We start from the raw sequence: 119,891 nt of genomic DNA on the forward strand, positions 1-119,891 counted from the left end.
AAACGCCTTACTGAAGTCCATATACACCACATCAACCGTTTTACCTTCATCCACCTGTTTGGTCACCTTCTCAAAGAACTCAATAAGGTTTATGAGGCACAATCTACCCGTCACAAAACCATTTTGATGATTCCTAACCAAATTATTCCTTTCCAGATGATTATAAATCCTACCTCTTAACCTTTTCCAACACCTTACCTACAATCAAAGTAAGGCTCACTGGTCTGTAATTACCAGGGTTGTCTCTACTCCCCTTCTTAAACAAGGGAACAACATTTACTATCCTCCAATCTTCTGGCACTATTCCTGTCGACAATGACAACATAAAGGTTAAAGCCAAAGGCTCTGCAATCTCCTCCCTGGCTTCCTATCAACGATAAATCCCATCTGGCCCTATCTATTCTTATCTATTTTCAGATCTTCCAAAATTGCTAAAACCTCCTTTTTCTCAAACTCAATTCCACCTTCCCCAGAAAAAGCTCCAATTATCCAAGAATCCAAAACCCTCTCTCCTGCACCATCCCTGCAGCCTCGTGTTCAGCTCCTCTCTCTCCCTGTTCCTCCCTTCACTAGCATGTGGCACAAGCAACAAACCAGAGATAACAACTCTGTTTGTTCTAGCTCTAAGCTTCCACACTAGCTCCCTGAATTTCTGCCTTAGATCCCCACCTTTCTTCCTACCTATGTCATTGGTGCCCATGTGGACCATTTTATCTTTCTACATTTATTCTTATTCATAAACTATTCAAAATGGCACTGGATCATGGCAACAGTGGAAAGGTTGTTCACTGTATTTTACTGGGTTTTCCCTGTGTAAAATACACATGATAATAAAATCATCCACTCATTCATTCAGTGCATCTTGTAAATAGTACACAATGCTGTTCATGAGCGGAGGTGGTGGAGGGAGTAGATTCCTGTGGATGTAGTGCCATTTGTCCTGGATGGTGTCGAGCTTCTTGAGTGTTGTTGGAGCTGCACCCATCCAGACAAGTGGCGGGGATTCCATCACACTGCTGACTTGTGCCTTGTCAATGATGGATAGGCTCTGGGGAGTCAAGAGGTGATTGCTGCAGGATTCCCAGCCTCTGACCCCTCAGCACTCCTTTCTCAGGGAAAGTGACTAATCTTGATGAACAAGAAGAGATGGAACTTGGCAATATCAAAGGACATTCTGTAGCTTGTGTGCGAGCTACATGAGAAAGAGCCCACTTCCCATGGCTGAAGAAGCGAAGGTTACAGCCTACAAAGGTAAGAGATGAGATGGTGTTGTCAAACTCCTGTCAGGGTGTAGGACAATATAATGCACATCTTATTTTATTTATTCATGGATGTGGGCATCATTCAGCTGCCCATCTTTGGTAAGAGACATGGTAAAAGGCCCATTGTGTCCGTGCTGATCTATTCCAAGCCCATTCTCAGCACCTGTCCTATAGCTGTATATACTCCCGAGTTTCAAGTGTTAATCTAACTATGATGTTGAGGAGCCGGTGTTGGACTAGGGTGGACAAAGTCAAAAATCCCACCTCACTGGGTTAGAGTCAACAGGTTTATTTGGAAGCATGAAGTCTGGAGAGGAATGCAGTGGTGTTTGTCGAGGTTCATCCCGAGCAGCGCCATGACGCGGGACTCCGTATCCTACGGCCTGTTCCCAGGGACGCACACCGAGACGAACATCAACTGCGCCTGGAGGGTCATCACAACTCGGTGAAGGACGCTCTCTGGGCGGCCCGAAACCTGTTGATCTTCCAGCTGAAGGAGTTGACCCCGACTGAGTGTTGCAGACTGGCACATTCCAAGGTCCAGGACTACGGGCTGAGGGACGTGCTGAAGCTTGGGGCAGCTGCCGCCAAGGCGCGGTGGGGAAAGACCACCGTGTAACATCTGCCTGTCTAAAGAAGATCGGGGGGCCCATGCAGTCATTTGGGCTCTGCTGACACCTCAGCTCAATATATGGGCATATGAGTGAGAAATGCACAGACCTGTATATAACAATGATAAATTCTGATCTCTGTATGTAAATGTTTACATATGTATGGCATGACCAACTGTAGACACCTTCAAATTATTTTATGAATAAAGTATATTTTTGAAATAAAAAAAAGGCTTTTGGAACCCCCACTCCTTCCTCAAGCAGCTAGTGAGAGAGAATAGATCAGACACAGAATTTGTAAATAAAAGATCAAAGAGTTATACAACTAATGGACATATATTGAACAAATCGAGATGTTTATTATGTCTTTAATCAATTAGAATGGAGGTGCAGGTTTCGAATGAGTAATGTGTAAATCTCAGAATTTCTTCCAAGCTGCTGCTCCAGGGTAACTTCAGGTTTTATTCGAGTAAAGGTGACACCTCAGGTCCGGTTTAGGTGTGAGGCCGTGTTTCAAGTCTGTTTGTACTTCAACCTGAAGCCAGACAGGTTTTATTTCCACAGAAGGACTTCATCTAACTCGCTCATTAACCCCTTGTGGGTTCTTGCCCCTACCATCCTTACAGCAGTCAGTTACAGATACACCCAGCAGTCAGTTACAGATACACCCAGCAGCTCGACAGAAAAAAAATTGCCTCAAATTGACTCCAGCTCCTTACGTAGAACTGTGCCACCTGGTTATTAAACCCTCGAATGGGGAAAGTTTCTCCCAATTTCCCCCGTCTATACCCTTTGCAATGTTGTATACCTCAGCCAGAACCCCCTCAGCTTTCTGTGCCCAGTCCAGGCAGCATCCTGGTGAATCTCCTCCCCCTCCCCACCCCACCCACCCCCCCCCCCCACTCCACCACCCCCACCACCCCCACCCCACTCCAGTACAGTGGCATCTGTCTGTGCAGCTCTGGTCCTCACAGAGGTCTCCAGCAGTAGCCTAACTAACGTCTTATTGACCTCCATCATAACCTCCCCTGCTCTTGTACTCAAGGCCTCAGCTAATAAAGGCAAATATCCCTCGCTGTCCCCCATGTTCTGTGAACATGTTGAGAGGAATGTGTCAATTTGGGGAACAGGGAGTGTATCATTGAGTCATACAGATGTACAGCACAGAAACAGACCCTTCGGTCCAACTCGTCCATGCTGACCAGATACCTCAACCTAATCTTGTCCTATTTGCCAACCCTTGGCCCATATCCCTCTAAAACCTTCCTGTTCATATAACCATCCAGATGCATTTTAAATGTTATAATTTTACCAACCTTCACCACTTCCTCTGGCAGCTCAGTCCATACACGCACTACCCTCTGAGTGAAAAGTTGTCCCTTAAGTCTGTTTTATATCTTTCCCCTCTCAACCTAAACCTATGACCTCTAGATTAGATTAGATTAGATTACTTACAGTGTGGAAACAGGCCCTTCGGCCCAACAAGTCCACACCGACCCGCCGAAGCGCAACCCACCCATACCCCTATTACCTAACACTACGGACAATTTAGCATGGCCAATTCACCTGACCTGCACATCTTTGGACTGTGGGAGGAAACCGGAGCACCCGAAGGAAACCCACGCAGACACGGGGAGAATGTGCAAACTCCACACAGTCAGTCGTCTGAGTTCTAGTTCTGCACTAGAACTAGTCGCTCTAGTTCTAGACTCGCCCACCCCAGGGAAAAGACCATGTCTATTTATCCTATCCATGCCTCTCATGATTTTATAAACCGCTATAAGGTCACCCCTCAGCCTCCGACACTCACTATCCAGCTGTCTGACACAGCGGTGAATCTGTACGGTTACTGCCTTTGCTGTTTGCGTTTAATTTTCTCTGGACAACGGAGCGCACCTAGAAAGAGTTAACAACAGCGAACTTCACAGCTCACCTTGGAAGAACATTAGTGAGAGAGCTCACAGCACAGAAACATAACTGCATAGTTTTTAAATGTAACCTTGAGATAAATTTATAATAGTGAGTAGGGTGGGTTCTTTCTTGATGTGATTTGTCTCTTGATTAAACCTAGGGGTCGGTCTAGAGGTGGTAGAGGCAGGCACAGTACATTCAGTTACGATGTGTCTGACAGATGCATGAATAGGTGGGGAGCAGAGGGGTACAGATGCTGATGAATTGGTCAACAGGTTAGACAGTAGATTTGGATCGGCTCAGGCTTGGAGGGCCGAAGGGCCTGTTCCTGGGCTGTAAATATTCTTTGGTCTGGGGAAGAGATAGTGAGAGTGAGGGGGAGGAAAGGAGAGGGGGAGGGAGCATGACAGACTGGGGGAGGAGAGAAAGTGAAGGAGTGTATCAGACTCGGGGAGGAGAGAGAGAGGGAATGTGTCAGATTGGGGAAGGAGAGAGAGAGTAGTATATTAGTCTGTGGGAGGAGAGAGAGGGGGGAGAGTGTCAGTCTGGGGGAGGGGAGAGAGAGAGGGGGAGTGTGTCAGTCAGGGGAAGGAGAGAGAGGGGGGAGTGTGTCAGTCTGGGGGAGGAAAGAGAGAGAGAGGGAGTGTGTCAGTCTGGGGGAGGAGAGAGAGAGAGGGGGGAGTGTGTCAGTCTGGGGGAGGAGAGAGAGAGAGGGGGGAGTGTGTCAGTCAGGGGGAGGAGAGAGAGAGAGGGAGTGTGTCAGTCTGGGGGAGGAGAGAGAGAGAGGGGGGAGTGTGTCAGTCAGGGGAAGGAGAGAGAGGGGGGAGTGTGTCAGTCTGGGGGAGGAAAGAGAGAGAGAGGGAGTGTGTCAGTCTGGGGGAGGAGAGAGAGAGAGGGGGGAGTGTGTCAGTCAGGGGGAGGAGAGAGAGAGAGGGAGTGTGTCAGTCTGGGGGAGGAGAGAGAGAGAGGGGGGAGTGTGTCAGTCAGGGGAAGGAGAGAGAGGGGGGAGTGTGTCAGTCTGGGGGAGGAAACAGAGAGAGAGGGAGTGTGTCAGTCTGGGGGAGGAGAGAGAGAGAGAGGGGGAGTGTGTCAGTCTGGGGGATGAGAGAGAGGGAGTGTGTCAGTCTGGGAGGGGAGGCGAGAGAGGGAGTGTGTCAGTCTGGGGGAGGGGAGGAGAGAGAGGGAGTGTGTCACTCTGGCGGAGGAGAGAGAAAGATGGAGAGAGTGTGTCAGTCTGTGGCAGGACAGAGAGAGAGGGAGTGTGTCAGTCTAGGGGAGGAGAGAGAGGGAGTGTGTCAGTCTGGGGGAGGAGAGAGAGAGGGGGAGGGAGTGTGTCAGTCTGGGGGAGGAGTGAGAGAGAGAGGGAGTGTGTCAGTCTGGGGGAGGAGTGAGAGAGAGAGGGAGTGTGTCAGTCTGGGGGAGGAGTGAGAGAGAGAGGGAGTGTGTCAGTCTGGGGGAGGAGTGAGAGAGAGAGGGAGTGTGTCAGTCTGGGGGAGGGAGTGGCCGGGCCGGGAGCGGAGCCGGAGCCGAGGCGGAGGGAGCGGGAAGGGGAAGGAGCCGCAGCCCCGGGGCTGGGGGTGTATGAGTGAGTGAGTGAGTGTTGGAGAGTCGGCCCCGGAGCCGGGTCCCGGGGAGATGCGGTGGAAGCTGCTGCTGCTGATGGTGTTGCTGGGATTCGGGCTGGGGCTGTCCCTGTGGCTCCAGAACCTGAGCATCAGCGGCCGGAGCATCAGCCCCTGGAACATCCCCCAGCGCTGGCACTGGGCGGAGAGGGAGAGCGGCACCCCCCGGGGGACAGGTACCGGAGCGGGGGGGACAGAGGGGGGAGGGGGAGAGAGGGAGAGGGAGGGGGGGAGGGGGAGAGAGGGAGAGGGAGGGGGGGGAGGGGGAGAGAGGGAGAGGGGGGGGAGAGAGAGAGAGGGGGGGGGGAGAGAGAGAGGGAGGGGGGGGGGAGAGAGAGAGAGGGAGGGGGGGGAGAGAGAGAGAGAGGGAGGGGGGGGGGAGAGAGAGAGAGGGAGGGGGGGAGAGAGAGAGAGAGGGAGGGGGGGGAGAGAGAGAGGGAGGGGGGGGGAGAGAGAGAGGGAGGGGGGGGGAGAGAGAGAGAGGGAGGGGGGGGAGAGAGAGAGGGAGGGGGGGGGGAGAGAGAGAGGGAGGGGGGGGGAGAGAGGGAGAGGGAGGGAGAGGAGAGGGGGAGGTGGGAGGGTGAGGAGGACAGGGAGAGGGAGGGGCAGAGGGGACAGGGGAGGGAGGGAGAGAAGGAAGGGGGACAGGGAGAGGGAAAGTGGACAGAGAGGGAGGGGGGACAGAGAGAGGGAAGGAGGGGTGGGACAGGGGGAGGGGGGGAGAGGGAGAGGGGACAGAGAGAGAGAGACAGGGAGAGGGAAAGGGGATAGAGTGGGAGGGAGAGGGGGGCAGGGAGAAGGAGGGGGGCAGGGAGAAGGAGGGGGGGACAGGGAGAAGGACAGAGGGAGGAGGGGGGAGAGAAGGGAAGGTGGGTGTGGGGAAATAGAAAGAGGAAGGAGGGAGGGGGGAGACATAGAGAGGAAGGAAGGAGAGGCCACCGAGGGAGGAACGGGGGACATAGAGAGAGGAGGGGGGGACAGAGGGAGGGGGGAGGGATAGAGTGAGCAGGGAGGGATGGAGGGTGGACAGGGGGTACAGAAGAGAGAGATAGGGACAGGGGCAGGTTGGAAAGAGAGGGAAGGTCAGGGAGAGAGGCAGGGAAGGAGGAGAAGAGCAGTAAGGAGATAGGTTTGGGAGTAGGGGAGACGGAGGAGAATGGAGGGGTGAATGGTTGAGAAAGGATGGGGAGGGGGAGGGGGAGGGGGCAGAGTTGGGAAACAGGAGGGGGAAGATGGAGGTTTGGACAGAGAGAGAGAAGGGCGAGGTAGGGTATGAAGGGGAACGGGGTGTGTGAGAGGTGGGAATAGAGAGAAAGTGGCCTTGAGGAATGAAGTGGAGGAGGAAAGAGGAATATGGAGGAGGGGGAAGATTGGGAAGGAGGTGAAGTGAGGAAGGTAAGAGGTAAAGGGGAGAGGGTGAGAGGTGGAGAAGGACAGAGGGAAAGAGATGGAAAGGAGTGGAGGTGGAGAAAGTGAGGGGAGAGCAGTGAAGGACTGAAGGGAAGAGGAGGCAGGGATAGGGTATAGGAATCAAGGGAAGACAAGGGAAAGGGACAAACATCAGTATAAGAGGAGAGTTAATGGGAAAGAGTTTGGGATAGAGGGTGGATAAGTTTGGCAGAGATGGGAAGAGAGAATGAAGGAGAAGAGAGAGGAGGATTTGAGGGGAGGGTAAGAGACAGACTGTCCTCTCTCGTTATGGGGTTAGATTTCTGTTCACTCAGAAAATGGCTGTTATGACTGTGCATTATTTATTTAAATAGTTTGAGAGCTGGAGCAGCTGTGGAGACTTAAGAGCTGTTTCACATCAATTTCTCGCTGCATTTGGAAACACTTTTCCCTGAGAAATAATTGTAGAAGGAAATAGAATTTTACCTTTGCATTTTGTCCCCTCATCACTACCCCAACCCAAGGGAGAACCTGTAAATGTCATATCTTTCAGTACAGGTATTAAACCACACCTTCACCCAGGGTGAGGGGGTGGAAATATAAAAGGCATTCTGTTTGCATTATTGCACATTAGTTTAATCAATATCCCAGTCATTACCATTGCTCCAGGAGGCTGAATTATCTGGGTTCAGATCAGGTTCCATCTCTGGGAGTTTTCTGAGTGCAAATTAGTTATTGTGTTTCCTACATTTGACGTGCTGTCATTGGTTGCGAAGTGTTTTGGGAAATTCTGTGGCTGTGTAAAGAGCTATGAAAATGAAAGTTCTTCCTTTAATGGTGATGATAAGTCATCAAGAATTTTTGGGACTGAGCCCAAGTGTCTTTAAAGGGACAGTTGATTGCAGCCTGTAATTCATAAAAGGAGAACTACAGCAAGAATGGTTGTACGGTGTTGCTGTGATTGGTGGCTCAGTGCTGAACATTGCTGCCTCACGGTGTCAGGGACCTGGGACCTTCTGAAGCAAAGCCATACCAGACTCAACTCTCTCCATGATTCTACCTGTACAAAAGGAAGGACTGTAGATTACAGTACATGAGAGCTTTTGTTTAATAAAAGCTATGTCCACACAGCAGTTCCTTTAGAAATACTGGTACAAATGGCAGAGAAGTTTAAATATCAAAGGTTGAAAATGAAACTTATTTCAATGCCTGTTTTAAGAAAGGATCCTCAATTGTATAGCGCAAACATCATCAATGGCTACTTTGATGTCACTGGGCAGTAATGGATGTCAATACAGAGAATGGCCTTTTAAACAGGAGGGTGTGTGAAAACCAAACAACTTCAAAATGAAGAAAAAACTTTATAGAGTGACACTTCAAACATGGCTTTTAGTGATTCATATTAAACAGATTATTTTCTTGTGTGCACTTGCAAATCCCAATTAACTTTTGGGTTAGAACTGTGCAATTAAAAGGGTTATAGTTAGTAAATCAAGGAGCATTATTTATAAATTAATGCATATCAACCAATAGAAGACTATTCATGACTGACTAATTTGCATGTGTTAATGTTGGATATATGAATTTTCAAAACACATTTAAAAGTGCCTAATGAGAGCAGACTTGGTAGCTGAATTGAGTTAAATTGTGAAGGATTAAGCTTGTTTGTCAGCTTCGATGCAGTGGACGGTGCTGTTGCCAAGCCAGCAATAGGACCATAGCAGTTTTTGAGTAAACAGTAAAGACCTGGAGAGGAGATCTCAGAGTTGTACCTACATGGAACTATGGTAACATGCAAGACAGAAAAAGGCCCCTTGTCCCATCACATCTGCATCAATAAAAAAACTACTTTAAATCTACACTGGTCCTACTTCCCAGCACTTGGCCCATAGCTTTGATTGAATGTTATGGCACCTGTCAGAATGTAGTAAATCACGAGGATGAGATCCGGTATCAGATGTAGAGGAACAGTGGAATGGACACTCCCATCATCAGGCGAAACTTTGGGTTGAGTGAGAGGTCATGAAAGTGAAATGAATGGTCTTTGAGGTACAGAGACAGAGAGGGATGTAGTTGGTTAGTGGGGTGGGGCAGAGTAGGTTTTTAATAGACTCCAATTGGTTTTGTTGCTGTAAAAGGAATGCTTACTCAAAGACTCAAATGAAAGATAATCAAAGAAAAGTCCAGAGGCAATCTGAGGAAATCAGGTCTTTAAATAAACATCAAATTGTTGTGTTCTGGAGCAAGCTGCCTATAAGGGCGGGTGGAACCAGAATGAATGTCAATTTTCAGATGTGGAGGTGCCAGTGTTGGACTGGGGTGGACGACGTTAAAAATCACAGCACCATTAGATTAAGTTACTTACAGTGTGGAAACAGGCCCTTCGGCCCAACAAGTCCACACCGACCTGCCGAAGCGCAACCCACCCATACCCCTAACCTAACACTATGGGCAATTTAGCATGGCCAATTCACCTGGCCTGCACATCTTTGGACTGTGGGAGGAAACCGGAGCACCTGGAGGAAACCCGCGCAGACACGGGGAGAATGTGCAAACTCCACACTTTCAGTTGCCTGAGTCGGGAATTGAACCAAGGTCTCAGGCGCTGTGAGGCAGCAGTGCTAACCACTGTGCCACCGTGCCGCCTACCAGGTTATAGTCCAACAGGCTTATTTGGAAGCACTAGCTTTCGGAGTTACCTGATGAAGGATCAGTGCTATGAAAGCTAGTGCTTCCAAATAAACCTGTTGGACTATAACCTAGTGTTGTGTGATTTTTAACTTTCAGAAGGGAATTGGCTGAAAGTTCAACGTGGAACGACATTACAGGGGGAAAGGGAGGGGTAAAGCCAATTTGTCTTCTCGTGTTGCTGCAAGTTTCCTGGCCACAATCCTCCAGGGTTTATTTTCTGATTGTGCCAATCATTTCCAGTCCCAATCAGTCACACTCCTTTAATGTCTGACTGAGAGACAGCCTGTTAGCAGGGTACTGAGTTATAGTTAATCAACACTGAAATGAAGCAACCTTGCAGCTTTTGAGATAATTATACATCTCAAAGAGATTTAAGGAGAGATATTGAGTAAATGTTGACATCGAGAGATGCACATGGTTAGGACGGGTGACTAAAAGATCATGTTTTTAAAAATTCTGGCCGCAGCTATGGAGGAATCATATTTCGAGTCTGGGACTGAAATGTTAGCTTGATTATCCTCTTCCATAAACGGCACCAGACCTGCTGAGTTTCTCCAGCACTTTCTGTTTTTGATTTTCACAGATATCCAGCAGCTGTAGTTCTCTTTTGAAACTCTAAAATAGTATCTTGAAGGAGGACATTCCAAAGTTGATGGTGTCATTAAAATTGGGGATGTATAGGGTGCTGGAATAATGCAGCTGATTCAGGGACGTTGGTTGGATGGGACCTGGTCTGAGATGGTATAGATGCAATAGAGATTTCCCAGGCCTCAGTGCATGCAGGTGGAAGATGAGAGACTATCCGAATGCATGTTGACATAATTGAGAGATGCCAATGGCATGCAGGGGAGGGTATTAACAGGAGATGAGCCAAGGCAAGGTTTTGAGAATGTGATGGGGTTGGAGAGTGGCAGACTTTGCATTGGGGTGAATGATCGTATGCTCATCTTCCAATGCACTGCAATTGCAGCAACAAAACAGAAATTGCTGGAGAAACCCAGCAGGTCTGACAACATCTGTGAAGAGAAAGCAAAGTTAACGTTTTGGGACAATTGACCCTTCTTCAAAGATTGTAGCCAAGAAAAGGTGTATACACTGAAACCATGGGTTTGGGGTGTGGTGGTTTGGGTGTAAGGAGTGTGTACAGGTGGGGCTGGAGCCCAGAGTGGGAGAGAAACTGGTAGACAGACAGGAATGGATCCGGGTCAGCCAGGGATTTTGCGAAGCTGACACTGGGGACCATAAGTTGGAGAGAATGGGTTGGCTGTGTTGGAAGCAGCCCATTGTTGGGGTTGGGGTGGGTGGAGCTCCAAGATTGCAGAGTGGTCTGGTTCAACCTCAGGTTGTTAGCGGCAAATGGGGGGAAAAAATATCCAAAACAACCAGTATTCAGTTGGAGGAAACAGCTTAATGTCCTAAACGAAAACATAAAGCAGCAAATTGCACCAAGTTGATAGACCCTCACGTCGAATGAGATGTGTAAACTAGATGGGAGAGGATCATTTTCTGGGATCACACTGTTCATGAATTGGGTATTGTTTCCGTACTTTACCCCATGAACCTTTGGAAGTGCTCCATTGTCTGTGAACTACCATGGATGGGCCCTGAGCTGGTGAATTGCATGTGTACAACTCCAGATCTTTCCCTGCACATGTCTTAAAGGACACAAACAGGAGAACTGAATTTTCTTACCAGTCATGGCTGACCAGGAGTCATTGGGTACAGTACACTGATGCAATTGGAGCTCATTGTGAAATGAAACCTACACTAAACAATAGGATGGCCAACATCATTGTCGACCCCGAGAGTCAGATCCACAGCACAGAGAAAGGCCCTTCAGCCCATTGAGTCTGGACCAGTCAAAAACAACCACCTAATGATTCTAATCCCATTTTCCAGCCTTTTTGCCCATGGCCTTGTATACTTTGGCACATCCAAATATTTCTTCAATGTGATGAGGGTTTCAGCCTCTCCCATCCTGACAAGCAGTAAGCACCCAAATTCCCATCACCTTCTGGTAGAGGGAAAAAACCCTTTCCTCTCATCCCACTTCACAAAAACGTGATCTCCAACATCTACATTCCCATTCCCCCCACTTCACCAAGAATCCAATTACACCCAACAATCTAAACTGGACCTCTATCTTTCTCTTCATGAACCAGCCTGCTAACTTTCGAAATGATTGTTGGTTTTTGTTCCTGAGACTGAAATGTGTTTGACCCATCACCTTCGACTGCGGTTGGTGTTGGGACCTGTCAACACTTGTATCAATAGGGGAGCGGTAAAGAGTTCTGGTGGTTAGAGCCTGAGGAGCAGTGTGTATTTTTGGGTTTTCCCCGTTCGTGGTTGCAATTTCTGGGGGCTAGTATTGGTCAGCCAGTTCCATTATGAGACCATAAAAAGCTGAATCTGGCCATTCTGCCCATCAAGTCTACTCCACACTTAAGCGAAATCATGTCTGGTCTGACAATCCTCACTCCACTTTCCTGCGTTTACCCCTTACTGATTAAAAATTAGTCAATTGCACTCTTGAATGTACTTAATGACACAGCCTCTGCGCTAAAGAATTCCACAGATTCACTCCCCCCGAGAGGAGAAATTCCTCCTTAGCTTTGTTCTAACTGAGTGACCCCTCGTCCCAAGGTTGGACCCTCTGGTGCTACTCTCCCTTGAGGAGAAACCTGGGAGAACTATCCTGTGCTTTTTTTTGGATGGTGTCTGTTCAGATAAAACCCTGAGGGCAGTGGGGGCCCTGGGTTTAGTGCCTCCACTGTAAGATGACACCCCTCAGCACTCTGTCAGTCTCAGGCTGCTGAAGTGAGGCCTACATTTGGAACTTAGGCCTCTGGCATCAGACTTGAACCCATGTCAGAGTGACCGGAATCTAATCGATAGAATAACACACCTTTGCCACTGCTAGCACAAATTTAATTTTGACAGGTTCCCTTTGAACCACTGTTGTTTAGTCTGGCACCTGGCAGTTTGCATGAATTAAAGAGAAATCCCTGCTCCCACTGATTACGTCCAGCTGGAGACAGCTTTTGCAGCAACACTGTATAAAGAATGCAGCAAAGTCTGAATTAGGTGCTGCAGAATTAGCAAAAGCATTCACAACAAGTCCATACATGTTGGTTTGTGATACAGGACAGAGATGTAGAGAGCTAGACACAAGCCCTATTCTGGCAACACTGGCAATAAAGCCAAGGTCTGTCTGTGTTTAAATTTCATTGATGCATCCTGTTCCAATGTTGAATATTTGGAGATGACTTGACTGATATCTCCGACTGGCTAATTCTCTCTCCCCACAAACCCCGGAGTCCCAGTTAATAACAAGCTGTGAGAGACAGCTCTAAGCACTTCAGTCTCTCACACGGAACCCACCCTCTGCCTATCTGACCTATGAATAAAGAGTGGGCATCCAGATTTAGAGGGATTGGCAACAGAGTCCCTGGTGATGTGAGGGAACAGCTGCAAATGTGTTGCTGGTCAAAGCACAGCAGGCCAGGCAGCATCTCAGGAATAGAGAATTCGACGTTTCGAGCATAAGCCCTTCATCAGGAATAAGAGAGAGAGAGCCAAGCCGGCTGAGATAAAAGGTAGGGAGGAGGGACTAGGGGGAGGGGCGATGGAGGTGGGAACGTGGCTGAAGAGCTTCTGTGCAGAGGAGATGACCTGGGGGGTGCAGTGAGAGAGGGACTCACTGAAATCCTTGTAGAGGGAGGAAGAGAGCTTCTTCAAGGAAGGCATCCTTGTAAGAGGATTCGCAGTAGGTTAAAATCTTCGAGTAAAAAATGAGGTCTGCAGATGCTGGAGATCACAGCTGCAAATGTGTTGCTGGTCAAAGCACAGCAGGCCAGGCAGCATCTCAGGAATAGAGAATTCGACGTTTCGAGCATAAGCCCTTCATCAGGAATAAGAGAGAGAGAGCCAAGCCGGCTGAGATAAAAGGTAGGGAGGAGGGACTAGGGGGAGGGGCGATGGAGGTGGGAACGTGGCTGAAGAGCTTCTGTGCAGAGGAGATGACCTGGGGGGTGCAGTGAGAGAGGGACTCACTGAAATCCTTGTAGAGGGAGGAAGAGAGCTTCTTCAAGGAAGGCATCCTTGTAAGAGGATTCGCAGTAGGTTAAAATCTTCGAGTAAAAAATGAGGTCTGCAGATGCTGGAGATCACAGCTGCAAATGTGTTGCTGGTCAAAGCACAGCAGGCCAGGCAGCATCTCAGGAATAGAGAATTCGACGTTTCGAGCATAAGCCCTTCATCAGGAATAAGAGAGAGAGAGCCAAGCCGCATCAGGAATAAGAGAGAGAGAGCCAAGCCGCATCAGGAATAAGAGAGAGAGAGCCAAGCCGCATCAGGAATAAGAGAGAGAGAGCCAAGCCGCATCAGGAATAAGAGAGAGAGAGCCAAGCCGCATCAGGAATAAGAGAGAGAGAGCCAAGCCGCATCAGGAATAAGAGAGAGAGAGCCAAGCCGCATCAGGAATAAGAGAGAGAGAGCCAAGCCGCATCAGGAATAAGAGAGAGAGAGCCAAGCCGCATCAGGAATAAGAGAGAGAGAGCCAAGCCGCATCAGGAATAAGAGAGAGAGAGCCAAGCCGCATCAGGAATAAGAGAGAGAGAGCCAAGCCGCATCAGGAATAAGAGAGAGAGAGCCAAGCCGCATCAGGAATAAGAGAGAGAGAGCCAAGCCGCATCAGGAATAAGAGAGAGAGAGCCAAGCCGCATCAGGAATAAGAGAGAGAGAGCCAAGCCGCATCAGGAATAAGAGAGAGAGAGCCAAGCCGCATCAGGAATAAGAGAGAGAGAGCCAAGCCGCATCAGGAATAAGAGAGAGAGAGCCAAGCCGCATCAATCTGCAGACCTCATTTTTTACTCGAAGATTTTAACCTACTGCGAATCCTCTTACAAGGATGCCTTCCTTGAAGAAGCTCTCTTCCTCCCTCTACAAGGATTTCAGTGAGTCCCTCTCTCACTGCACCCCCCAGGTCATCTCCTCTGCACAGAAGCTCTTCAGCCACGTTCCCACCTCCATCGCCCCTCCCCCTAGTCCCTCCTCCCTACCTTTTATCTCAGCCGGCTTGGCTCTCTCTCTCTTATTCCTGATGAAGGGCTTATGCTCGAAACGTCGAATTCTCTATTCCTGAGATGCTGCCTGGCCTGCTGTGCTTTGACCAGCAACACATTTGCAGCTGTGATCTCCAGCATCTGCAGACCTCATTTTTTACTCGAAGATTTTAACCTACTGCGAATCCTCTTACAAGGATGCCTTCCTTGAAGAAGCTCTCTTCCTCCCTCTACAAGGATTTCAGTGAGTCCCTCTCTCACTGCACCCCCCAGGTCATCTCCTCTGCACAGAAGCTCTTCAGCCACGTTCCCACCTCCATCGCCCCTCCCCCTAGTCCCTCCTCCCTACCTTTTATCTCAGCCGGCTTGGCTCTCTCTCTCTTATTCCTGATGAAGGGCTTATGCTCGAAACGTCGAATTCTCTATTCCTGAGATGCTGCCTGGCCTGCTGTGCTTTGACCAGCAACACATTTGCAGCTGTGATCTCCAGCATCTGCAGACCTCATTTTTTACTCGAAGATGTGAGGGAACACCTTTATGCAATGAGGAGTTAGGATTTGGTTTGGCTCTCATTAATTGGCGATGTCTATGTCTTAAAGTACCTTAAAATGTAGCTGTGGTGTGGAAGGAGATGCAGGATGGATTTTGAAAGGGGAATTATAAAGGAGAACAATGATGTTATGAAGGAAAAGCAAGGTGGGGAGGACAGGAATTAGATGTTCATTCAAAAGTCCAATCAAGGGACAGTAGCCTGTATGGTCTCTTTCTGGTTTCTCACTTGAGGATAGTGCTCTGTCCGTGACCATTCCGAATCTGGCACTGCTGGTGAGTGTTGACATAACGTGTTTCCGACATCTCTGGTCGCACAGTTATCGTGTGCTATGCCAGGAATGCTTTGAGTACTGAGACTCTCAAGTACCGTACTTGGACTAACATGGTTCGAAGGTTGCACAGTGTGCAACGTTGTTCGGTTAATTATGAACCAAAACTTTCCAACACATTATCATTTTGTTGTTCCGTTGCTGTCTGTGGGAGCTTGCTTTACGCAAGATCACAGCTGTGTCTCCTACATTACAACAGAGCCTGCTCTGTAAAAAATATGTTGTTGACAGTAAGAGGTTTTGAATGTCCTCGGGCAGTGAAAATCTAGATAGCAACGCAAGTTATTTTTGTTAAACTATTCACGGAGACCTGGTTAGGTCAAAACGGACTGCTAAGTGTGAAAGTAGTGCCCGTGAAAATCATCTTAAATCTTCTCTTTTAAGCTTCTAATTGAAAGAGGATTTGTGTCAAGTGTTTGCAATATTTCTCCAATTTAGCTCTCTGTTTGGCAGCAAATGAGAGACGAACCACAGGGGATATTAACACCAAAGGAAAGCACACAGCAAAGTATCACCAAGGCAGCATCAGTGATTTGGAATCAGTATAATGATGGAAGCTTTGAGAAACTGGGTCGATTCTTACTCATGGAGATTGGCATTTCAGCAGATGTTCAGCAAACAATGGAAGGACTTGATGAGAATAGGGAGGAATTTCTTGAATGGATATTAAGTGATGGAGAGGCGTCTGTTTAAAAAGATGTCTCAAAAAGACTGAGGAGAGGTCCAAAGACATTTCTTTGTAAAGTCATGGAACAGAAAGGGGCCATGTGACTCATTGTGCCAGGCCTTCAGGGATGAGGCTAGATTGAAGAAGTTGGGACTGTTCTCTTGGGAGAAAGGAAAATACGAGAGGGGTTTTGATCGAGTTTTCAAAATGTGAGCAGGCTGCATAGTATAGATAGGGGGAAGCTGCTCCTGTTCATAAAAGAGATTGAAAACAGTGTGCAAAGAAAACACGCATGATGGAAGCAGAAACGTTTCTCTTAGGGTGTGGAATGCACTGCCTGGAAATGTGATGGAGGCAAGTTCAATTGAGGTGTTCGAAAGGGATGGTTATTTGAATAGAAATAGTGGGCAGGGATTTGGGGAAAAGGCAGGAGATTGGCACTGGGTAGTAGAATCCGTGCAGGCTGAATGGTCTCCTCTGCACTGTAACAATTCTGCTCACATTTTGAGATAGCCGTCCCATTATTTCACTTCCATCTTCCTCCGCATGGCCCATCAAATTTTTCCTTTTCCAAAACATTATCCTGTTCCCTTTTGGAAAGTTCCTCTTGAATTTGTTTCCATTGCCCTGTCAAACAGCACATTCCAGATTACAACATCCTGCTGCAAAAACCTCATCTCACCCTCCCATTCATTTGTCACTTCCCTTAAGTTTGTCTGCAATTCACCATGAACTGATTCTGTCCATCAATTCCAATTAAGACCCTTACAAAATGTTTAAACCTCTCTATGAAAATCTTCCATGATTGTTTTCAGTCTGAGGAAAGTGATCATAGCCACTCCAGTCATTGTTATTCAAGGGATGCTTTCTTTTAGAAATTAAATCACACATCGGGTGTGGGCGTTGCTGATTGGCCCGGTGTTTATTGCCTATCCCCAGATGCCCTTGGGTGTTGTCAGCTGTCTTCTTGAGCTGCTGCAGTCCATCTGCGATAAAGGTGTATTTGAAGTTGAGATCAGTGCAGCCTCTAAGACGTGAGGAATTCACCATTTGAATTGAAAGCTCCGAGCTCTGTAGAGAAAGCTGGACTATGGGTTAGATTAGTCTTGTGCTGGAAAAGCACCAAGCATAGACACGGTAGCTTGAATGACTCCCCATACTTTTGGTAGAAGCCTTCATCACGGTTCGAAACACAGAAAAATAACAAACAGGATATTGTTAAAAGATGAGAGTTTGGGCAGGTTGTGTATCCTGGAGACCTGGGTGTCCTTTCTCATGAATCACTATGTGCAGCAGACAATTAGGAAGGCCATTTGCCTTCATCACAAACAAATTTAAATCCAGGAGTAAAGATCCCTTTCTGCATTTGTATAGAGCCTTGGTGAATCATGATGTGGAGTTTTGCTCTCTCTATCCAATCAAGATGAAGTTGCCACAGACAGAGTGTAATGGAGATTGACCTGTGTGCTACCTGCGATGGTGGGATTGTTTCATGAGGAGAGTGTTCTGGAGTTTTGAAGGAGGAGGTGGGTGACCTCATTGTAGTTGACAGTATTCCTCCAGGGTGTGAGAGGGTGGGTGCAGGGAGGACATTTCCTTTCGCTGATGAGTTTGAAACCAGGGGATCACATCTCAGGATAAGAGGTGGACCATTTACGAGTGAGATGAGGAGGTAGTACTTCACTTGGAGTAGGCTGAAACTGTGGCAATTCAGTTAATGAGCAGGTTCAAGATAACAACTGGCAGATTTCTGCAAATGATATTAGGGGATATAGGGAGATAGAGATGGATAGAGCAATAGAATCTCACAGCACAGAAACAGACTCGCAGTCCAGCCAGTCCATGTTCCCAAACTAAACTCCTCCCGCCTGCCTGCGCTTGGCCCATTTCCTTTTCGTTTTCATGAACTTTTCCAAATATCTTTCAAACATTCTAACTGTATCTGCGTCCATCACTTCGTCTGGAGGTTCATTCCACATACAAACTACTCTCTGTAAAATAAAAGTTGCTCCTAATATCCTTTTTAAAAATTTCTCCTCTCACCTAAAAAATATACCCCCTAGTTTTGAACTGCCCCACTGTGGAGAAAAGACCTTTGCTATTCACCTTATCTATGCTCCTCATAATTTTAAAGACCTCTATAAGGTCACCTGTCAACCTCATACGCTCCAGTGAAAAAATTGTCCCAGCCTATCCAGCCTCCCCTTATAACTCAAACCCTCCAATCCCAGTAACATCCTGGTAAATCATTCCTGAACCCCCTCCAGTTTAATAATGTCCTTCCTATAACAGGGAAACCAGAATTGCACACAGTACTCTAGAAGAGGCCTCACCAACATCCTTTGCAATCCCAACATGACTCCTATACTCAAAGTGATCAATCATGATCTAATTACAGACCGGTCAGTCTTGCATCAGTGATGGGTAAAGTATTGGAGAGGATTCTGAGAGACAGGATTCATGGTTACTTAGAAAACCTTAGTTTGATTAGAGATTGTCAGCATAGCTTTGTGAGGGACAGGTCATGCTTCACAAACCTTATTGAATTCTTTGAGGATGTAACAAAACATGTTGATGAAGGTCAAGCAGTGGGTGTGGTGCACATGGATTTTAGCAAGGCTTTTGATAAGGTTCCCCATGGTAGGCTCATTCAGAAAGTAAGGAGGTATGGGATACAGGGAAAGCTGTCTGTCTGGATACAGAATTGGCTGGCCCATAGAAGACAGAGCGTGGTGGTAGTAGTTGGAAGTATTCAGCCTGGAGCTCAATGTCCACTGCTGTTCCAGGATCTCTACTCTCTGTGATTTTTATAAATAATGGTGGAGTTGTGAATAGTGTGGAGGGTGGTTACACATTGCTATGAGACATTGACAGGAGGCAGAACTGGGCTGATAAGTGGCAGATGGAGTTTAACCTGGAAAAGCGTGAAGTGATTCACTTTGGAAGGTCAAATTTAAATGGAGAATACAGGTTAAAGGCAGAATTTGTGGCAGTGTGGTGGGACAGAGGGATCATGGAGTCCATGTGTATAAATCCTTCAAAGTTGCCATACAGGTTGATAGGGTTGTTAAGGCTTATGGTGTGTTGGCTTTCATTAGCAGGGGGGTTGGGTTTAAGAGCCTTGAGGTTATGCTGCAGTTCTGGTTAGACCACATTTGGAATATCGTGTTCAGTTTTGGTCGCTTCATCATAGGAAAGATGTGGAAGCTTTAGAGAGGGTGCAGAGGAGATTTGCCAGGAAGCTGCCTGGACTGGAGAGCATGTCTTATGAAGAAAGGTTGAGGGAGCTTGGGTTTTTCTCATTGGAGTGAAGAAGGATGAGAGGTGACTTGATGGAGGTGTATGGGATGTTGAGAGGCATAGATGGAGTGGATAGCCAGAGATGTTTTTCCCTGGTGGAAATGTCTATCACCAGGGGACATAATGTTAAGGTAATTGGAGGAAAGTTTAGGGAGGATATCACAGGTAGGTTCTTTGCTCAGAGAGTGGTGAGTGCATGGAATGGACTGCCCACAGTGTTAGTAGAGTCAGATACATTAGGGACATTCAAGCAACTCTTGGATAGGCACTGGGAAGTTAGTACAATGAAAGGTAGGTCGGATAGGATCTTTGAGTAAGATAAAAAGGCTGTCACAGCATCGAGTACTACGCTGTACTGTCCTATGTTAAGGGCTTGTACTGTGCTGAAATATCTATGTTCCATATATATGTTGTTTGAATGTCTGAATGGATTGCTATTCCCAGGTTTCTGTCGTTAATATATTCATCCTCTGTCTCTTTTCTAATTGAAGGGTTATAGAGAGCAGGCAGGAAAATGGAGTTAAGGTCAAGATGAGATCAGCCAGGATCAGATTAAATGTTGAAGCAGACCCAAGGGACTGAATGGACTATCCTGCTGCTAGTTCTTTGTTTTTACTTTATTCTTAAGGACCGTGCTGCCTCCCTCAATTATTTTTTATGTTGTGACAGCTCCTACATCTGCCAAGCCACTGAGAGTCTACTGTTTTCTCAGCTGGGATCACAGCACCCGTAGGTTATAGCACCTCAGCTGCTTACCCACCTGTTTTTAACAACAACTGTTTCCAACAACAGGTTCCAGACACCCACCTCCAACCGAAATAATTAGCAATGCCCCACCCCCCTCCAAAATCCTTCTGAATGCTTAAATCTACCCCCATGTGTTACTGACCAGTTAGCTAACAGAAAGAGGTCTTTTCTATCCACTCTGTGTGAATGCATTAGTTTATACATTTCACATAAACTTCGCCCTGGCCTGCTCTGTTCCGAAGGATCCAACCCTTACCTATCTAGTCTGTTCCCAAACTGAAGTTTAGATAACCAGATAACTTCCTCCTAAATTCTCCCTGAGCCCTCTTCCACACAATCACATCTCTGCTATATTGTGGTGTGCAGAATTGGAGGGACTATGCCTCATCCACAATAATGGGAATTCTGGAGCAGACTTAAGGCTGAATGGACGACTCCTGCTCTCACATTGCGATATTCCTCATGTTTTATCCAGTTCCAACTATAGGGAAAAGGCAGGAGAGTGTGGCAGTGAGGATTATCAAATCAGCCATGATCTCATTGAATGGTGGAGTGGACCCAATGGGCTGAATGGCCTATGTTTTACAGCCTCCTCTTATTCTGTGCCACAGTTAATAAAGGAAACTTATCTGATCTTATCCACATGTCCCACCACTTTCGTGGATCGTGTATACTCCAAGGTCCCACTGTTTCTACTCCCACTTCCAAAGAATGAATGTTTTAATAAGATTCCATCAAGGCTAGTGCTGCCCCTTTTGGACATTGGTCCTGCAACACCCAAATGTTTTACCTCTGGCTCACAGCTATTGGCTAAAGTTTCTACTTAATCAGAAACAGAAATTGCTGGAAAAGCTCAATCTGTGGAGAGAAATCAGAGTACACGTTTCGGATCGACTAGGTCTGAGGAAGGATCACTGATTAACTGATTTAACCCAAACATTAACTGATTTCTCCCCACAGACGCTACCAGACCTGCTTTCGTTTCTGATTTACAACATCCGCAGTTGTTTGGGTTTCTCTTCTGCAGTCACCCTGGCAGTGTGCACACGATCTGTTGCCAAGGTTTCACAGAGTCTGAATCACTGTGGCAAAGTGCACTCTCCCCATGTGTGTTCTAGACAGGCGTGGTCAAGATCCGATTCTTTCTGTCATATGACTGACCTGGAAACCCCTCCTGCTTTCACTGCCTGCCATTGACACATGTTCAGGAAGGATTGTAGATTAATAATCAGCTGCATTATGTACACACCTTCCCCAAACCCAGAGCTTCCACCTCAGACTGCAGGACAGGGGCCACTGTCCCACATAGTCTCCTACAGACAGCACCCAATGATCCCCCCATTCTGTCCGATCCTGTGAAGGGCAAACCTAACTGGGAGTACATTGTAGCAGCAATTGGACCATTTATATATTTATGTCAACAGTTTGACAAGTTAGAATCCCGACAGTGTGGAAACAGACCCTTTGGCCCAACAAGCCCAGACTGACCCTCCGAAGAGTAACCCAGCCAGCTGGCACCCTCCACTCCTGCAGAAAGTATTGCTTTCATGTTCCGGCTGATGCTGTTAGTCATGTGCTGAATAATTACAGTGAATGGAAATTAAGTGCCGCTCAGCTCACTAACCTTCTCACAGGTAAACACAAAGGTGCCTGGAGAAACTCAGCAGGTCTGGCAGCAACCGCTGGGAGAGAAACACAGTTAATGTTTCCAGTTTGATGTGACTCCTCTTCAGAACTGGTTTTCAGAGAGTTCTCTCAGTTCCTGACCATTCAGTGAGATTGTGACTGATGACAGATCATGTTTTGAGTCTTCTCCCCATCCTTCCCTATGTCTCTCCATATCCTCAAATATCCTGGACTAATAAAATCCTTGATCTCCAATATAGGACTACAAGATGGAGGAGATGAAGCAGGTGATTCAGCCCATCAAATCTGCTGTACCATTCACTGAAACCTGATAATCCTCAACTTCACTTTTCTGTCTTGTCCTATAACCCTTGATTCCCTCACTGATAAAAAAAACTGTCTGTCTCAGCCTTGAATATACATAAAGACCCAATGGTAAAGAATTCTGCAGATTTGCTACTCTCTGAGGGAAGACATTCCTCCTCGTTTCTGACTTAAATGGATGCCCATTTTGAAATATTTCTACAAAGGCCAGTATCCTCTCACCAAGTCACCCTTTATTTACATGCGTGTAGTACAAGCACTGGCCCAGCTAGCTTACAAAGTGAGCAGAAACCCTGACCCTCCTTTTTTAATTTTTTTTATGTTTTTTGACACTTGCCCTCATTTTATTTGTTCATTAGACTTCTGATTTTCATCTTTCACAGGAAAAATACAATTTGTTCATATGGAAAAGGCATCTCGCCTGAAATACAATCAAAATTAGAATTCTGACGGTGGAACTGGAAGCCTCAAATTTGGCAGTGATTTCCATTACCTATTCCAAGCATTGCAAGTCCTCAATCTCCTGCTGTATGACTAACAGATGTTGTGGTGAAACTGTAAATGTGCATCGGGGTAGTCGACACAGTTTCCACCAATCACCAGCCTTTGTCCCTCCTCTATCTGTCAGCCAGGGCTTCCTGATTGGACCAGGTTAACAGCCCCAATCAGGGAACTCATATTCTGTGACATCCAATCCCTATACCTTTATTCTGAGATGATGATCCCGAGGGGAAACCATCTCTTCACATCTACCCAGTCAGGTCCCTGTGAATCTTATATGTTTCAATAAAGTCTCCTCTCATTCTTCTAAATTCCATTTAAGTCAATTAATTGAGTTAGTATTGACTGGATTTTGTGGGAGAGAGTTCCAAACTTCTACCAATTCAAGCACGAAGAAATGTTTCATAATTTTTCTTTTGGATGGCCTGCCTCAGATTTTTCAAGTTGTTCACTTGTCCTAGACTTCCCCAATTGTTTAATATTTCCTACTCCATCAACTGTATCCAACATCCTAAAACCTCAGCTGTAGTTACCCAACAGCAGCGATGCCACACAAGAAGGGAATAATTTTGCAATGCGATGTTATAAATTTAAATAGCACCTTTTACAAACTCAGGGGGCCTGTCTGCCCTCATAGAGGGTGTGAAAGATCCCAGGGTCTCCCGGACGGAGGAATGTACAGCTTCTGATGGGGAGGCAGGAGTGGTGTCAAGAGGAAATGTAAAATATGTTTTCATTCCCAGTAAAAGAGAAGGCACACCATCCTCTAATGGCATTGTGGGTCAATCCAGAGCAAGTGCAGTGCCAGTTCAAGAAGGCAGTTCACCACCACCTTCTCAAGGGCAGCTCGGGACAGTCTTGAATATGCTGAATAACCCAGCCTCATCTTTGCGTAAAGAATTCTACAAATTTCACAATCCTCTGAGAGAATGAAATCCCTCCTCCTCTGTGTCTTTAATGTCCCTTATTCTGAGGAGACCCTCTGGTCTTGGATTCTTCCCACAAGAGAAAATAAGCTTTCCACATCTACCCTCTCAAATCCCCGAAGAATCTTGTACGTTTCAATAACATCGCCCTTCATTCTTCTAAATTCCAACAAGTACAAGCCAATTTGCTCGACCTCTCTTCATCAGGCAGTCCCTCCTTCACTGGTATTAGCCAAGTGAACCTGCACTGCACTGCCTCCAATGCCAGTATATATCTCCTTAGGTAAGAGACCCAAAGCTGTTCATAGTATTCCAGCTGTGGTATGATTAATATCAAAAAGTGTGGTGCTGGAAAAGCACAGCAGGTCAGGCAGCATCCGAGGAGTGGGAGAGTTGACATTTTGGGCATAAGCCCTTCATCAGGAATATGACTGAGCTGCTGAAGGGCTTTTGCCCAAAAACATTGATTTTCCTGCTCCTCGGATGCTGCTGTATTTTCCAACGCCACACTTTTCGACTCTGATCTCCAGCATCTGCATTCCTCATGTTCTCCATGGTATGATTAGTGCCTTAGCAAAACATCCATCTATGAGTCTGCTCTGAAATTAAACAGGAAGAACATTGCGTTTATATAGTAACATGGTAAACATGGTCAGTGCAGGTATTGAATCCCCGCCCTGCATTGATGTGAAGTTGGAAACACAGCAGCCAATTTGCAATCAGCAAGCTCCTCCAACCAGCAATGTTCTTTCATGATCATTTATTACTGATCTGGTTGCTCTGCAGAGTTAGGTGGTCAGCCATCTTCTCAAAGCACCCCCCACTCCATTTTGGTTAAATCGACTCCCAATGCATATGATATCCCCTCAAGTCATAGTGCTATGTGGTTTGGGGAGGGATATTCACACAATGTGATTAAAATCAGATAATGTTTGTATGAAGCAAACAAACACAGAAATTGCAGGAGGAGCTCAACAGGTGTGGCAGCGTTTGTGAAAAGATGTCATAGATATCATATATCGGCTATGGATAAGGTGAATGGCAGTTTTTTTTTCCCCTTTGGTGGGGGATTTCAAGACCACGGGACATATTTTCAAAGTGAGAGGAGAAAGATTCAAGAATTTTTTTTAACACAGTGTTCGTGTGTGGAATGAACTTCCAGAGGAAGTGGTGTTTGTGGGGACAATTACAACGTATAAAAAATATTTGGAAAAGAATGTGAATAAGAAATGTTTGAAGGGATGTGGGCCAAGTGCAGGCAGTTGGGAGCAGTTTAGTTTGAGGACAGGTTGGACCAAAGGGTCTGTTTATGTTCTTTGTGACTCTCTCATTTCAAAGAAGGGTCACAAAACTTGAAACATCAACTATGTTTATCTCCACAGATGCTGCCAGATCTGCAGAGTTTCTCCAATAAAACAAAGTACAGTAGTGCAGTTGCTGGAGATCAGAAACCAAAACAGAAAGGTTTGGTGCAGAGAGAGCCAGCATGTCTAGCAGCATCTGTGGGGAGAGAAACAGAGCTCACTTCGAGTGCAGTGACCCTTGTACAGAAAAAAAATCCCTGTGAACTTCCCCTGCTGTGTGTTGCAGTGGTGACTGTGGGATCACCACCTGAAAGGGCAGACAGAGGCCCCAGTTCACCATGCAATCTTGAAGAGAGCGTCCCTGTCAGTGCAGCACTCCTGTCAGTGTGACAGTGGATTGTCAGTCTAGATTCTGGAGTGGGGCTGGGACCGGACAAGCTGAGCTGTGTGTTGTGAGCTTGCTTGGTTCCCACAGCACATGACAAAGCCTCAGGAAAAGGAGAACCTGAAATGCACACAACAGTGGCAGTCAGCTTTTTCTGCAGCCATATCGAACTTGCATCTTCCCTTCCCCCCTGCACTTCACATGACTCAGTTCCAGTCTAAAAGCTCTTAGAGCTACACTCAGTAACAAACCTTCTTCCTGTCACATGAATTAAATTGTTATCACAATCCAAATAGACTCGCCTGTTCTTAAATGTATTTAAGGTCACGTTCTTTAGGAGGATAAGGAAATGGTACAGTAATCCTTACTGTTAATACGCTGAGAGATTAAGAACCCACATAGTGTCGCCTGTATTTTAAGTGGAAAGTGCAGGCAGCCTGGGAGGTTATTAATTGTTCACCACTCCTGTCACCGCATGCTTTCACTTGAAGGGTGAAAGTTCAAAGCAGTATTTAGCATTGGGCTGACTGCATCATTCATACAAAGGCAGCTCTGTGTCAGAGCCCAGGGAATGTGTTTGTTCCTGTCGCTCGTTCTCAGGATGTGGGATTTACTGTGTCTAAGCCAGCAGCCATTGCCAATCCTGAGAAGTTGAACTACTTCAGTTTTTAGCGAATTGAAATTCACAGAAATGGGCCATTCGGCCTGACTCATGTGTACTCTTGAGCCTCCCCTAACCATATTCGGGCATTTGGCAAGTAAGCTGTTTTTAAAATATACTGTAGATGCAGGAGCATGGATTGTGTGCAGACAAGACGCCTGCTTTAGGGAAACCGTGGAGCAGAGACTGGGGGAGGGAAGTTAGCTTTCTTCCTGGGCAGTTATCAGTGAATCCACTCCAAAAGCTCCTTGGTGATGTTTGTCGATTCCAGCAATTTTGCTTGCAAATTTTTTTTTCAAATTTGGGTTCAAAATTTTTTAAAAGGCAGACCCTGCAATTCTAGGAGAAAGTGAGGATTTCAGATGCTGGAGAGTCAGTCGAAAAGTGTGGTGCTGGAAAAGCACAGCAGGTCAGGCAGCGTCCGAGGAGCAGGAGAATCGATGTTTTAAGCATAAGCCCTTTATCAGGAATATGGAGTAGCCTGTATATCAGGAGAAAGTGAGGACTGCAGATGCTGGAGATCAGAGCTGAAAATGTGGTGCTGGAAAAGCGCAGCAGGTCAGGCAGCATCCAAGGAGCAGGAGAATTGACGTTTCGGGCAGCCTGTATATCAGGAAGGATAAGGTTGCATGAGAGAGGCCACTCCCCACATTCCAGATGAACAGCTTATGCCCAAAATGCCAACTCTCCTGATGCTGCCTGATCTGCTTTTTCAGTGCCACGCTTTTTGACGCTGGAATCCTAAGTCTGGCCTGGTTTTTTTCTCAGTCCAGCAACACTCATTCCACTCAGCAATGATACTAATCACATGCATGAATAAAAGTTCTTGTTTGGACGTTCAATAACACAGTTTTGTTTTAATCCATCAAAGGGATGTGGGCATCATTTGGCTAGATCTGTATTTATTATAATTTTCCAGACAGTAACCAACCACACTGCCGTTGGTCTGAGGTCGCCTAGGCGAAAGGATGGCAGTTCCCTTCCATGATGTTAACCAGATGGAGTTTTCCTTAATAGAATCCCTGCAGTGTGGAAACAGGCCCTTCAGCCCAACAAGTCCACACTGACCCTCCGCAGAGTAACCCACGCAGACCAATTCCCATACCCTGTATTTACCCTGACTTATGCCCCTAACCTGCACATCCCTGAACACGATGAACAATTTAGCATGGCCAATTCATCTAACCTGCACATCTTTGGACTGTGGGAGGAAACCGGAGCACCCAGAGGAAATCCACGCAGACACAGGGAGAATGTGTAAACTCCACACAGACAGTCACCCGAGGCAGGAATCGAACCAGGGCCCCTAGTGCTGTGAGGCAGCAATGTTAACCACTGAGCCACTGTGCCACCCCCCCCCAACAATGGATTCATGGTCATCATTAGACTCTTAATTCCAGATTTTTATTGAATTAAAGTTCCACCATCTGAGCTGGTGGGATTCTCTGGTTGCCAGAACATTATCTGGTCTCTGGCTTACTCATCCGATGACAATATCACTGGGCCATTGCCTCCCTGTACAGCTGTAGAAAGACAGCAGGATGGAGTTCCCTCTTCTAGTTGCTCACCTCTCCTTGAACTGGACTGTCGTGGTCTGTGGGCTTTGGGTGAATGATAGGGCCTTAAGGAATGTTGTGGAACAGGGGGACCTTGGGGTTCAGGTGCACGGCTTTCTGAAAGTGGAGTCCCAGGTAGACAGGGCTGTGAAGAAGGCTTTTGGCACACTGTCCTTCAGTCAGGGCATTGAATTTAGATGTTAGGAAGTTATGTACAGGATGTTGATGAGGCTGCATTTGGGGTATTGTGCTCAGTTTTGGTCACCTTGCTATAGGAAGGATGTTATTAAACTGGAAAGAGTCCAAAGAAATTTACAAGGATGTTGCCTGGATTTAACAGTCTGAGTTACAGGGAGTGGTTGGGCAAGCTAGGATTTTTTTCTTGAAGAGTGTAGGAGACTAAGGGAGGATATTATAGAGATGGATAAGATCATGAGAGGCGTGGAGAGAGTGAATGCACTCCATCTTTTTCCCAGGCTTGGGGAATCGAGGGCATTAGTATAAGGTTAGAGAGGAAAGAAGTAAAGGGAACCTGAGGGGCAACTTGATGACACAGAGGGTGGTACGCATATGGAATGAGATTAAAAAAACAGCAGATGCTGGAATCCAAGGTAGACAAGCAGGAAGCTGGAAAAACACAGCAAGCCAGGCAGCGTCAGGAGGTGGAGAAGTCAATGTTTCGGGTGTAGCCCATCTTCAGAACTCCACGTATATGGAATGAGCTGCCAGCAGAAGTGGCTGAGGCGGATAGATTAACAACAATTAAAAGACATTTGGACAAATGCATGAATAAGGTAAAAACAATGACTGCAGATGCTGGAAACCAGATTCTGGAGTAGAGTGGTGCTGGAAAAGCACAGCAGTTCAGGCAGCATCCGAGAAGCAGGAAAATCGACGTTTCGGGCAAAAGCCCTTCATCAGGAATAGAGGCAGAGTGCCTGCAGGGTGGAGAGATAAATGAGAGGAGGGTGGGGGTGGGGAGAAAATAGCATAGAGTACAGTAGGTGAGTGGGGGTGGGGATGAAGGTGATAGATCAAGGAGGAGGGTGGGGGAAGGTTGCAAAGAGTACAATGGGTGAATGGGGGTGGAATGTTCTATCACCTCCATCCCCGCCCCCATTCACCAATTTTACCTATCCCCTTCATCCCCTCCCCCACTCACCTATTGTACTCTATGCTACTTTCTCCCCACCCCCACCCTCCTCTCATTTATCTCTCCACCCTGCAGGCACTCTGCCTGTATTCCTGATGAAGGGCTTTTGCCCAAATCATCGATTTTCCTGCTCCTCGGATGCTGCCTGAACTGCTGTGCTTTTCCAGCACCACTCTAATCCCAAATGCATGAATAGGAAAGGATGAGAAGGATATGGGCCAAGTGCAGGGAAATGGGGTTAGGGTGGATGGACATGTTGGTCGGCATGGACCAGTTTGGGCCAAAGGGCCTGTCTCTGTGCTGTCAAACTCTATGATTGGCCTCTGGTATAGGCATAGGCCATCTGTTGAGCTTAAACCATGAGCATTATACCACGCAGGGAGCAATGTCTGATTGCCCTCACACTGGGTTGGTATTGTTTTTTTTTAGGAAGGGGAGGATTTTTAAAATTCATTTGTTGGATGTGGGTATTACTGGCTGTGCCAGCATTTCTTGCCCGTCCTGAGTTGTCCTTCAGAATGTGATGTTGAGACAGGATTCCTGGTGAACTGGACGGGGTGGATGTGGAAAGGTTTTTTCCCCTTGTGGGAGTATCTACAACTAGAAGCATCACCTCAGAATCAGGAGTCACACATTTAACACACAAGAAGAGGAAGAATTTCTTCCCTGAGGATAATGAATCTGTAGAATTCTTTACCACAGCTGGCTATCGAGGCTGAGACACAAAGGCTGAGAAAGACATGTTTTTAATCTGCAGGAGAATCAGGAGTTATGGGGAAAAGGCAGAAAAGTGAAGTTGAGCATCATCAGATCAGTCAGGATCTCATTGATTGGCAGAGCAGACTTGGTGGGCTGAAGGTCTCCTGCTGCTCCTATGTTATGTCATTAAGAACTGCTGCAATGCATGTGCTGCAGGTAGACTCACAATCCTGAATGGGAGCAAATTCCAGGATATTGACCCAGTGACACTGAGGATATATTTCCATGATGGGATGGTGAGGGGCTTGGAGGGGAACTTGTAGGGAATGGTTTCCCTCTGCATTTATTGCCCTCGTGCTTCGAGTTGCAAGTGGGTCATGGGTTTGGAAGGCGCTATCAAAGGAACCTTGATGAAAGGCATTCTGTCGTTGGTGCACACTGCTGCTACTGTGATGCTGACGTGAATTATTTCAACTGTGCTGTGATCAGCTAATTGGGAGAAAGAGGAGGGCTCAGATTTTGGAAGGATTCGCTTTAATAAGCTGTCCTCTAGCCAGATAGATAAGCCATCAGGACGGTGTGCTCTGACAATATAGGGGCAAAGTGCGTGGCCATTCGGCCTATTGTGCCCATGCTCGCTCTTTCTCGAAACATGAAACCGAGGCACCATTTGTCTTTTCACGTGGGATGTAAAAGAGCCTGTGGCATGATTGGGAAACAGAGCAAGGGAGTCGCCCTGGACTCTAGGCCAATATTCATCCGTAACCAGACAGATTATTTGGTTCTTGTCACATGACTGCCTTTGGGGAGCTTGCTGTGTGCAAATTGGGGCTGTCAGATTTTACTACATTACAGCTGTAACTGCACTTCAAAACTATTACATTGTGATGTGCTTCAAGTCATTTTGAGGTGATTATAGGTGCTACATAAATGCAAATTGATGTTTAACCCTGGCCTGGGTCTGTCTCAGTGTGAAGACAATGGGTCTGGCTTCCTTTTGGGTTTACCCCTCTGAACAGGAAACCCAGCTTTCAAAAGATGCTTTTTTTTAAGGATTTCCAAAAGTGAATTCAAGCCAAACCCATTCTGTGATGGGGAATGTTACCGTTGACGAGAGTGTGTGGTGCTGGAAAAGCACAGCAGGTCGAGCAGCATCTGAGAAGCAGGACAATCAATGTTTCGGGCAGGAGCCCTTCATCAGCCCTTCCTGATGCAGGGCTGCTGCCTGAAACATCAATTCTCCTGCTCCTCAGATGCTGCCTGACCTGCTGTGCTTTTCCAGCACCACACACTCGCGACTCTGATCTCCAGCATCTGCAGTCTTCACTTTCTCCCAATGTTACCATTGAGATGGACCTCATTACTTCTCAGGACATAGAACTCAAGATTAATAGCCTTTCAAATATAGAGGTCTCCCTTGGGGTGGCATAGTGGCTCAGTGGTTAACACTGCTGCCTCACAGCACCAGTGTCCCAGGTTTGATTCCAGCCTTGGGTGACTGTCTGTGTGGAGTTTGCACATTCTCCCTGTGTCCGTGTGGATTTCCTCTGGGTGCTCCAGCTTCCCCCCACAGTCCAAAGATGTGCAGCTCAGGTGAACAGGCTATGCTAAATTGCCCATAGTGATAGGTGCAGTAATCAGAGGGAAATGGGACTGGGTGGGTTACTCTTTGAGGGTCAGTGTGGACTTGTTGGGCCGAAGGGCCTGTTTCCACTCTGTAGGGAATCTAATCTCTCTCAGGACCAAATCTTAATCTTGAATTATGTTGTTGTTAAGGCATTTACAACTCTGTTTATCACAGCCCTCAGTCAGCTTCCTGTACCTTAGACACTTCAGCTTAATTCTTCTTCTCCTTCTTCACAGATGGTGCTTCAATCTTAAGCAACACAACATCAGTCACCAAGTCTCCTGAAGCTAACCACTTGGAGAAATGCCCTGATGATCCACCAGAACTTGGTAAGTGAAGAGAGGAAATTGTCAAAGCCTCATTATTGACACGGCATTTTTAGCATAAAAAGGTAAAAGTCGCAGTCTTACAGCACGGAAACAGACCCTTCAATTCAACTCTTCCATGCTGACCAAGTTTCCCAAACTAAACTAGTCCTATTTGCCTACATTTGGACCATATCCCCCTCAACCTTGCCTATTCAAGTACTGACTGACTGACTGACTCTTAAATGTTGTAACTGTACCTGCCTATGTCATTTCCTCTGGCAGGTCATTCCACATATCAACTACACTCTGTGTGGAAAAAGTTGCCTCTCGGGTCCCTTTTAACTCCTCCTCTCCTCTCACAATTATGCCCCTTAGTTTTGAACTCCCTAACCTGAAAGAAAAAGACATTTACAATTTACCTTATCTAGGCACCTCATGATTGTATGAACTTGGAGAAAGATTATCCCTCAACTTCCTAAGCTCCAGTGAAAAGAAGTCCCAGCCTATCCTTGTAACTCAAACCGTCCAGCCACAGCAAAATCCCTGTAGATCTTTTCTGAACCCTCTCCAAATTAATAACATCCTTCCGGTAGCAGGGAGACCAGAACTGTACACTGTCACTAGATGTTGAAAATTCCTCTAGTTTATTATCGGGACTAAAGTCGCTATCCACAGACTATCACAAACTTCGCTCGCTGGGTGACAGTTCCATCCTCCTCAAAGCTGCTCACATGTCATATTGAAGTCAAGATGAACTTCCAACCTCTCACCTGTTTGTTCACTGAGACTGCTTTACTCCCACCCCTGCCTCAACCCGTCTGCTGCTGAAACTCCCATTTGTGTTTCTTCCCTAATCATTATTAGATTAGACTTACAGTGTGGAAACAGGCCCTTCGGCCCAACAAGTCCACACTGACCCACCGAAGCGCAACCCACCCTTACATTTATCCCTTCACCTAACACTACAGGTAATTTAGCATGGCCAATTCACCTGACCCGCACATCTTTGGACTGTGGGAGGAAACCGGAGCACCTGGAGGAAACCCACGCAGACACAGGGAGAACGTGCAAACTCCACACAGTCAGTGGGAATTGAACCCGGATCTCTGGCGCTGTGAGGCAGCAGTGCTAACCACTGTGCCACCGTGCTGGTATTTCTTGCAAATTGTCCTAAAGTAATCGCTGGTCTTGAACACTCTAATGCTACATGCCACCGCCCCCCCCCCCTCCAATCCCCCCAGCCGGCCTCTCATCTCCCATTCACTGTGAGGCTGGAGTGATCTCTCCTGCCTCTGTCCTAACTCTCACCAAGTCCTGTTTCAGCATCGCCCCTCTGTTTGTTAAACTCCATTACCCCTCAGTCTGGCAAAAGCATAGTTTTACAATTTCAGTATTGCTGGAAACAGACATTTTTCATCTTGCGCACTTTAGGACAATTTGCAAGAAATACCAGTTCAAGAGGAAAGCAACGTTATACACAGTGAGGATAATAATGATTGGTTGGCAAATGGAATTTGATTGGTAGAGACATTTCTTTAGTAGCAATGCTCTACCAATCAGAGTTCACTTGCCACCCAATCATCAATTTCCTTTCAAACAGAATAAATGTGTTTCCTTGATGTACGCACGTTGATGGGGCCAGTAACATAAGTGACTGCACTCCATTACCTGCACTGTGATGTCAGTACAAGTGCAGACTTCCCCACTTTTAGTTAATTGTAATCAGTTTCCCAAATAATCCTCCTTGCTGCCCTGGGCTCTTCCAATGTCATCTCTGTGACAGGCAAGTGAAGACCATGGCCTAGTGGTGTTATTCCTTAACCATTAACCCAGAGACCCAGGTAATGTTCTGGGGACCTGCATTTGAATCCCAACACTGCAGATGGTGGAATTTGAATTCAGTGAAAGTTTGGAAATAAAGGAAATGATGAGACCATTGCTGATTGTCAGAATACTCTGTCTGGGTCACTATTGTCCTCAGGGAAGAAAATCTGCTGTCCTTACCCAGGTCATAGAATCATACAGCATGGAAATGGGCCCCTATTCGATTCATGGGAGGGTTTATTTTAGCAGAGAAGCCTTCATTCTCACATCTCAAAGCTGGCATTATATTGTCCTCTTCGCTTGCAGGTAAACGTAGGAGTATACAACATGGAAACAGACCCTTCAGTCCGACCAGTTCATGCTGACCATTTTTTCCAAGCTAAACTAGTCCCACTTACCTGGGCCCATTTCCCTCCAAACCTTTCCTATTCATGAATTTATCCAAATGTCTTTTAAACATTGTAATTGTACCTACATCCACCACTCCCTCTAGAAGTTCATGCCACAAACGAACCACTCTCTGTGTAAAAAACACAAGTTGCCCCTTATGTCCTTTATAGATCTTTCTCCTCTCACCTTAAAAATATGCTCCCGAGTTTTGAACTTCCCCACCCTGTGGAAAAGATCTTTGTCATTCACCTTATCTACACTCCTCATGACCTCATATGTTTGGCTTATATGGATCTGCAGACATACAGTGATGTGTTCAACTCACAATGGGCAATAAATGCTGACCTAGACATTGCTCCTGTAAATGAGTTTTTACAAAGCCCTTAGTTCTGTTCCTTGTTGTGTTCCTGGGTGTGGGTGCGTGTGTGTGTGCGCGCGCACGCCTGCACATGCATGTTCCTGCAAGTGTGTGTGTGTGTTTGCGTGCGTGCCTGCACATGTATGTGTGTGTGCGCATTCCTGTACGTGTATGTGTGTGCTTGAGCACGTTCCTGCACGTGTATGCGTGTGGGTGCGCGCGTACATGTGCCTTCCTGCATGTAGGTATGTGTATGCATGCATGTGTGTGTTTCAGCACATATGTGCATGTGAGTGTGCACGTCCCATCCTACTCAATGGGGGCATTCACATTAGACATTTTGATTCAGTAATGCTGCTGTGAAGCACCTTGGAATATGTTACTATGTTAAAGGCACTATATAAATGCAAATTGTTGTTGATTAACACAGATTGGATAGTCCACCTACGTTCATAATCATATTTATAGCTCTCCAGTAGTACTGGCTCAGTTCTGCACAGTGACAGGATTTTTCCAGCCCTCTCAGTGAGGGGGCTGGTTGGATTCACCGAATGAGAGTATCCCACTGGGGTTTGCTCTGGAATTTGAAGCCAGAGCAGCTGTCACTATTCGTCAAGGAGAAGGAGTTCAATATCTCCACCCTCTGACTCAGGAATATTACCACAGAGCCAGAAGCTGACTCCAGCCCTTTCTGGTTTGTCAGTCTTCACTGTGGCTCCTCAGATATCTCACCTGTCTCTGAAAACAAAGATTGGGGTTCAAATCCTTCCAGACCAAACTCCAGACTGACGCTGTTCTCCTTTAGTCATTGTTTTAAACCCGAGGGCTTCTGTCCCTCTGCATAAATGCAAAAGAAATAAAACAAAGAGCATGACATTATTCTGAGAGCCACAGAATTCCTGGCCTAGTGTTTATCTCTATGTGAGTGGCAGTAATAACAGATTAACTGGGATCTTGCTCTACAAAATACACAAGTGTATTTTCAACATTAAGAAAGTGAGTACACTTCCATACTATTTAGTTTACCACAAATTAGTGTTTGGTAATTATGCTAGTTTAGGTAATAGCATATATAAAATGTTATTCTAACATTTTACTTTCTATTTATAACATACACAGTGTGCTATAATTGGGTGTCCTGAGGTGATGAAAGGGACTTTGGTTTGTAAACAGTTAGGTCTGTCATCCATCAAAAAGATTATTTTAAATCAGTTCATCCAGGACAGGTGGGACTTGAATCCAGATGTTCTGGCCTGGAGATTCTGCGTCACAAACTCCTTCTTTAATAGTTAGCTGAAAGAGACACAATTATGTTTAGAGAACCACAGAGCTGTAACAGTGCAGGAGGCCATTCAGCCCATCATACCTGCTGTCTGAGCAGTTTAACTTTATGCTGATGTCCGGCACTTACCCTAAAACCTTTCTATTTAAATAACCATCTCATACCCTCTTGAATATCTCAATCGAGTCACATTCCAGGCAATGCATTCCAGATCATAACCGCTCGCTGTGTGGAAATGTTCAACCACATGTCTGATTTGTTTCCTTTGCAGAACACTTCAAAATCATGTGCACTCACACTCGATCAGTTTCTGAACAGAAACAGTCTCTCCCTATCCACTCTGTGTAGACCTGCTGATGATTTTCAAAATTCCAGTCAAATCTCCCTTTAACCTTGTCCTCTCCAACAAAACTAGTTCCAGCCTCTCCAGCTGTTCCTCATAACTGGAGCACCTCCTGTCCCGAAGGGTATTGGCTAATGTGGAAGGAACCTTTCCTTTCAAATGAACCAGAGTCATTCAGGAGTTGGGATGTCATGCTGAGGATGTTGGTGAGGCTTGTTCTGGAGTACTGTGTGCAGTTCTGGTCACTCTATTATAGGAAGGATATTGTTAATGTGGAGAGGGTTCAGAAAAGATTTATCAAGATGTTGACGGGATTGGAAGGTTTGAGTTATAAAAATAGACTGGAAAGACTCTGACGTTTTTCACTGGAGTGTAGGAGATTGAGAAGTGACCTTGTTGTGGTTTATAAAATCATGAGGGACATGGATAAGGGGAATGACAAGAGTCTTTTCCCGAGGGAGGAGGATATCCAAACTAGGGGGCGTAAGTTTAAGGTGAGGGGCGAGAGATTTAAAAAGGACATAAGGGCAACTGTTTTGCACAGAGTCTGGAATGAACTGCCAGAGGAAGTGGTGGGTGTGAGGGCAGTCACAACATTAGTGACAAAAGACATTTGGATAAGTGTATGAATAGGAAATGTTTGGGGGGATGTGGGCCAAGTGCAGTCAGGTGGGGGCCAGTTTAGTTTGGGATTATGGTCGGCATGGACTGGTGGACCAAAGAGTCTGTTTCTGTGCTGCATGACTCTCTCACTCTGTGAGGACTTACTGTGCACAAATTGGTTGCTGCGACACTTTAGATGTACTTTATTGACAGAAGAACTCTTTTGGATGGCCTGAGGTTGCTTAGGGCACTATGCAAATGCAGATTCTTTCCTTATTTCCTCTTAACCAGACGATTTGTTCACTCATCATTGCTTGCAACTTTAATGGCTATACCTCAAATTACTGGACCATTTCAGGGGCCAGTTTAGTGTCCTCCCACATTGCTGCGGGTCTGTAATAATGTGTGAACTTCAGTGGACTATATAGTTGGGTAGATACTAACTTAATATTTTGGATTTTATTGAATTCAAATTCCCCAGCTGCTGAGGTGGGGCTTGACCCCTTGTCTTCAGATCATTGTGTGGAGGTGACGGTGTTGGACTGGGGTGGACAAAGTCAAAGATCACACGACCCCCACTTACAGTCCAAAAGATTTATTTGAAATCACAAGCTTCAGATTATTAGTCCAGCCTCTGGTCTGCTAACCTGGTGACATAGCCCACTATCATGGTGGCACAGTTGAGGGCTATTGACCTTATACAGCACCTTTCAGACCCACAAATACTACCATCTGGAAGGATAAGGGCAACATATACATGGGAACACCACCCCCTGCAAGTTCCCCTCCAAGCCACTCACCATCTTGACTTGGAGGTGTACCACCCTTCCTTCAGTGTCGTTGGGTCAAAATCCCTAACCCATGGCAAGAATCCACTCCCCCTCACCTTCTCAAGCCAGGGAGGGGCAATAAATGCTGACCCAGCAAGTGACACCCACATCCTCCTATACATTCTTTTAAAAGGTGGACATATCAATGAACTAATCTTTCAGAGAGCCCGATCAATTCTCTGGTGACGTGAGTTGACAGAAACTGGAAGCTGATGGAGTTTAAGTTTGATTAAGAAATGGAAACTGTAAATCTAGTCCCAGTAATCTTTTCTCTGTAGCGTAGGAGGTTGAGAGGTGACCTGATAGGAGTTTATAAAATAATGAGATGTACAGATAGAGTTAGTGGTAGTTGTCTTTTCCCTGAAGTGGGAAATTTCAAGACTAAGGGACACATGTTTAAGTGAAAGGAGAGAGATTTTAAGAAGACATGAGGCAAATTTTTTACACACAGTGGTTTGCGTGTGGAATGAACTTCCTGAGGAAGTGGTGGATGTGGGTACAATTACAATGTTTGAAAGACATTTGGATGAGAACATGAACAGGAAAGGTTGGGAGAGATATAGGCCAGAAACAGGCAGGTGGGACTAGTTTGTTTTGGGATTATGATTGGCAGGGACCGGTTGGACCGAAAGGCTTTGTTTCTGTGCTGTAATACTCTGATGGGAATCATTGTCAACTAGCATGGAGTAAAACCCCATCTGGTTCACTAATATCCGTCATGGAAGGAAATCTTCCACCCTTACCTGGTCTGGCCTACATGTGACTCCAGACCCACAGCAATGGGCTTAACTCTTAACTGCTCTGTGAAACAATCCAATGACCTACTGAGTTTGAGGGCAGTTAGAAATTGCCAGCAATACCCACATCCCACAGAAGAAAAAATAAATGCCACCATACCTCTTGAGTTATCGTCAAGTTTTTTCCAGTCATTTTCTTTTGAGCTCTTATAAAGGATTGCAGTAGCTTTATTTGATCTTGTCTGCCTTGGGATTTATTATTGTCACATGTACTGAGATACAGTGAAAAATATTGTTTTGCGTGCTGTCCAGACAAATCGTACCTTACATGAGCGCATTGCTGATATTCTGTGCCCATTCCCGGTTGCCCTTAATGTGAGTCGAGGACTATTGGAAGTGAGGTGAGTGAGAGAGGAAAGTGAAGTTTGAGACCATGACTGGATTGACAATAAGTTTTTTGAATACTGGACCAGGCTCAAGGGTCCAAATTGCCTTTGCTCCTACTGTGTTCCACACTTCAGAATGGGGCTCAGTATGACCAGCGTATTCTTTTCCAAAACCTTTTGGCATTTCCCAATAGGATTAACAAATTCCTCTGCTTTTGTATTTTTACTGGTTAACAGTTGGGCCCCTGAGGATTGTGTTCGATGAGGAGCAGTCAATGGAACAGCTGGTTGCATTAAACACCTACGTGGAGTTTGGAGGCCACTACAAGCCACCGGACTGCATTCCCCTGCAACGCATCGCCATTATTATCCCGTTCCGAAACAGGGAGCACCACCTCCGGCACTGGCTGTACTACCTTCACCCGATCCTGCGTCGGCAACAGGGCGAGTATGGGATTTACGTTATCGAGCAGGTAGGTGATAGGGTACCTCATACCTCCGTTACCAGGTCTCTGTTCTCCAAGGTGAAAGGGGGGATTTGACAGAGGCGTTCAACATTTTGGAAGGTTCCACTGGAATAAACGCTGTCTCCCGTGGTGGATGGGTCAGTAGTCAGACAATACACAGATTCAAGAACCAGGGACACAGAGTATTACTTTACATGGGATTTGTCATGATCTGGGATGTGCTGCTTAAAACTGTATTGGATGAAGATCCACCCACAATCTTTTGATGTTTAGTCAAAGTCCAAGGTGAATTCATTCAAACATACAGCACAGAAACAGACCCTTTGATCCAACCTGTCCATGCTGACCAAGTTTCCCAAACTAAACTTTATTCCATTTGCCTATGTTTGGCCCATATCCCTCTAAACCTTTCCTATTCACATTCCTGTCCAAATGTCTTTTAAATGTAACTGTATCTGCATCTACCACTTCCTCTGGCAGTTCATTCCACACATGAACCATTCGCTGTGTGCAAAGGTTACTGCTCAGGTCCCTTTTAAATCTTTCTCCTCACACCTTAAAGTTACACCCCTGAGTCTTGAAATCCCCACCCTCATACCCCTTCACTCTCACCTTCACATCCCCACATTCTTACCCTCACACCCCTACATTCTCTCACCCCTACACTCTCTCACCCCTACACTCTCTCACCCCTACACTCTCTCACCCCTACACTCTCTCACCCCTACACTCTCTCACCCCTACACTCTCTCACCCCTACACTCTCACACCCCTACACTCTCACACCCCTACACTCTCTCACCCCTACACTCTCTCACCCCTACACTCTCTCACCCCTACACTCTCTCACCCCTACACTCTCTCTCTCACACACCCACGCACTCTCTCTCTCACCCCCACACTCTCACCCCCACACTCTCACCCCCACACCCCCACCCCCACACCCCCTCACTCTCACCTTCGCACTCACTGTCTCATACCCACGTTCTCACTTTGATATCCCCACACCTTAAAACCCACACCCTCACACCCCCACACCCTAACACACACACCCTCACACCCCCCACACTCTCATTCTCATACTCTCACCCTTACACCCCCACAATCTAACGCTCACACCCCTACACTCACTCTCACACACTCTCATAAATACCCACCTCTGTCAGCAAACACAGCACTGAGGAGGGCATTATGTTTGTCTGATATAGTTGATGGGTTGGGGGAGCTCCTTGTAGAATGGGACTGTTAGGAAATAGGTCAATGTTTACATTGAATCCAGTGGCTGGATGAAGTTTTATGATTCAGACAGCAAACTGTTGCTGAATAATGAGATCAGCAGTATCTGTTTAATGATTCATTCAACAAAACTAGGTCTGATTTTCCAATGCGATCACTCAAATCCAAGCCATACATTAGGTGGGCCCAGTCAGTAAATCAGCCCGGCAGCAGAAACCTTGGTTCTCCACCCATTCGTGTTGCCCCATTTCCTAGTATTGCTTTCTGCCACGATTTTTGCTTAAGAGATACTTCTTGCAATTGAAGCAAAAATGATGTCATTTCCTTTTTCCTCTCCAATTCAAACAGTGTCCTGTGTAAGTCTTTAGCCCCAGCCTCCACCCCACAGAAAGGGGAAGACACTTCTAAGTTCATGTCAGTATAGTTAGAACATAGAACAGTACAGCACAGGAGTGGGCCCTTCGGCCCATGATGTTGTATTGACCATGATGTCAAAGTAAAATAATCCCTTCTGCCTGCCCTTGGTCCATATCCCTCCATTCCTTGCACATTCATGTACTTGTCTCAAAGTCCCTTAAACACCCCTAAAATATCTGCCTTCACCACCACTTCTGGCAGCGAGTTCCACACTCCTACCTCTCTCTGTGTAAAAAAACTTGACCCTCACCTCTCTTTTGAACTTTCCCTTCTGACCTTAAATGTACGTCCCCTAGTTTTGGACATTTCAACTCTGGGAAAAAGATTCTGACCGTCAACTGTGCATCTTTGCAGACCATGTGCTGTAGGTGGACCCATAATGGGCCACAAGTTTTTAGAACTCTCTGCCTAAGAGAGTATTTGGAGGCAGGATCATTAAATGTCTTTAAGGCTGAGTTAGATACATTCTTGATTGACAAGGGAGTCAAAGGTTATTGCAGGGAAAGATGGGAATATGTTGAGGCGAACAAAGATCAGAGTCAGGAAAAGCACAGTAGGTCAGGCAACATCCAAAGAGCAGGACAGTCGATATTTTGGGCATAAGCTCTTCATCAGGAATCCCGAAATGTCGATTCTCCTGTTCCTCGGATGCTGCCTGACCTGCTGTGCTTTTCCAGCACCACACTCTCGACTCTGATCTCCAGCACCTGCAGTCCTCACTTTTTCTTAGCCCACAAAGATCAGCCACAATTTTATTTAATGGCAGAGCAGGCTTGTAAAGTGGTGTCTTGGAGGGAGTTCCAGGATTCTGACGAAGCGACACTGAAGGAATGGCGATATATTTCCAAAGGAAGGTGAGTGGCTTGGAGGGGAGCTTGCAGAAGTTGGTGTTCCCATGTATCTGCTGCCCTTGTCCTCCTCGATGGTAGAATGTGATCGATGAGAAAAACACAAGGGAAGGTGTTCAAGAGGGTGGATGACAGGAGAGAAGCAATAACAGAAGGCTTCATGGTGCATACTCTGAACAGTGTCTTGTACAACCATTTCCAAACTAAACCTCCCTACTTTTACCTTCCATTAACTGACGGCATTCCTTTTGGCTTCCTAATCACTTGTTATTCCTGTGTGCTAATTAATTTGTGATTCATGTACCGGGACCTCCAAGGCCCTCTGTACCTAAGAGTAGGTGTAATATGGCTTGGATCTTGTGGATCATGGGTGAATGTTATACATTGCAATATTCTTTTCCATCACACTCCTGACCTGTGCCTTGCAGATTGTAGACAGGCTCTGGGGAACCCGAAGGTGAGTTACTCACCAGGAAATTCCTGACCTCTGAACTGCTGCTCTAGCCACTGTGTAATGTAGTTCACCCAGTTCAGTTTCTGCTCAATGGTAACCTCCAGAACATTGATGGTAATGCCATACAATGCAAGAGAAGTTAGTTAGAGTTACTGTCATTGGAGTTGGTAATTGCCAGGCATTTGATCAGCATGACTGTGATTTACTGTTTGACAGCCCAAGCTTGGATATTGTCCAGGTCTTGATACCTATGGACACAAGCTGCCTCAGTGTCTGAGAATAGCATTGAACATTGTCAATGAACATTCCCACTTTTGATATTATGATGGAAAAAAGGTCATTGATGATGAAGCAGCTGAAGTTTGGACTTTGAAAATTACCCTTAGGCATCCTGAAGCCAGGTCCATGATCAAGATAGGTCTGAGTGGATTGGCCTTCAGCAACCACAAATGACTCCAATCAGTGTAGAGTTCTCCTCTGAATGCATGTTATAGCCAGCGAGATATTCTTGAAGCAAGGTATCCAATATACAAAATGTAGCTGTCAGTTGGTGCACAGCAAGATCCCATAAACAGCAATGCGGTCATCTGTTTAGTGACACTGTTTGAGGGATACATTGGCCAGCATGCGTTCTGCTCTGCTTTGAAGTACCATCGTGGGATCTTTGATGTCAGGTGAAAGGTCAGACTGGGTCACATTGGAATGTTTGCGTGCGTGTTTCTGAGCTTCAGGACTTGTTGTTAATCTGTTGGTCCCTTCCCACCAGGCCGGTGAAAACACCTTCAACCGAGCAAAGCTTCTCAACGTTGGATTTGTGGAAGCGTCGAAAGAGAACAATTATGACTGTTTCATATTCAGTGATGTCGATATTGTACCCGAGAATGACCGGAATCTCTATCGCTGCTCTCAGAATCCACGACACCTGGCCTGTGCCATGGACAAATTCGGATACAAGTAGGCACTTGGGCTGTAGCTGCTCATCTGAAGAGCCACCTGTTCTCACTTTTCATTTCCCCTTTCTCTCTCCTTTTCTGTCTTGATTGATTTTGTTTCACTTTATCTCCTAGACTCTCCTCATATCCTCTCCCTCTCTTTTCATCTCTCTCTCTCTCCCCATTCCTCCTCTCCTTTCTTTTGTCTCCCTCTTTTCTTTTGCAGTCTTTCCCTTTCTCCTTCTCTCTTTCCCCTCTCATTTTATTTCTCTTCTTTCTCTGTTGTTTCTTTTTGTTCCCCTCCCTCTTTTCTCTTTCTGACTTTGTCTTTCTCTCTCTCTCATTCTCTCTTGATCACTCTCCTGCTGTCTCTTTTATCTTTCTCTCCTTTTTCCTTTCTTTATCCCTCATGCATTCCGTAGTTCTTCTTTCTTTCTGTCGCTTTTCATTTTTCAATCTCCCTCTTTTTCTATTTCTTTCTCCTTTCCTTTTTCCTCTTTCTCCTTCCTTTCTGTCGCTCCCTTGTTTTATTTCTCTTGCTCGTTCAGTTGCATTCTTTATTTCTTTTATTCCACTGACATGCACATCCCCTTTTCCTTAGCAGCATTTTTCACTGAAATCACTCACAGAGACAACACCAGCCTCAGTCCTCCAGCCCCTCCCTCTCACATTGCTCAGGGTTTGGGGTCCTTGCACCAACAATACAGTTGGCTTGTTTGTTTGCCCTAATGAGTCTCTTGGCCAAGGGCAGTCGCTGGCTGAGTTTTACCAAGCAAGAGGCTTAGATGCCTGGTCTGTGCTATCTTCGTCTACACGGTGGCTCAGTGGTTAGTGCTGCTACCTCACAGCGCCAGGTACCTGGGATCAATTCCAGCCTCAGGTGACACTCTGTGTCGAGTTTACACATTCTCCCCGTGTCTGTGTGGGTTTCCTCTGGGTGCTCCGGTCTCCTCCCACAGTCCAAAGATGTGCAGGTTAGGCGAATTGGCTATGCTAAAATTGCCCATAGTGTTCAAGAGTGCGTTAGTTAATTGCACCAGTCATGGGAAATGTAATAATAGGTTCGGGGAATGTGTGGCTGTGAATTTAGGTATTGGTTGTCCTGGTTGGGTCCAGATTTTGTTGGTCTGAACATAGTCCGGAGTCCGTGCAGGGTCAGTCGATTACGTAGGCAGGTGCTGAGGAATGAGATGTGTCCCTCCTCTATCAGTGTTCCGAAAAGACCACTCCCCCCATGACTTCCTCGTCAGGTCCACACCCCCCACCAACCCAAACTCCACTCCCAGCACATTCCCCTGCAACCGCAAGAAATGCAAAACTTGTGCCCACACCTCACTTCCCTCCAAGGCCCCAAGGGATCCTTCCATATCCACCACACACTCACCTGCACCTCCATACACATCATTTCCTGCATCCGCTGCACCCGATGTGGCCTCCTCTATATTGGGGAGACAGGCTGCCTACTTGCAGAACTTTTCAGAGAACACCTCTGGGACACCCAGACCAACCAACCCAACCACCCCGTGGCTCAACACTTCAACTCCCCCTCCCACTCCACCAAGGATATGCAGGTCCTTGGATTCCTCCATCACCAGACCATAGCAAGACGACAGCTGGAGGAAGAGCGCCTCATCTTCCACTTGGGAACCCTCCAACCACAAGGGATGAACTCCGATTTCTCCAGTTTCCTCATTTCCCCTCCCCCCACCTTGTCTCAGTCAAATCCCTCGAACTCAGCACCACCTTCCTAACCTGCAATCTTCTTCCTGACCTCTCCGCGCCCACCCCCTATCACCCTCACCTTGACGACCTCCTACCTATCGCATTTCCAACGCCCCTCCCCCCTACCTTTTATCTTAGCCTGCTGGACACACTTTCCTCATTCCTGAAGAAGGGCTTATGCCCGAAACGTCGATTCTTCTGCTCCTTGGATGCTGCCTGACCTGCTGTGCTTTTCCAGCCACAGTAGGGGAATGTGTCTGGGTGGGTTACTCTTCAGAGGATCAGTGGGGATGTTTTGGGCCAAAAGGCCTGTTTCCACACTGTAGGGACTCTCTGATTATAGGATGTTGTAATGAAAGTCTGTGTTTTGTGTGTGCAGGGAGTACTGACTCAGGATGGCGCATGTACAGATATCGAAGTGCGCAGGGATTGGTTCAGCCTTAAAGCATTCTGTGGTTGAATAGTCTGCCCACATTCATAGACACTTGCTCGAGCTAGTTGCCCGGTTGAGCTGATGAGTCAAGGGGTTGGCATAGAAAGAAAGCAGACAGAGTGGAGACACTTTTCTTGAAACATTCCCTGGCGTGATATTGTTTGAACTCTCAAGTAGTTGGTGTGGTTTCTCAGTGGGTATTAACTGCAGTCGGATTTGTTGTTTCATGCACTGCTCCAGCACTTCTAATATTCCTGGTGTGTAATTAAAGGAGATGTAATTGGAGTAATGGGAGAACTGGTTACTACATAATTAAAATATACAAGATATAGAGTTTACAAGAGGGGCGGGGTTGACAGGAATGGGAGAAACTAAATGTTGACAATGCTGGGCGGTGTTGGTGCAAAACCATTCCAACTAAGCAGGGGTGAGTGATGGGCATCAGCAAACCTCACAGATCATTCTGTGCGAACAAGGGCTGGTATTTATAAAACCATAAGGATATAGGAGCAGAAGCAGGCCATTCAGCCTATCGATTCTGCTCTGCCATTCAATGAGGTCATGGTTGACCTGAAAATCCTCAACACCGTTTTCCTGCCTTTGACCCATAAGCCTCAATTCCACTTGCTGATTTCAAATCTGTCAATTTCAGCCTTGAATATACTTAATGACCCAGCTTTGATGGTCCTCTGCAATAAAGAATTCCACAGATTAACTACCCTCCGAGAGAAGAAATTCTTTCTCATCTCTGTCTTAAATGCACGACTCCTTACTGTGTGAGATGATGCCTTCTGGTTGTAGACTCTCCTGATTGCTTTTGCAAAATGTAGGAAGTCTCAAGGAAGGCTTGAACATTGAAAATGAAGTGTTTCAACTAACTAAATATTGGCAAAATACTATAAATGCTGGAAATCTGAGAGAGATATAGAAGATGGTGGAGAAAGCTAACAGGTCTGGCAGCATCTGTGGACTGAGAAACAGAGTTACCATCTTGAGTCTGGCATGCTTGTTCCTCAGAACTGAAGAACTCTGAAGAAGAGCTATACTGGACTCAAAATGTTAACTTTGTTCCTCACTCTACAGATGGTGAGTCGAAAAGTGTGGCGCTGGAAAAGCATAGCAGGTCAGGCAGCATCCGAGGAGAAGGAGAATTGATGTTTCGGGCATAAGCCAGAATGTGGAGGGGGGAAGGGACTGAGAGATAAATTGGAGGGTGGAGGTAGGGCGGGGAGGAAGGTAGTTGGGAAGGAGATAGGTAGATGCAGGTGGGGGTAATTGTGATAGGTTGGAGGGGAGGGTGGGGCCAAAGCCTCAGTTTCACTCATTGAAGAGCTCTTTGACAACATTTACCTTGGCGCCTGTGGGATCATGCTGTGCACTGATTAGCTGCTGCACTTTCTCACAGCAGTCAGTCAAATTGTGTTTCGAAATTTGTCTTGTTGGCTGCAATGTGGTTTGCATTATCCTGGGGCAGTATGAAAATCTGACTCATTTTCCTTCTTCCCTGCAATCACCTGATGGTGCTCCCAGTTCCCACCCTTGTCCCATGATGCCAATTCATGCAATTAACTGTCTATCTACCAGAGATCAGTGCTGCTACTCTCTCACCATCATCTTCCCCCCCCCCCGCCCCCTCCCAACCTTTTGTCACTCTCTTTCTCACCCTCCCCACCCACCCACCCACCCACCCCTAACCTTTCTTGCTCGCAAAAGCCCATCTGGTTTACTAATGTCCTTCAGGGAAAGAAATCTGCCGTCCTTACCTGGTCTGGACTACATGTGACTCCAGTCCCGTAGTAATGTCGTTGACCCTTTGATACATCATCACAAGGCACTCAACGTGAGGGTTGATACTGGTCTTGTCATCAATATCCTTAACCCATGAAACACTCTCTTTCTTTCTCTCTCTCTCTCTCTCTTGCACTCATGCTCTCTCTCGCTTTATGGGTAGCCCTGTCTCTCTCTCTCTCTATGGGGTATATATCTCTTTCTCTCTCTATGGGTATCCGTCTCGGTTATGGATATCTCCTAACTCTTTGTTCAGTCTAAAATGAAAAACAGGAAATGCTGGAAATCCTCAGCAGCTCTGGTAGCCTTTGGGACAGACACTCATCAAGCATGGTTTTGTATGTGTTATGCATTGGTGCCTGGAGACTGGGACTAAGTGGGGGTCATATCCTACACAGTGTGATTCATACTCAGCGGGTACTGATTTTCCCTAAATTGGCCAATCAGTGGGCAGAGTGTGGGATTTTCCTTTTTCCATTCACAGGATGTGGCATTGCTTGATCGTCAAATGTTTATTGCCCAGACAGCAGTTTAAAACGTCAACCACATTGCTGTGGGTCTGGAGTCACATATAGGCCAGACTGGGGTAAGGATGGCAGATTTTCTCTCTTAAACAGCGTGAGTGAACCAGATGAGTTTTTTGTGATAATCAGTAATGGTTTCATGGCAGATTCATAATTCCAGATTATTATTGAATTCAAATTCCACCATCTCCCATAGCAGCATTTGACCAGGAGCCCAAAACAACATTTCGGTCTCTGGGTTAATAGTCTAGCGATTAATATCACAAGACCATCGCTACCTAACATCGAGGAAACAACAGACTGCAGATTAGGGAGAGAGAGAAGGGTGCCTCAAAGTGGATTTCTCCTTTGAGTTATTTAAACGAACTCTCCGGGTACCTTTTCCAGGCCATTCCACGAAGGTCATGTTTGTATCCCACCATTACTGCTCTAAAACAGCCCCATGGCATTTCACAACAGTGAGTGATATCACTTTAAAAAAAAATTGACCCCAAGACAAATTAAGAAGACATTGGGACCAGTGACCAAAACCTTGGTCAAAGAGGTAGATTTGAAGAAGCACCTTAGAGAGAAATAAAAGACCTTGTGGGAATTCCAGAGCTCGAGGCTTCTAGTAGCTGATGGTACAGCCCCAAATAAATGTTGGAATAAAGGAAATGGAGGACCTTTCTTTGAAGTTATTGATGCATTTTTCTGAGGCGGCTCAGTTGGGTTCTGGTGACATAATTAATTAGATTGATAGATATACAGCGTGGAAACAGACCCTTCGGTCCAACTCGTCTATGCTGACCAGATGTCCTAAATTAATCTAGTCCCATTTGCCAGCATTTGGCCCATATCCCTCTAAACCTTTCCTATTCATGTCCCCATCTAGATGCCTTTTAAATGTTGTACCAGTCTCCACCAATTCCTATGGCATCTCATCCCTTACATGTACCACCCTCTGTGTGAAAAAGCTGACCTTTGGTCCCTTTTAAATCCTTCCCCTCTCTCCCTAAACCTATGCCTTCTAGGTCTGGACTCCCTCACCCCAGGGAAAATACTTTGTCTATTTATCCTATCCATGCCCCTCATGATTTTATAAACCTGTATAAGGTCACCCCTCAGCCTCCGACACTTCAGAGAAAACAACCCCAGCCTATTCAGCCTCTCCCTATAGCTCAAATCCTCCAACCCTGGTAACATCCTTATAATTCTTTTCTGAATACTTCCATGTTTCACAACATCCATCCAGTAGCAAGGAGACCAGAAATGAATATAGCATTTCAAAAGTGACCAAACCAATGCCTTGTACAGCTGCAACATGACCTCCCAAATCGTTATTAAATTATTCACTACTCTCGGTCTGATTATTTATGAAGACTGGTTGTAGGTTGCTCGCTGAGCTGGAAGGTTCATTTTCAGACATTTCATCCCCATACTAGGTAACATCTTCAGTGAGCTCCGAATGAAGCACTGGTGGTATAGCCTGCTTTCTATTTATATGTTTGGGTTTTCTTGGTTTGGTGATGTCACTTCCTGTGGTGACATTATTTCCTGTGGTGATGTCATTTCCTGATCTTTTTCTCAGGGGTGATCAATAGGATCCAAGTCAATGTGTTTGTTGATCGAGTTCCGGTTGGAATGCCATGCTTCTAGGAATTCTTGTGCGTGTCTCTGGCAGTCATTTCTGAGATGTTTTTGATGTAGGAGAGAGTGGCTAGGGTTTCTAGACGTGTTTTGTCTGCTTGTTTGGGTTTGTTGCTGAGAAATCGGCAGACTGTGTTCATTGGGTTCCCATTCTTTTTGAATACAAGGTATAGGTGATTTTGCTCTGCTCTGCATAGTTCCTCTGTGCTGTGGTGGCTCATAGAAATAATGTTCTAATGCAGCTTTGTTTGTGGATGTTGGGATGATTGTTTCTGTAGTTCAACGTTTGGTCTGTATGTGTTGTTTTTCTATAGATGCTGGTTTGAAATTGCCCATTGGCTGTTTGCTCTCCTGTGATATCTAGGAATGGCAGTTTGTTGTTGTTTTCCTCCTCTTTAGTGAATTTTATGACAGTAAGGGTATGATTGATGGTCTTGAAGGTTTCCTCTAATTTGTTTTGTTTAGTGATGACAAAGTTTGGGTTGGGTGGTTGGCAGAGCTGTTTGTTCGAGTCTCTGCATTACTGCCTCTGCTAAGAACCCTGATATCAGAGATCCTATGGGTGTTCTGTTGGTTTGTCTGTAGGCTTGGTTGTTGAAGGTGAAGTGGGTGGTAAGGCATAGGTCCACGAGCTTGACAATACTGTCCTTGCTGATGACGTTAGTTGTGTTTGGTATATGTGTCTCGTTGGGTCTTCTAATAGTGTTGTCAGTGTTTCCTTGGCCAGGTAGATGTTGATGGATGTGAACAGGGCTGTTACATCAAAGGAGACCATTATTTCATCCTCTTCTATCTTGGCGTCTCTGACGGTCTTCAGGAATTTTTGGGTGTAGGGGATGGAGTGGCGTGAGTCTTCAACTAAGTGTTTTAGTCTTCGGTATAGCTCCTTGGCCAGTCTGTACGTTGGTGTTCCAGGCTATGGATCTCAGATTTGTCAATTTTAGGTAATCTGTAGAAGCATGGTATGTTGGATCCATCTGGTTTCATTCTTTGCAAGTCAGTCTTATTTATTTCTCCCAATTTCTGATGTCTTTTGAGTAGGGCTGTGATTCAGTTCTCTAGTTTTGGGGTTGGGTCTGTCGCTACTTGTTGATAAGTGTTGGTATCTGCAAGTAGTGCATTTGCTTTTCAGTGTAGTCTCTTTGATTTAAGATGACTGTCAAGCGTCCTTTGTCTGCAGGTAAGCTAACAATATTTTTATTTTTTTTTAGTCTTTTTAGTGTTTTCTTATCTTTTGAATGTGTTTACTTCCATTTTCCTGTTTAATGTTGGTGTGACTGACTGTCTCATGGTTTGTTGGGTTTCTTCTGTGAGTTAGTTGTCTTTCAGTATTGTTTCTAATGCTGCTAAGAAATGTTTCTTGTGCACATCCTGGACGTTGTAATTTAATCCACTTACTAAGGCGGCTTTTTCAGTGTCTGTTAAGGGTCGGTCAGATAGATTTTTTTTTTATCCATGCTTCTGTGTTCTCAGTGTTGTTATTTTGTGTAAGGTTGTCTAGTTTTTTTTCATTTTCTGTGTTGGTCACTGTCTAATATCTATGGCTTGTTGTATTGTGTCTGTTGCATTAGTGAGTAAAGATTTTTGATACAAAGTTTCGCAGTTGTATTTACGGAATCTGTTGTGGGCATCATTAATTATTTCTCTTAGCATTCTGCAGCTGTTTTGCTCTGCTATTTTTTTGGTTAGCAGAAGTTTAATTTAAGACATTTAGGTGGCACCTGTTTCCTTAAGCATTCATACAGGAAGTGCAGCTGTTTGCGGGTGGTGCTCTGTTGTATAGCATTGGTTTCCCATTTTTGGGCCAGTTTTAACGTATTGTGCCCATAGGTGTTAGCAAGTTTTGAGAAGATTTGTAGCTCAGGTTGAGTTTTTGGATGTAGATTTGCTCGCTGAGCTGAAAGGTTCATTTTCAGACATTTCATCACCTGACTAGGTAACATTTTCAGCGAGCCTGTAGTGTAACCCGCTTTCTATTTATATGTTTGAGTTTCCTTGGGATGGTTATGTCATTTCCTGTGGTGACATAATTTCCTGTGGTGAAGTCATTTCCTGTTCTTTTTCTCAGAGGGTGGTAAATGGGATCCAAGTCAATGTGTTTGTTGTAGAGTTCTGGTTAGAATGTCATGCTTCTAGGAATTCTTGTGCGTGTCTCTGTTTGGCTTGTCCTAAGCTAAATGTGTTGTCCCAGTCGAAGTGGTGTCCTTCTTTGTCCGTATGTAACGATACTAGTGAGAGTGGGTGATGTCGTTTTGTGGCAAGGTGGTGATCATGTATCCTGGTGGCTAGTTTTTTGCCTGTATCCTTACATACAGATGAGGTACATATCACTTCAACTGGGACAACGACTGTGTCTGAAAACGAACCTTCCAGCTCAGCGAGCAAACCTACAACCAGAACGTCAACCTGAGCTACATATTTTCTCAAAACTTGATTTATCACAACTATTTCAGGAGGCCGAAACTTGCAGGCAATGTGGCCTGATTGAGCTTTGTACCTTTACCTCATTTCTGTGTCTCTGTTTTGATCCAGGTTGCCGTACACAGGATATTTTGGAGGAGTTGTGGCATTCACAAAAGAGCAGTACTTAAAAATAAATGGTTTCTCCAACAATTACTGGGGTTGGGGAACTGAAGATGACGACACATACAAGAGGTAAAATAAAGCAGACTTTTTAAAATTGGCAAAGTGATGTTTGTTGAACTTCCAGATGTGACTTACTCTTTAGATTTGAGTACAATCATCTCATTTTCATCTTCCTTTATTAACATTATAGACTTCAGTCGCAACAACTTTGTATAAGAATTGCAATGTGTATTAACTTGGGAAGATTACAGAGTTTAGTGTGCTGTTTTATATCTCACAGCTTTAAAGGAATAAAACAGAGAACTGCAGATGCCAGAGATCTGAAACAAACCTAAAATTGTAGGCGAGCTCCGATCTGATGATGAGTCACCGGACCCGAAGTGTTCGCTCTGGTTTCTCTCCTCGGATGCTGCCAGACCTGCTGAGTTTCAACAGCAATTTCTGTTTCTGTTGCTTTTAAGGGACATGCTCATGATGTCATTATTATATCACTGCATACGCCATTCAGCTCAGTGAGTCAGCTCCACCATTCAATAAGTTTGCATCTGATCTGATAATCCTCAACTCTACTTTCCTGCCTTGTCCCCATTAGCCTTGATTCCCTTCCTGATTAAAAATCTGTCTGTCTCAGCCTTGAAGATACTTGACGACCCAGGCTCTACAATCCTCTGCAGGACAGAAAACATTCCCTGAGAGAAAAAAAAATTCATCCTCCTCTCTGCCTTAAATTGATGACCACTTATACTGAGATTATGCCCTGTGGTTATAGACTGTCTCACAGAGGAAGCAACCTCTCCACATCAACCCTGTTAAGCCCTGGAAAAATCTTATATGTTTCAATAAGGAGTTCTGTCATACTTCTAAACATTAATTAGGGCAGGCCCAACCTACTCAACTTCTCCTCTTGAAAAATTCCTTCCAAAACTGGTGTTAGCCTAGTGAATATGCACTGCACTGCCTATTTAGTCAGTATATCTTTCCTGAGATAAAGGGTTCAACATTGTTCATAATATTCTAGGTGTGGTCTAACTAGTGCCTTATATAGTTTTAACAAGACCTCCGTATTTTTATATTCCATTCCCTTTGTCTAAAGGCCAACAGTCCATTTGCCTTCCATTTACCTACTGAACTTGGAGCTAGCTTTTTGTGATTCATGCACAAAGACTCTATCATTGTTCCTTTACCATCTTTTCTGCTAATCTGCATTCTCAATCACACCAGCCTACTCTTCGTTTATCGCTATCTAATTAGCCTTATCTAAGTTTAGCACAGTTGTTCCCAAACTACGTTTCGCATTCTCAAACTGAATGCTTAATTCTACCTTATTAAGGGCACTGTTTCCGAGGGAATCTTTCATCTGAGATCTTTAAATCAACCAGATCCAAAGTAGTCTGATTCACAGTTGGATCCACATAGACTCTTCATGGCTTGATTTCTTCAATATACGTGAAAATTAATATCACTCACAGCTAATGTAATGTCTTATTTACATGCCCTTGTTATTTTCTAAGCTATTCTGTAGCGTACAGAATAGCTAATATTATGGGGCCTGTAGTCTATGCCGACCAATAAATTCCTCCCTTGTTATTTTTTAGTTCCACTCATTTTGGATCTACTAATCCAGATCATTTCTTATGATTGTATTTAAACAAAGCTACCCCACCTCTTCCAGCTTGGAGTTTTGAAATAACCCTGCATTTTTAGATCCTAGATTTGATTTCCTTTAAACTGTGTCTTTAAAATAGCAGCAAGATCATCCCCCGATGAAGGGCTTATGCTCGAAACGTCGAATTCTCTATTCCTGAGATGCTGCCTAACCTGCTGTGCTTTGACCAGCAACACATTTGCAGCTGTGATCTCCAGCATCTGCAGACCTCATTTTTTACTTACAGCAAGATCATACCCATTACTTGATACTTGTGTCATTAATTCATTTATATTCTTTAGAATGCTATGCACATTTAAGAGCCATTAATTTTGCTGCCTCACTATTTTCTCCTTTGACCCTTTTTACTGCTTTCTTAAAAGCTTGTACACTCTATCCCTTCCTATTGCACTCTGGGTGTCATTATCTAAGTTGTTATTCTGCAATGCCACCAATCTTTATGTTTTGTAAGCTGGGGATGCCCCTTCTCAAACACACAATGCCTCCTCTAAATAGTGTAAACACCTCTACTTTGTCCAGAAAGCATTCCAGTGATCTGTTGTTAACTGCGTTCCAAGGTGCCAGATTCCAGGCCAAAATAATAAAAAATAACCAGTGATTAAGGAAGTCTGAAAACACATCATTTGTGGCTCATGGAAGAGACAACGCTTTCAGCAGAGTCATCGGACTTGAAACATTAACTCTGCTTTCTCTCTACAGATACTGCCAGATTTGCTGAGTTTCTCTAGCAGTTTGTTTTTTTCCTCACATCTCCAGCATCTACAATTCTCTGTTTTTGTTTCTTTCGAACATCCTATTTGCTAGTTTGTTAACGATAAACGTTCCAGTTATGGAGTCACAAAGTTGTACAGCACAGAAATAACGTGTCCATGTTAAATTTTAAATTAATCTAGTCCCAGCGTTTGGCCCTTTCTATTCAGGTACCCACCCAGATGCCTTTTAAATGCTGTAATTGTACAGGCCTCTGGTAGCTCGGTCCATACATGCACAATGGCACAGTGGTTAGCACTGCTGCCTCACAGCGCCTGAGACCCGGGTTCAATTCCTGATTCAGGCGACTGACTGTGTGGAGTTTGCACGTTCTCCCCGTGTCTGCGTGGGTTTCCTCCGGGTGCTCCGGTTTCCTCCCACAGTCCAAAGATGTGCGGGTCAGGTGAATTGGCCATGCTAAATTGCCCGTTGTGTTAGGTAAGGGGTATAGGTGGGTTGCGCTTCGGTGGGTCGGTGTGGACTTGTTGGGCCGAAGGGCCTGTTTCCACACTGTAAGTAATCTAATCTAATCTAATCTAAAATACCACCCTCTGCATGAAACATTTTCTCCTTCTGTCCCTTTTAAATCTTTCCCCTCTCTCCTTAAACCTGTGCTGTCTAGTTTTAGACTCTCCCGCCCTAGGGAAAAAAAAACGTTGTCTATTCATCCTGTCTATACCCCTCATGATTTTATAAACTTCTGTAAGGTCACTCCTCAGCCTTCGAACGCTCCAGGGAAAATAACCCCAGCCTATTCAGCCCCCTCATAGCTCAAACCCTCCAACTCTTGCAACATTCTATAAACCTTTTCTGTTTAACAACATCCTTCCTACAGCAGCAAGACCAGAATTGAATGCAGTATTCCAAAAGTTGCCTAACCTAGTTCCCACTTGTTAGATTTTACCTAGGTCATTCAAGCTGGAATAGGTTGGATAAGCCTGTTCTGCATTCAGTTAGATCATGGCTGATCACATTATATGTAAACTCCACACCTTCTTATAGTATCCCCAAATTCCTCGATGCTTGTAGTCTCCAATAAAGGATCTTTTAGATACGACCAGCAAAACTAGCATCATTTACAAAATACCATGCAAGAACTGTGGGGAAAAAAAATACATCAGACAACAAGCAGGAAACTTGCCACCAGGACATGAACACCAACTGGCCACAAAAAGACATGACCCACTATCACTAGTTTCTATACATACAGACAAAGAAGGATATCACTTTGGCTAGGACAACACACGCATTCTAACCAGAACTCCATCAATAAACACATCGATTTAGGTCCCATCTACCTTCCCTTGAAAAAAAGAACAGGAAATGACATCACCCACCTTAAGAAACCAAGACCTGTAAATAGAGAGGCGGGACTTACCACCAGCGCTTCACCGGAGGGACTCAATGGTGATGCTCCCTACTCGTGGTGACGAAACGTCTGAAAACAAACCTTCAAGCTCAGCGAGCTAACTTACTGACTTACCATCAGCCTGAGCTACAAATCTTCTCAAAAATTGCCATGGATCTCAGTCTTGGCTGGACACCAATAGTGAGCACTAGTCTGTCTTGAATCCAAACCGCACACAGAATGCTACAGAAATGGGATTTGGTGGTGGTGTTATTGAAATGAGGAGTTAAATAATGCTTCTCAGACCACGTACTGAGAAAGTGTCTTTGTTCTATATCTCATAGAGTAACACTGAGTGGGATGTCAGTTGATCGACCCGATCGCAACGTTGGAAGAACCAAAATGATACGGCATCAGAGAGACAAAGGGAATGAGGTCAATGAGAAAAAGTGAGTCAAAAATTGTCACTTTGGACATGAGGGTGAAAGAGTAGTGATCCTGGAGGTCAGAATCATTACTTTGATACAGCAGAATGGAGGTATTTGTCATTACACAGTGGCAAATGTTACAAGGGCGCAAGTATTTGTGATGTTTATGTAGTGTTTACAGTGGCATCTATTTTCATCCTCCTTAACATCACCCTGTTTTGCTACTGCCTCAGTGCATTTACTGAAGTCACGGTCCATGCCATTGTTATCTTCAGACTATTAATCCGAGACCCAGGTTGTGTTCTGGGGATCCAGGTTCAAATCCCACCACGGCAAATGGTGAAAGTTGAATTCAATAAAAATCTGGAATTAAGAGTCTAACAATGACCATAAAACCATTGTCGATTGTTGGAAAAATCTACCTGTTCACTAATTCCTTCAGGGAAGGAAATCTGCCGTCTTTGCCCCGTCTGGCCTACATGTGATTCCAGACCCGTAGTAATGTGGCTGATTTTTAACTGCCTCCTGGGCAATTAGAGAAGGGCAATAAATGCTGGTGTCAGCTTCATCCTGTGGATGATTTTCAAAAACCCTTTGTTGATTGCAGTCACCCAAGAGATCCTGATGGGTTTGATGCAAAGCTTTGTAACTCTTCCTTAAAAACAATAGAGACAGGGTTTTTGAATATTATGAGGCAGCGATAGATAGATTCTTGGGGTAAGCGAGTGGGTGAAAGGTTTTCAGGGTGGTGGTGGAAATGTGAACAAATCTGATCAGATGTGATCTTATTGAATGGTGAGGGGGCTTGACACTTTGTGTGGTCTATTCCTGCTTCTACTTTGTATGTTTATATGCTTCATATCTAAAATTATTGATGTTTTCCCTGATTCCATGATAATCACAACCACCTCTAATTCAAAAAGCTTTGTTTTGTCTGTGTCTCTTACACTCCATTTGCTCCACCATTGGCCACAGCCTCCCACTGTGACCGCTGTTGTTCCCTCCCTGAATCTCTTCAGCTCTTTCCTTCCTTTATTACACCCCCCTTAAAACCCATATCTTCGATCGGACATTAGATCAGCAGTCCAAGTACCTTCTCTTTTGATCTGCAGTGCTATTTTGGCTGAACATAAAGGGAATTTGGATGTTTATCTGCAACAAGTTGTTTCAGTTATCAACATGTTTTTAGAGATTGCTGGGCCAGTGCAGGCTGTTCGAAATGTGTCATTGTGTTGGAAGAAGCTAGACTTCACAACTAGTGCCAAGTAGGAACTCATCCAATGTCTTTGTTTCCAAGTCAGTGAAAGCTAATGTTCAATGCAGCGAGCAATTAAGAAGGCAAAAGGTATGTTGGCCTTTATTGCAACAGGAATTGAGTAAAATAATAGAAATATCTTGCCTAAATTGTACAGGACTTTGGAGAGACCACACCCCGTGTATTGTGTACAGTTTTTACCTCCTCACCCAAAGAAGGGCATGTTTGTCATTCATAGCGAGTGCCATGAAAGGTCACCAGAATTGTCCTCAGAGGAGAGACTGAGCCTGTATTGTCGAATAATCTCACTGAAGCCCTCAATTCTTACAGGCCTCATAAGGAAGGGTGTTGCATTCAGCTGGGGGCAATTAGAACAAGGCGTTCCATGGACTTCACCAGTTTCCTCATTTCCCCTCCCCCCACCTTATCCCAGTTCCAACCTTCCAGCCCAGCACCATCCTCATGGCCTGTCCCACCTGTCAATCTTCCTTCCCACTATCCGCTCCACCCTTCCCTCCGACCTATCACCTTTACCCCTTCCTCCATCCACCTATTGCACTCCCAGCTACCTTCTCCCCACCCAACCCCTCGCATTTGTGTCTCTACCCCCCAGGGTCCCAGCCTCATTCTCGATGAAGGGCTCCTGCCCAAAATGTCAATTTTCCTGCTCCTCGGATGTTGCCTGACCTGCTGTGCATTTCCAGCACCACTCTAATCTTGGTTCCGAATAAGAGGCAGGCCATTTAGGACTGAGACGACAAGGAATTGCTTTATTTGGAGACTGAAGAATATTGGGAATTCTCTACACCAGAGGGCTGTGGAGGCTCAGTCAGTGAGGGTATACAAGATGAATCAATGATAGATTTATCAACCTCCAAGATATCAGGACATAGAGGGATAATGTGAGTAAGTGGCCTTGAGGTAGAAGATCTGCTATGACCATATTAAATGGTGGAGCGGCCTCAAAGGGCAGCCAAATGGCCTACTCCTGCCCCTCTTTTCCATACACCTACAAAAGGTCACAAGGTAGGTAAGACAGTGGTTGTTTCTCCTCAATGCCTCTTTATCCCACCTCACTAGAAAACTGACCATTTCTTATGAAAATGATTGACCCCCATGGAAAGATGATGTTATCTTTGTCACAGCTTTCCTCATTTTACTTCCCTTCTGATTCACTGACAGTGCCCCTTTGGAGCACTCACTGACAGTGCCCCTTTGGAGCACTCACTGACAGTGCCCCTTTGGAGCACTCACTGACAGTGCCCCTTTGGAGCACTCACTGACAGTGCCCCTTTGGAGCACTCACTGACAGTGCCACAGAAGGTTCCTGCTTTTCTTTTCAGATTTCATACCATGGGCACCTGCCGCTCTCCAGTACTTGCTCTAGCATCTGAGCTTTGTCTGACTGTTGTCACAGAGAAGACAGCTTGGCAGAAACCAAGCATATCCAAATATCGGTGGATGTTCGAGCAGAGAGCTCACTGGAAACTGGTGGACAGAAACCCTGTCTTATTCATTGGACAGCCTGCCTCCTGGGTGCTGATCCACTGCAAGTTGGACACAGCCTAAGATTGTTGCCTCTCTAGCTTGCCTTTAAGAGACTTCACCTTTAAGAATTCCATGTGCTGTGTGCATACAAGATTGTGACTCTGCATAGTTAATTTGCCTCGGAACACTTCAACCCCAGGGAATCAAAGTGCACTTCACCAGTTTCCCCCTTTCCCCTCCCTCCACCTTACCCCTTTCCCCTCCCTCCACCTTACCCCTTTCCCCTCCCTCCACCTTACCCCTTTCCCCTCCCTCCACCTTACCCCTTTCCCCTCCCTCCACCTTACCCCTTTCCCCTCCCTCCACCTTATCCCAGTTCCAACTTCCCACCTCAGCACTGTGTTCATGATCTGTCCTACCAGTCCATCTTCCTTCCCACCAATCTGCTCCACCCTCCTCTCCAACCTATCACCTTCATCCCCACATCCATCCACCTATTGTACTCTTTGCTACCTTCCCACTAGCCCCACCCTCCTCCCATTTGTCTCTCCATCAAGGAGGCTCCCTGCCTTCAGTCCTGATGAAGGGCTTTAGCCCGATTCTCCTGCTCCTCGGATGCTGCCTGACCTGCTGTGCTTTTCCAACACCACTCTAAACTGGACTCTGATCTCCAGCATCTGCAGTCCTCACTTTTGCCTATAAATTAATCTATGATGTGGAGGTGCCAATGTTGGATTGGGGTAGACAAAGTTAAAAATCACACAAAACCAGGTTGGACTGCTTCAAATAGCTGACTTGGTGTTATGTGATTTTTAACTAAACTAGTCTAGGTGTCAGTGTGCAGGCTGCACACACACACACACACACACACACACACACACACACACACACGTCAGTTACTGTCTTTTGTAACGTCTGTGTTTTATTATTTTGAATAAACTCACCCGCAGAGTTAATCAATCCCTGATGAGCAATTATTAAAGCATTATCATTAACACGATAAAAAGTAAAGCCATATGCTGTCTCAGCCACACCTGGTGCCCTTAATTAATGGATTAATGTAACCAAACACCCAAAGGTGGCTCCCCAGGAGGTGGGCGTGAAGCATTGAATTGAATTGAATTTAATGTCACGTGTACCGAGGCACGGTGAAAAGCTTTGTCTTGTCAGCAATACAGGCAGATCACAGGGTTAAGTAGCATAGATAAGTAAATAATAGGTAAACAGCAGCAAAAACAAAAAAATACACAGGTACAGGTGAATGTTAAGAATTTGTGAGTCCATTCAGTATTCTAATAATTGTTGGGTAGAAACTGTTAAGAAACCTGCTGGTGCGTGTTCAGGTTTCTGTGCCTTCTCCCCGATGGTAGACATTGTAGAAGAACACTGCCAGGGTGGGATGGATCTTTGAGAATGCTGGCGGCCTTTCCTTGACAGCGGGCCTGGTAGATGAATTCTATAGATGGGAGGTTGGCCTTTGTGATTGTCCAGGCCATGTTCACCACTCTCTGTAACCGTCTCCGATCTTGAATGGTACAGTTGCCATACCAGGTAGTGAGGAGAAAGTGAGGTCTGCAGATGCTGGAGATCAGAGCTGAAAATGTGTTGCTGGAAAAGCGCAGCAGGTCAGGCAGCATCCAAGGAACAGGAGATTCGACGTTTCGGGCATAAGCCCTTCTTCAGGAATGAGGAACTTACCAGGTAGTGATACACCCAGACAGAATGTTCTTGATGGTGCATCTATAAAAGTTAGCAAGAGTGTTCGCTGTCATGCCAAATTTCCACAGCTGTCTGAGGAAGAAGAGACTGGGAGGTAAAACCAAGCAGACAGCAAGGTGGTGAGGTTAATGTCAGAGGGCCTTGAAGGACATGTCTAAGTGACAACATTGTGCAAATATGGACATGTTCTGAACGAGCTTGCTGAGATTGGGAAAAGAGGAAAAAGAGCTTTAGAACAAAGTCAACAGAATTGAATGTATATGCTGTGGTTCTCACCTAGAGGCTGGATAGGCCCACGTGAGGGCCAGATTCAGCACGGGTTTAAAAGGCAATCTTGAACCTTCCTGCAACTGGCTTAGTGACAGCAGAACATTGATGGGCATCTTCCCTCCACAATTCGATGTCCCGGTATCAAATTCCAAACAGGGACAGCGGGGGGGGGGGGGGAGGGGGAGCGGGGGCGGGAGGGGGCGGGGAAGGGGAAGGGGGTCGGTGCAGGTGGGTAAATGACTGTGTGTTAAATTCTGCATAAGAATTATGAAGACAGTGTGGTTCAAGATAATAGGAGATTTTAAGGGGAAAAGGGTATTAACTGTATCTTATTATATCCAGATGTGCTCTTACAAGTGAATTATTTTTGCCCATCACCTGTGATTTTATTTTATCTATTAACCATCACCAGTGGATCACTCATGTTTTCCAAATGATTAATTTACTTGCAAAGACCTTTATGGGTAGTTCACTGTATATAAATTACATGCAGGTGGAGAGAATCAATTGGGGTTTTACTTGAGCATATGAAAAAATCCTTAATTTAAGGGTCGTTTTGTGTAGTAGTAATGTCCCTATCTCTGGACTAGAAGATCCATGTTCAAGTCCTACCTCGAAATGCGATAGCCCCAATGTCCAAATGATTGAGTTTTTAAAAATACCTTAATTGAAATTACAACTGGCTGGGTGGAAAGGGATATGTTTGTAATTTTTTATTCAGTAAATAAATAACACAAATAAGGACTGGCTTTCTGAAGTATATGTAAACAGTGAAAAAGATTCTATTAAAGTAAAGTATGTTTTGAAACTTGAGGTTCAGTGACCTAAGTTTACAGTTTATTTACAGACAGTGGCGTTAAAGAAATTAATAACTTTAAAATCAACATATAAATTCAGGTCTCTTCTCTCCCCAGTTATGTTGTTTATAATCGGATGAAGTATACAAGGAACCAGGATGGATATATATCTCTGAAATATTCACTCATCAAGATAGAAAAAAATCAACTCTTCACCAAAATAACAGTTGATATTGGAAAGCCTCCATCATAAAGAACTGGAAATGTGCCTTTCTTGTCTCCAACTGGAGTGGAATTAACCAAAGATATGTGTGTAGCTGCTGCTTGGGATGACTGCTCACACATTGAAACAAGAATACAAAATGGAGTCCTGTGACTGAAGTCTCCTCATCTTGAAGAGAGTCTTCAATTCTGTCTCTTCCTTCTGTAAATCTAAGGGAAGTGAGGTGTTGTTGCTGGTTAGCTTCTCTCTGGTAGAGAAAGAGTTTTGAACCCTACGTGGACAACAGGAAGACTCATGGGGGTGTGAGTACAAAGGAATGATGTTTCACTTGCGCGCATTGCTCCTCCGATTCAAAATGGCGTCTTGCATTGATTCTGCCCATCTTCCCTTTTGAACTTCTCACTAATATTTTGGGCATGAAAGAAGCAATGAACCATTTGGGCTGTTTACAAATTGATTGGCAGATTTCTCGTTGAAGCGAGACACCTGTATTTGTTCTTTAAAACTTCATTCTGTATCAGGGGTTAGTACCAACTTGAGTCCTACCAGGAAAGAAGGAGAATCCTTTGTCTGCTTCAGAGTACATAGAAACTCTCAGGTATGCTACTTCAATTTTTAAAAAAATTAATGACTTTTTTTTGCAAAGTTCCTATTTTGGCTTCCAAGTTAATATCTTCCTGTAGGTAGCAGGGAGCATATGTTCTCCTGCAGTTTGAACTTTTCATCAAATTATGATGACCACCATTCCCCCCCCCTCCCTTCCCTCCATCAAGACTACCCAACATGGGCATGGCTGTTGTCCCTAGCATTCCTGGCTGTACAACACACTAGCTCCTAGGACTCGCACCAGCGTACAGTTCTACAGGCACCTGGTATCCTTCAGTACTTTCACTCAAGTGCCCATTCGCAGTGTAAGAGACTCATAACAGCATTATTCCAACCACAGGTCTTTATGGTTGATGCTGATCTGGCCCTCGTTCATTCACTTCAAGTGTTTGGGCACATGGGGAATCACTGGCTAGGAATCAGGAGAAGGAAACCATGATTGGTTTTTCCCAAATTGTAGGGAAAACATAATGCAGTTGGTTGAGTTGAGCCAACTCAACATGGATCCAAGACTGAACCTGTGATCTGCTGACGGACTCTCACTGAGCAGTGCTGTTACCAGCTGAATGATCAGTTGAGCACCTTTTCAACCGAGCACTGTTTTTATAAACTATGTTGCCTGACTTTTTATTCCATTTGTTTACAACATTCTGTAAATGGCATTATGTGTACAATGATGTTACTTACACACCCTTCGTTCTAACTCCCCCATTTCAACCCACTGTCAACATTAACCATGATGGTAACCAAATCCCTTTAATTGGGATAGGGTAGGGTAAACAGAAATCAAAACCCTTTTAAACTCAATTAAATTTACCACCAATTCTTTAAAGCAATACTGTTCTTATAATTGCAGTCTGCATGATTAACAGGGAAATTCCATTCCTTCTCTCTCACCTCTGTTAATTTTAGATTGTAAAGCTCAATTTGTAACCTGCTTTTTATATACAAAAAAAATTGTAAATGAACCAAAGATCTCTGCAAAAATGTTTAAAATAACATTACTTGTAAAACAGAATATTAGTTCAATTATACAACATGTCTATGGAGCTGAAACTGTGCAGATTTTATGATAATTGCATAATGAATGACATGGGGGTGATTGTATTTTTAAATGGGCTTATGTAGGGATTCATTGTATAATTTTGTTGGACCTTTTATTTATTGGAATTCAGCTTTCTGGGACAGGACACTTTTGTTACTACCATAAAAGGCTTACTCATTGCCTCTACAAGCGTAATAACTGATTCTTGAAAACAGACCTGTCTGACCATTTTCTCTTTCCATTCCAGTCCCATTTGGCCTGAGCTGGTTAAAACAGCAAATAGCTGAGCCAATAAACTAAAAAGGTTCCAGATCCCACTGCCCCAATCGTGCTGAACTTGATACTAGCTAGGAATAGCAGGGGCTTTGTAGTAGGTGGGAGGAGTGGATCGCTAGGCTAGGGAGAGGAATGATCAACCAAGGTTCCATCAGATGCTTGCTATTTAGTGACTGACCAACACTGGACACATATATATGTGTGTGCATGGTAATGACAATGACAGGATCTGGACTTCCATCATGTGAAGCAAGCTCATGGGTGACTATTGTTGCACGAATCTGCAAGATCAAAGGAAGAGAGAAGAAATTGGGCAGTTTCTTTTTATGGAAGTCCTGTGCTCCTGAAAGAAAGAGTATCAGTGCTGGACAATAGAACAAGATTGGTTTTGACCTCAAGCACCAGATAATCAGCTTCATTTGTTAGACATAGAGTAAACCCTCAGTGAACTGCTCTAATCCATCCTCGGTAGAATCCCCTTTGCTATGGTGGAATGGCTTACCGCTCTATCCCATATCATCTGGTGTCATCCCCGCTCTGTTGGGACTGACTAATTTAAGACCAAATTAGGTACTTGGAATTCAACTGAATGCATCCAAATAAATCCAGCATTGGGGCCTTGTGAATAGGGTCATATCTTCGATTAGCACTGAATCTGGGACCCTGCAGCCAATTCTCTCGGCTCATCGAACACAAATACAATTGCAGATATTTCATCACCCTGTGGCCTAATGAGAAACTTGGTTTGGTGTGCCATCTGCACTCTTCGAAACTTTCAGGGAGTCATCTTTTCTTTTTGAGCACCGTTTAAGCGTTAAATTATGTTATCCCTTCCAGAATGCATTGCATGAAAGTGAGCCATTGGATTACACCCGCTGCGAGAGGAGGGAGGGAAAAGTAGGATGGGATGGGGGGAATGATGTCATAAACAGAATGTTCTCGATGCACCTATTACTGTATCCTTTTTGGAATTAAACTTGAAGTGTGTAACTTTCGCATAGTCCCAGTTTGATTGCTGCCTGACAAACTCTGCAGACTCCTGAACAATTTCCAGCTGGGGGAGGGAAAAGGGAGCACACTGAGAATCATGTGCTTTGAAACACAAAATATTATTTCTTGCTGATGGCAGAAAACTTATTGTTTGTTGAGGAAACATTTTTATGCAAAGTGTGTTTAATTAAAATTTGTTGAGTTGTGCCCTTTCTATGTGAAACTGCAGATAAGTAGGCTGGGCGTTGGAGGAGAGAATAAAGTTCAATGATTTTACAGAGTAGACCTGTGTGGGAAGGGGTCATGTATGCAGGGGTTAGCTGATGTTCACAGCTGGTCCCAACACATTGAAAACTAAGACACTGCCTCCTTATGTTCAACATGGCCTACAGAGGACCTCATATCAGAAAATCATTGCCACATTGGGAAAAATGTACCAAAAAAAATTGATTGGCTGCATAAGTTTCCTGTCTCACTTTAAGTGCAGAGCTACAAAAATGGCATAAGATAATTTACAGTCATTCCTTTTATGTTGGAAAGATTTACAGGGATGTTACCAACATAGAGTTTGACCTATAAGGGAAGGCTGGGGCTCATTTCTCTGCAGCATGGAGGCTGAGGAGTGACCTTATAGAGGTTTATAAAATCATGAGGGGCATGGATAGGGTGAATCGCCATGGTCTTCACCCCAGGGTGAGAGAGTCCAGAACTAGACAGCAAAGGTTTAAGGAGAGAGGGGAAGGATTTAAAAGGGACCTAAGGGGCAACTTTTACATGCAAAGGGTGGTGTGTGTATGGAATGAGCTGCCAGAGAAAGTGGTGGAGGCTGGTACAATTACAATATTTAAAAGATATCTGGATGGGTATATGAATAGGAAGGGTTTAAAGGTATATGGGCCAAATGCTAGCAAATGGGACTAGATTAGGTTAGGATATCTGGTCAGCATGGATATGTTGGACTGAAGGGTCTGTTTCTGTGCTGTACATCTCTCTATGACTATGTGGTGGTTGCTCTTACCAATACTGTCATGGACGGATGTACCTGCAGCCAGCAGACTGGTAAACATGAGGTCAAGTATACTTCCCCTCGTGTTGGTTCCCTTGCCACCTGCCACAGAGCCAGTCCAGCAACTATGTCCTTTAGGACCCAGTCAGCTGAATCAGTAGTACTGCTGATGGTGGTGGTGGACATTGAGATCCCCGACAACCCCTTGCCACTCTCGGTGCTTCTTCCAAGTGGTTGTTCAATATCGAGGAATACCAATTCATCAGTTGAGGGAAGACAGTATGTGGTGTTGCAAAGTTGGTGCGTGTAAAATGGGGGAAAGCATTGCATGGTCCCTTTAAAAGATTGTGTTTTCTCAAGGCGTAGAGTTGATATCTGAACAGCAGTTTGACATGCAGCTGCACAGAAAGAGCCTAAATTGAAACATTTTGTATCGAACAGCCAAGCAGCGATTTTACTGCGACAAGAAGTCTCTTCAAATTTAGCCAATCAATTTGAATCAAGCCCTTTGGTATCAAAAGCCAATTAAATTTAAACCAGATGGTTTTGACGACTTAGGACCAATCCAATTATAAGGAAATAAGTCAGAGGCTATAAAGGATGAGGTTATTTGGAAAATCAGGGAGAGCATCTGAAGAGATAACAACTTTCAGCTCTCAGAGAAAGCACCATTGAATTAATAACCACCGCACTCGTGGTATTTTTACTTCCTGAATGGGTTATTGGGACCTCAATTTAATCTGTTGTGCAGAATGCGGTGCAGCACCTCCCTCAGTGGGAATGGTGCCCTAAATCTTAACGCTCGGGTCACTGAGTAGAGGGACTCAAACCTACAACCTTCTGGCTTAAAGGCAAAGGATGACTGACAGCCAAGCAGAACGTTAGGCCAACAGTTTGTGCAGAGCTCTGGTTGGTAGATCACAGGAAGACGAGATGGCAATACAACAGGGTGCAGGGGGTGGGGAGTACATTAAGAATGGAAAATTTTAGTGATGAGGAAATATTGGAGAAAAGGCAGTTGTTTCCTTAGAAATGTGGGAGGCTGAGAGAAAGTGTAATTACAGTGAATGAAAGTGTGAAGGACATAGGTCGGGTAGATAGATATTTACTCCAGAGGGTGGTGATAGCCTGGAATCCACGGCTGGAAAAGAGGAAGAGGCAGAGCCTACACTTCATTTAAAAGGCATCTGGCCTACATCTGTTCCTATGTCTAGATTAGAGTGGTGCTGGAAAAGCACAGCAGGTGAGGCGGCATCCGAGGAGCAGGAAAACCGCCGTTTCAGGCAAAAGCCCTTCATCTGTTCCTATGTCTAGTCTTGGAGTGCCTTGAACGATAGTGCTATCGACCAACCGCTGCAATTAGAATTAAAATGGCTATTTCCCTCTAGGCCATGACAGAGACGATTGATGAAATGGATTCCATCCATACTATAAACTTGCTAGCTTACTAATATTGTCCAGCAGGATTGTAGAAAGGTTGGTAGGAATATTTTTAATAATTTTTTAAATTTATGAATGGGCTGTGGATATCACTGGCTAAACCAGTGTTTATTTTCCAGAATGCTGTGGGTCTGTAGTCACATGTAGGCCAGACAGGGTAAAGACAGCATTTTCATTTCCCTGAGGACATTAATGATCCAGGGGTAGAGTTATCTAACAATCAATAACAGTTTCACGGTCAACATTAGACTTTTAATTCTAGATTTTAATTGAATTCAAATCTCCCCCTCTGCCACGGTAGCTTTTAAACCTGGATTCCCAGAACATAACCTGAATTTCTGGATTAATATAGCAAAGAACTGCAGACGCTGAAGATCTGAAACAAAATAAAAATTGATGAGAAAATTCAGCATGTCTCTGGACTCAAAATTTCTTGTTTCTCTCTGCGTAGATGCTGCCAGACCTGCTGAGTTTCTAGAATACTTTGTTCTTGTGTCTGAATTAATCCTTTAGTGCTTTTACCACTCGGCCATCATTGCGCCACCACCCCCTCCCTCCCTCCCCCCACCCCCACCCCCACCCAGTTTTAGAGGCATAGAGTCCTACAGCACAGAGCAGGCCCTTTGGCCCAAACTGGTCCATGCCGACCAAAATGTCCGTCCACGCTCACCCTATTTCCCTGCATTAGGCCCATATCCTTATAAACGTTTCCTATCCATTATTTGTTCAAAATTCTTTTAAATGTTGTTCATGTACCCACTAGGAGAAAGTGAGGACAGCAGATGCTGGAGAGCAGAGCTGAAAATGTGTTGCTGGAAAAGCGCAGCAGGTCAGGCAGCATCCAAGGAGCAGGAGAGACGATGTTTCGGGCATGAGCCCTTCTTCAGGATGTACCCACCTCAACCACTTCCACTGGAAGCTCATTCCATATGCGTACCACCCTATGTCTGAAAACATTTCCTGTCAGGTTCCCCTTTATTCTTTCTTCTCTAACCTTAAACCAGATGCCCTCTACTCTTCGATTTCCCCAAACTTGGGAAAAAGACAGTGTGTTCACTCTATCCATGCCCCTCATGATCTTATATAAAATCTAACCTCAGTCACCTTCACTCGAAAGAAAAAGACCTAGTTTAGCCAAGCTCACCCTATAACTCAGACCTTTGAGTCCTGGAAACATCCTTGTAAATTTCCTCTGCACTCTTTCCAGTTTAATAACATTCTTTCTATAGCTTTTCTACACTTTTAAACAGAAAGTGAAGTTTTCTGTATACTGTCCCCATCAAACAATCCCAAGATACATACAACACTAGGTAAGATACAGAGTGAAGCTTCCTGACAACATCAAACAGCCCAAAGACATACAGCCCAGAGTTAGATACAGTAAAGCACCCTGGAGACTCCCCATCACACATTTCAGCATGGGATTAGAAACAGATTAAACCTGCCTTGACTCCTTTAAGCAGAAAGTAAATCTATCTTCACCCTGTCCCCATCAAATACTCTGAGGACAGGTACAGCCACAGGGTTAGAGACAGAATAAAAATCTCTCCACTCTTTTTAAACTGAAAGCTCTTTCGACCCTGTTAGACTGAGAGTAAAGCTTTCACTATACTGTGTCCAAAAAATACCCCCAGCACAGTGCAGGGTTAGACACAGAGAAAAGCTACTTCTACTCTTTTAAACTGGGATAAAGCTCCTCTACAGTGTCCCCATCAAACATTCCCAGGGCAGGGAGTTACATACAGATGTTACAACATGGGGTAAGCCTCCCTGTTTCATTTAAATCAGCAACACAGAAATCGTTTATCCCGTGAAGTAATCTGTAAAAATCAGAGAGGCCAAGAACTACTTAAAGTAAAAATTAACAACTTTATTTTTTAAAAGTCTAACATAAAATAATTATTTAACAATTATTTACAACTCCTTTCTCTAACCTATCTTTTACTAGTCCAATAAAACCCCCAATTAAGATTTACCAAAAATTTCAAATTTCAAAAACAGCCAGCTGTCGAATCTTCTCCTTGTATCTTCCTCTGTCTTATTTTCTTCTTCTTAGTAATTATGTTTCACAGGTCGATGATAGATAAAGGTAACTTTGAGAGGTATTTTTTGGGTAGCCTGTACATGCTGGTGGCTTGGCAGTTCTCCCCTCAATTGTTCATTTTTTCCCAATCTTAAATCCCAAAAGCATCAGATTATTTCATTGGTTTTCAATATTGTCAAAATGTCAAATTCAAACTTGGTTGGAGGTTGGTATTTTGAGATATAATTTGACTGACCAAATTCAAGTTTGTTTTTGTTGATAGCAACTCAACCTGTGCTGGCTGTTGGACCAAATGTTGCATTGTAAATTCTCCAGCCCTCTGTGTGCTTGCTGAGTCCTTCATTCTCTTAAAGGTATGGTACATCTTCATATCAATCCCACCCTCCCTCCCTCCCCCCCCCCCCCCCACCGCGCTCCCGCAAAGGAAAAATGAACCATCATAATGAAACGATGGCTTCATTTTTTTTCTACATACAGATAACTTAGATTAAAGTTCATCTTAACTTCTTCCCATTATTATATATAACATTGGATTGATGCATCTTATCTAAACTTTATCAGTTAAATTCACAATAACACATTTGTCATTACATTCTTATGACCCATTATATGAATGATTTTTAAATTAAATGTCTGTAACATAAGACACAAACAAAACAGTCTCATTTTCTTGTCTCTAAAGTATTTTAAGAATGTAAGAAGTCTGTGATCCATGTACACAACTGTCTCCAACACATTGTTCATGACATACAGATTAAAATGTTGTAAGGCCAGTATCAAACTCAATAGTTCTTTTTCGATCATGAAGTAGTTCCACCAGTGGATGTTGATCTTCTTTGAAAAGTAACCAACTGGCAATTTAATCCCATCCTCATCTTCCTGTAGGAGTACACCTCCAACTCCTACGTCACGAGCATCGATGGCGACTTTAAAAGATTGTGAAAAGTTTGATGTAGCTAAAACTGGTTTGGTTAATATTGCTTTCAAATGGTTTAATGCCTCTTGGCATTGTTCTGTCCACTGAAACTTTGTTCTTCTTCAGAACTAACTGTTTGGATACAGAACTGGCTCAAAGGTAGAAGACTCAAAGGTTGTACTCCCCATATTCCGTGAGATCTAACCATGCTAACCAGTCTGCTATGGGGAACCTTGTTGAACATGCCCAAATATTAACTCGAAGGGAGTGAACTGAGTAGATTCGTTTGGAGCATCTCTAATTTGTAAAACAATACAAATGGGATACCTTTGTCGCAATCATTCGGGTAATCCTGACAGTACACTCTCTACATGGTCTTAAGGTCTAATGCCACCTTTCTAAAGCTCCCTGGGATTCAGAATGAGATGCACTGGATTTAAAGTGCTGTATACTAAGCTAACCGTAACCTCCTCAAACAGCCTATCAGTAAAATTTGACCCTTGGTCTGACTGAATCTCTCTGGGTAGCCAATACCATGTGGAGGAAGCTACAAACTCTCTACCACCCTTTTTGCCTTGATGCTCCATAATGGAATCGCCTCCGGAAATCTGGGAGACACATCCATTATGGTCAACAAGTACCAATTCCCACTTTTAGTTCTCGGGAGGGGACCGACACAATCAATTATAACCTGTGTGAAAGGTTCTTTAAATGTGGGAATTGGTAACAAAGGGGCTGGTTTTATTACCGCCTGTGGCTTCCCTACCATTTGGCATACATGACACATAGAGCAAAAGTTAACCACATCCTTGTGTATTCCAGGCCAATAAAAATGTTTTTGTACCTTAGCCTGAGTCTTTCATACCCCTGACCTACAGGTACTTCATGTGCTACCCATAACATTACTTGTCTGTATGCTACCGGCAACACAATCTGGTGCACTTTGGCTCATTTCTCCTCTGCAGTAACTTGCTGTGATCTTCATTTCTGTCATAGGATTCTATTTTTCAGATAATAACCCTCCAGAATATTCTCTGCCTCCTTTTCGGAGTATGCATCCATGTATATATCTTTTATTGTCTTGTCTTGCCTTAGTCTTTCAGGACTAAATACTTCTGTCTGACCCTCTGCCTGTTCAGGTTTTTTATGCACTATTACGTCAAACAGGGTGTCCGCTAACTGAATCTCAACTCTTTAATCTTTCTCTTTACTTTTTACTTTGTGCTGTGACTTATGATAGTGGGATCTGGTTACGACACAGTCTGGCAAAATAAAAGGATGTTTCTGTTTTAATTCCTCAGTTCCTTGGTCTTCCTGGGGCTTCTTCACAATAAGGAGCGTCACTTCTACCTTAGATACTGCCAAATCGTTCCATGGCACTCCAACCTGATCTTACACAGGGGACCGCTAAACCTCTGTCCATTTATTCCAGAAATTACCACACTCAGGTAACAGATCAGAAGAAATGCATATTTGCTCATCTCTTACGATCAGAAACTGTATAGATCCTGTATCTCTCAAAATTATAAGTTCTTGTCTTTCTCCCCCTCTTCTTTGAGTAAACTTTACCCACAGAGATGAATTCTTTGTGGAGATCAGGTACGAATTCCATACCCAGCCTCTGCCTAGGCTGTACAGTCTCCTGCAGCTCCTCGGGTCTTCTTGGGGTCTCCTTGACTACCTTCACTAATGCCTCTGGCTTAGCTTGTTTTACTACAACTTTTCCCACATCACCTTTCTTTAACAACCGACACTGTGTCTTTACGTGCTCCACCTTCTGGCAGTGAAAACACCTTTTGCCCAGTGCCTTTCTGAAACCACCAGCACTGTAATTTTCTGTGTCCCACTCCCTTACAGTGAAAACACCTGAGGCCTTTCACCTCCTGACCACCCTCTTGGCCTTCTTTATTAACCTGTGGTAAACACTTACCAGTGTTCTATACTCTTGTAGTGTAGGATCTCCCGTTCTCCCAACTTCTATCCCTCACAGGACGATATTCTGGCCGGAAGCTTGACTTCTGCACCAACATGTATTCATCTGCTAATTCTGCTGCCCTTCTCACTTCCTGAACTTTCTGTCCCTTGACGTGAAATCTTACCATCTCCAGAAGCGAGTTTTTAAACTCCTCCTGCAGAACAATCTCTTGTAGAGCCTCAAAGGTGTTATCTATTTTTAAAGCACGCACCAATCATTGGTGGAGTTGTGGACAGTGAGGAGGGCTGTTGTCGGCTGCAAAGGGACTTAGATATGATGCAGAGCTGGGCTGAGGAGTGGCAGATGGAGTTCAACCCTGCCAAGTGTGAGGTTGTCCATTTTGGAAGAACAAATAAGAATGCGGAATACAGGGTTAACGGTAGGGTTCTTAGTCAGGTGGAGGAACAGAGGGATCTTGGGGTCTATGTACATAGATCTTTGAAAGTTGCCACTCAGGTGGACAGTAAGTACCAAAAACTTTCATGTACTTACCCCCACACTCGTGGCTCCTCAACTATTCCAGAATCTTCTATAGGCCTGTCGGACGCCATTACACATGTGGCCTCCACAGCGCCCGCGGCACCAAAGGCCGCCGCCGACCGTGACGTCACTTCCGCCCCCACCGACCTCGGAGCCCCCGCGATCGCCGCCCCAACAACTGCCCCGGTGACCACCACATAGACAACCGCTTCCATGATCGCCGACGGACCCGCGACCCACGCGGCTACCGGGAATGACCACCATTCCTCCATCGCCACAACCATTTCTGCCCTTCCGGTTGCCGTCGGCACAGCCACTTCCGCCCCCACTGACATCACTAACCTGCAGGAGCACAAATCCTCAGGTTTCCCCGCCCCCACGCCGTCTTTCATCACTACACGTAACCCCGCCCCCACGCAAACCTTCGTCACCACGTATAACCCCGCCCCCACACCGACTTTCGCCACATGTAACCCCGCCCCCACGCTTATTTCCGTCACGACGCATGACCCCGCCCCCACGCTTGACTCCACCCCCACATCGAGCAACGTCACCAAGTCTAACTCCGCCCCTACTTCGATCTCTGTCCCCGCCCCCAGCCCCAGCTCCAGTCCCACACCAGGTCCTAGCTTCCAACCATGCCGGATTTTCACCATCCCTCCAGATCTCCCCCTCTCTGAGGATGAAAGATCAGTCCTCAGCAGGGGCCTCACCTTCATTCCCCTATGCCCTCGGATTAATGAGTTCAACACGCACCGAGATATTGAACAATTCTTCCGCCGCCTTCGCCTCCGTGCCTACTTTCACAACCAAGACTCCCGCCCACCCTCTGACGACCCCTTCTCCCGCCTCCAACACACCCCATCCACCTGGACACCCCGTGCTGGCCTCTTACCCGCCCTCGACCTCTTTATAGCCAACTGCCGCCGTGACATTAACCGACTCAACCTGTCCACCCCTCTCACCCACTCCAACCTCTCACCCTCAGAACGTGCAGCCCTCCACTCCCTCCGCACCAATCCCAACCTCACCATCAAACCCGCAGACAAGGGAGGCGCGGTGGTAGTTTGGCACACTGACCTTTATACCGCTGAGGCCAAACGCCAGCTCGCGGACGCCTCCTCTTATCGCCCCCTTGACCACGACCCCACCTCCCACCACCAAACCATCATCTCCCAGACCATCCATGACCTCATCACCTCAGGGGATCTCCCATCCACCGCCTCCAACCTCATAGTCCCACAACCCCGCACCGCCCGTTTCTACCTCCTGCCCAAAATCCACAAACCTGCCTGCCCCGGCCGACCCATTGTCTCAGCCTGCTCCTGCCCCACCGAACTCATCTCCCAATACCTCGACACGGTCCTGTCCCCTTTAGTCCAAGAACTCCCCACCTCCGTTCGGGACACCACCCACGCCCTCCACCTCCTCCAGGATTTTCGCTTCCACGGTCCCCAACACCTTATTTTCACTATGGACATCCAGTCCCTGTACACCTCCATCCCCCATCACGAAGGACTCAAAGCCCTCCGCTTCTTCCTTTCCCGCCGCACCAACCAGTACCCTTCCACTGACACCCTCCTTCGACTGACTGAACTGGTCCTCACCCTGAATAACTTCTCTTTTCAATCCTCCCACTTCCTCCAAACTAAAGGAGTTGCCATGGGCACCCGCATGGGCCCCAGCTATGCCTGCCTCTTCGTAGGATATGTGGAACAGTCCATCTTCCGCAACTACACTGGCACCACCCCCCACCTTTTCCTCCGCTACATCGATGACTGTATCGGCGCTGCCTCGTGCTCCCACAAGGAGGTTGAACAGTTCATCAACTTTACTAACACCTTCCATCCCGACCTGAAATTCACCTGGACTGTCTCAGACTCCTCCCTCCCCTTCCTAGACCTTTCCATCTCTATCTCGGGCGACCGACTCAACACAGACATCTACTATAAACCGACTGACTCCCACAGCTACCTGGACTACACCTCCTCCCACCCTGCCCCCTGCAAAAACTCCATCCCATATTCCCAATTCCTTTGTCTCCGCTGCATCTGCTCCCAGGAGGACCAGTTCCAACACCGCACAGCCCAGATGGCCTCCTTCTTCAAGGACCGCAGATTCCACCCAGACGTGATCGACAATGCCCTCCACCGCATCTCCTCCACTTCCCGCTCCTCCGCCCTTGAGCCCCGCTCCTCCAACCGCCACCAAGACAGAACCCCACTGGTTCTCATCTACCACCCCACCAACCTCCGCATACAACGTATCATCCGCCGTCATTTCCGCCACCTCCAAACGGACCCCACCACCAAGGATATATTTCCCTCCCCTCCCCTATCAGCGTTCCACAAGGACCACTCCCTTCGTGACTCCCTCGTCAGATCCACACCTCCCACCAACCCAACCTCCACCCCCGGCACCTTCCCCTGCAACCGCAGGAAATGTAAAACTTGCGCCCACACCTCCACACTCACTTCCCTCCAAGGCCCCAAGGGATCCTTCCATATCCGCCACAAGTTCACCTGTACCTCCACACACATCATCTATTGCATCCGCTGCACCCGATGTGGCCTCCTCTATATTGGGGAGACAGGCCGCTTACTTGCGGAACGCTTCAGAGAACACCTCTGGGCCGCCCGGACCAACCAACCCAACCACCCCGTGGCTCAACACTTTAACTCTCCCTCCCACTCCACCGAGGACATGCAGGTCCTTGGACTCCTCCACCGGCAGAACATAACAACACGACGGCTGGAGGAGGAGCACCTCATCGTCCGCCTGGGAACCCTCCAACCACAAGGTATGAATTCAGATTTCTCCAGTTTCCTCATTTCCCCTCCCCCCACCTTGTCTCAGTCGGTTCCCTCAACTCAGCACCGCCCTCCTAAACTGCAATCTCCTTACTGACCTCTCCGCCCCCACCCCACTCCACTCCAGCCTATCACCCTCACCTTGACCTCCTTCCACCTATCCCACCTCCATCGCCCCTCCCCCAAGTCCCTCCTCCCTACCTTTTATCTTAGCCTGCTTGGCTACTCTCTCTCATTCCTGATGAAGGGCTTATGCTCGAAACGTCGAATTCCCTATTCCTGAGATGCTGCCTGACCTGCTGTGCTTTAACCAGCAACACATTTTCAGCTGTGATCTCCAGCATCTGCAGACCTCATTTTTTACTCAGGTGGATAGAGCTTGTAAGAAGGCCTATGGTGTATTAGCGTTCATTAGCAGAGGGATTGAATTCAAGAGTCGTGAAGTGATGTTGCAGCTGTACAGGACTTTGGTTAGGCCACATTTGGAGTACTGTGTGCAGTTCTGGTCGCCTCACTTTAGAAAAGATGTGGAAGCTTTGGAGAGGGTGCAGAGAAGATTTACCAGGATGTTGCCTGGAATGGAGAATAGGTCGTACGAGGATAGGTTGAGAGTTCTCGGCCTTTTCTCGTTGGAACGGTGAAGGATGAGGGGTGACTTGATAGAGGTTTATAAGATGATCAGAGGAATAGATAGAGTAGACAGTCAGAAACTTTTTCCCCGGGTACAACAGAGTGTTACAAGGGGACATAAATTTAAGGTGAAGGGTGGAAGGTATAGGGGAGATGTCAGGGGTGGGTTCTTTACCCAGAGAGTGGTGGGGGCATGGAATGCGCTGCCCGTGGGAGTGATAGAGTCAGAATCATTGGCGACCTTTAAGCAGCAATTGGATAGGTACATGGATGGGTGCTTAATCTAGGATAGATGTTCGGCACAACATCGTGGGCGAAGGGCCTGTTCTGTGCTGTATTGTTCTATGTAATCAATCAAATGACTCTTTAATTCTTTCAAACTCTACATAAATCTGACCTGGCTCCTTCTTTATGATTCTGAACCACTGTCTGTATGCTTCTGGTACCAATTTATAAGCAGTTAACATGGCCTGTTTAACCTCTCCATAATCTCTTGATCTGACAGCACAGCAAATCCCTCACTAGCTCTGCCTACCAGTTTAATCTGAACCAGTATTACCCATAAATCCACAGATCGCCACATCTGCCAAGCTAATTTTTCAAATGAAATAAAGAAGGCTTCAACATCTTTCTCATCAAAACGTGGCAGAGTTTTGACATATTTGTATATATTGTTACCTTCTCTTTTAATCTCCATCCTGTTAAATTGACTTTACAAGCTAAGTCGCAACTTCTCAAGTTCAAATTCTCCCTCCTTTTGCAAAGCTAAGAACCTTCTCTCTTTTTCCTCTCTCTCTCTCCCTTTGCTCAGCTAAGAACCTTCTCTCTCTCTTTTTCCTTTCTCTCTCTCCTCTCTCCCTCACTTCTCTCCCTCTCTCTTTCCTCTTTCTCTCTTTGTTTGTCTTTAACTCCATTTTCCTCAACTGTAATTTAAGTTTTTCTACCTCTATCGCACTTGTCTGTTTCTCTGATAAACCGAAGTATTTGACTAACTCTCTTATAATTTCAGTTTTACTTTGGTCCCTGGTTAAACCCAAATCTAACTTATTTGCTAATTCTAAAAGTATGGTCTTTTTCTTTCCTTCTAAACTTTCTTGGCAAATTTGAGAATTATCTTCAAATCCCAGAACTTCTTTTGCAATTTTAAGAACCATTTCTCTCACTTTTAATCTCAAATCAACCACAAGTCACCAAAATTAAACAAATTGCCTCACCTACATTTATTTAAAGACCTAGGACACTAACCTGAAAGTGTTTATATTTGCTGGGATTTTTCGTATCCCCAAATCTATTCAGATCTGTCTAAACCAGTTCAAATCCCGGATGAATGCCCCCAAATTGTTACAGCACAGGTAAACTCCACCTGCTAATTTAAACCAGCAACACAGAAATGATTTATCCCATGCAGCAGTCTATGAAAACTTGAGATGCCAAGAACTATTTAAAGTAAAAATTAGCAACTTTTTTGTTTGAAGTCTAACAGAGAATAGTTATTTAACAATTATTTACAACTCCTTCCTCTAACCTATCTTTTACATTCCCCTTCTACAATACTATAAGACCATAAGACATAGGAGTGGAAGGAAGGCCATTCGGCCCATCGAGTCCACTCCGCCATTCAATCATGGCTGATGGGCATTTCAACTCCACTTACCAGCATTCTCTCCGTAGCCCTTAATTCCTCGAGACAACAAGAATCTATCAATCTCGGCCTTGAAGACATTTAGCATCCCGGCCTCCACTGCACTCCGTGGCAATGAATTCCACAGGCCCACCACCCTCTAGCTGAAGAAATGTCTCCGCATTTCTGTTCTGAATTGACCCCCTCTAATTCTAAGGCTGTGTCCACGGGTCCTAGTCTCCTCACCTAACGGAAACAATTTCCTAGCGTCCACCTTTTCTAAGCCATGTATTATCTTGTACGTCTCTATTAAGTCTCCCCTCAATCTTCTAAACTCCAACGAATACAATCCCAGTATCCTCAGCCGTTCCTCATATGTTAGACCTGCCATTCCAGGGAGCATCCGCGTGAATCTCCACTGGACACGTTCCAGTGCCAGTATGTCCTTCCTGAGGTGTGGGGACCAAAACTGGACACAGTACTCCAAATGGGGCCTAACCAGAGCTTTATAGAGTCTCAGTAGCACAGCTCTGCTTTTATATTCCAACCCTCGAGGTAAGAGACAACATTGCATTTGCTTTCTTAATCACGGACTCAACTTGCATGTTTACCTTTACAGAATCCTCGACTAGCACTCCCAGATCCCTTTGTGCTTTGGCTTTAGCTTTACTAATTTTCTCACCATTTAGAAAGTAGTCTATGCTTTTATTCTTTTTGCCAAAGTGCAAGACCTTGCACTTGCTCACGTTAAATTCCATCAGCCATTTTCTGGACCACTCTCCCAACCTGTCTAGATCCTTCTGTAGCCTCCCCACTTCCTCAGTACTACCTGCCTGTCCACCTAACTTCGTATCATCGGCATATATAATATATAATGCGAATAGCTGTGGCCCCAACACCGAACCCTGCGGGACACCGCTCGTCACCGGCTGCCATTCTGAAAAAGAACCTTTTATTCCAACTCTCTGCCTTCTGTTAGACAGCCAATCCTCAATCCATCCCAGCAGCTCACCTCAAACACCATGGGCCCTCACCTTGCTCAGCAGCCTCCCGTGTGGCACCTTATCAAAGGCCTTTTGAAAGTCTAGATAGACCACATCCACTGGGTTTCCCTGGTCTAACCTACTTGTTACCGCTTCAAAAAATTCCAACAGGTTTGTCAGGCATGACCTCCCCTTACTAAATCCATGTTGACTTGTTCTAATCAGACTCTGCTCTTCCAAGAATTTAGAAACCTCATCCTTAATGATGGATTCTAGAATTTTACCAACAACCGAGGTTAAACTGATTGGCCTATAATTTTCCATCTTTTGCCTTGATCCTTTCTTGAACAAGAGGGTTACAATAAGCCTCTTCCAATAATCCGGGACCTTTCCTGACTCCAGTGACTCTTGAAAGATCTCAACCAAAGTCCAATAAAACTAGTCCAATAAAACCCCCAATTAGGATTTACCAAAAAATTCAAATTTCAAAACCAGCCAGCTGTCAAATCTTCTCTTTATATTTTCCTCGGTCTTATTTTCTTTTTCTTAGAAATTATGTTTCACATGTCGATGATAGCTAAAGGTACCTTTAAGAGAGCTATTTTTCAGCAGTCTGTCCATGCTGATAGCTTGACAGTTCTCCCCTGAACTGTTCAATATTTCCCTGTCTTGGACCCCAAAGCATCAGACTGTTTCATTGGTTTTTAATATTGTCAATATACTAAATTCAAACCTGATTGGAGTTTGGTATTTTGTGCTTTAATTTGAACTGACTAGCTGAATTCAAATTTGATTTTGTCTCATACCAACTCAGTCAGTGCTAGCTGCTAGACCAAATGTTACATTGTAAATTCTCCAGCACTGTGTGTGTTTGCTGAGTCTTTCACTCTCGTAAAGGTACAGTACACCTCTACACTTTCATTACACAGAGTAAAGCTCTCATGGAACATAGAACATTACAGCACAGTATAGGCCCTTTGGTCCTCGATGTTACACCGACCTGTGAAACCAATCTGAAGCCCATCTAAACTACACAATTTAATTCCCGTCCATATGTCTATCCAATGACCATTTAAATGCCCTTAAAATGGCAACTCTACTACTGTTGCAGGGCGGCCATTCCACGCCCCTACTACTGTCTGGATAAAGAAACTACCTTTGACATCTGTCCTATATCTATCACCCCTAAATTAAAAGCTATGTCCCCTCATGCTAGCCATTACCATCTGAGGAAAAAGGCTCTCATTGTCCACCCCATCTAACCCTCTGACTATCTTATATGTCTCAATTAAGTCGCATCTCAACCTTCTTCTCTCGAATGAAAACAGCCTCAAGTATCTCAGCTTCTCCTCATAAGAACTTCCTTCCGTACCAGGCAACATCCTGGTAAATCTCCTCTGAACCCTTTCCAATGCTTTGACATCCTTCCTATAATGCAGAGACCAGAACTGTACACAATACTCCAAGTACGGTCGCACCAGAGTTTTGTACAGCTGCAGCATGGCCTCATAGTTCTGAAACTCAATCCCTCTCCCAATAAAAGCCAACATACCGTATGCCTTCTTAACAACCCTATCAACCTGGGTGGCAACTTTCAGGAATCTATATACATGGACACAGAGATCTATTTGCTCATCTACACTACCAAGAATGTTACCATTAGCCCAGTAATCTTTAATTCTGTAACTCCTTCCAAAGCGTACCACTTCACATTTCTTCGCATTAAACTCCCATTTGCCACCTCTAAACCCAGCTCCGCAGCTTATCTATGTCTCTCTGTAACCCACAACATCCTTCGTCACTACCCACAATTCTACCGACCTTAGTGTCATCTGCAAATTTACTAACCCATTCTTCTACGCCTTCATCCAGGTCATTTATAAAAATGACAACGAGCAGTGGCCCCAAAACAGATCCTTGCAGTACAGCACTTGTAACTAAACTCCAGGATGAATATTTCCCATCAACCACCACCCTCTGTCTTCTTTCAGCTAGCCAATTTCTGATCCAAACTGCTAAATCACCTTCAATCCCATGCCTCTGTACATTGTGCAATAAACTACCGTGGGAAACCTTATCAAATGCCGTACTGAAATCCATATCCACCACATCAACCGCTTTACCCTCATCCACCTGTTTGGTCACCTTCTCAAAGAACTCAACAAGGTTTGTGAGGCACAACCTACCTTTCACAAATCTGTATTGACTATCCCTAATCAACTTATTCCTTTCCAGAGGATTATAAATCCTATCTCTTATAACCTTTTCCAACACTTTACCCACAAAAGAAGTAAGGCTCACTGGTCTATAATTACCAGGGTTGGCTCTACTCCCCTTCTTGAACAAGGAAACAACATTTGCAATCCTCCAGTTTCTGGCACTATTCCCGTAGACAATGATGACATAAAGATCAAAGCTAAACCCTCAAGCTAAACCCTCTGTAATCTCCTCCCTGGCTTCCCAGAAACCCCAAGGATAAATCCTATCCAGCCCAGGGAACATATCTAATTTCAAATCTTCCAGAATTTCTAACGCCTCCTCTTTGTGAACCTCAATCCCATCTAGTTTAGTATCCTGTATCTCAGTATTCTCCTCGACAAGTCTTTTTCCAGTGTGAATGCTGACGAAAATTATTCATTTAGCACTTCCCCTATCTCCTCTGACTCCACGCATAATTTCTCACTGCTATCCTTGATAGGCCCTAATCATATTCTAGTCATTATTTTATTCCTGATATACCTATAAAATGTCTTAGGGTTCAAGGTTTGTGCGAAGATTTGTAGCTCGGGTGCTCGTTGTTGTGGTTCTGTTCGCCGAGCTGGAAGTTTTTGTTGCAAACATTTTGTCCCCTGGCTAGGCGACATCATCAGTGCTTTGGAGCCTCCTGCGAAGCGCTTCGCAGGAGGCTCCAGAGCACTGATGATGTCGCCTAGCCAGGGGACGAAACGTTTGCAACAAAAACTTCCAGCTCGGCGAACAGAACCACAACAATGTCTTAGGGTTTTCCTTGGTCGTATCTGCCAACAACGTCCCATGTCCCCTCCTAGCTTATCTTAGCTCTCTCTAGGTCTTTCCTGGCTATAGGAAAACCTCCTTCTTCCTCTTGACATGAGATTCAACTTGCTTAATAAACCACAACTCCTGTGCTCAATAACTTCCTCCCTGCCTGAAAGGTACATACTTATCAAGGACCTGCAGTAGCTGTTTCTTGAATAAGATCCACATTTCAGTTGTGCCCATCCCCTGCAGTTTCCTTCCCCATACTAAATCTTGCCTAATCGCATCGTAATTGCCTTTCTCCCAGCTATAACTCTTGCCCTGCAATATATACTTATCCCTTTCCACTGCTAAAATAAACATAACCAAATTGTGGCCACTATCACTAAAGTGCTCACCTACCTCCAAATCTAACACGTGGCTAGGTTCATTACCCAGTACCAAATCTAATGTGGTGTCGCCCTTTTTGGCCTACCTATATACTGTATCAGAAAACCCTCCTGCATACATTGAACAAAAACTGACCCATCTAAAGTACTAATAGTACTTTAGATACTTTAAATACTAATAGTATTCCCAGTCAATATTTGGAAAGTGAAAGACCCCATAACAATTTCCCTGTCACTCTTGCTCCTATGGAGAATCATCTTTGCTATCCTTTCCTCTACATCTCATAGAATCATAGAGATGTACAGCATGGAAACAGACCCTTCAGTCCAACCCAACCCAATCTAGTCCCACCTGCCAGCACTCAGCCCATATCCCTCCAAACCCTTCCTATTCATATACCCATCCAAATGCCTTTTAAATGTTGCAATTGTACCAGCCTCCCCCACTTCCTCTGGCAGTTCATTCCATACACGTACCACCCTCTGTGTGAAAAAGTTGCCCCTTAGGTCTCTTTTATATCTTTTCCCTCTCACCCTAAATCTATACCCTCTAGTTTTGGACTCCCTGACCCCAGGGAATATGTCCTTCATGATTTTGTAAACCTCTATAAAGTCACCCCTCAACCTCCGATGCTCCAGGGAAAACTGCCCCAGCCTGTTCAGTCACTCCCTATAGCTCAAATTCTCCAACCCTGGCAACATCCTTGTAGATCTTTTCTGAACCCTTTCAAGTTTCACAACATCTTTCTAGTAGGAAGGAGACCAGAATTGCACACAATATTCCAACAGTGGCCTAACCAATGTCCTGTACAGCCGCAACATGACCTCCAACTCCTGTACTCAATACTGTGACCAATAAAAGAAAGCATACCAAATGCCTTCTTCACTATCCTATCTACCTGTGACTCTACTTTCAAAGAGCTATGAACCTGCACTTCAAGGTTTCTTTTTCAGCAACACTCCCTAGGACCTTACCATTAAGTGTATAAGTCCTGCTAAGATTTGCTTTCCCAAAATACAGCACCTCGCATTTATCTGAATTAAACTCCATCTGCCACTTCTCAGCCCATTGGCCCATCTGATCAAGATCCTGTTGTAATCTGAGGTAACCCTCTTCACTGTCCACTACACCTCCAATTTTGGTGTCATCTGCAAAATTACTAACTGCACCTCTAATGCTCACATCCAAATACTTTATGTAAATGACAAAACGTAGCTGACCCAGCACCAATCCTTGTGGCACTCCACTGGTCACAGGCCTCCAGTCTGAAAAACAACCCTCCACCACCACCCTCTGATTTCTACCTTTGAGCCAGTTCTGTATCCAAATGGCTAGTCCTCCCTGTATTCCGTGAAATCTAACTTTGCGAATCAGTATCCCATGGGGAACCTTGTCGAACACCTTACTGAAGTCCATATAGATCACATCTACTGCTCTGCCTCATATCTGGAACTATTTGGAGGCCTGTAGAAAGCTCCCAAGAGGGTGACCTCTCCTTTCCTGTTCCTAACCTCAGCCCATTCTACCTCAGTAGACAAGTCCTTTTCTGTAACATGCAACAACCATTCCTGTCCCTGCTGTATGCATATCGCTGAAACTGCCACAACATCAAGGCCCCAGCTACCAACCATGCAACTTCACTCACCTTATTCCAAATAATGCAGCCATTGAAGCAGAAATGCTTCAAACCAACTTCTTGCTTGTCAATGCCCTCATGTGACCTGAAGCCTTATTTCTCACCTCACTTCTCCTGTACCCTCGAACTACAATTTAGGTTCCCCTCCCCGCCTTTCTCTCATTATTAGTGCGATGATTGTGGACTCCCTAGACTTCATTTCCCTTTTTAAGAGGTTTTGTTTTGTCATAAAGTTCCTTCAACAAAGCCCCGCCCCTCATGTTGCTAGGCGACCCGCCACTAGGCGAACTTCCGCCCCCATCGATGTGAATGACAGCTCGTTCAGACATCCGATTGGCTGCGTTATCATTGAGGGCGGCACCCCCTTATATCGAGCCTTGCTATTGGCTATGATAGATGTCAATCAGTGTTCCCTTCCGGTGTCGCCGACCCCGGCGCGCGTTTAAAGTCCATTTTCGTCTCGGGAATGGACGCGGTGGCAAATGCTCTCGAGTCTTACCGGGGTCGCGATCGGTTCGTGCGGACTGTGTGCTACAGCTCGCGGCTGCTGGGTGGCCTGCTGGTGGTTCAGGCGGGAGGGCGGCCCGAGTTGGGCCGCCGGCTGCTCCTGGTCGCCCAGCAGCTCAGCAACTGCCGGGCGACGCTGCGTCTCTTCGATGACCTCTCCATGTTCCTGTACTCGCGGGGGTACGGGCTGGGTGGCACGGTGAGGGCCAGCGGAGGGGGTGACGGGGCCTGAGGCCTAGTCATGGGGGGTAGCTGGCGGGTCAGGGGTCATGGGAAGGGCGGAGCCCGGGTTGTGTGGGCCGTGCCCGAGGGTGTGGGGGCGGGGACTTTACAGCGTGCGCGCGATCCGATAGCGTTGCTCGTGACGTGGGCGTGGCCACGATGTTGGAGGCGTGCGTAAGAGTACGGGGTGGAGCCAAGGAAGTGTGGGCGCGCTTAATGGGTGTGGCCAAGGGTGTGGTATCTGGCCAATTGGATAGGGGTGAGGTGGCAGAGAGGAGGAGCCTTCTAACTAAATGGGCGGTGCCAAAGGATGAAGGGGTGGGGTAGATTAGCCAATAGGCTCAGCCATTAGGTGGTAGGCAGAGCCTGTGGACCAATGGAGATTTAGCTCCAGAGCCAGAGGTGGAGTTAGTAGGAGGTGGGGTCCCAGAATTGTGGGTGTGTCTAATAGCCACTGGGGTGTGGCTTCTAGTTATGGGTGTGGTCTCTACAGAGGAGGAGCTTGTAGGTACCAGATTATCTCTGGCACAGGATGTTCGAAAGTGGACCAGAAACAGCCTCTGATATGAAGTCATGCAGCACAAAAACAGACTCTTTGGTCCAACCAGTTCATACTGACCATAGTTCTGACCTAAAGGAGTCCCACCTGCCTCTGCTTGACCCATATCCCTCCAAATATTTCTTATTAATGAGCTTCTCCAAATTTCTTTTATAACAGCCTGTGTACACCATTTCCTCTGGAAATTCATTAGCACATGACGTACCTGCTGTGTATATTTTTTAAAAAGTTGCCCATCATATGTCTTTTTAAAATCTTTCTCCTCTCACCTTAAAATATGCCTGCAGTTTAGAACCCCCTTCCCCTCCACCCCAGGGAAAACTCACTTGTCATTCAATTTATCTATGCCCCTTATGATTTTATAAACTGCTGTCAAGTTACCCCTCCACCTCTATGCTCAAAAAAATTCAAGTATAACAAAGTTTGGGAGAAGATTTATAGCTCGGGTGCTCGTTGTTGTGGTTCTGTTTGCCGAGCTGGGAATTTAGATTAGACTTAGTGTGGAAACAGGCCCTTCGGCCCAACAAGTCCACACCGACCCGCCGAAACGCAACCCACCCATACCCCTACATTTACCCCTTACCTAACACTATGGGCAATTTAGCATGGCCAATTCACCTGACCCGCACATCTTTGTGACTGTGGGAGGAAACCGGAGCACCCGGTTGTGTTGCAGATGTTTCGTCCCCTGTCTAGGTGACATTCTCAGTGGTTGGGAATCTCCTGTGAAGCGCTTCTGTGATGTTTCCTCCAGCATTTTTAGTGATTTGTCCTATAATAGGACAAGCCAACTCATGTTGCTTGTCATCTGCGTATGTGGCTACGAAGGATAGCTGGTCATGTCGTTTCATGGCTAGTTGGTGTTCATGGATGTGGATCGTTAGCTGTCTTCCTGTTTGTCCTATGTAGTGTTTTGTGCAGTCCTTGCATGGGATTTTGTACACTACGTTGGTTTTGCTCATGCTGGATATTGGGTCCTTCGTTCTGGTGAGTTGTTGTCAGAGAGTGGCTGTTGGTTTGTGTGCTGTTGAGTCCTAGTGGTCGCAGTAGTCTGGCTGTCAGTTTGGAAATGTTTTTGATGTATGGTAGTGTGGCTAGTCCCCAGATGAGCAGCAACATAAGTTTGACTGGGACAACACTACTATTATAGGACAAGCCAAACAGAGAACAGCCAGGGAATTCCTAGAGGCATGGCACTCATCCACAGATTCAATCAATAAGCACATTGACCTGGACCCAATATACCTGCCACTGCAGCGGACAGCTGGAACTGACAACCGGAAGCGGCAGAGACAAACCATTATAAATGCTGGAGGAAACATCATAGAAGCACTTCACAGGAGGCTCCCAAGCACTGAGGATGTCACCTAGACAAGGGACGAAATGTCTGCAACACAAATTCCCAGCTCGGTGAACAGAACCACAACATCAAGTATATCAAGCCTCTCCTTATAACTCCAAACCCTCCATTTCAGCATCTTCCTGCATCAGGTTAACATGGTGCCCTTGGGAAGATAGCATATCCACTGCTTAACCTGGAACTGAGGGACTATAAAATAAGAACAGAAATTGCTGGAGAAACTCAGTGGACCTGGCAACACCTGTTGATTGGGAAAGTGAGTTAGCTTTATTTTTGGAGTTGAATATGACTTCATTGGAAGACTTGAGTCAAATGCAAAACCCTGACTGAGAGAATGAGGCTTATTAGAATTTACAGCACAGATTAAGGCTATTTGATTCAATTGGTCTATTCATGTGAACTTGCTGCCATTCCCCTTCATTGTACCCTATTAGCATCGTTTAGTCTATTTCTCTCTTCATGTATCTGCCTATCTCCCACTTAAATATTCAAGATATTATCTTGGTTAAAAAATGCTGGAAATGAAGAGTCCAAAAAGTTTAATTTTCAATGTGAATAAAATGCACTGACTACACTCTTTTCCCCCGGAACTATATTGAAGAGAGAGATGCAATAATTCGCTCTGGGATGCTCGACAATAGTCTTCCACCAGAGTTATGAAAAGCAAGCTATCTATTTGTTTACTTCTGTGCTGATTGTGGGATATTGCCTGGACAAACTCTCTCCTAAACTTCCTAGGTTTCAACACAGAGTCATAGAGATATACAGCCTGGAAATAGACACTTCGGTCAAACTCGTCCCTGCTGACCAGATATCCTAAATTTAATCTAGTCCCATTTATCAGCATTTTGTCTGTATCCCTCTAAGATTAGATTCTCTACAGTATGGAAGCAGGTCCTTCGGCCCAACAAGTCCACACTAAACCTCTGAACAGTAACTCACCCAGACTCTCGTTCCCCTACCTTATATTTACCCCTGACTATGGGCAATTTAGATTAGATTAGATTAGATTACTTACAGTGTAGAAACAGGCCCTTCGGCCCAGCAAGTCCACACTGACCCACTGAAGTGCAACCCACCCAGACCTAACACTATGGGTAATTTAGCGTGGCCAATCCACTTAACCTGCACATTTTTGGATTGTGGGAGGAAACCGGAGCACCCAGAGGAAACCCACGCAGACACGGGGAGAATGTGCAAACTCCACACAGACAGTCGTCTGAGTCAGGAATTGAAACCGGGTCTCTGGTGCTGTGAGGCAGAGCCATGGCCAATTCACCTGACCTGCACAGCTTTGGATTGTGGGAGGAAACCGGAGCACCTAGAGGAAACCCTTATAATTGATCATTTATTTAATTAAGTTAATAATAAAGTATTTTTAAAATTAATTCATGTACCCATCCCGATCCCTTTTAAAAGTTGTAATTATACCCATCTCCACCACTTCCTCTGGCAGCTCATTCCATAATCGCACCACCATCTCTATGAAAAAAGTCCCTTTTAAGTCTTTCCCCTCTCACCTTAAACCTATGCTTTCTAGTTTTTGAATCCCCAACCCTGGTAAAAAGACCTTGGTTACTCACCCCTATCCATGCCCCTCATGTTTTTACAAACCTCTATAAGTTCACCCCCTCAGCCTCTGATGCTCCTGGGAAAATATTCCCAGCTTATTCAGTCTCTCCCTGTAGCTCAAACCCTCCAACCCTGGCAACATTACTGTAAATCTTTTCTGAACCCTTTCAAGTTTTACATCACAGTGACTGCACTTAAAAAGTAACCAATTAGCTGTAAAGCATTTTGGTCAGTGCTCAGGCTGTGAAAAGTGCTATCTAAATGATCATCTGTCTATGTGACTCATGTCCTGCCTTGTGCAAGCTGAAAGTAACTTGCTGATAACCTGCCCATCTGATCGTGGATATACAGAGTGGAAATCCTTCCACTATTGAGGCCGTTGTTCTCCTTTGCTCTCCCCTACACAAAAGCTGATGAAGCCTTCTGGTAAATGATAGCTTGTTTCAGTTGCTAACAATCTGTGCCTTTGATCGGAGAGCTACAGGAAACAATGCAGTAAAACCCAGGCTGACATATCATCGCTTTACCAAGGGAGTGTTGCACTGCCAGTGGTGTTAGCTTTCTAATTTATCTCATCATTTCTGTTTGTGGGATCTTGCTGTTCCCTAATATCCATGCATGGGAAGAAAGTATTGCATTATGTAGTGTTTTTTCTACATCAGAACCACCCCAATGTTGCTGCCAGTATAAGACTTTTACAATGCCAACATTGTTTTTAGATTAGATTACTTACAGTGTGGAAACAGGCCCTTCACCCCAGCAAGTCCACACCGACCCGCCGAAGCGTAACCCACCCATACTCCTACATTTACCCCTTCACCTAACACTATAGGCAATTTAGCATGGCCAATTCACCTAGCCTGCACATCTTTGGACTGTGGGAGGAAACCAGAGCACCCGGAGGAAACCCATGCAGACATAGGGAGAATGTGCAAACTCCACACAGTCAGTCGCCTGAGTCGGGAATTGAACCCGGGTCTCTGGTGCTGTGAGGCAGCAGTGCTAACCAGTGTGCCGTCCAAAATCGCCTTCCTGACCGGGAGTCGAACCCGTGCCGCGCCGGTGAGAGCATCGAATCCTAACCACGAGACCACCAGGGAGACATGTTGTAGGAAGTGCAGCAACCAGTTTGTACACAGCAAGCTCCCATAGTCAATGTCACAACAATGAGTTAGAATCAGGTTTCGCCGTCATGTGTACTCAAGTATAGGAGTACAGTGAAAAGCGTATAATGTCACCATTGGCACCATCTGAGGTTGAACGTACCTCGGTACAAATCTTATATAAGAAAAAGTTGCATTAATTTAGTGATTCATAGTGTAAGTTGGAAATAAGACATAATTAAAAGGATAAACATTACGTCAGATTATAGATAATCATAACGTTGCAGTAGATCAGCTTCCACACATGGTCTGACCGGCCTCTCAAGCTGCTGACTACCTGCACCAGACCCCAGTCCAACAACCGTCCCTGCCCCTCTCCAGCTGTTAGCCGCTCCAGGCCTTCAGGTGTTGATTGAGTGATTGAATATTGGCCTGGAAACCAAGGAGAGCTCCCCTGCTCTCCTTCAACACAGCACCTTTGGATCATTTACATCCATCCAAGAGAGCAGACAGCACATCAGGTATACAAGACATTTATCTACAGAGTGTCCTGATTTACGGGCGACTGACTTGAGAGCAATCATACTGATGAATGCAATCTTTTACAGGGGTGTAATTTTAATGATCTGACAGATGAACATTTTCTGTACTTATGGATGGGTCCTATCTATTGTCCTGCATTGTGTTCTGATTTGTGTACAAATCAACTTGCAACTAACCCCAGGTCCAATCCGCAATCCGGGCACTGCTGTGAAATATTTCATAATCTTATCCCAAAGAATTTTACGTCTAAAAAACATTGTTCAACTGTAGTTACCATTACAACAAATGTGATGGCAAATTTCACACAGTGAGATCCAGTAGATAGCCAGCAGATAATCTCTTCCTGTCATGTTCATTGATGGATAAATAGTGGCCAAGGCATCATAAAGGACTCCCCTGCTTCCCTTCAAAATAGTCCCTTGGGATCATTCACATCCATCTGTAGGTGTATTCCCAAAAGATGCAGCACTCCCTCAGTATTGCACTCAAGGTCTATCTTCAGATTTCCTGGGATTTGAGCCCCTCTGACTCCCAACTAATGAGTAACAGTTGATACTGTCTCTCATCCAAAGAACAGCAACTCCATCCATTGGCTGAATTGCTAAGGCATGTTATGAGGGTGTAAAATACATTTTATAAACTCTGAAAGGTGTGATGTTGATTTTAGGTTTTCTTATTTGCCTCCAAAGGAAGAAGACGCAATTTTGCGGTTGCTCTCTGTAACGGGAAACCTGGCAGATCAGCTCTATTACCCCTGCGAACATATAGCCTGGGCTGCTGACTACAGAATTCTGAACATCAACTCAGAGAAGTGGTGGATGTTCAGTAACACACTGTGGACACTGTCTCTGGCACTGGGAGCTCTGCGGTGAGTGGCACTGAGTTAAGATTACCTTTTTCCCCTTTTTCAGTCACCTTCAGTAAAGAAAACTCCATCTGACACAAGAGTGTCTACACAGCAAATTATCACCAACTGAAATCTGATAATGACATGATAATTATTGGATGAGATTGTGAAATTTATTCTCTCACAGCCTCCCTGGGATTGTCCCAGTGAGCAATGCAGACTGGGTCACTGAATAGGAGTTACCCAGATTTCTAATCATACAATTTCCAGTGTGCAGATAGAGACCAATCAGCCCATCGAGCCTCCACTGACTCTCTGAAGAGCATCCCACATTGACCTACCACTGCCCTATGGCCTTAACTCTGAATTTCCTGTAGCTAATCCATCTAGCCTGCACATCCCTGTGCACTATAGGGAAACTTAGCACAGCCATTCCACCTAACCAGCACATCTTTGGACTGTGGGAGAAAACCCATGCAGACTGTGATGCTGCTGCTCCTTTTTAACAAGGTTATGTTGTCCTTGGGGTTTTTTTTTCAGAGAGGTCGTAAAAGACACAGACTCTGAAGAGTCTGAGTTTGAAGGGATTTAGGATCAGTTTGATTATAGCTAACTGATACTGCCTCAGGCAAAAGACCCTCAAGTTTTAAAAGAAAACACTTGGAAAATGAAAGGGGAGTGGCCAGTTCTCCCAGCTCAGCGTTACTCAGGTTTGGTTTGTGGGTTTGTTTTTGGTGGTCTGTCTATTCACTGCAAGCAGTCAGGCCGTTGTAAAGCTGCTGGACCCAAGAGAAGCAGGCCCATGCTGACCCTCCTTCTCTGACATCTCTCCTGTAAGAGCCTGTGTTTGACTTCACCTTTTGTGCCAAGGGGTGTTTATGGCGATTGTTGCAAGTATTTGGAACAGCATCATTAAGTCGGAATAATCTGTTGTGATGTTGGAGAGGTTAAGTTATTCAGTATTGTAATTCTCTTCTGTTTATGTTTCACTTGGTGATCTTGTAAATAAATTCTGTTTTGCTTAAAATTAAGCGGTTTGACTAGCGGCAATTATCCTGGAATATCCACTTTACACCTGCTTAAAGCAACTAGCAATGTTACAGTCTGGGCTACATTCTTAAAATGTTTTGACAGAGTCTGGCCTGGTACATAACAAGACATGCAGAAAACTCCACACAAACAGTCACCCAAGACTGCCCACTGAGCTACCAAAAGGGTTAGGATGAGGACAGTTAATCCCTTGTAAATCAACAATTATGGGGAGTGGGACAGGGAAGAATGTAGTTTGGTGCAGGTGTCCCAGAGATGTTCCCTAAAGCGCTCTGCTAGGAGGTGTCCAGTCTCCCCAATGTAGAGGCGACCGCATCGGGAGCAACGGATACAATAAATGATATTGGTGGATGTGCAGGTAAAACTTTGATGGATGTGGAAGGCTCCTTTAGGGCCTTGGATGGAGGTGAGGGAGGAGGTGTGGGCGCAGGTTTTGCAGTTCCTGTGGTGGCAGGGGAAGGTGCCAGGATGGGAGGGTGGGTTGTAGGGGCGCGTGGATTTCCCTTCCACTTTCTGATTTACAGCCACTACCGGAAGACTGAAGCAAAAGTTCATTACATCTGCCATTTTCTCACTAACTATTGTTAACTCCCACTCTTTGGTGGAGCAATATTTATATTTTTTTTCTCTTTTTCCTTTTTAAATACCCACATCAATTTGGTCTTGGTTTTCACACTCATCATTCACCTGCTCCCATTCTCTAAATCTCTTCCTTCTGGTTAACTTTTTATTCCTCATTCTCTGCCGTTCTTTAAAATCTGACCAATTGTCTGACCTGCTACTTATGTGCTTTTTCCTAAAGTTTGATACTTTCCCTAACATCTTTAGTTAGACACAAATGGTGGGTCATCCCTTTCGCCTTTTTTTTAAATAGTAGGAATATACTTGTTCTGAAATATCCCCTTAAATGTCTGATATTGTGTCTCTAATGGTTTTTCCTCTAGCCGACTATCCCAGTAACTCCAGCTAGCTCAGCTCTTATGCCAACAGTTGCCCTTACCTAGGTTTAGAATACACTTCTTAGATCCAGTCTTCACCCATTCAAACTGGATGTAAAATCCAATCATATTGTGGTCGCTGCTGCCTTGGGGTGACTTTACTCTGAGATCATTTTTTAAAATTCCTGTCATATTGCACAATATCGAGTCTAATAAAACCTGCTCGCTGGTCAGTTCTGGAATGTGCTACTCTAAGAAACAATCTTGAAACCATTGTATAACTCCTCATTCAGCCTACTATTGACAACCTGATTTTCCCATCTTGTCTGTGGATTAAGCAACCCAAGATTATTGCAGTCCCTTTATCAGAAGTATCTAATATGTCTTCCTGTATACTTTGTCTCCAGTTGTGATTACTGTTAGGAGGTGGTGGTAGTTGTGGTAGTGACTTCTTCCCCTACTATTGCTCACCTCCACCCAAACTGAGTCTACATTCTGATCTCCTGAACTAAGTCATCTCTAACTATTGCACTCTTATTATCCTTGATTAGCAGTGCTACCCCTCCACCTTTACCTAACTTGCTATTCTTCCTGAAAGTCACATACTCCTCAGTTTCCAGGACTAGATCCCATGTATCCTTCGGCCATGACAATCAGATCACTTCTCTTTCAAAGTGAGCTACAATTAGTTTATTTTGCTGTGAATGCTATGCACTTTCAATACAGAACCTTTAGTTTTGTGTTTTTGTTATCTTTGTAACACATGGTCTTGATTGGTGTATTCCTAAGCTTTTTTCTCCCTGTTCCCTTCGGTTCCCATATTACTATTTTCATTTCTTACCTTTCCTATATTATTTAATATATGTCATCTTTCCACATTTGTTCTCTTTGCCCCATTCTTTAAACCCATCTCTACTCCTCTAGATGTGCAGTTTGCAAGTACGGTGGTCCTTGCATCCTTCAATTGTTGACCATCCAGACATACAGCAGCCCTTTCCCCATTACTAATGCCAGTGCACCATGACCCAAAGCCTACATCTCCTGTGCCAGTGTTCTAATTTTAGGTATCACAGTGTCCTTTAGTTCCTGCTCCTTTGAAACTAACCTTAAGACTAATTGTGAAAAACCTATCTGGTTCATTCATGTTCCCTAGGGATAGAAATGTTGCCATCCTGACCCAGTCTGCTTGCACATGATTCCAGACCCACAGTAACATAGTTAAACATAGGAGCAGGAGCAGACCATTTAACCCTTCACACCTGCTTTGCCATTCTAAATCTTGTTAATCATGTGCCTCAACATCCTATTCCCATGCTGTCCCAAACCCTCAATGCCAATAGTAACATGAAATCTATCAGTCTCTGTATTGAACTTAATGACTGAGTTGCCACAGCCCTCAGGAGTAAAGAATTTCAAACATTCCCCACCCTCTGACTCAGTTCTGCTTCATCTCAGTTCTAAATGCCCTTTTGTACTGAGACTCTCCTCTAGTTCCAGACGTTCAACTGCTTTTGACTTGACTAGGCCAATCCCTCATTTGTTAAGAAGGTAGCACACGTGCAGTTAGGGATGGGCAGTAAATGTAGATCTTGCCTCTGTTGATCGCATCTGTTAATGAATTTTAAGAATAGTGTGTGTGTGTGTGTGTGTGTGTGTGTGTGTGTGTGTGTGTGTGTGAGAGAGTGTGTGTGTGGATATATCTGTGTGTGTGTGTGTGTGTTGAAAGCTAAGAAACAGAGAAATCTTTGTTGGGAGGGAGGGAGGGAATTGTGCTTTTTTTTGTTAATTATTGTGTGGGATTTTGTAAGTATCTAGTCAATTAATAAACTGACTGAATAATTAGCCTTTCCTCTTCTCGTTAATGCGAACAGGTCCTTCAGAGTTGTGCAGCTGCTGAAGAAGAAACTAAAGGAAACCCAGAATAACACTTACCTCAGAACAGAGTACGGTGACCGATGTGTTTTATTTTTAATATTTAACCTTTTTTTCGAATCAACCTGTCTAAGGATTTTAATACACACCCCTGGAGCAGATGGGTCTTGAACCCAGGCCTCCCTGTCCACGGGTAGGGAGTCCCTAAACATGGTTTGTTATTTCAGGGTTTACAATTTAGCACAGCTATAATAAGGATCCAAAGAGTTGTCCATCCAGAAATTGCACTTAATTTGATTAACTACAAACACGGGTGATTTAGTTTTGGCAGATAATACATTAAAAGTACCACAGATGGTTTGGGGATGAGAAAATCATTCACTTATTTAAAAAGAAGAATAAGGATGCAAAGTGAAGGGCCCTTGTCATGCAGTGGCTGTAGTTCTGTAACAGGAGACCTAGGTTCAAGTCCCACCTGCTCCAATGGTGGGTAATAACGTCTTCAAAAAGACTGATTGGAAATATCTAAGGATACAAACTGAAGTGCGTAAATACAGAGGTTTTTTTTAGTGACTCTTGTGGCAAAGCTGTGGTGTTACTGGTTCTGAGCCAGGCCACCCAGATTCAAGTCCCACCTCTTTGCCAGGCATAAACTGATCAGATTGATCAGAAATATCTGTCCCACTCACCTTACAGAGGTGCCTCAAGGTCCTGTAGAAAATATCCTGTTTGTGCAGTGGTAGTGTCCCTACCTCTGAGTCAGGAGGCCAGGGTTGACATCCCACCAACTTTGATGTATCTAATAATATCTCTGAACAGGTTGATTAGAAAGTATCTGAAGATATGCAGTGTTTCAATTCTGTGGTTTATAAGCTTCTTATGGTTTGAGACTGTGTCTTTAATTCCTGATGAAGGGCTTTTGCCCAAAACATCGATTTTCCTGCTCCTTGAATGCTGTCTGAACTGCTGTGCTTTTCCAGCACCACTCTAATCCAGACTGTGTCTTTAAAGAAAGGCAGAGTGATAGGGGTTATGGGACCTGTTCTGACAGCACGCTGTAAGTGATTTGATTTTTTGAGGTTACAGGGCATCCAGGTTGTTTTACCAGAAAGAAAGCTCACGGTGTTTGTGCTTAGACATAATGACAGCAGCCTGTATGTTAACAGCGGATAAACAGGGAGTCTCCAAAGTTCCACATAGTGTTGAGATTGTCAGATTATAAACAGTTGTACCTTGAATTGTCCACTAACTTCCAGAATAAAAGAGGTGAAGTCTCAAGGTTAGCTAATCGACATTTCTATGTGGATATAGTGCCCATGTGATTCACATTGTCATATAAAGGGGAAAAGTTTGTATGACATCCATGGAACTCAAAGACAGGATAGTCTGCCAGGATTTGGGAGAGAGAGAGAGAGAGAGAGCAGCTGTCAGCAGCAGGATGCTGAGGTTCATCAGACAGGAACATGGATGGATTGAACAATCCAAATTCATGGGGAGATTGAACAAGGGTGGAAGATTGACCCAGCTTGCACTAAAGGAGGAAACCCTGGGCTAAAAACCCTCACTGTGAAAGACAGTTCTCACATTACGAGTTGCCTAAATAAGAAAGGAAAAAATACAAGAAACGCCATTGGCCCTCCATCTTAGATTGGTTCTGGAATAATTACAGATACACTTAAAGAACAGTGTATCTGTAAAACATGGAGCATGTTTTCAGTTGTCATCAAAGGAAGAGGAGAAAGTTCTGTTTTGAGGTTAAGGTATACATTGCCTACAAAAATAGTGTTTAATCAATAGTGTTTTTGGTCGCCTTGCTACAGTAAAAATCTTAAATCTGAAACCTTTACATGTCATAATTCCAGGTATAAACCAGAAGTTTGAATTTCTTTTTACAAGTCATTGGACCTTATAGAGTTAAAAGGGGGAGCCTGCATAGAAGATGGGGTGGTACCATCATGGATGGATAGAATTAATGACTGAATTTGATGATATCCTATAAGACAAGATTGTCAAATGGAAGAGTGATTAGATGTGGGGCAATTTTTCTTTAAAAAGCTGTGAGAGATAGAAGAAAGAGAAAATTTGAGGGAAGTGGGGAATTTCAACTCCTTGAGTCCAAGTAGGAAACTTTCTTAACTTCAACACAGAATGATGATAGAGGGATAGAAGAAGGTAGCAAGGTGGGACTGCAGGAGCGTGGGATGGTTGGGGCCTCAACAACATACATCAGAGGGAAGACCAATGACCAGAGATTTGTTTTGAGAAAAACAAATAGATGTATTGGGAAAAGAGAGGTCAGAAATGAAACCTGAGAAGAAAAATCATGCAACACCAAATTCTTCTTGTAACCTTTTCCAGGACCTTCCGAGGGAGGGTTGTTTGCCCAGATTGTTGAACTTTAATCAGGGAAGCAAGAAATACAAAGGGATAATTTAGCAATCTGAAGAGATTTATATAATTATCATTAAATGCACAAGCATTCTGCATCTTTGTCCTTCTCTCGCTGCAAGTATCCTGAATCCGATTAACAATTCCCTCTGTGCCAGTTTGGAAACTTGGGAACACCAGTCTGACATTCCATGGCACCCTGGAATGATCATCTACATGGAACCCGTTAAATGCCAACCTGTCTATACACCTGCATCTACTTTCAGAGGTTCCAGCTGTTCTAGTTTGTGGGGCCCACAGGCTCTGTGAACACCAGGCAGTGTAAACACATACTGGGCTATGCTGAGGCAAACTGTACTGACAAACAGTAGTACACATGCTAGAATGCACCACCCCACCCTCCCACCCCCCCCCCCCAACTCCCCCAAGGAGGCAGCTGTGGGTCCTAGGGCACACTTGGGGCTTTGAAGACTGTGATCAGAGACTTTGTCAGGATCTAAAAATATGTTGGCCGTTTGTCCGTGCTCCACCATTCAATACCAATATCATCAAAGACCCCTCCCACCCCAGGTATAATCTCTGCCAATTTCAGGAAGAAGGTACAAAAGCTTAAAAACACTTAGCAACAGATTCAAGAACAGCTTCTTCTGTGCTATTGTCAGACATCTGAATGGTCCTCTCACATTTCAAACCTAATGTCGGTCTTGCTTCTTCTCTGCAGCTGAAATTTTGTGTTTCCCGCTCTGTTCAATCAGCCAATGATCTTTGTACGGTATGATCTGCCTGTACTGCACACAAAACAAACATTTCACTATGCTTAGGACCATATGACAATAATAAATCAAATCAAATCAGAATGATCAAGCAGATTATCGACCTCAATGCCATTTACCTGTTCCAACTGCTTGTACCTCAATTCCCTTCAAATCCAAAAGAACTACCAACCTCTAGCTGAAACTTACTCTCCACCTGAACATCCATAATTCTCTGGGATCAAGCATTCAAACAATTTACAACCCTTTGAATGAAGAAATTTCTGCTCATCTCAGACCTGACTGGCTGACCCTTTATTTCTTAAATGTAGCAAAGCTTTTACGATAGTCGCTCATAAATGCGGGATAATTGTGAATATTTCGATGAAACACTCATGAGAAACATGTCTTCCCGACGGTGGTGAGAATTTGGAACTCCTGATCCCAGTATGTGATGAGGATAATATTTAGTGGGTAGCTTGCAGGAGAGCCCATGTGGGAGAAAGGCACAGAACAATAGGCCAGTGGGGTTTGGGGGAGAAGTCAGTGTGGAGCGGTTGGGTCAAAGGTCTGTTTCGATACAGGAAATTTTATGTGCTTGCCTATCACAGCAGGGAGAAGGTGAGGACTGAGGGTGCTGGAGATCAGAGTCAAAAGGTGTGGTTCTGGAAAAGCATAACAGGTCAGGCAGCAGGAGCAGGAGAGTCGATGGGGTTTCAAGTATAAGCTCTTCATCAGGAACATGGGGGAGGGGTACCAAGGAGGCTGAGAGATAAATGCTGGGGGCAGGGGTGGGGATTGCTGGGGGTTGGGGTGGGGAAGATTGCTGGATTTGCCTTAACATGTGTCTGCTTTTGAAATGTTACCCTCTAGTGAAGCCAACCATCTGAGTAGACAGGCATATCAGACACGGATGCGAGCGGAAATTCTCAATATCATCAGCTGCCTGGCTGACCTGACAAATGCCATCCACTGGATGCCACCGGGCTTCCTGTGGGCAGGGAAGTTTCCCGAGTGGCTGGTGGGGCTAATGGGGACCGTTTCGTCAGTAATCAGCCTCTACCAGATGTCTTGCGGGAGCAGTAGCAACAAGGACCCGTAACGGGAGAGGCGCGTGGTTTTGATTTGGGGTGTATAACCTGACAACCCATCAGGGAGAGTGCTCAAGCTTGATCCATTTTATTGGCGTGTTTGGGAGACCGTTATTTATTTATTGGGGGAGAATAGCTTCCGTCCTGTCTCACGAAAAACAGACTTTCCCACCTCCCCATCATCAGATCTCGTCCATGGAGTACAAAAGCTCGAGGACTTTGTTCTAGGAAACCATGGCTCTGTCATTAACTGGCTTATCCTATCTGACAATGACATGGCAACATTTCACTTCCTTTCTGCCAAGTTCAAATCCATCCATTTTGGGCCCAGTTTAGCTATCTCCTTCTTCTCATCCCACCCTTATAACTCAAAATGTGGCCATTCATCCCACTGTGCCTATGCTGGCCCACACATCCCACTTGGATTTTAGTCAGAGCCATGTTGTGGCAGTTTCCTTTCCAGCATCTATTTACTTTTGGGAATGCAGTCGGGATCACAAGCTTTCCTGATGAACCAGTGCCTAAGAACATGCACCAGTACAAGGGAGGTTCAGAATTTGACTTTAAAAAAAAGACAAATTACTGCTGGATGCTGGTGATCTGAAATAAAAGGTGAAAGTGGTGGAGAAATGCAGCAGATCCAGCAGCATCCGTAGAGAGTGAAACAGACTTGATGCTATGAGTCCAACCTTCTTTGAAGGAGAATCATTGGACTCTCATCATTAATTTCAGAATTCGATCTCTGTTCTTTCCCCAGCCTCAGCTCTTTCATGGGGGTTTTACGTACTGGGCTGAACACTCCTGAGGTTAGAGAACAGAACAATCAATCAGAGACCAACTATAGGCTGACACTCTCGCTACAAATATGTGTGTGTGTGTGACACTGTGTGGATGTCTGTGTGAGAGAGAGAGAGAGAGAGAGAGAAATACTATGCATATGTGTATGTGTGTGTGTGAGAGAGAGACTGTGTATGTGTGTGAGTGAGACATTGTGTGTGTGTATCTGTGTGAGAGAGAGAGAGACTGTGATTGAGACATTGTGTGCATATCTGTGTGTGAGAAAAAGAGACATTGTGGGTGAGTGAGACATTGTTTGTGTGTGTGTGTGTGTGTGTGTGTGTGTGTGTGTGTGTGTGTGTGAGAGAGAGAGAGAGACTGTGATTGAGACATTGTGTGCATATCTGTGTGTGAGAAAAAGAGACATTGTGGGTGAGTGAGATATTGTTTATGTGTGTGTGGGGGGGGGGAGAGAGAGAAAGAGAGAGACTGTGTGTGTGCATGTTCACTGTATTGGGGATTAGCTGTGATACCTTCAATTTATTGATCCAAATCTCAGCAGATTTATGAAAAATGTCCACTGGAGGCCAACCTGACCTGATTCACCCCTTTCAGAGGAGGTGCAACTAAAACTGAGTAAATTTGGAGATGCAATAACTTCAGTTCATTGGTAGCTCATGGAAAAATAAAGACTGAAAACTTGCATTTAAAACTGTGCATACTTGGTTAGGTAAGAGCACGATATTTATTTCAGGTGAATTTTATTGATGAGTCCAGATGAGCCTGACTTATGCTATCCTTCATTTTTCTGTGTCTCTGTCTCAGGGCCCCTCACTCCTGTGTTAATCGTAGAAAGAATTAAATGTTATTGGGACACAGCAACAAAACTGACATTAATTGTTCAACAAATCTAGAAAATGATAACTGACAGCCAGTAATCTAAACTAAGTATAAAAACTTTCAGAATAATTTGAAAACTGCAGACTTAAAAAACAAATGCAATTAAAATAAACATATTTCATTTTGAATTTCTTCCTGTCTATGATGTTTTGATACTGATTATAAGGAATTGTGTCTTCATTTATCTTTGAATTATTGCGGTGCTGCAGAACGCCAGTATTGCTTAATTTGTGGTTTAGAAGATCAGAATTCCCTAATCAACTGAACTTTGCAATGTAAAGAAGATAGCAAATTGAGATTTTAAAAATACAAATATCAAGTTGAATCTTACAATTTGTTCAAGGGTGTGGGCCAGGCCCAACGTTATTTTTTAATTCAGTTTGTGGGGTGTGATTAGATTAGATTAGATTACTTAGATTACTTACAGTGTGGAAACAGGCCCTTCGGCTCAACAAGTCCACACCGACCCGCCGAAACGCAACCCACCCATACCCCTACATTTACCCCTTACCTAACACTATGGGCAATTTAGCATGGCCAATTCACCTGACCCGCACATCTTTGGACTGTGGGAGGAAACTGGAGCACACGGAGGAAACCCACGCAGACACGGGGAGAACGTGCAAACTCCACACAGTCAGTCGCCTGAGTCGGGAATTGAACCCGGGTCTCAGGCGCTGTGAGGCAGCAGTGCTAACCACTGTGCCACCGTGCCGCCCACAGTGATGTCACTGGCTGGGCCAGCATTTATTGCCCGTCCCTACTTGCCCTTAAGAAGATGGTGGTGAACTGACTTCTTGAACCACTGCAATCCACCTGCTGTGGGTTGATTCACAATACCATTAGGGAGGGAACTACAGGCTTTTGACCCAGCGACAGTGAAGGAACAGCAATATATTTCCAGGTCAGGATGGTGAGTGGCTTGGAGGGAAGGTGGTGGTGTTTCCACATATCTGCTGTCCTTGTCCTTCTGGATGGAAGTGGTCCTGGGTTTGGAATTTGCCGTCCGAGGATCTTCAGTGAATTTCTGAAGTACACACTGCTGCTACTGAGCATCGGTGGTGAAGGGAGTGGACACTATAATCAATCACACTGCTATGGGTCTGGAGTCACATATAGGCCAGACTCCCTTCCCTGAAGAGAATTAGGGAAGCAAATTGACTTTTTACAACTGTCAAAGGTGGTTATACACTAGTTTTATATTGAGTTGAAACTTCACCATCTGCCACAATGGGATTCAAACCCATGTCTCTAACACATTAAACCTTGGCATTCTGGATTCATCATCCAGTGACATTAGTGCTGCACCGTCACCTGTCGGAAATCTGAGACTATTGTAGCTCAGTATTGAAGAGGATGAGAAACTAACCTGTTATATGCTGTTTTAATGTTCCTGGGTCCTGGAGGACGGAATTTGTGCAGCTGATAGTGAGTAAACTACCCAAGAAATCCTCAATTTTAGTCTTAAAGATGTTAAATTTCAACTTGCTATAAACGAGCCTGGCCCATTGTACCTCTCTCAGCAGCACCATCAACTCAGGGTCACAACATTGGGGATTTCAGTCTGATCTGGGAGACTTGAGCATAGAATTGAGACTGATAAAGGTAGATAAGCTCCCAGGACCTGATCAGGTATAAAATAGAATTCTATGGGAAGCTGGGGAAGTGATTGCTGAGGCATTTGTATCATCAATAGTCACAGGTGAGGTGCCAGAAGACTGGAGGTTGGCTAACATGGTGCCACTGGTTACGGAGGGTGGTAAGGACAAACCAGCGAACTATAGACTGGTGAGCCTGACCTCGGTGGTGGGCAAGTTTTTGGAGGGAATCCTGAGGGACAGGATGTACATGTATTTGGAAAGGCAAGGACTGGTTTGGGATAGTCAACATGGCTTTGTGCGTGGGAAATCATGTCTCATAAACTTGATTGAGTTTTTTGAAGAAGTGACAAAGTGTATTGATGAGGGCAGAGCGGTAGATGTAATTTACATGGACTTCAGTAAGGCATTTGACAAAGTTCCTCATGGTAGACTGGTTAGATCTCATGAAATACAGGAAGAACTAGCCAATTGGATACAGACTGGCTTGTAGGTAGGAGACAGGGTGATGGTGGAGGGTTGCTTTGTGATCAGCGGTGTGTTGCATGGAACTATACTGGGCCCACTGCTTTTTGTTATTTATATAAATGATTTGAATGTGAGCATAAAAGTAAGTTTGCAGATAACACCAAAATTGGAGGTGTAGTAGACAGCAAAGAGGGTTACCTCAGATTACAACAGGATTTTGATCAAATGGGCCAATGGGTTGAGAAGTGGCAGATGGAGTTTAATTTTGATAAACGTGAGGTGCTGCATTATGGGAAAGGCAAATCATGGCAGGACTTATACACTTAATGGTAAGGTCCTGGGGAATGTTACTGAACAAAGAGACCTTGGAGTGCAGGTTCATAGCTCCTTGAAAGTGGAGTTGCAGGTAGACAGGATAGTGAAGAAGGAATTTGGTATGTTTTCCTTTACTGGTCAGTGCATTGAGTACAGGAGTTGGGAGGTCATGTTGCAACTGAACAGGACATTAGTTAGGCCACTGTTGGAATGCTGTGTTCAGTTCTGGTTTCTTTGCTATAGGAAGAATGTTGTAAAACTTGAAAGGATTCATAAAGGATTTATAAAGATGTTGCCAGAGTTGGAGGGTTTGAACTATAGGGAGAGTCTGATAGTCTGGGGCTGTTTTCCCTGGAACGTTGGAGGCTGAGGGGTGACCTTATAGAGGTTTATAAAATATGAGGGGCATGGATCAGGTGAATGCCCAAGGTCTTTTCCCTGGGGTAGGAGAGTCCAAAACCAGAGGGCATAGGTTTAGGGTGAGAGGGGAAGGATTTAAAAGGGACCCGAGGGATGACTTTTTCATACAGAGGGTGGTGTGTGTGTGGAATAAGCTGCTAGAGGAAGTGGTGGAGGCTGGTACAATTGCAGCATTTAAAAGGTGTCCGAATGGGTAAGTGGACAGAGAGGGTTTAGAGGGATATGGGCCAAGTGCTGATAAGTGGGACTAGATTAGTTTAGGATATCTGGTTGGAATGATGGATTAGACCGAAGGGTCTGTTCCCGTGCAGTACATCAATATGACTCTGTGATGTTCCCAAAGCAGTGCAGGGAGAACACTGGTTCCAAATACTGTGGAGGGGAAAAGTAAAAATTTGGATGTCACTAATCCAAAGAAAAACAGGGAGTTCCTCAGAGTTCTAGCTCTGCTGACAGAATTATTGACTATTATCAGGTTGCTGTTTGTGGAACATTACTGCCATTTTACTTATTTTACAACAGTGACCCCATTTCCAAAAGCATTTAATTAACTGTAAAGTCCTTCGGGAGGATTGGAAGTTATGAAAAGTGCTTTGTAACTGCAAGGCTGTCTTTGTTTATTTAATAAACGTGGGAAGTTGTCATTGATTTTTCCGTGAGAGGCTCGGCACAATGAGAAGGGGCAGCAGAACCTGAGAGGTAAGATCACTGAGCATTGCCTCAAAAACAAGCAGCAAAATGCAGTAATGTTGCTGAATTAAAAAGCAGAAAAAACACTGGGGAAAAGACAGCGACTGGAAAAGGGAAAGAGCTGCCTCTTTGTGCTTAGTCTTTGTTGCGTCTTTTCCAAGCGGCCCTCTGAGTTGGTAACACACGGTTTGGAAAGGTCCCTCCTTCGTGCAAAGTTTACTTTGTGGCTGCAAACATGACCCGAATGTGTTTACACGTTGCCATGGCAAGTTTCATCCTGACTGAAGGAAAGCCTTGTTCACCCTCGAACAAAAGGGGCTTGACAAAGAAGTGGAAGGGGAGAGCTCATTGAGATTCCGTGAGCATTGATGAATAAATAATTGCTTGCAGTAGTGTAATGGTCATATTAATCTACCGGGGGGGTTCAAGTTCCACAGAACTGCACTCCAAAGATGTGACCATATACCAGTGAGATTATCATGAAACAGGAATTGATTCACTAATGTCATTTAACCATAGACCTTACCAACCTTACCTGGTTTGGGCTTGTACGTGACTCCAGTCCCAATCAAGCTTGACTTCCAACTGACCTCTGAGATTAAAGAATAAACCACTGTGTTGTATCCTGTGTGTGGGGACGGACAACAAATGGAAGCCTTGTCAGTGATGCACACGCTCTGGCAGTACGTTTAGAAAATTTGGGTACTCTTACCCACAGTCTCCGTAACCAGGGATGCTGTGGAGCTCAGAGACAGAGAAGTGAAGCAGGTAGTTACAATACATCCACAGAGCATGTCAAAGATGTGGCTCAGGGAGCAACATTGTCAAGTTCATGGGATTCTCATTAAAATTTAGGAGAGACGGCTGTGGAACACAAAGCAGCATTCTGTTTCCAGCTCTAGGACTGCCTGGTTGATCCAGCAACAATGACGCACATTCCTATAGCACCTTTACCATTGTAACGGGAGCATGGATAAAGTGGGAGATTAGGTCCGTGGCAGGAAGGCCTATGGATGATCTGTTCACCCATAAGCAACACGAGACCCTCAAGTGGGTGATTAAAAGGCTAGCATCCAGTGCGTTGAGTGGGGTCTGTACCAGAACAGCCACTTGCCTCCAGGGTGGTGTGGTGAGGTTATGTATTTTGAACTGAAAAAGGATAGATCTGGGTACTTTGTTAGATGGCACCAAGCTAAATACAGCAGATGTCCAACGAGATTTGCGTTTTCAAGTGCAGAGCTCTTTAAAATGCCTTGAACAAATACAGACAGTAGGCAAGAATGCTAATAGAATGGCTAGTTCTCAAATCTAAAGAGCTGGAGTATAGAGATGTAGGTGCTGTCTTGCAGTTAGACAAAACTCCAGTAGGATCCCACTTAGAGCAAATCTTAGGAAGGACGTTTTGCCCTGGAGGGAGTTCAACTCTGGTATACAAGGATGATAACTGGCACATCAGGGGTTACGTTATGAGGAGAGATCAGACAAATTAGGCCTTTATTCTCTAGAATTTAGACAGTTAAGAAGTAATCTAATCGAGGTCTTCAGGGTATTAACTGAGAAAGGCAGAGGAGAGAAAGATAAATTCCACTGGAGGAAGATTCTAGAACCAGGAGGATTAGTCGAAGAATTCGGGCCAGGTCATTCATGAGAAATGTTGGAAAACACTTCGAAACAAAAAGAGCAGTGGAGATTATATTAAATTTAAATCTGAGATTGACTAATTTCTATTAAGCAAGTGTTTCAAGGAATATGGGCCCAAGGCAGATGCAACGAGTTAGGCCACAGACCTTATTGAATGGAAGTGCAGTAATGAGGGGCAGAATGGCCTAATCCTATTCTTATACCCCTAGAAGTTGAGACCCCCAACCTCTCCACTAAATACCATCAATTGCTTTGGTTCCGTCTCTTAATTTCTTGTCACCTTTTTATTTACATATTCACATGATATGAATGTCAATAGTTAGAGAAGCATTATCACCCACCCTTGAGAAGGTGGTGGTGATGATCCCTTTCTTAGAGTCATACTGTGTGGAAACAGGCCCTTTAGTCCAATAAGACCACATGAACCCTCCAAAGAGTATCCCATCCAAACCCATTTCCCTTACCCTATTACATTTGCAGCTGTGATCTCCAGCATCTGCAGACCTCATTTTTTACTCGAAGATTTTAACCTACTGCGAATCCTCTTACAAGGATGCCTTCCTTGAAGAAGCTCTCTTCCTCCCTCTACAAGGATTTCAGTGAGTCCCTCTCTCACTGTACCCCCCAGGTCATCTCCTCTGCACAGAAGCTCTTCAGCCACGTTCTCAAACAGACCCGTTACCACAGACCTCTCCGCCCCCACCCCACTCCGGCCTATCACCCTCACCTTGACCTCCTTCCACCTATCCCACCTCCATCGCCCCTCCCCCTAGTCCCTCCTCCCTACCTTTTATCTCAGCCGGCTTGGCTCTCTCTCTCTTATTCCTGATGAAGGGCTTATGCTCGAAACGTCGAATTCTCTATTCCTGAGATGCTGCCTGGCCTGCTGTGCTTTGACCAGCAACACATTTGCAGCTGTGATCTCCAGCATCTGCAGACCTCATTTTTTACTGTCTACATTTACCCCCAATTAACACATCCCTGAATACTATGGGCAATTCACCTAACATGCGCATCATTTAGATTGTGGGAGGAAACCCACGCAGACATGGGTAGAATGTGCAAACTCTACACAGGCAGTCACCCAAGGCCGGAATCAAACCCCAGGCCCTGGCGCTGTGAAGCAGCAGCGCTAACCACTGAGCCACCATGCTTGAATTATACCAGTCCATGGAGAGTAAGGACACTCACAGTGATATTGGGGGAGTGATGTTCCAGGATGTATAGCCAGCAATCCTGAAGATACATTTCCAAATCAGGATGGTGTGTGTTTTGGACAGGAGATATCAGGTGGTGGTGTTCCCATATATTTGCTGCCTGTGTCCTTCAAGATGGCAATGGTCGTTGATGAAGGAGTCTCAGTGAGTTATTGCAGAGCATTTGATGGATGGTACAAGTTGCTGGTATTGTGCGTTGGTGATGGGGAGAGTACATATGGAAGGTGGTAGATATGGTGCTAATCAAGCGGGCTGCTTTGTTCTTACTGGTATTAATGTTATGGAGTGTTATTGGAGTTGTACCCAACCAGGTAGTGAGTAATCCCCCACACTCCTGACTTGTGCCTCCAAGTCCATGTTCCTGTAATGTAGATTCCATTTGGATTGAACTCTTGTTCAGGACAGAAAAGTGCTAGAAAATGCTGTTTTTTATGTTGTAGACAAAGGTGGAGTAAGAATGAGGGGAACAGATGGTGAGGGTGCCCAGAGCCAAAGACAGAGGCTGTTAATGGTGGTGAAGGAGCAATTGAGATGTCAGATGTATATTAATGTTGGTGTGAAAGGGAGAAAGTGTCCACACTGCCCAGAGCAAAGTCAACAAGGCACAGTCATGTGGGCAAATGAAAGAAAATTTAAGGTAAACCAGGGCAGGGCTTACACAGTTAATGATAGGACCCTGAGGCGGCACATGGCTCAGTGGTTAGCACTGCTGGCTCACAGCACCAGGGGCCCAGGTTCGATTCTAGCTTCGGGTGACTGTGTGGAGTTTGTACACTCTCCCCATGTCTGCGTGGATATCCTCTGAGTGCTCTGGTTTCCTCCCATAGTCCAAAGATATGCAGGTCAGGTGAATTGGCCATGGTAAATTGCCTGTAGTGTTACGTGCATTAGTTAGAGGGAAATGGGCTGAAGGGCCTGTTTCCAAATTGTAGGGAATCTAAACTAAAGAGACCTAGGGTACAGGTGCATAGTTCCTTGAAAGTGGAGTCACAGGTAAATAGGGTGATGAAGAAGGCATTTAGTATGCTTACCTTCTTTGGTCAGAACATCGAGTAAACTTGTTATAATGCAGCATTACAGAACATTGGTGAGGCCACTTTTAGAATTCAGTATTCAATTCTGGTCACCCTTCCATAGGAAGGATATTGTTAAACTTGAGAGGTGCAGAAAAGATTTACAACAGTGTTGCTGGAACTGGAGGGTTTGAGCTACAGGGAAAGGCTGGGACTTTTCTCCCTGAAGCATCAGATACTAAGGGGATAACCTCATAGAGGTTTATGAATTTGAGGGGCACGGATAGGGTAAATATCCAAGGTTATTTTCCTAGGGTGGGGAAGTCCAAAACTAGAGGGTATAGGTTTAAGGTGAGAGGAAAGCAATTTAAAAGGGAACTGGGGAGTAACATTTTCATCCAAAAGTGGTGCATGTATGGAAAGAGCTGTCAGAGGAAGTGGTGGAGGCTGGTACAATTACAGCATTTAAAAGTCATCTGGATGGGTATATGAATAGGAAGGGTCGAGAGGGATATGGGCCAAGTGCTGACAAATGGGACTAGGTCAGACTGGGATGTCTGATCAACGCAGATGGTTGGACTGAAAAGTCTGTTTCCATGCTGTACATCTCTATGGCTGTATGTGCTTTGAAACTCCTCAGTTGTTGCTCTCTGTACCCTAAGGGAAAGCATCAAATCTGCCTGCTGTCTGTCTTCAGTCTTAAAAAGAAAGACTTCAGTTATTTGGAGAGACTAGAGAAGCTGGGATTATTTTGTTTGGGGTACAAAAGATCAAGGAGAGATTTATGATGGAGCTCAAGGGTATAGAGTGTATTTGATTAAATCAATAATGATAATCTGTGACAGGTGAGTCAGTAACCAGAGAAGACAGATTTAAGATAATTGGCAACAGAACTGTATCTTATGCTGTACTAACACACAACCTCTCCAATTTTAAATATCTCTTTAGATAGTGCAAGGGAGTAGTGGAATAAATTTGAAAAATTGGAAAGATTATAAAAAATGCAACTATCTGGTTATGTTAAACCAGTCTTTTAAAGGATATTAAAAAAAAGATAATATACTGTTTAATCAGTCCAGTGCACACACGCCATTATAAAATCAGCAGACACATGGAACTCATTATAAGGATATAATGTTATCTCCAAGTAAAGACAGTTTAAGAAAACAAAATTTCCTTGGGCTTTGAAATTGCTGGGTTTTATGTCAAAAAACCACCACCCTATAAGACAACTGCCATCTAATCAGAGCCAGATAGTCACACAAACCTATTTTTTCCAAAAAGTGCACCCTCAGTGAGGGTATAACGTAGCAGAAATTCTTTAGCAGAAAACTTTACTCCCAAACATCATTGTTTTGTATAGAAGAATGGGGAGGACCATGGTTTGGGAAAGGACTCATGTGATAGATCTAACCAAGAGCCACAAATGGTGCAATGGCAAATGGCCAACTACAGTGTTAGCTTATATTCATTCGTTCAAGGACTGCAGGAACCATTGGAAATGCTGAGTATTTGTTGCCTAGTTGCTCTTTAACTGAGAAGTTTGCTGGGCCATTTCACGGGGAGAAACTCCCACGAGGAGGTTAAATAGTTCAACAACTTCACCAACACATTCCACCCTGACCTCAAATTCACCCGGACTATCTCTGACACCTCCCTCCCCTTCCTGGACCTCTCCATCTCCATCAACGGTGAGCAACTCAACACTGACATTTTCTACAAACCCACTCACTCCCACCACTACCTGATTACACCTCCTCCCATCCTACCTCCTGCAAACATGCTATCCCTTATTCCCAATTCCTCCGCCTCTGCCGGATCTGCTCCCAGGAGGACCAGTTTCACCACAGAACACACCAAATGGCCTTCTTCTTTAAAGACTGCAATTTCCCCTCCCATTTGGTTGATGATGCCCTCCAGCACATCTACATCCCGCACCTCCACCCTCGAATTCCACCCCTCCAACTGGAATGAGGACAGAACCCCACTGGTCCTCACCTTCCAACCCACCAACCTCCGCATATATTGCATCATCCTCCACCATTTCCACCACCTACAAATGGACACCACCACCAGAGATATTTTTCCCTCCCCACCCCATCCACTTTCAATAAAGACTGTTCCCTCCGCTACTCCCTCATCAGGTCCACGCGCCCCCCCTCCCCAACAAACCACCCTCCCCTCCCAGCACCTTCCCCTGCCACCACAGGAATTGCCCTCATCAGCGTCCAAGGCCCCATAGGAGCCTTCCACATCCATCAAAGCTTCACCTGCACTTCCACACACACGTCATTTATTGTATCCATTATTCTCGATGCAACCTCCTCTGCATTGGGCAGACTGGACGCCTACTTGCAGTGCGCTTCAGAGAACATCTCCAGGACACCCACACCAACCAACCCCACCGCCCTGTGGCCGAACACTTCAACTCCCCCTCCCACTCCACCAAGGACATGCAGGCCCTGGGCCTCCTCCATCACTACTCCCTTACCACCCAATGCCTGGAGAAAAAAATGCCTCGTCTTCCGCCTCAGGACATTCCAACCCCATGGCATCAATGTGGATTTCACCAGTTTCCTATTTCCCCTCCCCCACCTTACCCCAATTCCAAACTTCCAGCTCAGCACTGCCCTCATGACCTGACCCATCTGTCCATTTTCCTTCCCACCTATCCACTCCACCCTCCTGTCTGACCTATCACCTTTACCCCCATCTCCATCCACCTGTTGTATTCTCAGCAAGCTTCCCCCCAGCCCCACCCCTTCCCATTTATCTCTCTATCCCTAAGTCTCTTTTCTACTGAAGGGCTTCTGCCCAAAACGTTGATTCTCCTGCTCCTCTGATGCTGCCTGACCTACTGCGCTTTTCCAGCACCACATACACAACTCTACTCTCCAGCATCTGCAGTCCTCACTTTCACCCATTTCACAGGGCAGTTAAGAGCCAGCTACAATACAATGTTCCTGGAGTCATACATTAATCAAATCAGATAAGTAAAGATGGCAGATTTCTCTCCCAATGAACATTAGTGAATCATATGAACAATTGTTATCACTTTTCAATTCCAGGTTCCAGTAATTGTGTTTAAATTCCTCCAGTTACTATAGTGATATTTGAACCCCTGTTCCCAGATCATTAGCCTGGTACTCTGGACTAGTAACCATTAAACACTATCTCGCTCTAGCAATACAATCAAAGATGTTGATTAGAATATATACTTAACTTGTTGTTAATTATATCCCATCTGTGTTGTATCTGCATCATGAGAGAACGTCTGAATGGAACCAGGTGAATTGAAGAAGACCAACCTCTGGCCTGTGCTGAGCCAGAGTTGAAGACACTGTTCATTCAGAGAACCACACAATTGGAAGACATCATGTCTATGTGGATTCTTTGAACAAACTCTCCAACTGCTTTCACTCCGCCCTCACTCCCTCCCTACCCTGCTCTCACCCTGTATCCCATTCAGGTATTTATCCAATTCAAAGTTATGATTGAATTTGCCTCTGCTATGCACATTCCAAATAACCAGCACTTACCCTGGCACCCAGAGAGGAGGTATCCTTTCAGATTTTCTCCAAGAGTAGAAACACTGACGACATGAGGGAACAGCATTCACTTGTTGTTGATGCCTACTTTCTGAAATGAAGAACTTGCTTGCCTTCATTCAAGGTATCCAAGAATTTTGTCCATGAGAGCTGTGCTGGTCTACACCGTGGTGTGGAGGGGCCAGTGTTGGGCTGGAGGGGACAAAGTAACTTCACCTGATGAAGGGACAGCGCTCCAAAAGCTTGTGATTTCAAATAAACCTGTTGCACTCTAACCCGGTGTTGTGTAACTCCTGACTTTGGTTTATACCATGAAGACTCAGGAGCCAACAATAAAGATGACCTCAACGATCCCATTAGTTGGCAGATACTCAGAAGCAACTGAGGAACCAATCTTTCCACTTCTAATGTAGTTCTTATCCAGCAGCAGGGAACAGAATATTCCTGTTGACAGAACTCGCACCAGTTGAAGCAGACGATGAGGAACAGAAACACCAACAGAACTGAATCAACAGTCTCAAAGAGTGTGTTGTGAGGAATTGTCCATTTGGCGAAGATGATGAATGCCCCTGATAACCTTGTCCTGTGGTGAATGCCTCAATGAGGGCCACGGGCAGAGGAGAAAAGGGGACTTTTAATTATTTTATATATTCATTCACGGAATTTATTGCCGGTCCCTAATTACCCGGGGGCAGAATAGAGCAAGCCACATCGCTGCTGGTCTGGAGTCATATGTAGGCCAGACCAGATAAGTACGGCATATTTCCTCCCATAAAGGACATAGAGTCATAGAGATGTACAGCACAGAAACAGACCCTTCGGTACCATCTGTCCATGCTGACCAGATATCCCAACCTAATCTAGTCCCATTTGCCAGCATTAGATTAGGTTAGTGAACTTGACAGGTGTTTTCCCCTCAAAAATCAGCAATGGTCATCATTAGATTCCTAATTACAGGGTTTTTTTAAATTGAATTCAAATTCCAACATTAGCCATGGCAGGATTTGATCCCAGCTTGTGACCTAGGTCTCTAGATTAATTGTCTCATGGTAATACCAGGAGAAAGTGAGGACTGCAGATGCTGGAGAAGTGTGGTGCTGGAAAAGCACAGCAGGTCAGGCAGCATCCGAGGAGCAGGAGAATTGATGTTTCGGGCATAAGCTCTTCATCAGGTTTGAGGCTTGTGGGGCGGGGCTGAGAGATAAATAGGAGAGGGGTGTGGGGTTGTGGGAAGATAGCTGGGAAAGCAATAGATGGTTGAAGGTAAGGGAGAAGGTGACAGGTCAGGGGGGAGTGATGGACAGGTCAGGAGGGCAGCGCCGAGTTGGAGGATTAGGATGGGATAATGTGGGGAAGGAGAAATGAGGAAGCTGTTGAAATCCTCCGCATACAACATATCATCCTCTGCCACTTCCGCCACCTCCAAACGGACCCCACGACCAAAGATATATTTCCCTCCCCACCCCTAGCAATGTTCCAAAAAGACCATTCCCTCCACAACTCCCTCGTCAGGTCCCCACCCCTCACCCACGCACCCCCCCCCCCCCCCCCCCCCCCCCCCACGCACCCCATCCCCATCCGCCCACACCCCACTCATGGCACCTTTTCCTGCCACTGCAGGAAGTGCAAAACCTGTGGTCACACCACTCCCCACACCTCCACCCAAGGCCCCAAGGGATCCTTCCACATCCATCAGAAATGTACCTGTACCTCTACCAATGTCATCTACTGCTTCCGTTGCACCCAATGCGGTCTTCTCTACATTGGGGAGACAGGACGCCTTCTTGCGGATGGTTTCAGAGAACATGTCTGGGACACCCGCACTGCCCCGTGGCTGAACAGTTCAATTCCCCCTCCCACTCCGTCAAGGACATGCAGGTCCTGGGCCTCCTCCACCGCTAAACCCTTACCACCCAACGTCTGGAGGAGGAACGCCTCATATTCTGCCTTGGGACCCTGCAACCACACGGGATCAACGTAGATTTCAACAGCTTCCTCATTTCCTCTCCCCTCACATTATCCCACTCCCAAGCCTCATACTCAGCACCACTCTCCTGACGCGTCCATCACTGCCCCCTCTGACCTTCTCTCTCACCTTCATCCACCTATCACTTTCCCAGCTACCACCCCCCCCAACCCCACACCCCCTCCTATTTATCTCTCAACCCGGAACCACAAGCCTCATTCCTGATGAAGCGCTTATGCCCGAAACCTGCTGTGCTCTTTCCAGCACCACTCTCTCGACTCATAGACTAGACCATAGGCTCCTCAGGCAATTGTTAATAAGAATGAGTTCTGTCATTGATGTCAGCATGATGTTGGGGCAACCTAAAAAACCTTTCACTATATTTTTCGTGTAAAAGTACATGTAACAATAAATTTATATTCTACGCTAGGGACCCAGGTTCAATTCCAGCCTCAGGTGACTGTCTGCATGGAGTATGCACATATGCATGGGTTTCCTCTGGGCGCTCCAGTTTCCTCCCACAGTCCAAAGATGTGCAGGTCAGGTGAATTGGCCATGCTAAATTGTCCGTAGTGTTAGGTAAGGGGTAAATGTAGGGGTATGGGTGGGTTGTGCTTCGGCGGGTCGGTGTGGACTTGTTGGGCCGAAGGGCCTGTTTCCACACTGTAAGTAATCTAATCTATTCTAATCTAATCTAATCCAATCTATTCTAATTTCTACTTCTTTTAAGTGGTGCAATTGCAGTTAATGGAAGTTGCCACTAAGTGGCACTAACATCAAAGATCTGGAGAGCACTCTGTGGCTGTGTAGTGAGCAGCAGGGGGAGGGAGAGAGAACAACCCTGCTGAGAAACTTGCTTATAATTTGGAGGTGCAGCTGTTGGATTGGGTATACAAGGTTAAAAATCACACAACAACAAGTTTATTTGGAAGCATTAGTTCTTGTTTCATGTCGTCAGCATCTACAGTCTTATTCTCTCAGGGAGGGAATTGTTTGAAAAACCCACATTCTGAGGCTGGCCCAGTACAACACAAGCACCATCCCCAGTATACAACAGGCAAGTTCGCTTACGCTGCATGGACATTCTGACAAACAACTTGAAAGAGGGAAAGTTTTAAGAAGTCCGTTGAGAGAGGCCCTCTGTCAAATGCTCTGAGGAAATGTGCTGGAAATTGAGCCCCCCTCTTACTGGAGCCATCGAAAAATGAAATCCAACTATTTAAAGTCCCCCATTTATGTCACTGTTCAACTCAGATCAAAAGAAAACACCAACCAGGTAGTTGCAAACAGATTGCAACAGAAGAGGAACATGAGTTATTAACATATCACTCCCTACAACCTAAACCCAACCCCTTTGTAAAACACTCCCGTACAACATACCGGCAGATACACCATGACAGGGCAAGGCACAACCATTACAGGTGGAGAAGAAACAACAAGTAGGTTTAGAATTTCCATGTGTATTCAAGTTACAAAAGCACAAGAATACAGTTAAAATTGTACAATATCAACAACAGAAAGCCACATCTTAGGTACAAAGTACCTAGGTACAAATCTTAGGTACAAAAAGAGAAGAAAATAAATAAATAGAGGTTTACAAAATGATGAGGGGCATAGATAGGATAAATAGACAAAGTCTTTTCCCTGGGGTGGGGGAGTCCAGAACTAGAGGTTTAGGGTGAGAGGGGAAAGATATAAAAGAGACCTAAGGGCAACTTTTTCACGCAGAGGGTGGTACGTGTATGGAATGAGCTGCCAGAGGATGTGGTGGAGGCTGGTACAATTGCAACATTTAAGAGGCATTTGGATGGGTATATGAATAGGAAGGGTTTGGAGGGATATGGGCTGGGTGCTGGCAGGTGGGACTAGATTGGATTGGGATATCTGGTCGGCATGGACGGGTTGGTCCGAAGGGTTTGTTTCCATGCTGTACATCTCTAAGACTCTATAAACAAACTTACAGTACATTACAGGTGAACATAGTGTACATTAGGGACATGAGAAGTAAATCTCAGAAGATTAACATTACAGTCTTTCTATAAGGGCTTCCACATGATCTGAGGGGGCTCCATTGATTTCCAATCAGTAACCCACTCCACTCCAGGTCACTAAGTGCATTGTGGGAATCCTTTCACTTAGGAAAATGCACAAATCCAAGAAGGTCAAATATCACCTTCTCCACAGGGCACAGGGACTGGGCAAAAATCCCCAGTATCATGTCCAGCACCTTCCGTACACACCTAGGGTTCAGTCACAACAGCGGAAGGCACAAAGTTAATGAAGCGCAGAGCCCTGGCTCCAGTCCAAATTATAGGAGTTAAAGAGATGATTTCCTTTCATTCCCTTCCAGTTCATTTCACTCTCTTTGATGGGAACATCAGGTTGTCAATTCTCAATCTTTCATTCACTGGGTGAGGATTTACTCTATTGGTGTCTCTGAGGATGGGTTATCCCCTTTACCTTTAAATGAGGGAACTTGGTAAGTGATGCCAACAGTGTGGGTTCAATTGCCTCACGCAGCTGAGGTTACCATAAAGGGTTCTCCTTCTTCAACTCTCCCCTCGCCTGAGGCAGGGTGACCCTCAGATTATAGCACCAACAGTTACCTCTGTCTAATGGGAGATCAGCCCAGGGTCTCTGGGACTGTGAAGACTTTATTCAAGGCTTGAGCCCACAATGTATGACTGAAACCTCCTCACCCACATCGCTGTGTGGGGTTAGTTGGGACATTGATACTTCATGACTCCTTACAGCATGGAAGTAGGCCTTTTGGCCCATCATGTCCACACCAACCCTCTGATGAACATGCCACCTAGACCCAACCTGTCCCTGTAACCCTGCATTTCCCATGGCTAATCCACCTAGCCCACACATCCCTGGTTACTACAGGCAATTTAGCATGGTCAATCCAACTGACCTGCACACCTTTGGACTGTGGGACTAAACCAGAGCACCCAGAGGTAACCCACACAGATACAGGGAGAAAGCACAAACTCCACACAGACAGTTGCCCAAGGGCAGAATCGAACCCGGGTCCCTGAGGCAGGGTGAGGCAGCAGTGCTAACCACTGGGTATTGAGCCAATTAGTTTAGTTCAATTATTTCAAGGTACCTTCATTGATTAATCCAATATATTATTATGCTTAACAGCAACAGATGTTGCTTTTAGCATTTTAATACCATGTGAGTTTGTTAGACTCACTTGATAAATTAATACATTAGAATGATGGCAATGTGCTATGTCTTAGAGTTACAGATAAAGGCCAGGGTCTGCTGGTTGGATATGTTCCTAAGCAAACCGGCTCAGGATTAAAAATCACCCAACACCAGGTTATAGTCCAACAGGTTTATTTGGAAGCACTTGCTTTTGGAGCGCTGCTCCTTCATCAGGTGGGTGTGGCGTATAAGAAAGGTTGTGAAGGAGCGGTGCTCCAAAAGCTAGTGTGCTTCCAAATAAACCTGTTGGACTATAACCTGGTGTTGTGTGATTTTTAACATTGTACACCTCAGTCCAACACTGGCATCTCCAAACCAGCTCAGGATGTTATTGCACATCTCTGGAGCAGTAGGAGTTTAGCAAGGGTATCTGTGCTTCAGGGTATCTGGGCTCCGGGGTATCTGGGATCCGGGGTATCTGGGCTCCAGTGTATCTGAACTCCAGAGTATCTTGGCTTCAGGGTATCTGGGATCCAGGGTATCTGGGCTCCGGGGTATCTGGGCTCTGGGGTATCTGGGCTTCAGGTTATCTGGGCTCAGGGTATCTGGGCTCCAGGGTATCTTGGCTTCAGGTTATCTGTGATCCAGGGTATCTGGACTCCAGGATATCTGAGCTCCGGGGTATCTGGGCTCCAGGGTATCTAGGCTCTGGGGTATCTGAGCTCTGGGGTATCTGGGCTCCAGGGTATCTAGGCTCTGGGGTATCTGAGCTCTGGGGTATCTGGGCTCCAGGGTATCTTGGCTCCAGGGTATCTGGGATCCAGGGTATCTGGGCTCCGCGGTATCTGGACTCCAGGGTATCTGGGATCCAGGGTATCTGGGCTCCAGGAATAGGGACACTATCATAGCAGCAGAAGAGACCCCTCTCCCATTTTGTTTATTCTGATGTGATGATTGCGGGAACAGCAAAGCTCACATCTGAATAAGACAAGTCAGCATCCTCCCAGCTCATTAAATCCATATTGTGTAACCAAGAAAGAATGGAGTGAATGCACATGATTGTAGCTGTGCCTTTTTGTTTTAATTGGTTTCAGAAGAGAGGCAATTAGTTCTGATTAAACTTAATTTTTTATATTAGAGTTAACTTTGTATCGATGTGTGTTTAAGTTTGTAACTATGTAATCTTTACACTTTCATCGCTCGAGATTATGTATGGACTGCATATAAAAGAATATGTTACTACTTAAATCTTTTTACATACTCTCAATAACAATTTTGTTTAGATTAGTACTCTGTGATCCTCTATATTAACTTCATGTAGTTTTCAGGTTATAAGCTACTTTAACACAAAATCCTTTGTCTTTAAATGTGGATTCTTGGCAGATATTCAAACACCGAGACAAAAACAAAATCTCCAAACAAATCATCTTTAAAAGCAAACGGTTAAACAAACACATGACATCTGAGAATAAAACAAGTGGTCAGTGATAATTGAAACACACGACAGCTAAGCAAAAATTGAAATGATGAGCTCAAGGGTATCAAATATTTGGTCATGGAGGTTTACAGAAAAAGTCCCTTTGATCCATTGTGTCTGTGCTGGTCAAAAAACTACACCTTAATTATTCTAATCCCAATTTCCAGCCCTTCGCCCACAGCCTTGGCATCGCGAGTGCATATCTGAATACTTCTTCAACAATTTTGGAGAAGATTTGTAACTCAGGTTGTAAGTTTGCTTTCTGAGGTGGAAGGTTTGTTCTCAGACGTTTCGTCACCGTGCTAGGTAACATCATCAGTGAGCCTCCAATGACAGGCGGGTGCTTTGTCCTGCTTGTTATTTATGTCTTCTGGATTTCACTTCCGATTCTTTTTCTGAGAGGTTGGTAAATGGGGTCCAAGTCGATAGGAGTCCAAGTCTCATTCCAAATGAAGGGCTTTTGCCCAAAACATCGATTTTCCTGCTCCTCGGATGCTGCCTGACCTGCTGTGCTTTTCCAGCACCACTCAAATCTAGACTCTGATCTCCAGCATCTGCACTCCTCACTTTTGCCTCCAAATCGATATGTTGGTTAATGGAATTCTTCAACATTATGAGGGTTTCTGCCTCTCTCAGGCTGTGAGAGTTCTAGATTCCCACCAACCTCTGGGTGAAAAAAGCTTTACTCGCATTCCCTGTAAGCTTCCTGCCTCTTGCCTTAAATCTGTGCTTTCTGGTCATTGATCCCTCCATCAAGTGGAAAAGTTTCTTCATGTCTGTCCTGTGTCCCCCATACCTTTTTACATCTCATTCATGTCCCCTTCAGTCTCCTCTGCTCTAAAGATAAGTTTTAGTTTGAAGAGGTGTTGGATAGACAACTCCAGTCTGTCCAATATCTCTTCATAACTAAAACCCACCACCCAAACAACATCTTAGTTAATCCCCTCTGCACCCTCTCCAATGCAATCACATCCCTCCAATAATGAGGATTCCAGAACTGCACTTAATATTCTAGCTGTGGCCTAACCAATGTTTTACACAGTTCCACTTTTTAAATTCTATACTTCAGCAATGAAGCCAAGTCTCCTAAATGCCTTCATAATGTTTCTATCCCGCTATCAGGAGGGACCAATGGACATGCACAGCAAGATCTCTCCAACCCTCTGTCTTTCCAGGGTTCTACCAGTCAGCATTATCAGTATTCACCGCTCTTTCAGAAAACAAATGTCATAAACTATCCTTTTATTTCACCCAAACTCATAAAAGTAACCATAAGAACCCATAATGGGCTTATGGATAATTGGCAACTTAAGGAATCATTCAGGAGATAATGGGAGGTGACATCAGTCAATGTCTATCACCCTTAAGGACCCATTAGAGATTGATCGATTGTCCCTTAAGTCAATTAGAAATGAGCCTTACCTCAGGGCAATCAGAAAGTAATGACCTGCTCTGGGTTGTGGCTCAGAAAAAGTTAACAAGCAGCAACTTTCAGTGCCTTTCAGTACCAAGTTTAAAATTGAGAATGTCATGCTGTCTAACCAGGAGAACCTGGGGATGTTGAAAAGAGACCAGGGCCTGAGGGGTATCCTCTTGTCCAAAGCTGAACAGAAAGCAAGAGCCCTAGTCCAACTGTAAAGTTACTGCCCTTCTTTGAAAAGTGTAAAGTTTCCGGAGTTACAACACCAGCCTCAAATGAACAGATAGAGAATGGGAATTGAGTTTAAGTAGTCTCCCAGCACTGAGAGCTGTCTCTATTCCCCGCTTACTGTCAGCTATCTCTTATTGATTGAGGAGCTGAAATGGCTGTGTCTCGGTAAATGTAGTAACACATTGACTATGCATCACGCATACTCTCACACTCCATTTACAAGCCCTCACTTTGCCTTCATGAGAAAAGGGTTCAGTCTGTTTTATTGTGAATTGCTGGGTAAGATGTCCACCATCAAGATGCCAAGGAAGCACAGGGAATCAATTGTCACTTTTAAACGATGCACAAGTTCATACAAAACAAAGGTGAGGAAATCTGTGTATGTGTCAGAGCTAATATCGCTGTGCATGCAGTGTGGTGACATCAACAGTGCATGCGTTGATGCTGACATCACTGTGAGTACGTTATAGTGACATTGACAGTGCATGTGTTGGTGCTGACATCACTAAGAGGGTGATGTGGTGACATCAACAGTGCATGCACTAGGGATGACATCACCATAAGTGCAGTGTTGGTGCTGACATCACTGTGAGTGCAGTGTGGTGATATTGACAGTGGAAGCATTGGTGCTTGCATCACTGTGGATACTGTGTGATCACACCAACAGTGCACGCGAGGCTGCATCCTGAAGCCTGTCGTGGTTAGCTGATGTCACCAACCCCATGTGTACATGCGCTGGTGGCCGATTTGACACATGGAGTAACATTAAATAAGCTGGAAGATACCATCCCCCTCCTCCAGTATAAGAGCCAGCATTCACTTGCCCTCTGAACACAGTGTGTCTGTGCTCACTGGGCATCCTCTTCATCTCAACTGAATGTGAGATTGTCGGATTACAGGAGATATGTCCAGTCAATCTGCAATGGCAGCTAACTGTCAAACTACAGCTCCCTCATGAAAACAGAGCAACACTCGACGATTGTAAATCAAACAGCAATTAAGTTGGATTAGAAAGTCATTGCATCTGTACATCTGTCATCTCCACTTCCTTACAATGACATCCCACGAGTATAATGTTGCAGACATGATGATCCATTTGTAATTTGTATAATCCCACAAATGGCAGAGTGATAACGACCATGTAATATTTTTGTTTTGTAACTTTGATCAATTTTGTGCTTAAACACTAGACTTGAAAACCCCCAAACATGTGACTCACAAACAGACCCATAAAAGCACTGTCAAATCCACCTTGTTTTGTCCCCGAGGCTTGACAATGGTGAGGGAAATAACTTGTCTTTAAAGCATTAAGTATCTCCAGAACTCTTCACCAGACGGAGGTCCCGATCTGTTTATTCTTTCATGGGATGTGGGTAACACTGGTAAGGTCACCGTCTGTTAGCCCATCCCTAACCAGCCTTGAACTGAGCGACCATTCCAGAGATCTTTCAGAGTCAA

General features: G+C 45.1%; 2 protein-coding genes across 2 annotated transcripts; both read left to right on the top strand.

The window, feature by feature from the left end:
• Nucleotides 1–5,258: 5,258 nt before the first annotated feature.
• LOC132828965 (beta-1,4-galactosyltransferase 2-like) lies at nt 5,259–64,309 on the top strand. Its single transcript, XM_060846199.1, has 7 exons — nt 5,259–5,582; nt 31,143–31,235; nt 38,205–38,440; nt 42,156–42,343; nt 50,950–51,072; nt 55,112–55,216; nt 60,842–64,309. The coding sequence occupies exons 1-7, from the start codon at nt 5,420–5,422 to the stop codon at nt 60,975–60,977; spliced, it is 1,044 nt and encodes a 347-aa protein (XP_060702182.1). The 5' UTR covers nt 5,259–5,419; the 3' UTR covers nt 60,978–64,309.
• Nucleotides 64,310–83,050: 18,741 nt separating this feature from the next.
• pex11g (peroxisomal biogenesis factor 11 gamma) lies at nt 83,051–99,352 on the top strand. The gene is made up of 5 exons (XM_060846572.1): nt 83,051–83,097; nt 83,189–83,498; nt 89,348–89,526; nt 93,365–93,436; nt 97,379–99,352. The coding sequence occupies exons 1-5, from the start codon at nt 83,051–83,053 to the stop codon at nt 97,605–97,607; spliced, it is 837 nt and encodes a 278-aa protein (XP_060702555.1). The 3' UTR covers nt 97,608–99,352.
• Nucleotides 99,353–119,891: the final 20,539 nt, after the last annotated feature.

The sequence above is a fragment of the Hemiscyllium ocellatum genome, chromosome 28 (genome assembly GCF_020745735.1).
Source record: "Hemiscyllium ocellatum isolate sHemOce1 chromosome 28, sHemOce1.pat.X.cur, whole genome shotgun sequence".
NCBI classification, from domain to species: domain Eukaryota; kingdom Metazoa; phylum Chordata; class Chondrichthyes; order Orectolobiformes; family Hemiscylliidae; genus Hemiscyllium; species Hemiscyllium ocellatum.

Bases quoted from the DNA above. Each gene is read 5' to 3' on its own strand.
- LOC132828965 (XM_060846199.1), top strand. From the start codon at position 5,420: ATGCGGTGGAAGCTGCTGCTGCTGATGGTGTTGCTGGGATTCGGGCTG. The intron at 5,583-31,142 runs GTACCGGAGCGG...CCTTCTTCACAG, and splicing joins CGGCACCCCCCGGGGGACAG to ATGGTGCTTCAATCTTAAGC. The intron at 42,344-50,949 runs GTAGGCACTTGG...GTTTTGATCCAG, and splicing joins ATGGACAAATTCGGATACAA to GTTGCCGTACACAGGATATT.
- pex11g (XM_060846572.1), top strand. From the start codon at position 83,051: ATGTTGCTAGGCGACCCGCCACTAGGCGAACTTCCGCCCCCATCGAT. The intron at 83,098-83,188 runs GTGAATGACAGC...TGGCTATGATAG, and splicing joins GAACTTCCGCCCCCATCGAT to ATGTCAATCAGTGTTCCCTT. The intron at 83,499-89,347 runs GTGAGGGCCAGC...TTGCCTCCAAAG, and splicing joins GGTACGGGCTGGGTGGCACG to GAAGAAGACGCAATTTTGCG.